The sequence below is a fragment of the Anomalospiza imberbis genome, chromosome 17 (assembly GCF_031753505.1).
Source record: "Anomalospiza imberbis isolate Cuckoo-Finch-1a 21T00152 chromosome 17, ASM3175350v1, whole genome shotgun sequence".
NCBI classification, from domain to species: domain Eukaryota; kingdom Metazoa; phylum Chordata; class Aves; order Passeriformes; family Viduidae; genus Anomalospiza; species Anomalospiza imberbis.
The window spans coordinates 8,548,488-8,690,405 of NC_089697.1; the positions used below are offsets into that span (position 1 = coordinate 8,548,488).

The 141,918-nt window shown below is 47.2% G+C and overlaps 3 protein-coding genes across 17 annotated transcripts in view; all 3 read left to right on the top strand.

The window, feature by feature from the left end:
- The first annotated feature begins 338 nt into the window (after positions 1-338).
- On the top strand, positions 339-13,344 carry EEF1A2 (eukaryotic translation elongation factor 1 alpha 2). Its single transcript, XM_068207885.1, has 7 exons — positions 339-562; positions 4,634-4,813; positions 5,812-6,108; positions 10,225-10,375; positions 11,767-12,023; positions 12,111-12,345; positions 13,042-13,344. Exons 1-7 carry the CDS (start codon positions 419-421, stop codon positions 13,167-13,169), a joined length of 1,392 nt encoding a protein of 463 aa, XP_068063986.1. The 5' UTR covers positions 339-418; the 3' UTR covers positions 13,170-13,344.
- Positions 13,345-25,757: 12,413 nt separating this feature from the next.
- Positions 25,758-89,623, top strand: KCNQ2 (potassium voltage-gated channel subfamily Q member 2). Of its 15 annotated transcripts, none has more exons than XM_068207887.1 (17): positions 25,760-26,192; positions 48,305-48,395; positions 49,269-49,395; positions 50,519-50,694; positions 51,573-51,698; positions 53,849-53,959; positions 54,841-54,936; positions 55,625-55,719; positions 59,056-59,085; positions 63,037-63,105; positions 64,939-64,968; positions 70,466-70,519; positions 77,580-77,803; positions 78,606-78,711; positions 79,248-79,379; positions 87,925-88,048; positions 88,763-89,623. In XM_068207887.1, the coding sequence occupies exons 1-17, from the start codon at positions 25,897-25,899 to the stop codon at positions 89,465-89,467; spliced, it is 2,592 nt and encodes an 863-aa protein (XP_068063988.1). In that variant the 5' UTR covers positions 25,760-25,896; the 3' UTR covers positions 89,468-89,623. The 15 variants fall into 15 exon arrangements, 14 of the variants coding, with proteins under 14 accessions (XP_068063999.1, XP_068063988.1, XP_068064000.1 ...); XM_068207899.1 differs by lacking the exon at positions 70,466-70,519 and adding an exon at positions 82,173-82,280 and having other exon boundaries at positions 78,603-78,711; XM_068207886.1 differs by having other exon boundaries at positions 25,761-26,192; positions 78,603-78,711.
- Positions 89,624-139,485: 49,862 nt separating this feature from the next.
- Positions 139,486-141,918, top strand: part of CHRNA4 (cholinergic receptor nicotinic alpha 4 subunit) — a 20,888-nt gene continuing 18,455 nt past the window's right edge. Inside the window, exons 1-2 of the mRNA XM_068207922.1 lie at positions 139,486-139,717; positions 140,895-141,046. Coding sequence (XP_068064023.1) covers positions 139,657-139,717; positions 140,895-141,046 — 213 coding nt within the window. The 5' untranslated portion in view covers positions 139,486-139,656. The remainder of the gene's footprint in view (positions 139,718-140,894; positions 141,047-141,918) is intronic.

The window sequence follows — 141,918 nt, forward strand, 5'->3', positions numbered from 1 at the left end:
GTTTTCCAGGGAGGAAGGGCACCTTCGAAGCATCGATGACGTAGCCCTGGGAACTGGGGGTCTCCGCGAGGGCGGTGGAGGGCAAGATGCCGAAAAACACACGGCGTCTTGCCGAGACTTGGAGGCTGGACGTGGCTGCCCGAAATAGCCCGGCTGGCCTGCTCCGGGGGCACGCTGGCTCTGACCCAGCGCGGGCAGAGCTGCCAGACGAGGCCGGGCACCCCCGGGCGAGTGGTCCAGCGGGAAGGTGGGGCGAGGGGAGGACAGCCTTTCCCGAAGGGCTGGGAGGGGGTTGGCACAAAGGGGGCTCTTTTGACGCGCCTGACTCTTCCTCTGCAGCCTCCCCCAAAAGGCAGCTGCGTTCCCACCGCCCTCCCCAGCGCCGCCCGCCCCGGCCAGCCCCGCGTAGCCCAGCAGCATGGGGAAGGAGAAGACGCACATCAACATCGTCGTCATCGGGCATGTGGACTCTGGGAAATCCACCACCACCGGGCACCTCATCTACAAATGCGGGGGCATCGACAAACGGACCATTGAGAAATTTGAGAAGGAGGCTGCCGAGGTGAGGAGCCCCTCTCAGCCTGCCCCCACCCCGCATTCCCACCCGCGGGGATGCTCCACGCTGATCCCCGCGAGTATCCCATAGGCAATATTCCCTTTTTGCTGGTGTTGCCCTTCTCTTACCTTCCATTTCTTCCCTTTGTTCCCATCTATTTTTCTCCCTCTGCACCCCTGGGTCTTCCCGACTTCTCTGGCCTTGGGAAAATAGGCCATTTGGGCACTTGTCACCCTCTGTTCCGGAGCTGGGGGACTCCCTGCTGCCGGCTGTTAATGAGGACAGGGGCACGGCGAGGTCTGCAAGATGGGTCAGGGAACCAGCAGTAATCACTAGAATTTTGGAAAAACCACAAACCATGGTGCTTCAAAGCATGAAATTCCTTCTAAATATGGTGCATGAGGGGGAAAACCTGATAATCCCTCACTGCATAGGTCAGGGCTGCCTGAATTTCACTCTGAAGCATCAGTTTCCAGTGCCTGCTGGGGACAAGGTGCAGCATCAGCTGGACCACTCATTTGATCCAGTTGAAAAACCTCATTCTTGTTTTCCTCAGGCAGGTGGTCTGGTGTGTAGTGTGATTGGCAGCCTATGACACAGAAAACTGGCTGGAAATCTGAGCATTTAAGTTAAATTCTTTTGTTTGACCCTTGCAATGGTGGCATTTATAACAATTTTATGGTGCATACATTTAGAAGCTGTCACACAGCAAAGCACTACCTGATACCTGTAACGTAGCAAACCCCAAGATTAATGAGGAAGAAACAGGCTTGGGAAGAAAAATGTCAATTGGGAATCCTGAGAAATTAATGATGGTAAATTCTAGAGAGGTGTGTGAGCTGGGAACAGCCCGGCTGTGTTATCCATAGAGCAGCTCCTGTCACTCAGAAGATGGTTTGTCGTCATCGCTCTGGTAATGCAGATATCCCTCTTTTTTTTTTTTCAATTTTTTTTTCTGGTCAAAATCTCACATTTCACTGACAAAAAAAAAAAAGAAAAACAAAAGAGATTTACAGAGCTGCCACTTATGATTTCACATTTTGCTGTCTTGACCTTTTTAACTTGCCGATAGCATCTGAGCTAAATCCCTTATTTTTCTGTCTCACTTTCAGCCTTTTTTTTGCACCCTTAAGCCAAGGAGCCTCTTCCTTCATATAAAATTATCCTTCTCCCCTGGTTTAAAATGATTGCTGATATATTTCCACAAATTCCCCCCCTTTACCTATAAGATCAGATAAGGCATGATAAGGTTATCGTCGATGTGATTGCAGTGATTTTAATTGAACAGGCACTTTCACTGACTTGCCAGGATCCGCGGGCACCGGAGGCTGCTATTAATAGCCTATTGACTGAGCGTACAGACTCCATTTTCTGATGCAGGGCTGGGGAAGGGTTTGCTTCCATTAGGTGGCATTCACAGGAAATGGAGGCCTGCGTGCACCCAAAAGGCCAACAAAAAAACTCCAGGGTCTCTTATTTTATTTAAGAGAAAAGAGCGAGGATTTCTCTCCTTTTTTTTCCCTTTTGATTCAAGGGCAGAGGTAACAGTATCTCTGAAAGAAGGGTTGTTCTGTTAAAAAAAAAAAAATAAATAATCAGTATTTGTGGCCTTCAAATAGAAAGATGTCCCTCCACTGGGGTTCGATCAGGGAAATTCAGGCTATTTCTGGCACTGAACAGGGAAGGTATTGTGCAGAGCTAGATAATTCCCTGGGTTTTTCAACACCAGCCCTGGGTAACTGAATACACCCCGTGAAAGGAGGGAAACTGTTGGCTAAATAAAGGACCTTATTTGTCTTCACGTTACGTGTGATGCTGAGCTCTGGGGGGGTCTCACATGTGATGAGCAGCTGGTTGTGTGTGTGGACATGGCTGATGGCAAGAAGGTGCTGATTCCCACTCAGCTGCCGTGGGAGAGCCAGGGGTCTGCTCTGTGCCTCAGTTTCCCCACCCAGAAGGGAGGCAGTAGGCTGCTGATGGGGGAGAGGCTGTGGGATGTGCTGATTGACCTCCTGCCCGAGAAGAGCCCCATTATTAATGCAATGCACAAATGCACCATTCCCTGCTGTGTCTCCATTTCCAGCAGTAAATGAGCACACCCTGATGACTCCTCCCTGTTCCCTGGTAAGGAGGAGTTTGATGTGCGTGCTGGAAAGGGTTAACCTGGCCCCATCCCTGGAAGTGTTCAAGGCCAAGTTGGATGGAATTTGGAGCAACCTGGCCTAGTAGAAGGTGTCCCTGTCCACGGCAGAGGGGTTGGAATTAGCCGATCTTTGAGGTTTTTTCCAACCCAAGCCATTTTGTGATTCTAAAAACCTCCAAGCTCCTCCTCTACCCCCTTGCTAAATCCAGTGTCAGGAAGATGCTCAGGAACAGAGACTTGATTCTGGATTTTTCCATGCCAGTGAGAGCTCACAGCTTCCCAGCAGAGATTGGGCATCACCTCCTTGACCTGGCGTCCCCTCTGAGGAGGGGAAATCTTACCCCTGGCTTTAGGATTTTGCCCTTAATCCTCCGGAGCAAGCTGCAAAGTCATCGCAGCACTCGGCCGTTATGAAACAGGCTGTCACCGTTAATTCCTTGTGTTGGCTGGGAACAGGGCTGGAGTGTGGGAGAGGGAGCAGAGCAGCAGACCAGCCCCCAGGCATGGTGTGGGCAGGGCAGGTTTGGATGTGATGCTGCGTTCTCTTTCCTGGGGGGGCTTATCACTGATGAGTACCTGCCAGCGGGAAGTGCTTTCCTCCGACCTGTGATTGATAATGGGCCAGAAGAAAATGTGATTGCAGGGAAAAGAGGGATATATGGATGGATGGATGGATGGATGGATGGATGGATGGATGCAGGGTATCACAGCTCTGACCTTGCATAACAATAGGAGACCATTAAATCATCTGCAAATGACCTAAATTCCTTTCTCTACCTTAAAACCTCCTTGTATCTGAGGCCAGGAGCTGATGGCTTCAGCCCATTTTAACCCCTTGCTTTGGCCAAGCTCCCCTGACTGTCCCAGCTCACAGTGTGGTCAGCAAGGGTGGGCTTGTCCTGCCCCATCTCCACCTTGGCAGGATCCCAGCTCTGACTGGGAGCATGACCTCCACGCTGGAGGGAAATCCAGCTCTCCCTGGTGTGGTGACGTCAAAGGGCTCCAACCCAAAGGAGAAGGCCTCCCAGAAGTGCCACCGTGTTTTACCAGGGCTTTATCACAGGGCAGAAAGATTTACTGGAGCTAATCTCCCCGAGCGTGATTTCCTGCATTACAGTGTTGGCTGAGATTTTGGCCATTTGGCAACGACAGTTGGTCTGGCTGCAGCTCACAGTAGCTTTTGCTGTGAATTTGCACACTCTGTGGCAAAAATCAATCCAATTTCTATTCTGCTCATTGCAACCATCTTTCATTTCATTTTCTTTTAACCCATTCCACCCCTGCCAGTTTTGGCTCACTCATGTAGCACTGCCCTTTCCCACTAACCAGCTGCCTCACAGGTCTGAGTCATGGATTAAAATCCCAGAATCAGAGAATCATTTAGGTTGGAAAAGCCCTCTGAGATCATCGAGTCCAACCAGCACTGGCAAACCCACCACTAGACCACATCCCTGTGTGTGCATCTCTGTGAAACCATGGGAAATAAATCTCATAAACAGATATTTTTCAATAACCCCATTAGCATTAGGAAATGGGATAAGTATATAAATATCCTCTCAGAGACATTTAGTGTGACAAGAAGCAGCTTTCCATATTTCTGTACAGGATTTCCCAGCAGCAGTGCAGAACCATGGTGTTTCATGGAGGAGACCTCATGGGCTGCTGCCTCCACCCAGCCCCACTCACCAATTCACTTCATGGCCCTTCTTCCAGCCTCTCCTGCATCCTGCTGAGGAGCATGTTGAGAACAATATCTCCTTTCACCTGTATTTTTTAGTATATAGACCACAGCTCTCACTGAATTTAGGGCATTTTACCTTTAAATGTTTGCAGTGTGACCCTGTGTGAGCTTGGGAAGTGCCCTGGAGGGTGGGAGGCCATCACCAGTGCTGTGGCTTGGGTTTCTCATTAGTTCTTGCCTTTGTGTCGGCCAGATGGGGAAGGGGTCCTTCAAATACGCCTGGGTGTTGGACAAGCTGAAGGCCGAGCGCGAGCGTGGCATCACCATTGACATCTCGCTGTGGAAGTTTGAGACCACCAAGTACTACATCACCATCATTGACGCCCCTGGCCACAGGGACTTCATCAAGAACATGATCACTGGGACCTCCCAGGTGAGAGATGGGGCCCAGGGGATGGGGGGGGGCTGCTGGAGGGGGGAGGCTGAGGCTGGTTCACAAGCTCAGGGTCATGCAGGTGCTGTTGGAGTCCTTTTGGAGGTGGGGAGTTGAGAGTGCAGACATTGAGGAGTGTTCAGCAGGGTCCACCCAAGAGACTGGGTGGCACCAGGGGACCCAGCACACCATGGTCCTGCACCTCCCTGGGTGTCTGGGAGAAAGGGTGTCTTTGGGCACAAAGAGGTGGTTTCTCCACCCCATTTCCACCCACATGAGAAGGCAGGATGAATGTGGCCTGCCTGGGAGTTGGGATGCTGCAAGCTACAGGCCTTTGAGTGAGGGCATCTCCACACTATTTTAGCCTCAGCCAAATGAGATATACAAGAAACTTCCAACAATACACTAGGTTTTATTGGATAAAGGAGGCTCCACAGATCTTTTCTCCTTCCTTTTCCTCAAACAGCTGTCTTTGTCCCACATTAAATTGCCAAACCCAATGGCCTACCCTTCCTGAGTAGGGTGGTTTCCCCTCATTGCATTGTGGGACATCCCTGTGACTGATGGGTGCTGAGTTAACCCCACTACATGCCCAGTGAGATTTCCATTGAGGCACCAGTTGAACTGGGCATGGCTTTCTGCCAAACCCAGACAGCTTCTGCTCTGTGTTTTGGTACAAAGCAATCTAGGTAACACTTTCCATTCCTGGAGTCACACCCATCACCCAGGGAGGTTTTTTGCAAGAGTTCAGTAGGGTTTTAAATAAAACCTTGTCTGTAGATGATCAAGATGAGGTCCTGGTCGGAGTCCGGTATCCAGGAGGGATCCCCACTGGTTTCCCACTCACCATGCAGAACCATGTGGGGTCGGCAAGTCTGAAATAGCACAGCTGGGTCAGTTTTAAGGCGGATCAGCAGCTGGCAGGGTGCTGTGAGTCCCTCAAAGCCCTTGGGGGGTCACCAGGGCTCTGCAGCTATTCACTTGCTCTCTCCCCCCAGGCTGACTGTGCTGTCCTGATCGTTGCTGCCGGTGTGGGTGAATTTGAAGCTGGCATTTCCAAGAATGGGCAGACCCGCGAGCATGCCCTCCTGGCTTACACCCTGGGGGTGAAGCAGCTCATCGTGGGCATCAACAAGATGGATTCCACAGAGCCCCCCTACAGCGAGAAACGCTACGACGAGATCGTCAAGGAGGTCAGCGCCTACATCAAGAAGATCGGCTACAACCCGGCCACAGTTCCCTTCGTGCCCATCTCGGGCTGGCATGGAGACAACATGCTGGAGCCCTCTCCCAATGTAAGTGTGCCTTGTGTTACGCTTCTCCCCCCACCCTGAGGATCCTGACCTGGGCTGAAGATGAACTCCATGCTCTGCAAGCATTTCATGCACCCTTTGTGCACAGAGGCCCGTGCTGGCAGCAGATGATGTGTCATGGAGCTCTGCTTGGCCCTGGGCAGGATGGATGGGCTCACTGTTCATGGGTGCTGTGCCCTGGCCAAGCACCCCAGCAGCTAAACATGAGCATCTTCGGGAGATGATCTGTCTGACTTTGCTTCTGGGCTGGGATTTGAAGTTTTCACCTTGTCAGAGCTCATGGTGACATTAGAGCAGCAATTGTCGCTCTCAGCAGGAGCAGCGGGTGTGGTTTTAGGGCATTGTTTCTGAGGAAATAACACAATCTGGGGTCAGGCTTGGAGCAGCTCCCACAGTGCAGCTGAGCTCCCTCGTGCTGGGTCTCAGGTGCCCTTTCCCATTGATGCTCTGTGTCACTGCGGTGGCCAAACCTCCACTTCCAGTGCTGGGATCTCACTCCTACAGGTGGTGTTTTCTTCAGGAAGTACCAGGTTTCCCTAGCCAAAACTACAGTTCCCTAGAGCATCCATTTGAGGCTGCTCCTTTTCCCGTTGGTTTTTACTTCCACTGTGATGGGGATGGTGGGGACAAAGGCAGGGTGGGCCTGTGCCATCATTTCATACATCAGAAAGAAGAACTTAAGAAGGATGGAGGTTTTTGGGAGACAAGCTGCCCATAACTATTCTGACACTGGTTTTGTTGGAGAAAAAGCTACCTCTGGGTTAGTATTTTAAAGAAATGATGGGCTGGAAAGTTCTGGCTGGAGGAAAGTCCCTGCTCTCCTGGTGACTTCTGTGTGACCTTGAGCAAGTTGCTAGATCAGGAATCGCTTGTGAAACCAATGGGAAATTTGATGCTTAGGGGGACGTCAGGACATCACCTGTGGGTTAGGGCAGGGCTCTGTGATGAGTGAGGCAATCCATGAGTCCAGCAGCAACTGAGGGAGGTCAGGGATCACAGGCCTGAGGAAGGGGAGTGCTGCAGTGCAAACTCACACAGTCATGAAACACAGCTCCTGCCCTGCACAGGAAAGGCATCTCCCTTGGGATGGCTTGGAAGGAAGGAATTATTTGGGTGCCTGGGAGATTCCTGTTCCCTGAGGAGCAGAGCTGGGATAAAGGTCAGCCACGGCCATGCCAAACCCAGCCCCGTGGTTCCTGAGTGCCTCAAATCAGGCAGGCTCCAAATGTCAGCAGCTGCTGGGCCGGGAAGATGATCCTGAACAATTCTCCTATAAATAGGCAGCAGAGGGGAGGCACAGAGCAGGAGGGGCTCTGTGACCCCCTTCCTCCAGAGGGGTCTCAGGTCAGGTTCCCAGTGTGATGTGCTGTCTGAGAGAAGGCAGGGGATGAAACAACTCTCTCCTTTGTCCTAAGGAGCTAGCTGGCTCCTGGGTTCTGCCTGATCTAGGGAATTGGGAAGAAAATCTGGCCTGGTCTGGAAGAGCATGAGCTCTTCTGGAGAGGGTTTTGGGACAGACTCCTCCTTCTCGTATTGCAGCACCTCTGGGAAAGCTTAACCAGGAACCTGGTGTAGATGTCTCTTCTCTCTTTCCTCGCCTGAAAAAGCTCTGATTATTTTCACTTGTAATTTCTGGACAGGTTTCACCAAAGCACAAGGCAGTCAAGTGACTTGTCTGTCTGTCAGGGGACTTATCAGAAAGTGGGGATTAGAGCCATGATGTCCCTGCAGCTCCTGTTGCCTCTGAGCAAGGGGGGTGTGGTGGTACGTCAGGCTGGAACTGGCTCTGTGTGGGAGACTCCAGCCCACATCCCTGTTGCACAGAATCCCAAGGCCAACTGAAAAAATGACAGCTGGGCTGTGCTTCCATCAAAGTTTGGCATTTGAGAGCTTTTTGGGAAGTGGGGTGTTCTGTGAAGCAGTTCTGTGATGCTCCAGCTGGCAGAACAGGGTCATTCCATGTGGCATGGGAGATTTTCACCCCATGGGAATCTGCAGCCCAAACAGCCACAGTCTCCTGTGTCAGGACATGTGGTTGCTTGGGGCTGCAGCCTCAACACTGGGGGGTGTGTGGGGGGGGATGTTGAGGTGCTCATGGGCTGGGCAAAATCAGGGAAAGGCGATTGCTCTGTAAAATAAACTTTGAGTGTTAAAGAGCTGGAGCTCAGCTGTTATTTTGGGGAGCTGGAGCAGGATTTGGTCAGATTCTGCTTTTGCCGTAGGAGTGGTGGAGTAGGAATTACTCTCTGGGGAGCAGATTTGGGGAATACATGACAGGTTTTATTTGGGTGGCCATAGGAGGCAGCACAAACCAGGTTTTGCAGATGCTTTTCACCCTGAGGCCACCCTGAGGTTTTGCAGAGATTTGTTCCCAGAAGGTGTCTAAGTTCATCTTTACCTGCTTCTTGGCATGTCAGAAGTCCCCTGGAGAGAGAGATGGCTCTGACAGCCAGGTGTCATGGGCAGAGGTTGTTATCTTCCTGTGTGCCAGAGCTGTGTGGGGCAGAGAGATGGGAGCTGTGGGCACTTGGTGGCCATCATCCTCGAGAGCAAAGCCTGTGGGCAGGTGGCCACCAGGCAGCTGCTGGCACAGGTCCCTGCCTGGCGTTTGGGCCATGCGACAGCAGGATGGGGGAAGGTCTGAGTCATCCTGCACACAACACAAGGCTTCCTCACTGCCTGGATGGAGTTTGCATTTTGCCAAGCTGTTCCCTGGCTCTGGGTCTGGCTGCATGGCGAGAGCTGCAGTGGCCTGGGAAGAACCCACTGCAAAAGTGTCCCCAGGCTCCTCCTGCCGCTGCCACCAAGAAAGGCAAGGGATGTCAGATGTGACCCTCTGAAGGGGCTGACCTGAATGCTTTGGATGCACGCTGGGCTCCCTGCCTGCATCCTGTCTTTCCCCCTCTCCTTCCCAAAGCTGGTGCAGATTGCAGGATTGGAAACCAACCCTGGCATAGCCACATCCTGCAGGGATGGCTGTGAAGCTGGGGGCACTTTGGGGGTCTTGCTTCACCCCAGCCCCCCATGCCCATTGCACTGTGCCACTGGTGCTGGTGCTAAGGGAAAAAAGCCACATCCACAAAACATGTGATGAATTTGGGACACACAGGAAGCATTTGACATTAGAATGGGAAAATACTGTCTAACCCTCTCTGTGCAGAGGCAGGGGAATGGCCTTGCAGACTCTGACCTCTGCTTGTTGTGTTAGGGTTGTCTCAGACCCAGGACTAAATTTTTCTTTCCAGCAAGCTCCAGGTGTTGCTACAGTTTCCAGATGTGCAGCATCACCCCAATAAAGCACTGCAGTTCCCTGCATTTAACCATGGTACCTGAGCACATTCCCACTCCTCTCTGCCTCTTTTCTGGGCAATTTTTAGTTTCAAAACCCACTTTAGAGCAGAAGAAGGGAACATCTGTGAAAAGCAATCCTGTCTCTTGGCAGCTGGGTTTGCAGCATCCTCCCAGGCCAGGGTTTAGAATCCAGACCCTGGAGGGGTGATAGCAGGAGTGAGGGGGGAGAAGCATCTCTCTGGGGCTCGCCTTGGAGAGCACCTTGGTTGAGCACTTTGTAGCTGGTACTTGGCTGCAGACCCTGCAGTCCCTGTGCTGGAGGCAGCATTCCTGGAGGGCAGGATCCAGGCAGCTGCTGCAGTGCCCAGGGTTTGGTGTTGGAAGTGGGGGCTGTGAGTTTGCTGGCTTTAACCATTTCCATCCTTTTTTTCCTGTTAATGAATGTCTTGCTTGTTTCTAGAAGAGACAGAGGGAGGTTGAGCAAAGGGGTGCAGATAAACCTGCAGGGACGGTGGAGTGGAAGGAGCTCCCCAGCATCCTGGTAAAACCAGGACATGGCAGGACTGACTTTATGGAGGTTGTCCTGGTGGGAAAACTCTCTGGGTTTACCTGTGTGTGCTGAGGACAGGCACACTCAGGGCATGTTGGAAGTGTTAAAGGCCAGATTAGATAGGCCTTGCAGCAATCTGGTCTCGTGGAAGGTGTTCCTGCCCATGGCAGAGGGGTGGAATAAGACGGTCTTTAAGGTCCCATCCAACTCAAACCATCCTGTGATTCTATGGTTCTCTGTTGCTGCTCTCTTCCCAGATGCCTTGGTTCAAAGGCTGGAAGGTGGAGCGCAAAGAAGGCAACGCCAGTGGGGTGTCCCTGTTGGAGGCCCTGGACACCATCCTGCCCCCGACCCGCCCCACAGACAAACCCCTGCGCCTGCCCCTCCAGGACGTCTACAAGATTGGAGGTGAGCCTTGCCACTCCTCTGCCTTAACTGGAGTCTTCATTCCATAGAAATTTGGGAATGACATTTCCAGGTGTTGGGAAACTGGAGGGATTTGACTCTTCAAACCAGAGATAATGTTGGAGAAAAGGGTGGTAGCTCCAGGGCAAAAACCCCATTTGAGCTTGGACTGTCTGGGGTGGAGGTGGACATGCTCAAAGGTGCCCAGGGACCAGAGAGGAGCAGCAGGTTTGTGAGCTCTCCCTAGGGAACACATGATGCCAAAATGGCTGCAAATTTGTGTGTCCCAGAGGTCATGGCTGGCCAGGCAAGCTGGAGGCAGCAAAAAACATTCTGTGACCCAGGTGAGAGACAAGACCAGCAGAAAGGGCCACTGAAGCTGGTGCATGGCAGCTTGGCTGGGACCTGCCCAAGCTTCCCAAATGCTGGTGTCCATCACTGGCACCTCCTTCTGCTGAGCTGTGCCAGCCATGTAGGGAGTACCGTGGCTGACATGTGTCCCCTTCCCTCTGGAGAGGTGATGGGGACACTTTGCTCAGCTATAAATACCCTGTGAGCTCTCTGACCTGCTGGCATAAGTGGACAGCACTGCTGACTCCCTGGCTGCTGGGTCAGGCAGGCACAGAGTTTTCCAGCTCTTTCCCACCCTTTTCCAAGGACACATGCACTACAGGGGTTGAACATAGTATTTTAGCTGGGTTTTTAATGGAGGTTGCTGCTGTTTGCAGCAGATATGAAAGATGGTGAGCAGTTTGTGTCCTCCCCTAGCTCAGCTGGGGCAAAGGGAACTGGTTTTACTGGGAGGCAAGTCCTTGGGGTGGAGAGATCTGTGGGAAGAGGGGAGGTGGAGGCAGCAGGGTGGATGTGGAGGAGCAGATGGGTCCAGCCAACCTCTTCAATCTCTTTTCAATGTTGTTTCTCTCTATCGTTCTTCACCTGCCTCCAAAGGGGAATTTTCCCAAAGTCTCCTGGTGACACAGGGTGTAAAAGATCCCAGTCATTTAATGAGCTACCCTCATTCTCTGTCACAGCTGGTGGTGTGGCCATCGGGGATGTGGGCAGTGTTGTTGCACACATCCTGGGATGTCCCAGTCCTCCATGCAGGAGATATCATAGCTGATCCAGGAGAAGAACTTTTGGGACATGCAGATTGCTCAGGACTTTCTGACTACGGATTACTTCTGTTTTACAAAACGTTGAGTAGGAAGGATGGACTCAGTGATTTTCAAGATCCTGGTGTTGATCTGCTGAAAACTTGGGGGTTTTGGGCAAGGAGCAAACACGTTCTTTGGTGACAACCAGTGTCAAAATCTGCTTTTGCTGAATCCAGGCTCTGGCCCAAGGATTGGCCCAAGCAGATTGAATTTTGCTGCGCTCTGTCCTTGTCTCTGCAGGGATTGGCACAGTTCCCGTGGGCCGAGTGGAGACCGGAATCCTGCGGCCTGGCATGGTGGTCACCTTTGCCCCTGTGAACATCACCACTGAGGTGAAATCCGTGGAGATGCACCACGAGGCCCTGAGCGAGGCTCTGCCTGGTGACAACGTTGGCTTCAACGTGAAGAACGTCTCGGTGAAGGACATTCGCCGCGGGAACGTCTGCGGGGACAGCAAGTCGGACCCGCCGCAGGAGGCAGCGCAGTTCACGTCTCAGGTGAGCGGGGCTTGTCGATGCCACCATGCCTGGTTTGCCACCATCCCCTAGCTCCCAGCCTTGCCATGACATTGCTCTGTCTCCCAGGTGATCATCCTGAACCACCCTGGCCAGATCAGTGCTGGCTACTCGCCCGTCATCGACTGCCACACCGCACATATCGCCTGCAAGTTCGCTGAGCTGAAGGAGAAGATTGACCGGCGCTCTGGCAAGAAGCTGGAGGACAACCCCAAGTCCCTGAAGTCGGGTGATGCAGCCATCGTGGAGATGATCCCTGGCAAGCCCATGTGTGTGGAGAGCTTCTCCCAGTACCCACCCCTTGGTAAGGGAATGGCTCTTTGGAAGTCTCCAGGGGAGGAGCATGAGGGCTCTGTGGGTGTAGAGCTCACACCAGACATGCTGAGCTTCTCCCAGCTAGATGGGCAGGGAGCTGAGGATGTTTTTTGCTCCCTCATGTGCTGCCAAGCTGGGTTTCCGGAGTCTGGGTTTTCCCTCTGGGAGCAACAAGACCGTTCCTTAATGGTTACTAAACTGTGATAGTTTCTGAACACAGAAATATTTCCTCCTCTCTGCCCTAAAACAACTGGTCAGGAGAAGAAAGAAGGAAGTTTGCTCAGTGGAGGCCACCTTTTAATGCAGGGAAGTGCCATGCTTGAGATCTAGGACAGTTTGGATTGGAAGTGACATTACAGGCCATCTTGTTCCACCCCGCTGCCATGGGCAGATACACCTTCCACTAGACCAGGCTGATGTTGCACATCTGGAAGCTTTAGCAGTGCTGGGAGCTTGCAGAGAAGAAATGGGGTTCAAGTTCAAAATATAGTAATTTAAATAGAGGGGAGCATCAGGACTAACAAGGGTTGATAGCTCAGGGCTTGTCCCTGCAGAAACCTGCTCCAAGGGCAGGGATAACACATGGCACCATGAGTAGGGGGGTGCAGATCCCACCACCACCCTCCCAGAAGAGCTCAGCCTCCGTGTCTCACTGGCAATCCTCCTCTGTCTGTCTGTCCCTCAGGCCGCTTTGCTGTCCGTGACATGCGGCAGACCGTGGCCGTGGGCGTCATCAAGAACGTGGAGAAGAAGAGTGGTGGGGCTGGAAAAGTCACCAAGTCTGCCCAGAAGGCCCAGAAGGCTGGCAAATGAATCGTGGGCTCCCAGTGCATCGCGCAGAAACCATCCCTGACACCAGGACGCTGCCACCGACTCCCCTGGGCGCACGTGTGCACATCAGCTTGTAAGAGTTTATATGTCAACGACTGGATGCTCACCATTAAGGTCCAGTGGAAATTCTTTAAAAGGAAAAGCATGTTCCAGCGTTTGTGAGGCTTCATGTTAATTTTACCAATAAAACTGGTACAACATCCACAGTGGAAAAAAAAAAACCCAAAAAACAACCAAAACCAGACAAATTCCCCCTCCCACCCAAGGAAAAAGAAAAAAAAAAAAACCAAACCAAACCAACCCAAAAGGTGTGGAGCTGTGTGTGTGTGTGTCTGTTACTGAGAGGGGCTGGGTTGACTGGGGGCTGTGTAGTCTCACTTAGAGAAGATGGTAGGATGGGCACAGGAGGGCCTGGGATAAGGAAATAAGGAGGAAGGAGAACAGTTGGGAGCTCATATTCAGGGTGTCAGCCAGCACTCAGCCCTTCCCCAGCTTGCACCCCTTGATCCGAGTGATTCCCCCAGCTTGAACCTGCAACAGTTCTCACAGCAGTTTTGAGGCTTTCCTTAACCAGCTCAAGCCTCTAAAATATTTTTCCAGGATCATTATTATATTTTTTAATACAAAACAGGCTCAAATTGAGCTCCTACAGTTATGTCACTGAAAGAAAGGAACACAGGGCTCCCCATGTCTCTGTAAGGGTGAGCAGCATCACTCTGGGTCTTTGCCATGCCCAATCATTTTGGGAGCAGTGAATGAGACTGCCTTCTCTCCCCACATGCTGCTCTGCCTCACACATGGTGGATCCCTGGGCCTTTCCAAACAACACAACAGGAACATTTTTTTCCTGACTGAAAGCCAGACATGAGTCAGGTCTCGCAAGAAGCCCCAAAACTCATGGTCTTCACCCAGGGCAGTGTCTTGACTCCCATCACAATCTTGCAGCTCCAGGCAAGGTGTGCAGCTCTCCCAACTCCACCCAGTGCAGCTGTCCCAGTCCAAAGGGTTGTGGTTGCTGAGTGGTTGGGATTGACCAAAAAGCCACAGCCAGGAGCTGTGAGGGGACTGAGTGGGAGCCCCGAGTGTGAGGAGGGGCTGTAGGTGGTACAATGGGGCAGGGAGAAGGAGGGAGGCGGTGTGAGAGTTGTGCTTCCACTACCTCATTCCTGGATGTTTCCAAGGGACATTTCCTCCCTGAAGGAGGCATTAGCACCGTGCTGGGGCATCCTGAGCTTGTCTGTGCCCATTACTCGGCTTTCAGGAGGAGACAGTGCTGGGAACAGATGGCCCTACACATCTCTGTGAAAGGCAACATCATGCAAGGCCCTTTCCAGGAGAGCTCCAGAGGCACCAGCATCATCATTACTGTTTGTGTCACAAAGCCCTTAATGATCCCAATTAACATCTGATGCTCTGCAGTGCTGAGTGTCCCCAGGCAGAGCCTCAAGGAGCTGACATGCAGCTGAATTACAGAGAGCTCTGCATAACCTCACCCTGCCTGCTCCCCCAAAACTCTCCCCATCCCACGTCTTCATCTGGCAGCCCATGGACACAAACTGGCTCCCTGGGCCACGATCCCCAAAACTGTGCACAGGCCACCAAGACTCCTCACCCCTCTCCATACACCCCACATCCACCAGCTGCATCCACAGAAATCAATTTGATTCCCAAGGTCTTTGCAGTATCTGGGCTCTCTGAAGTGCCATGTCCTTGGCATGCCACAAATTGGAAAGGGATCTGGGGATCCCTGCAGGCACAGCACAGCCACAGGAGAAGGCTGTTTTCCCACTGATAGTTTAATCTCATCTTCCAGCTCCTCCTGCATTTCCCATCTCCCAAGGCAAGTTTTCACTGAGCCAGCTTGTGCCTCTTCCTGGGTATTTCCAAACAGGAGAAAATCTTCATGTGCATGACCTTCCTGCATCTTTAGAAGCAGCAGCCACGGGAACTCCTGTGGGAATATCCCTCCCACGCTGTTCAGGAACCTCCAGCTCCCTGTGCCCCATGGAAGCCAGCCCCTGGCACAGCAGGAGTGGGGACAACCGTGGGGTCAGGTGGGGGACAGAGAAGAGCAGGCACAAAGTCTGCACCTCTCTCACTATTTTAAAAGCAAAAACAGGCCTGACAAAACCACGTCTTCGTTTCCATAGAAATATGCATGGGGAGCTGTGAAAGATACTCTGGTAGCACTGCACAAGTGGTGAGGTAATTAATGATGGAACTGCAGAACAAAAGCATAAACCCCAGAGGATTTAACTCAGACTTGCTCATGGCTCAGAGCAGGGCCAAGTTTTAACCTCATCTCAATGTGGGTTGGCACCCCAGGTGATCTGCAGGAACACAAAGAAGAGATGGTTCCTGAAGTGAGATCTCAGCAGCAGCAGCATCCCCCATTTTGGGAAGTTTGGGTCAGGATCTTTAGCGAGACAGAATTAAGAGAAATATTGTTATTTAAACCCACTTCAAAGCATAAGGTTCCCAAAAGAAAAATACACTGAATTTCTGGGCATCTCAACACAGTATCAATGAAGCCACAACCTGCCTCCAGCCAAACCTTGGGTTTGAATCCATTGTGGATCTGTGTTTTGGGATTGGATCAACAACCCAGCATGTGCAAATCACGGCCTGGCCCCACAGGGCTTGCAGGCACACAAGCAATGATGCCCTTCGTTTGACATGATCCACTTTGGGGTCCTACCAAAATGATAAACACACCAACAGCCCCCTGAATTGGACCACAAGTGGATTTTGGCAAACTTTGCAGTGAGCTCAAGCTAATTTTGGAACCATCAGCACCGTGATGGAGCTGGTGGGTGTGTGTGACCCATGGCAGGTGATAGAGCTGTAGTGGTGAGATGGATTTTAAAATACCAAATTCTCCTCCAGTTCCTCCCTGCTATGGCCAGGTGTGCTGGGACGCCACAAGTCAGAGGCATTTTTTTCATAGCAACTTTTATTGTTTTGGAGTTATTTTCCATCCCAGTCCTCCCTGAAGGCGTCGCGGTGGCTGCTTCCCGTAGCAGCCTCATCGGTGCCATCTCGTGGAAACAGGGACAAACTCCTCCTGGAACAGCTGCCAAGCCGAGGAAACCCAGACCCACGTCCCTGGTCCTGCCAAGCAGGCAGCACGTCCAAAGCAAAAGGAATAGACTCGGGAGATGCAAAGTGCTTACTGCCATTTCTTTGGGGACCAGAGTTTTCAAATGTGGTTTTATTTCCTGAAATTTGAAGTTTGTGGAGGGAAAATTACTTGAGGTTGTAGGAAAGTCAAGAAACATCAGGGCTGGCTCTGCTGTACAGTTGGGGATCAGCTCTTCAAAAAGAGAGAACCCAAAGGGCCTGGAAGAGGAGGCAAGGAGAGGGAGGTGTGTGGGGGCTGGATGTGACCAGCAGCCAGTTTCCAAAAGGGACATCATCTCCATGATGCAGCACACCCTGTGCACAGCATGGCACTGATGCCTTGGTGGGGGCTCCTGCTGGAGAAGGGAAGATCCCATGAATGGCACCATCCTTTAGGTGTGAATGGACACCTCTGGCTGCTCTTGTGGCATCCACTGGAAAGAGGAATGAGTACTTCTCCTTTCCCACCTCTACCCTCTTGTCTGGCTGTGTGCTGTTAATAATTTAAAGTTTTCTTAATCCACTGGAGCTGATTGGCCAACACAGCAGGCGTTTGGGGCTGCTCTAAAAAATTTATAAGGCTTTTTCAAGATTGCAAGTGGAATCCAGGCTGCAGATGCTGAGCTAGGGGAATTTGAACTGCCTGCTGCCCTTCTGCACTTGGAGGGGAGTTAAAGCATCGGCCACAGCCCCTTGTCAGCCTGGGCAGGTCCCTGCAGAGACCCAGCACAGGCCACACGTCACTGGCACGCAGAAAACCTCTCCAATCAGGGCAGCTCCTCTCCCATGGCTCCATCATCTGTCACCAGAATTTGCTGAACCTTAACCCCACACAGGCAGTGAGGTCCTGCCCGTGTCACACTGACTCAAAAGTCTTGGTGACATCTGAAGCATTTACACAGCATTTGAAAATACACCTCACTGGGGGAAGAAAGCAAACCAAGATCTCCTGACCTCCCGTTCTGATTTTGTTGCCTTGGAAGCCAATGTCACTGACTGCCGAGGAGGCCAAGGTGCCATTCAGCCCAGAATTCACAGAGGACATCACCCAAGGGAGTCCTGCCATCGCCTGCTGGCGATGGAGATGCTGAATCATCTGTGGTAGCAGTGGGAATGATGCACATGCATCACAAAGTGACTACACGACCTCAGAAAGTGACTTCATCCCTAAGCAATGTCTTCCTTTGTGTCCCAGCAGATGCTTCTCTTCTCCTTGGGCAGTTGCACAGCTCATTTCTCCTTGCAGAGCTGCACTGCCCGGGCAGCTCTCCATCCAGCATTGGTGTAAATCACCTCTGCTCTGCTCCCTAGCCCAAGTGTCTGGGCTTGGCCTCTTTCCTGAGCAGATCTGCACAATGTTGGGCACCCAGGTCAGAGCAGATGTGGGTTGAGGCCATCCCCTCAGCCTGGGCAGTGCCTGGCCCAGTGGGGATGAGGAGTTCTCCCTGGATTTTGTGTCCTTGGGGCTGGTCACACACCTCTCAGACTAAACCTCCTTGGGAAGCAGACCAAAAGCTGGGGGAAAAGGCTGATCAGGGCAGAGAACATCCCATGCCTGGGTGGGTCTCATCTCTCCGTCCTGCTTCCCTTGCACCCCCTTCACAAAGTCCACCCTTGGCCCCAGAGGTACAAATTCAGAGAGGAGAGTGGGAAGCCAGGCTCTCTCCCAACATTCTGTAACATGCCAAGGGCCAAATCTGGGAGGTTTTGTCTAATTTCCTTTAACCACCTCCCTCTGCATTTCCCCAGGTTGAGATCCACATTTTCAGGTGCATCTGCAGCCAGGGGAACACAAAGCAGCTGCTCTGGCCAGGACAATGCACCACAACCCATCCTCCTCTTGGCCTCTGCTTTACCCTGTGCAGAAATATTGCTGAGCTGAAGAGAAACCGGAGCTCTAGCACAGCCCAGGGTGCAGCTCTGGGCCAGACTCTCCCTTCTCCCTTGGGTAGCATTTAGCCACCACTCTGATGCTTTATGTAGAGGTACTGCAGCATCTTCAAATAACTCATTTCAGCTCTGCTTGCAAACACTCCTTTGCTGCCTACAAATTTAGGATGGCCTGGTTTTGCTTAGTCTAAATGGTTTGTAATCACCCCGAGTCTGGCACTCTTCTCATGCCTTATATCTGCTAGATGCTCTCTGCAGTCCCGGCCAGCCACAGCCGAGCACTCAGGGTAATGAGTCTGGCAGCAGCCGGGCTTTGGGATGGGGATACAAGCAGGGGAAAGAGAAGAGGACAATCCCCAAATATCAGCTTTGTGGGGATGTGACGGGCGTGACAGCAGTTACCTCGGACAGGCTGCGGGTTTCTGAGCTGGCTTTTGGTGAGGGGTGCAGGAGACACGGGAGTGTGTGTGCCAGCCCTGCCACCTCTCACACGTCAGTGCGGCGAGAGGATCCTCTCCAAGGACACGGCGTGGAATTCTCCCCCAGCACCGCCCAGAAGGACTGCGGTGACAAGCGAGGGCGGCCGTGGTCGATGGGTCCCTGGGGATGCTCCGGGCGGCTCCGTCAGAGCCACGGCCGGGAGGGAAGCGCTGCCGCAGGTCAAGAGCTTTGGTGTCCTCACACACCCGCGGGGAGCACGGGGAACGTGCCGGGAGTGGGGACAGGGCGGGGTGGCCGGGGCTGAGCACATCTCCAGGTGCAGCTGAAGTCCCTGTCGCGGGGTGGCCCGGGCAGCTGAACTGTGCCCAGCGGACAGCTCCTGTCAGGATACAGTCACAGCTCGGTTTTACAGCAGCCTCCCCTGCTCTGCCCGCACAGAGATGCTGATGGAGAGGTTTTGAGGGCACAGCCGGAGCGTCCGAATGCCCAGAGGACAGGAGCAGCGTGAGCGAAGTTGCGAGAACAAAGGAGGCATTGCATGAAAATCAGGCTGGAAGTGAGGAAATGCCACCCTACAGGCACAGCACCCGCATTTTCACCTGGGGAAAACGTGCCCCAAGTGCTTGATCTGCCCTGTCCGACACCAGAGATGTTTAGCAGGTGCTTCCCACACAGGATCCAAAGTGAGCCCACAAAGAGGGAATTTCATGATCTCTAGAGCCAGGGGTGCTCATTTTCCCATGGTTTTATGTTTCGAATAATGTCCTGTGGGTTTCTGATGTCCATTATTATCGTGTCCACACATCACCCGTTCCTGCAGCGAGGAGATTTCTGTCCTCTGTCTCATCACATATTCTCACTCAAAGCAATCTGAAATGTCCCCCCTATCTTTAATAAAGAAGATAAAAATTGCCCAAAAGCTCTGCAGTTATTACAGGAGGGAAGAGAGATGCAGATGCAGGTACACGAGCTTTCCTTAAAACCTCAGGTTAAAGATAAATAAATCATAAACCCTTGCCCTTTCACGTTCTTTTGATTTCCCAGGTGTCCAGGCTGAAAGGCTGAAGAAAGCCTGCAGCAAAAGCCCACGGTGCACAGAAACTATGAATTTAGTTATTTCAAGGGTTTTTCTTTGCAGATGACACATGGTATGCTGTGACAGAGGCAGGAGCATGGAGACAGCTACGTCTGCCTGGCAGCTTCCCAACAGAATACTTCCATTTCTTTTAAACCTGAAACATGGATCAAAAGCAGCCCTCCCAACTAAAATCAAAATCTAATATTCTTTCTTCAATATTTTTGAAATGGAAAAAAATTACATGGAAAAAATGTAAAGCAGATTTTTTTTTTAATTTGGAAGGGTTTTTTTTAAATCTCTCTCAATAATGAAGAGGTAAAGTAATTAGCCTTAAAGCTTTTCAGTATTTTAGTAATTGGGTTTGGTTTTCTTACTTGTCAAATCTGTAGATTTTGACATTTCAGAAAGAAAGAAAAAGAATTGAAAAGAAAGCTTTTGCATCAAAAAAAGAATTTTTTCCACAGCTTTAGAGCTTTTGCATCTCCTCATGCTTCTCCCCTCCTGCTGGCAGGGACCCTCCCTTGTACTCCCTTTCCCTGCTCTTCCCTAAGGAACACCCCATCCATGGGACAGGATCAGATGGGATTATTTCCTTCAGAGATGTCTGATCCAGCACAGCTCCCCACGTGCTGTAACCCCAACAGAGCTGGAATCCCCCTCTCATCCTGCCCCAGCATCTCCTGCCCTACGCACCAACACCCCCTTTATGCCCCCAGCACATACCAAGCTTGGGCTCTAGAAGGTCCCTCCCAACCCAGGACACCTGGACCACATCTGAAGCCTATTTATTTGAGCTGTTTTCCCTTCCATGTCAGGATAAAGCCCAGATCAATCTGACGTGCCCCTCCTTGCAGAGATGATGTGTCAGAATCAGCTATTTCAGTATGGGCTTGTTTTCTTCGGATGACAACCTCCAGTCCCTAAATATTCATGCAGGTTTTGATTCAGCTTTGAAGTCAGTGGGAGGCAGGTGCTTGAATGGGAACAAAGCACCTAATGGGTTTTGTGGGACTGGGTCGCAGCCAGGATGCAGTTATGGTTCTGGGAGGTGCTTTACTGGGACCAGAGCCAGTCCTGAGCTGGATTCCAAGCTCCTGAAACCAGGCGAGGCTGGAAGAGCTCCCAGGTGAGACCAAGTTTAGTTTTGTTGCTGTAAGTTGTGTATTGTGGAGAGCACAGCTCTGGTTTGGAGACACTGGCACGGGGCTCTTAGTGGGAAGGCTTCTCCATCTCTGAGTGGTCATGCCCAAGGAGCTTGTGGTGGTCATCAGGGTGTGAGAGGAGGTCCTGGAGCAGCCTTGTCCTGGGGGATGAAATCAAAGAGCCCTGAGGTGACAGCAATTTGATGGGGTGGCTTTGGTCCTTGTGGGTGCAGGTGGAAACCCAAGGAGGTCAGGAGGAACAATGTGAGCACTGGGAGATGTGAGGGATGACTAAGAGAGCTAAATTTACAGAGTCTGGGAAAAGGAAGGCTCAGGGGCAACTGTGGTCACGGGCTAAAAATACCTTCAAGGTAACAGTATAAATGAAGAAAATAAATTACACGTGGTCCCAAAGGAGGTGAGGGCAGGAGAAGGAGCTGGAGGGCAATGATGGAAGCGTGGAAAGTAGAGATGGGGAAGGAGACCTGGCCAGTGGGGAATTTGCCAGGAGAAGGCTCTGTGTGCACTGAGTGGGACGGAAGCAGAGCAGTCTAAAGGTGACAGGGAAATGGGCTGGGTGCTGGTCCCTCTGTGAATTACTTTCAGCTTTGTGGGTGCTCTGAGAGTAACGCAACTTAATTCAAAAGAATTCACCTTAATTTTGCTTTTTTTTCCCCATTTGTTTTTCCTCCCATGTGCCCAGTCAAGCAGCTGTTTTTTCCAGAAAACAGTTTACCTTAAAGTCAGGTCTTCACAGCACAAATTCATATTTAGACCTCAGCAATTTTAATCACCCTTAGAAAAGAGGAACAAAAATTTCTAGTTTAGAATGGAGCATGTGTGTCTCCCAAGTCAACTCAGTGTAACTTAGGGAGATTTCTGTTCATACAGTCAGACACTTCCAGCTGCAGCTCAAGCAGGATTTGTCCTGGGTTTTTCTGGAGCAACCTCCAATGAGGTCGGTGCTGTCTAAGAACAGGCCAGGAAGATGGATGGTGGCACAGAAATTTTGTATCCAATAAATATGTAATATAGAATAAGCAGCTCTGTCAGCAGCAGGATGAAGGGAGCCTAGCTTCTTCTTATCAGCATGTTGCTTGCAAATTCTGATTGAAGATTTTTAGTGGTTGAGAGGCGTGGCCTCCTCATGGGCACCTTTTCCTGTGCCTGGTAAAGAGGAGAATACACTTTAAAATCCTCTTTGAAGGGGGAAGAAGGAACCATTGGGGAGCCTCTGTCTATCAAGGCTTCTAGTTTTGATGAAAATGGATAGAAACTTAATTAGCATTGAAACAGATGACTGTCAGATTTGATTAGAACTGGAAAACCATCTGGCACACCTTCATTTCACGTGATTAAAAAAAAAAACTTTAAAAAAATCAGTGTTGATGCTGTGGTTGTGACTGATTGCCAAAAGCAGCCTTTGCTCTCTGGCTGGTTTGAACCCTCCTGCTCTCGAGGTGGTCCTTCTGCACCAGTGTCCTCACCACCCTACACATACTCTGCAGCTGTGCCACAGCTCTTCATCCCAAATGTGGAAGCTTTGGCTGAGCATTGCCTTCTATTCTAGCCAGAAATGTCACACTCACCTTTTTCCTTTGGAAATTTGTAGATTTCTCCATTTGTGCACATGAATTATCTTCCCTACAGCTTTTTTCCCCTGAAGGCTCCACCTTATGCTGGGGAAGCATCTCCTTCCAGGTCAAGTTCCTTGTATGAACCAACCTCTCTTGGGTCAGGGCCACTGGTTTCAAAGCCAAAACTGATTTGGTGTGTGTTGGGAAGAGTCATGCAGGGAAGAGACATGAATAATCAATAGACAGGGGCTCTTGAGGGCTGTTTTCTGCTCTGAGAAGAGGATGGGGGTGGCGGGAGGTGAGGGGGAGCTGAAGCGGAGTGAGATGGGTGGACACGGTGCAGAGAGACCGAGCTGTTAATGTCTTTTCCCTTGGCAGGTTAGTGTTGCTGGGATGTTGCAGCATCCTTTACAAGGGGAGGTAAAGCCATCTGCTTTCGGGTTTGAAAATAGCTCTGGGAGAGAGCTGTGAGTGACAAAACCCAGGCTATGGGTAGCACAGTTCACAGAAACCACCAGCTGGGTGGGGATGGAGAAAGGGCTCTCGTTCAGTGTTTCAAGCAGAAATTTACCCCTGGAGTCATTCTACATATTTCACACCAGTCATTTCTTACTACATCTCAAAAATCACCAGGGGATAGAGCATGGACTTTCTATATCTTAACATGGATTGATGGATTTCATCCTACCTTCAGGGTCTAAGCTATCTGCCATAGTGTTTGTGTTTTAAAGCCATCACCAGTGTTGAAAGCTAAGGACTGACTCAGTAATTCTGTTTGTTTGTGGAGACATAATGTCCTTGGATCAGATAAAAGCACCTTCCCACTGCTGCTTTTATATACCTCATTAATTCCCAGTGTTAATGGCTGTGTCTTGTCTTCTGCTACCCAGCAGAAGTGGCACACAAGTGACTCCCTCTCCAAAATTACCTGCTGCAGGCTCTGTGTAGGACATCACAGCTCAGGAAGTGTTTGTGTCCCAACAGTTCCCTGAGACTGCTGCTCCTCTCAGGGCTGCAACTGGCCAGGCACTGGAGATTGGATCAAGGGACAGCTCCTGTGAGTGGCACGTGGGGGTGGAAAGGGGAGAGCCATGTGCTTCTGAACACTCAACTGCAACTGGTGGTGCCAACCCATAACCCATGGAATATTATAAAAAAGGAGCTAGAGACGCCCTAAGAGTCCAAGGTAAAAAGAAGGGGTGATGCTACAACAGGCCTTTGTCCACAATCTCAGGCCTTTTCCACCTCCCAAAGACCACTCTGTTCACAGAAGGAGGCAATCCTTGATGTCAAGGCCTTGCTTGTCTTTGAGATTTTGCCTCTCTCCCGAGTGAAGCAACAATCCCTGACAGCCCCTACAACCACACCGTGCCTTTCCTCAGCCCAGCCATGACTTGGAAAGAGTGAGATCCCACCCCTTACCTTTCCCACCCCCCATTTCTGTTGGTCTCAGAAATGCAGGATACCCAAAGCTGTGCTGCAGCGTGACACTGCGAATGACCAACTAATTAGGCAAAGAGGAGTGTATTGAATTTAGATTCTTCTTTAGGGCTCACAGACTATTTGTAATCTTGAATTTGTTAATTGAAAATTGCTTCCTTTGTTTGTTGTTGGCCTTTTTGTGGAGGGGGATATTTCCTGCTTTGGGACTGCGTCACTGGATCTATAATAATGCACTTTGTACATTAGTGCCAGGCACATTTGTAATTGGCCACCCTATTAAAGAACACTAATGATCTTACAAGTGTTCACAAATAATGAATAGAATGGCCTCTCATTGAATTGAGCAATTTATTCACTGACATACTTGCAGATCTGTTTTTCCAGGATTTAACCCAGCTTTAGTTTTCTGCCTGTCTTGCAGGGATGGATTCTCTTTCAGCCATGTGTTGGAGAGAATATGGGTCACAGGAAAGGTCCTGTTCATAAAAAATGTAGGGCTGCTCCACGCTCACTCTTCTCTCAACGTGCATGACAGGGTTTGGGGAGTGAGAGGCAGCAGCTTTAATCTCAGTGCTCCTCTTATCCATTAGTTCTCACTGGGATCCTCCTGAGAAATTAGGAGAGGACCATAAAAACAAGACTTGAGACGTGCACTCTGAAAGGTTATGTTAATTTTCTCGTTTAAATATGAATTTCAGGAAAAGCTGGCAACAATACAGAGTGGTAAGACTGGTTTTCCATCGAAACCCTGGGTGGCTCCTGCAGCCATAAAACTAGGGGCCACCATTTTGCTGCTTCTCTACTAATATTGCATTGAGGTGTTTATGATGAAAGGAGCAGCTTACCTGAGCTTGCTATTTAATTTACATAAAAAAAGTTTTGCCCTAAAGCCTTGTTTTACTTACAAAGAACATGCACAGGTGTGCAGTTGACAGATCACCTGTGATTTTTTAGGTTGTAAGGGATAGAAATGTCGCTGGGAAGGAGATGATGATCTTGGGATTGATTTTATTTGATTGCAGGTCTTCCAACTGCACTGCAAAGAACCTTTGCCATGGAGCATAATTATGTGGGGCAGGCACCTCTGTCCTATGTTTTGCAGTCTGCCTGTCTTCTCCTGAGTCCAGTGAAGGTGTGTCAGCAGGAAATATTCCCTGGGGCAGGATCCAGCTATGGTGTAAGGGGGGAAATGCTGCTGCTGGACTATAAATAGTGGGGTATTAAAGAGCTGATTTGGGTCAGCACATCTGGAGATGGACTTTCGGTGCTGGGAGCTTGGCTTCTGAACAGCTTGGTGACCATGTCATGGGGCAGTTTTGGCATGAATGCTGAATTTGGGCTACCAAGGTGATAGGTTGGGCCTTTGGGAAGAGTGGAGAAAGGGAATGAGTTTGCACAGGGGGATTTGTGGAGAGGTTGAGCAGGTCTGCTGCTGAGTGGGCTCATGGAGATGGGGCATGGATTGGGTCCCTCTGTGACACTGGCAGTGTCTGCACGCGCTGCCAGTGGGAGCACGGGGATGGGCATCCCATTGCAGGGCGCTGCCCAGCCCTTCCCGGGGCGGCAGGAGGAGTCCCCTCCGTGGTGGTTTTGAGATGGGTGCCAGAGCCTGGTTTGGGGAGCAGACACCGGGCTGGGGACCGCAGGAAGATGCTGTATCTTGAACTGAGGGTGGGATGTCAGACCCTGCTTTAGGGAGGACCTACATTTAGGCAAACAATGCCAGACACAGCTTTTCTTGGGGGGCGCGGTCGGAGCCGCTTTTTTTTTTAAATTTTGAAGGGGTGAGGAATGGCAAGCCCGGATTTTTGGGAGCGGGGGGAGTGCGAGAGGCTGCTGCCGGCGGGGGATGCCAAGGGTTAAGGGGGCGGGCGGCGGCGGGGCGGCGCTGGCGGAGCCGATTGCAGCGGCTCCTGCGGCTTCGGCTGCGCCGGGCGCGGAGCAGCGGCGGGGAGCGCGGGCGGAGCCCCCGCCGGAGCCCCCCGCCGCCCCCGGCCCCGCCGCCCCCCGCCGCCACCATGGTGCAGAAATCCCGCAACGGAGGCGTCTACCCGGGGCCAGCCGCGGAGAAGAAGCTCAAGGTGGGCTTCGTGGGGCTGGACCCGGGCGCCCCGGACTCCAGCCGGGACGGAGCGCTCCTCATCGCCGGTTCCGAGAGCTCCAAGCGGGGCAGCATCCTCAGCAAGCCCCGCTCCGGGGTCTCGGGCAGCGGGAAGCCCCCCAAAAGGAATGCTTTTTACCGCAAACTGCAGAATTTCCTCTACAATGTGCTGGAGAGACCGCGAGGATGGGCTTTCATTTACCACGCATACGTGTGAGTAAAAGGGTGGGGGGCAAAGCTGATGGCAGAGACCCCCCCCCGGTTCGGGGTGCCCTCCTCCACCCCCTGAGCCCCCAAACGCGCCGGAGAGGAGGGATGCTCCAGCTGCAGAGCGGGTGCGGGGAAGGGATGCCGGGTGCCAGGGCTGGCTGGGGAGCCCCGGGGATGCTGCGGGGGGCGGAGGCTGAGCCGCTCCCCCCATCCTCCCCGAGATCAGTCGGGCCGCCCGGCCGGGCCGCCGCTGCATCCCGCATCCCGCATCCCTCGCCCCAGCCCAGGCGGTGCCCGGGGACGGGGCGGTGATGGCCATCCGGGGAAGGGGGCGGGGGGGAAGAAGCTGCCCCTGCAGAGCTGGGGGGTGGCTCCCAGGAGAGGTGCGCTGCGCCGAGCCCCTGTCTCCCCCTGCCCGCTCCTGCTTGCGGGGGAAGGGGCTGCTCATGCGGTCGGTGCGGGGGGCTGGAGCAGCGGGAGTGATGGGTAGCGACTGTTCCTCCGTATTGCTTGAAATCACCATAGCAATGCTGTGAGCAGAGGAACAAAAAGCTCTGCTCAGGCACCGTCTCTCCTCCCCCCCCCACCCCCCAGCATCCTTCCCTCCCCGGCCCCATCTTTGCCTGCTGGGTGGCTGCAGTCGGTTTGGGGCCGGGGTTGGTTCTGGGGCTCTGCTCAGGGTTCTGGAGGTATTTCTTGTCGCCGGTGGGAAGCGTCTGAATGGGAGATGTGTCTAGAAAGAAATGCTAATCAGTGTCTGGGGCTCCCTGCCTGTACAGCCGAGCGGTAAACAAAGGAGCATCCCTGGGTGCACATCTCCTCCTGGTACCCGGGTTTTGGGCAGAAATGGCCCAGCTGACCCGCGTTTGGCAGAAGGATCCCCTGAATCTCTGAAGCGTTGCTGCATAGGAGCGCAGATGACTTCCCGTTGTTCCCCAGGATTGCAAAGGGAGGGTCAAGATAAATCTCGGTGTTACTGCAACTCCCTTCCCTCTGGGACTTTCCACAGTCCCACTGGGCTCTTCCGCAGGCCTGGGCTCAGGCTGACATGCTCCTATCCTTGGTGCCAATGGTTTTTTTGTTTTGATTTTGTGCTTTTCCTCATGGCCAGGGCCTCTGTCAGCCACGGCAAAAGGATTTTTGGGGCCTTTTTTTCCTCCCTCCATCCTTTTGCTGTTATTCTGCTGTAAGATAAGGAGTTGGGATGTGCTTTCTGCTCCTCAGCCATTTTGTATATTGAGGCCTTCCTTGGAGGTGTTGGTGGGACCACTTGGAGAGGGGAGATCCTTGCTGGGTGGAAGGGGGAGGTTTGCCGAGCACTGCAGTGAGTTGGGGTCCTTGGGGAAGCTCATCTCCCCAGGGAAAGGGGAGAGGAGAAGAGAGAGCATCTGTGGAGCTCAGCTGCAGCTATGGGGAGGAGTGTGAAGTCCAGCACTGGGCATTCTGAGCACCTTTCGTGCTCCCATCCATCCTCTGGAGTTGTGGGTGGTTTGTGTTGCAAAATCTTCCAGAACGGTTTGGAGGGGCCAAGTGTTCGTGTTGGGAGCTGGGTTATTGCCTGTGTGTGCACTGGGGGTGGGGACGTTGTGTGCAGGACCCCAGCAGGGGGACACTGGGGTGACAGTGATGGAGATGGAAGGGGCTGAAAGCCAAATGACAAACAGCAGGGTTGATCTGACTGTGAGGGCTTTACAAACATCTTTGTCTTCTTCAGAAACTCTGTCTTAACTTCTGACCTGTTTGGCTCTCTGCGGTGGCATTCGCTCGGGCAGCCAGAAGTGCTCCCAGGGCAGGGTCACCCCAAACTGCCCTGTTCCCAGTGCCAGGCTGCTCCCAGTGCCCCTTGGCTCTCACCATGTAGCTGCATGCCCCCAGCCCAAGCAGCTGCGTTTGTTCTGGACTTGTGACTCCGCTTGTATCCGCTGTGGCACCACAGGGAGCCGTGCAAAACCAGCCTCTGCCCCCACCCCTCATGCTGGGAAATGGAGGCTGAATTCAGGGCTGAGGTGGTAATTGCACCAATGTCTGTGAAGAGTTGGTGATACCATAATTTTTTAACAGTCTATGGGGAAGTTCTATGGGCTCCAGTTTTCTGTACTATACCCATGATAGGTTCAGCCTTGGCAGTTTGCTGTTACAGCTTTTGAAGAGCTGAAGGATATGGGAACCTTCACACAAAGCTGCCAGGATAAGCTCATGCATCACTTATCCCCCTTTGCTGCCTGGGTGAGCCTGGTATGGCCTGTGCCAGGCCTGGAAGTGTTGGAGTGGGTTTCGGAACTGGGAGTCAGTAATGTAGACAGACAGGGCAGATAAAAAGCTTATTCAGAGGTGTGGGAGGATAACAAGCCTGCCTCAAGGTCACAAAGTTTGTATGGAAGAGCTGGAGCCATTCTAATGTCCCAAAGGCCAGTGCAGTGCCCTGCCTCTGCTATTGGGGTCCCTCCATCTCCTCGTGCCCCAAACCTCATTTTGTGCCAAAGCCTGGAGCACAAAAGTACCTTTAGCCCTCATCCTGCAGGAATGGGAGTCCTGAAGAAGACTGTGGATGAGGGTGCCCTGTCCTGCCACTGTCCTGGCTTCAGTCAGCCCTCTCTAGTGCCAGCACCCTTATTTCCCTGCTCCTGCTGCTCACAGGGACTTTCTTGCATGCAGATTTATTTCCAGCATGAGTGAGTTTGTGATGCTGCAAGGCTGGGCTTTATCTCACAGAGATGCTTGCAGACCCTGCTGCCTTTGCAGGGACGGAGCTGCTCCGGGGCTGCTCAGGCAGCTCCCTACACCCAAAGCCAAGACAAAAACTACTGGGACTCTGATGTTTTAATAAATATGAAAGGTGCCTCTGGGTAAATACCTCTGCTAAATCCCTGCCTGCAGAGGCCCAGGCTGGATCTGCATGGGGCCACTGATGCTCTGCCTTGAGCTGCCTGTGCAGGTTGCATTTATTTCCAGTGCTGCATCCTAGATCTAATCCTTCTGATTTCATTCCCCACCTCTTCCTGCTGTCGATCATTCCCTTTCGCACCATTTCATGCATAAGAAATCAGGGAAATTCAAACCAGGGAATCTCTCACTCCCCCAGCCCTGGTCTCATCTCAGATGTTGCCTCTCTAAAAGCGCTGTTACCTCTGTGAGCAAAAGCACGGTTTTATATTTCTGTGTTATGATTCATTTTTGTACTTAATAGCTCTTCCTACACTGACACAACTGGGTGACCTGCTCTTGGGAGCTGTGTGTATGATATATATGATATATAATATATATTTTGCATAACCCCATGGACAGCTAAGCCTGGTGGGTCCCATTTTTGAGTGTAGCTAGAAGTGCTTTCTTGCTCCCAGAAGTCTGATCCTCCTTTATTTCTCACCTTCTCCCAGTATTTCTTTCAATGTTTTTTTTTTTCTATTCCCCCTCACCTTATTTTTTTCTTTTTTTTCTTTTTTTTCTTTTTTTTTTTTGACAGCTCCTTAACATTGCAGCACATGGCTTCATTCTGTTCAAGGCTGAGCTGAAACTTGAAAAGTTGAACTGTGCCTAAATAGCAGGTCAGGTCTTTTGAGGGGTGCAGCAGCACTTAGATCTCAATTTAGTTCTCTGTGCAGGTGGGAATTTGGCTTCTAAAAGTTTCCATTTTATTGTTCTGAATGATTTTTTTTTCCTTCTAGTCCCTTTGGCTTGGTTTCTGTAACCTGTCCTGTGCACAGAAAGGGCTGTAATAACTGAAAGTGATTTTTTGTCCCTACCTGCCATCTTATTTCACGAGGGATCACTGTTCTGTGCCAGCCTAAGCAAGGTGCTCACACTGGGCACCCCCATGGTCTGAGGTGTCTGGAGACACATTTTAGATCCCTGGCTGAGCTGCTCAGGTTTGGTGGCTGCATTTGGAACAGTGGCAAGAAAACAACCTGGATTCAGGCACTTTTAAAACTGTGTGCTCAGGAACCAACATAATTCTTGCATTTCCTACTTAGAATTTACAACCCTAATGCATCTCTTTAACTGTGTTAAAAATAGTTTGGGTGCATTTTTCATCTGCATACTGTGCACCATACATTTAGTTAATTAAGCAAGTGCATGGACTTAAATTATAATAAGGAGGAACATTTCCTCCCTGTCTAATTCTATTCAAATTTCCTTGTGCCATCCCTATCCCATTTGCTCTTCCCTTTTCACCCAGGCAAGCCACCTCTCTCTCCAGTGTCCTGCCTGCACTGCCTGCATCCTGGCATGGCCATGGCTGGCACAGGGGGAGCACACAGACTGGATGAGGTGCTTCCCTGGAGTTCCAGGGTTTCTTTTTGCAGAATTGGCCTCTTTTGTGACTCCTTTCACTCCGCAGAACTGGTGGTTATTTCACATAAAACCATTCCCAGATAATCTCTTACACCAGAATTCGGGGTGAATGTGGTCTGACAGTCTCGACCGTCCATCCCCAAACCCCGAGGAGTTCATGGTAAGCGCTCACCCTCAGACAGGGTTGTTGTGGGCAGGTACAATGGCACCCACCTCTGCCCATCCACCAGTGGTGTACAGGAACCTCTCCTGGATTCTCCTGCCCACCTCCAGGCTGAGCGGGATGAAGGGGCCAGTACGGATCTCCCACAGGTGCTGAGCTCAGTGGCTGGGCTCTGACCTCCCGTGCTTCTGCCCTGAGCTGTGGGGCCATGTCCACCCCGGGGACCAGGGGACCTTCCTGGTGGGATGCCTCACGAGCTCCTCTCCAGCTGCTTAGTCAGAGCTTGGTGGGAGCAACCTGATTTCAGTCGCTTTAATGTGTCACGTTCCAGCCGTCATATTCACCCCACACTGACATTAAGGAAATGAAAAACAAGCTGATCCCCTGGGTGACCTCCTTTTTGTGCTGCTACACACCTCAACCAGATGAGTCTTGCAAAGGTTCGATTAAAGAATTAATAATTAATTATTATTATTATTAAAGAATAATTATTATTAAATTATTATTATTATAAAGAATTATTATTATTAATTTTTAGTATTAAAGAAGGAATAATCCAAAATGCAAGCCCCAAATAATGTACTCAAGGGAAGATGGGCACAGCTCAAAGAGATATAGTAACAAAAATCAGGTTTCTTCGTTTCTTTTTGAATTGCAGCAGAAGGAAGGGGCGACAGGGTGAGACAGGTGCCTTGCTCACTGTGTCCAGGGTGAGCAGGACACAGAGTTTGCCAGGCATCAGTTTTATCCTTCATCACAAGGATAAAAAACATGTAAATTTAGTGTTTGGCTTCTGGGAGTTAAGTGGCAAACACTTAGCCCTGCACAACCCTTTTTAAGGTAGCCCAAATGCTCACTGTTTTCTTAGTTCCTGGGGAACAGATTGTTCTTTAAATTGTGGTGGCAGGGAGATGTGCCAGCCCCTTTTCCTGCCGTGTAATCTCCTGTGGAACAGATATGGTAGAGCTGAGAAAGGTGGAGGGTGGTTCCTACAGAGGATTAATGGCCTGTCCCTGTTGGTGTGATGTCACTGCACATCAAAGAGAGGAGTCTCCAGCACTGAGACACACATTTCTTTAGAATAATGCAATGATTTTTCACCCCTGATGGTCCAAAAGGAACCACATTGCAAAACCAGATTGTTGTGGTGGTCTGGACGGTTTCATGAATGTATTTAGAATGCATTTAGAGTGTATTTAGATGTACTTGACTAGTGAACGCATGATGGCAAAACCAGGTAGCGCAGAAGGACGGTGGGTGCAGGGTCCTTCACCACCATACATTTAAATGGCTCCTAATCAGGTTGCAAGACAAAAGGATTTGGGCTATTCTGACAGCTACCTGTGACGAAAGATGATTCCACCAGGACTGCAAGAGTAGATATTTCAATGTAAAATTTGTTTTGCAGAAAGAGCAATCTGTGTGATGAGCAAGTTGTGCAAACTTGCTCAGCTCCCTGAAGCTGTGGTGACCTCGGCTCCCCACACGGCTCTCGTGGCCTTTTCCTGGGAAAGCTGCAAACACAGCCTCCTGTGACACTGACAGCAGAGGTGTCTTGGGGGCGTTGTGTGCATTTATTGTGAGGCACTGAAATAATTACTTGTGGTGCAGGATGAGGAGTAGCTCACACGAGGCACTGGCTGGGATGGCAAGAGCTGCTTCATTACAGCCTCGGGGCTTCTTGGCTGGACAACTGCCAATCAATGAGGGAAAGCAGAGAGTTCCTGCAGAACTCTCTGGTCTCTCTTTGGCATTACTCCAGCCTTTTAATGTGCTTTTTAGATGTGTGGAAAAGTTTTGGTGTTGGTAAGCATCCATAAGGTGATTTTTTTGAGTGGATTGGATGTCAAAGAGCTGCCTTTTCCAAGAGAGGAAGCAAGAATACCTCTGGAATCTTCTCACCTCTCACTCTTGCTGCTGTAGGGAGGTGATTTAAAGCTACATTGGAGTCACTGGGGTTGCTGGGTGCAAGCCCTTGTAACTGAGTAGTCACTTGATTTGTCTTGGGATCTATAATGTCCAGATGTTTAAGGTGCAGTGAGCTTTCACTGTGAACTTGGTGATGCTCAGATACGTGCTGAATTCCTCATGGAAATCCCACAGCAGCCTTGGTGCAGGGTTAGATGGGCAGGTTTGCCTCCTGGAGGTGCCCATTTCTCTCTGCTGATGGAAGAGGGAGCCTAATTTCCTTTGCAGACCTTAGTGAGAGCTGGGTGGGACCAGTGCAGGCAAGGAGGAAGAGAAGACAGAGCCTGGCATGATTTTAAACTGAAAAACAGGAGTGAGAGGAGGCATCTCCCACCTCCTGCCACAGCCTGCGGGAACTGGGGTGTTCAAAGGCAGAACTGCACTGTGGACACCCCAGCAGGTATCGTGAAGGGGAGAGAGGAGGCTGATCCACATTGAAATGGGATGACCTGGATCTGAGATCCACTTTGGAGAAGTGGTTTTGAGAAAGGAATCTTTGTGGCAAACCCTGATCAACTCTTGTGATCTGCAATGCAAGACTGGGAAAAATCAGAAGCCACCAAGCCTTGTTGATACCGGTTTGTAGCTCCTAAGCAGCTCCAGCTGTGTCTCAGAGTGAAATGCCCAGTTGCCATCTTCATTCAGAGTTCCTTCTTTTTTCACTGCCACCCCCAGGAGGGTGGGACAGGAAAAAGAAACAAGAGGACAGGCAAGGGCAGAGGGAATCACTGAATTAGGAGGCAACTGCTCTCCATCTGAGCTTCCTGGCAGTCCGTCGTGGCTGGTGCTTGGTCTCTTCAGGACAGATTTTGCCTTCCGGAGGGTCTTTCCCAAGCATTCACAAATTCCTCATTTGTAAACAAACCCTGATCTGCCTGGCAGTTCTGCTCTCTCGTTTAGAGCTCTGCCAGCCCTGGGGAGGTGACAGTGTGGGAGCAAATTAGGGCTGGGGTGGCAGCAGAGCTGCTGTCACGCACTGCAAGGGATGAGCACAGCAGGGCAGGCACTCCTAATGCAGCTTCCACAGCGAGCCTGTCACTCTCCATGAAGTTATCACGATGCCCAGGAAAAAAATAAGCTATCAGAAATCCTGGCTCAAGGGTGACTTGTGGACACCTTGTGTGTCTCCTGTGTGAGGGCAGTAGGTTGTGTCTGGGTAGCTGCTGTGTCTGTTTCTCGCAGATTTGGTGTGGTGGAAAAAACTAATATGGAGTGCAAAGGAAAAAGAAAAAAAAAAATCAGTCAAAGAATAGTTAAAGTGAATAGAAAGGAGAAAATATTATTCTGTTAATATTACAGCAGTTTGCAAGCACCCCTAAGGGGAATAGAAGTCTACGAGCTTCTGTTCTGCCCATCAAGTCAAAAAGAGCCAGTCCCTGCTGGAAGATTTGGTGTATTGAGCATCCAGGACACTGAAAAGGCATAAAACAATTGTTGGCGCACTGATGGTAAATGTTCTCTTTGCTCCACTTTTCTTTTTAACACCATTTCCTGTCACCTGATTTGCCTTTGGATTGGTGGTTTGGTTTCTGTCTGTGCTCCTTGGGCTTGCAAAGGAAGGTGGGGTTGGCTTTGGCCAGCCTGAGAACCTCAGCAGGGCTAACGCTGGGCTGGGAGGATGAAGGTGGCATCTTCCCAATGACATGGATCACCCACAGAGGGACAGTTTGCTGTGATCTCACTGCTCATTACAGATGCAGCACGTGGAGGGCTGTGAATGGGTCTTATTGACTTTCTCCTGTTGGGGTGTTATATGTGGCAGTGAAATGACAGCTCTGGGAGACGTTCTCCTGCATGTTTATGGGCTTGTGCTCAACTCAGAGTCTCAAGGTGGCCATTAATTGGGTTTATGCTTGCTGGGAGGTTCATTACCTGATCTGAAGAATGTAATAAGGGATGTAAGAGCACTCCATCTTTCACTCAAGAGGAGAGCAAAATAGGTAAATATAAATATCTGTATATTATAGCTGGACAAACAGGGAATGAGGCTCTGTTTCCTCCTGCCACTTCAAGCCATATGGTGGTAAAGCCTGAGTGCTTCCAGGAGAGGCAGTGAAAAACAAAACCTCTCCCCAGTAACAAGGACTACTCCTTGCTTTTGAGGCAGGTATACTGCAGGAAGGGCTTAGGCTGGTGCGACCATTGCCTCAATGTTGGACAATGTTATTTTTCAGTGGTTATTCATCCTTCCCCTTCCTTTATGCCTGGCAAGGATGGAAATGCCAAATCTTGCCCAGTTGACCTCTTGCTAGGCCTTCCTCCAAGCTTTCTGGGGTTTATTAGCAATGATTTGTGCTTTAAGGACTGGTGAGATTCCTGAGTCATCCCCTTAGGCAGGGAGCTATTTATTTCAGTGTGTGTGTTACACTCCCTGGGAGTGGGTGTCTCTCTTCCGCTTTTGGATCCTGCCCTGACACTATATAAAGACTCCAGGCTTGAATGAGCAACAAAACCAACCCTCAAACTGGCTCCATCCTTTGGAAGATCCGTGCTGCTGATCCCGTCTCTCCTGGCTGCAGGAGCATGGCTGTTTGGAGCATGGGTAGGAGCTTGCATGGGATGTTTGTCCACCTCGGGGTGTGCAGCTGCTGGGACAACTCGTGGGAACCTGAGCGCGTTGCATGTCCTTGTCCAGGAGCAGCTCTTGCTCTTCAGTGGCTCATGGCTGAGGGGGAGGTGGGATTTGTACCCTTTTTCCCCCTCCAGAGGTTTCTGTGTTGATCCTGCTGGGTTTTTGATTAGTGGGGTTTTCATTATTTAGAAGAGATGAGGTATTGAGTGGCTGTAAGTCTCCGTTGGTGTCAGAGCAGGGACTGGAGGTGCCATGGGCTAACATGGGTGGACTCCTCTGAGACACTGCCAGTGCAGGAATTTTGTTGTGTCCTTCTCCCCAGGAGGGGCCTTTCCAGACACACCCCATGCCTGCAGAAAGCTGTCCTGCAGTGAATTTGGGGGGAAGGAGTAGCACCTCCCTGGGACCTGCACAGAAGCCAGCGTCCTAATGGCAGTGCTTATCCAAAAGCTAACTTCGCACCCAATTAAGCATCACCCTGAGCCAGAGGGACAAGTCCTCATGTCATTATGTCTTGAACTCAATTGCTGGCACTTCATGAGGGCTGTGTCTCCACAGCCTGAGGGAACAGAGCATTTAATCCGTATCAGCACTAAAGAAACTCGGTTAATGTGATCTCTGGTTTGGTTCTTGTGGGTAAGGGATGCACACCTCTGTCATGGTCTTTTTCTTAGTTATGGCTATTCCTGTAAGGAAGGGAAAAGACTTAGAGCGAAGGAGAATTTCCTGAACTCTTTGTCCGTAATTTATCAGAATTTTGCATTGAATTTTTCTTCTCCAAGTTTTCTTCTTTTAATATCTTGATGTTTTTAATGCTATTCTTAATTAGCAGCTTCTTGCTTATCGTGCCAGCTAATGAGGGCTAGGAAGAATTTCTGCACTGACCTTTTGTAGCTGATGATGATTTTCTTTTCTGCAACAGAAAACAGATGTAATTTGAAACTTTCTCTGAGCTGCCCCTCCAGACCCAGAGGCTGCATCCTCCCCCTTCTGATGCAGTTGTGGGTGGTGGGAGCGCCTCAAGTCATATTAAATGACACAGAGAGAGCTGCTGAGGCTTGGTGTGAGGATGGGCAGATTAATGGGATAAACAGAATCATAGAATTGCATTAGAAGGGATTTTAAAGCTCATCTTTTTCCACCCCCCTATCATGGGCAGGGACACCTTCCACTATCCCAGGTTGCTCCAAGCCCCGTCCAACCTGGCATGGGACACTTCCAGGGTGGGGCAGCCACAGCTTCTCTGGACAACCTGTGCCAGAGCCTCAGCACCATCACAGGGTGGAATTTTTTCCTAATATCTAACCTAATCCTGTCCTCTGTCAGTTTAGATAACACCATGCAGGCATCAAACTTGGTTTTAAATTGGGGTTGTAAGTATAGGAAAATGTAATGGAAGTGTCTGAATAAAACAAATAAATAGGACTCTAAAGTTGTTTCTATCCTACTGTTTTTACCAGAATGTGGGGATGTAAACATCTACAAGCATATGGGGCATATCCCAGCCTCAAGTCTCCACCCACGATTTGGAATAGCCAAATTTAGGAGACCTACTAATAATTCAGGGCTTGATCTTGCTGGGACTTGGCCCAACCATATACAAGAACTTGGGCACCTGGGGAGCCCCTCCATCAAACCTGTCATTTTTGGTTCCCCTCTTTGCAGACAGCCTTTTGTGGGTGTGTGTTTGGCAGAGATCACCTGCCCAAACCCCAGCTTTCTGTAGGCAAACAGGCTGAACCTCCAAGAGGAGTTCAGTCCTCTCTGGCCTTGCTCTTCCCCCCTTGGGAGGTGATGGCCATTGAAAATCACAGAGAAATTCATTAAGGTAATGAATTGCCTCCCCATCTGTTTCTGGGGAAGCCCATCTACCCTGCAGCCACATCCCTGTGGGATGTGTTGGGAAGAGTGGCTGGAGACAAGCCTGAGCCTGTGATGGCATTCCCTGCTGGCTGCAGTGGCCTGGTGGGATGTCCATCCCATCTGGGAAACACCAGAGCTGGCAGAGCCTAGGGCAGCAGCACAGGCCTGACAGGCTTGCTCACTTATTTCCCATTTGCTAAAAGACAGCAGAAATTAAATGAAGATTAATTAAACTTTTTTTCCCCCTCCTTCCTGCTTCCTCTTGCTCTTTGCTGTTACTAGGGAAGACTGAAAATATGTGCTGGAGAGGAAGCTCAGCTCTGAGCATCCTTTCACGAGTGCAGCATATGGCCCCCATGGGACTGCAGGGAAAGGCCCTCTAATTATGGGGAAAGTCCTGCGAGGCCGGGTTACACAACCAGGATGGAGCTGCTCCTGCTTTGGTTTAGCAGCAGGCTGAGAATGCTGTGACTCCAAATACTGTGACTTCCACGGTGCCAGGTTATAAATTGTGCTCTGGAATTGCTGTTCCCACATCCCCATCACCTCCTCCTGCAGCTGAGAGTGGCCCTGGCAAAGCAGCCTGGCCGTGTTAGACCCAGGACTGCACCTCTGGTTTAGAGGGAGCAGGGAGAAGGTGCAGATGCAGAGCAGGAGACCCAGGGCCAGCTGCAGATCCAGCCAGCTGCTGAGTTCAGTGCTGGTTTCCTGTGGCTCCTGGAGCCTGCAGTCCTGGCTGCGGCTTGCCGTAATTCCCAAGGTCAGATCCATGCTCGCTGCCTGGAAGGAATGGGTGGTACCTGCAGCTCTGCAGGAGATGGTTTGAGCAGCACAAATCCAGCCGTGGTCCTGCTGTTGGTCATTCCCTTGCTGCAGCAGGGTCTTGCCCCACAGCTGGGCACATCTGTGTGTGCCTGTAGCAGGCACCTGCAGCATCCCCGAGTGGAGCTGCTGGATGTGACCCAGGCGGGTGATTCCCTGTTTTTCCAGAGAATGAGCTGTGGAAGCTGCCTTGGGAGTAAGCTGGGAATTTGATGTGGGATCTCACTGCCACCAGGCTGGCTCTGATTTCCTCTGGAGCCCAGGGGAGAAGCACCATCTCCTTCTCCTGTTCCCAGGCTAAGCTGCAGCAGCTCTCCCAGGCAGCAGTACAGCGATGCCGCAGGGCTGGGGGAATTGCTGGGGGACTTGGATCACGCCTGGGAAAAGGGGGTTAAAAGCGGGTTTTTGCAAGCCTTTGCCTGCCATTTTAAATGGGAAGGATGTTTCCCTGGCAACGAGATGGATGCTTCCCAGCAGAGCATATGGCTTCCATCGACTTTGATTTACCAGCGTGTTGAAATGGCAGCTAGATAATCTCTCTTCAGCTTTACTGTGTCCATGCCATGCATCCCTGTTCCTTAGGAGTTTTTAAAGGGTCCAGCCCCTGCAGTGCTGCCCCTGCTCCTGTTCCAGGGCTGGGGCTGCTGGGGTCCCGTGCCAGGGCTGAGTCTGGGGACCTTTGCAAAGAGGGACCTGCACAGAAGACCTGAGCATCACCCAGAGCAAGGAGCTGGCGGGTGGGAAGGAAAAACCTTCCTTGCCTCTGCTGCTTTTCCCCAGCCAAGCAGCTCCTCCTCCTCCTCAGAGATTATAATCCACAGACCTCTCTTCCTATTCTCCTCTTTGCTTTAAATCATTTTTAGATGTTTTCCACCTTTCACCACACAATCATCTGCCTCCTGCAGCTTGCTATTTATTGTTGTGTTTACTGGCACAGGGAAACAAGGAGAGGGAACAAACCTGTCATTTACTGTGTGGGGGAACATGGGGGAGCTGCTTTCTGTGAGCTCGTGGCTTTCCCAGGCTGGCTGGTGTGTGCCAGCCCCATGGAGCGCATGTGGCAGCCTCCTTTGAGGGGCAAAAATGGGGAAAGAGGTTCTTGTCCTCACTGCTGCCCATCACTGAGGCAAACTTGATGAAAATCAGCCAACAGGTGCAAATTTTAGGTAGAGAAAGGGAGGCAGCCAGAGAGGGCAATCGTGTGAGGCTCATCCATTGTCAGGAGATCACAGAGGTTTGGTCACCACCTGCTTGGTGCTGTCTGAGCCTGATTCCCATCTGCCCATGTCTGGGTGGTTCATAGCAATGAGCAGCAGTGAGGAACAGGCGTGGGGTTTGGGAACTGGCTGGGTAATGTAGCCTGAACTGAAGTGAAGAATTTGTGCTGGCCTGTGAACTGCTGCATTGCGGGGACAGCTGGGGGGGACATGCATCATTCCTCCCTTCTTCCACTGATGGAGGTTTTGGGGGTGTTTTGGGTGAGGTAATGTCACCTTTTTTGCAGTATCCAGGTGAGCACAAAAGCCCTGACCTGAACGTGCTGGCTCTCAACCCCAGCCCTGCTTGCAGCTGCCCAGTTCAAACAAGGCTCCCTCATTAACTGAGGTTGCCTTGATTTCCTGTGGCAGGGCCATGGCTTCCCTCCACTTTCTGCAGGGTTCAGCTCTCTGGGCAGCCTCTCCCTCTGCAAAAGGCTCTCGATGTGTGAGCTGTGCTCTCCTGCTCCCATCCACACCTGGCTATCCACCTGCAGAATCTGGGTTATGCCAGGGAAGAAGTGAGAGGTGACAGAAGTGATTAATTGTCCTTTAGTGCTGGGTTTGATGTATCTGGTGCAAAGAGAGGCTGTGCCCTGGCAGACCTGGCACTGTCTGTGCCGGTGTCATGAGCTGCTCTGAGCCAAGGAGGTGCCCATGTGGGTGGTGGCAGGATGATGTCCCCAACGCTCCTGGGGAGCACAAATCTGCCTACTGCTGAGGGAAACTTTGCTGATGGAGAGGAAAAGGTGGAAAAGGACTTTTGAATTCAGAGTTGCAGTTTCGGGAGACTCAAAATAGTTCTGTTAGTGGTGAAGTTAAGCAGGGATTGACTGGCAGCTGGTGTGATGTTCTCCTCTCCCTGCGGCGTAACTGGGCTGGTTCAGCAATTTCTTAGGGCTAAAGAGCCCTGTCTTCTAAATGCTGAGCTCTCCAAAGATCCAAGTCTGTTTTGTGTCCCTTCACCCTGGGCAGCTCTTCTGGGCTGCCTGTCTGCATGGCCCAGATGCTGCTCCTGGAAAAAATGTTCCCATGCTGACAGGAGCAGCTTCACAGGCATGGAAACATCAGGGCCGTGTTCTGCCACCTCCGCTGTGGAGGGCCATGATATCCTACCAACGTGGAGAAGGGATGCAGAGCTCCAAAACTACCACAGGCCCTTTATTTCTGTTTGTTGGACCTAGTCCTGCATTCTCTTTGCCAAATTCAGGTGTGTCTCAGGCATCGCAGGGTTTGGACTCAGCTGAGCTGGAGCCTCTCCTGTGGCAGTGCAGCCCCCTTGGCTTTCAGGGGATTATTCCTGATTTGTGCTGGAGTGGGTGAGAGGGAACATCAATCCCAATTATTGGGGCATTCCTGTTATTCCTCAGGTTACATTTTTTTTTTTTTACCCAGTTTGGGGGTCATGGTCTTTTGTGGACTGAAATCAAAAGGCTGTAAACCAATTATTTTGCACATTGGCTGTGAGCTCCTGCTCACCTGGAACAGGAGAGGTAAAATTAAACAGATATTGAAATTACCAGCTCTTAGATTTTATATGGGCAGTTTGCAAATATTTCCTTATTTTCCCCAAGACTCTCTTAATTAAACAAACAAATGAACAAACAAAATTAGCAAGGCTTTGGTAATCCTTGCATTTTACACTTTGGTGTTATCCATTAGCCTCTGGTTCTCAGAAACCACATCCTTGTCTTCTAATTTTCAAGGAATGAAGCTGGGGATGGGCCTTGGGAAGTGGCTGGGCCATCTGAATGTCTTCAAAATTGCCAGTTCTCCTTCACTCTTAGCTGGGAGGGAGCCCAAGAGCAACAGTTCTGGGGTCCTGCTTTTACAGCAGCACAAGCCAAGGGCCTCACCCATGGGGAAACGGAGGTTTTTAAAGGCAGCACAAAGATTTTGAGCTATTTAGTTGCCTTCTCCGGGTCTGGACAGTTCAGGTGGCTCCCTAAGGATGCTGAAGCAAGGATTTTTGGTTTTGAGGTGCTGAAATTCGTGGTGCTGTAGAACTAGTGCAAAGTCAGAGATGGGGAAGGGAACCTGCAGGATCTCAGGGGGATGGAGCTCGTCCTTTGTGGGCAGGAAAACCTCGGTGTCCAGCTGAATCGCTGCTTCTGGGACAGACCTTTGAAAAACTGGCTACTATTCCTGTCTGCTGCAGGAACCAGCTCGATTGGAGACAGTCTTCATATCTGCAATTAGACCAGAGCCTATTTTTGTATATCACATTCCCTGGAGGAATGTTTAGATGAGATGCAGCATTCCATTTTATAGGGACAGCTTTCTTTTAACCCAGTTCTAGAGCTCACCTCAGATCGAGTGACTTGCCCAGGTCAATCAGAGGAGTTTGACCTCAGCAAGAGGAATTTTAATTCCTGCATGCTCCAACCATGCAGCATTTCCTTGGCTTCTGAAATTTATTTTTCTTGAGGTGTTGCAGAAAAGCAAGGCTTAAGAAACAGAAATAACTTGATCTTCAAATAGGGATAAAGGCTGGATCAGGAAGGGTTGTATTCCTGTGCTCACTAGCAATGATTTCTCCAGGGTGGGGAGGAAGCAGAGGCTCTTTTGGGGGAATACCCTGTGGGATGAAAGAGAGACAGTGCTCAGATTTCAATCTGAATAATGTGGGTATTGCATGAGACAGCAACTTTCCCTCACATTAAATCAATGAACATGATCTGAATAAATGCCTGCACAGACATTTTAAGAATTACTTAAATGTCCAATATTTTATACTCTTAATTTACCTCCCAATGTACTGTAATTGCACCGTGGGCTTTAGGATTCTCTCCCGTGAACCATTTTTGCAGCTGCATGAATATATTTCTCCCCACCAAATTTTTTGAAAGAAAGCCTCAGCCCAGCAGAGCTGGATCCCAGCAGGAACAGACTCTTCTGGCAGGTGCACAGGCTTGATTAATACTTTGGGTTTTCCTCCAGACATCTGGCTCCTCTGAGGCTGCGTGTGCAGGGTGAGGAGAATACGCAGACAAGCATTTCCAAGTGATTCATTCTGGGTGAGGACAAAGCAGAACATTGGAGCTAGAACTTTGCATGCAGTCATTATTATTAATAAGGCTTTTATTCAGCCTGAGTTAAATGATTAGAGCCAGCCTGTAAAAAACCCAAGCAATTCCTTACATTTAACTCCTTTTCCCACTGTAATTCAGATCTTTATCTCCATTCTCTGGCATTTCCAGACAGCTTTTGTTCTTTGAGGCTTCAATCCAGAAAAGCTCTTAAGCTCACTCTTGCTCCTAAGTGTGAGGATACACAATCCTTTGCTGGACTAGGGACAAATTATTTCATGGAAACCCAATTTCAGCTCAAATTCCTGCAGTCCATGGGTTTGGATCAGGACTCTGGCACTCCTGTTACAAGCAAGGGCAAAGGGCTGGAGGAGCTTTTGGAGTGGCAACTGATTTCAGAAGTGGTGGATGTTGAAGGAAAAATTTCCTAAATCCTGCTTTTATTTCTGAGAAACGTGCTTCCTAAATAGAAGGGAGGCAGGGCAAAAGGTTTTCTTCTGACTTGGTTGTGCCACTTTGCCATGCTCTTACAGGGGGATTCCACAGATGTGTAGATGTGGCACTTGCGGACATGGCTTAGTGGTGGCCTTGGCAGTGCTAGGGAAGGGTTTGACTCAAAGATCCTGGAGGGTTTTTTCAACCTGATTCATTCTATGATTTTCCTTCCCATCCCAGGGCCAGCCCTTTAACATGGATCTCTGGGAGCTGTTTCTCTGTAGCCTGGTGAAGTCTCACATCCCAGCAAACCATCTAAAGCCTCACTGTGCACACCACAGCCTTCCCTGAACGCTGCTTTGGTCCTCTGGAGATGCTCCAGTGCTCCTTTTAGACCACCTGCTCCAGTGGAAGGTGTCAGCCCCAAGGCAGAGGCTTGGAATTAGGTGATCTTTAAGGTCCTGTTCAACCCAAACCATTCCACAGTTCACGCCACAGTCCTCAGTGCTCTTTATGGCTTTGTACAAGCAAGGGTGCTCTTACCAAGGCTGCTCAGGCATCACCTGAGTGCACTGAGAATGCACAGGAGGTGTAAATGTGGTCCCAGACAGGCCTTGGATAATGATTTATTGAAAAGTTTATAAACCATGACAATCCCTGCTTTGGGGCCAGCCACTGTGTTCATCACAAACAACATTTCCTACCCACATGGATGCTTAAGGATCCTCCAGGCTCATCCAAGGAGCAAAATCTCAGGAGAGAGGATGGGGGTGGGCATGGCCAAACCTGAGGGGATTTTGAGAGGCCATCAGGAGTTATTTTTGGGAAGGAGATCATTTATTAAGGCACGGCACCAACAGGCAGGAGTCTCCACCTCTATTTCCAGCTCTTCTAGTGACAGAATTTGCCTTGGGAGATGATTTTGGCTGAGACCAAGTGATGTGGGAACCCGGAGTGAGGTATTTAGGCTTCTATTCAGCCTTGGAAGTGAGCAGCCAGGTTGCAAGTCACAGTAGGATTGCTTACATGAATAAAGATGATGGATGCTCCTGGCTAAGGGTAGGTGCCGTACGACAAAGTTTTTATCCCTGGAAAAGTCATGGCTTTCTCAGCATTTTGCTTCTGACTCAATGGAGGTTTAAATTGAGCTGCAAATACTCCCATTCTGATTTTGAGGCTCTCTGAGCACTAAAAGGCATTTGCCAATCTCTGTTCCTCTTTGCTGTGGATGCTCTTTCACCTTCACTTATTGTCATTTCTGTATTTTCCTGGCCTTTGATTTACATCAAAGTTTTAGGTACTTGAACTGCAGGGTTTTACAGAGCCCACAGCAAATGGATTTACTGGGATTGCAGCTGGATTGCACATAAGCACGTCAGTTTTATTTTAGCACAATTATCAATGCCTTGTTAACATCCCCAAAGTAATTTTCAAGTGTTTTAAATGTTTTAAGTTGCTTTTCATTGTGCAGCTCGTGAACGCCTGTTGTGAAATACTCCTTCCTTCCCAGCTTTGCCCCTTCTAATTAAACAAATCATTAACGGCCTTTCCCAATTCCAGGGAAAGCCATCAAAGTGGCCAACAAGCACAGTGGCTTATTACAAGCTTCTGTCACCTCCCTGTGTTGTATCCATCCAGTTGCTAATTAGTCGTGCTCCATCAGAGGAACCCCAACATTTCTGAGTGTCAGTGAATACTCATATTTGACTATGAGTATTTCAGGAATAAATTCAGAGGCCTTTTAAAATTCTTATGTAAATGGGCATGTAGATTCCAAGGGGGTTTCTTTTGGAAGGCAAATCAGATGATTAACCTGAGAAGCTTTATGATGATTCCATCATGTGCTTTCACTGAGGAAGGAAAAAAAAAGAAAAGAGAAGTACAATTTTTCGTGTTTCATGCATTTTAAATATTTTTATTTCCAACGGGGAGTTCAGTCATTCCTTTTTCTGTTGCTAACCTGAAGCACAGTGGATATGAAATCTGGATATGCAGATTTTGTGCTGGGATTTAAAAATTGTAATAAGAAGCTTGCATGGGTGTTTTAAGTCAACATAACCTTTGGATGTAAAGTCAGACTTTGGAGGTCTTTGGATTTACTGGTATTAGCAGCAGTCAGATTTGCACAGCTGAGTCTTGGCTGAGCTTAAAGATCTCAGCAACATGTGTGAGGGATGTCAGAGCAGCAGAAGGTGCTGGGGGCCTGCAGGAATGAGAGGTGAGTGAGAAAATGCAATGGGGTGTCCTTCTCCAACAGGCTGGAGACAGATTTCTTCTTCCTGTCACTCTGGAGAGGAGACAGTGGTCGCAAACCACCCAGAATCCTGCCTGGAGTTTTGGGGATGCTGGGTGCTGACTCCAGACATGCATCGGGCAGGACCTGTCTGCTCAGGAGGAGGATATTGTCTTCTCCAATGTTCCAAGCAGAATTGGCATCTTTAATGTAAAAATCATTAGATGGGACCTAATTAATGTTCCTTATTGCAAACTAACATTTCCCAGAGTCAGGCTGCAGACGTAATTTACTTTCATTAGATATGTAACTTTAAAAATTAGATTAATCCCAACTGCTACACTATTTATTGGCTTGTTTCCCTTTCCTTAGCTATCCATTATGGTCTGAAGCCCTTTCCTGATCTGTCTGGGTAGATTAGGTGGAATTAAAGCAGAGTCCAGCTTTCTGTTCCCCACTGCCCTCCCTCTGTGACAGCTCAGAGGATACATGCCCTGATGTGCACATACCTCTCAGCTTCCCTCTTCCACTCCTCTGTCCAAAGGGCATCTGCAGATCCCTCAAAGCCTCCCAGGAGCCAGACAGACCTGAACCCCCTAAATGCAGTTTCCTTGCAGAAAGGTGCCATTCTCCGAGTCTCCTTTTCCAACCCCGCAGAGGTTGGTGGGCCACACGGTCAGGCAGAGGAGCTGCATCACCGTGGAGCTATTTTGGGATGTGTGTGCAGCTCATCCTGTGCTGATCCAGAGCCTGCATCCCTTGCTGGCAGGACTGCTCCTTACTTGCAGGCTGGGACAGGGAGATCCCTTACCTGCTGGGACTGAGCCAGGGCAGGTTTTTGTCCCTGTGGGGTTTGGCCATGGATCTCCCATGCTCTGCTGGAGAAGCTGGTGCATTCCCTGCTGCCTCCTGTGCTCAGCAGAGCTGTAATTAATGCTGGCCCTGCCAGCCTGATCTGCATCAGGTCTCCCTGGCAATGGAAGCCCTGGGGAGCCCAGAGTGGAAATTGCAGCAGCTCTGAGCTGGCCCTGGGGAGCTGAGGAGCACGGGGAGGCTGGGGATGAGGCTGCAGGGATGGGCTGGAAGGGGGAGAAGCAGCACCCAGGTGTCCAACTGCTCCAGTAGCACCTGGAGCTGCCCCAGCTTTCTCCATAACCACGGCGTGCACAATCCATCCTCGGGATTGGAAGTGATAAAGCAATTTCTATTCCTTTTTTCCCCCCCTGTTCCATCAGTATTTACCTAGTGACAACTTAACATACAGGAATCCTCTCCTTTTTGTGGTGTGTGTCCCTGCCAGGACTCATGAATTGATACTGGCTTGATTCTGGATCCATCCAAGGCAAGAAAACACAGTGTGCAAGCCTGCCCTGATATTGGCATTTTGCTTTCAGCCCTTCCCCAGGCACTTTACAGTGATGTTTGATCACAAAAATAAATACAGCTCACATTCTACTTCTTTAATCAGAAAATGTAGAATTCTCTTTTCCCTTGATCCCTTTCCATTATAGTTTTTTTGTTTGGTTGGTTGGTTTTTTTCCTCTTTTTTCTCTCATTGATTATTCATTTGTTTCTCACTTCAGCATAGAAATTTGCAGCAAAATCTGGGCCATTCCAGGAGTGCAGCAACCTAGTTGCAGCTCCTTCCCTCCTGGAGTGTGGGATTCTGCTCTCCCTGTCACGGTGTGGGCAGCAGTGGGGCCCTTCTCCAGCTCCCAGGACATGGCCCCAGCAGTCTGGAGGATGTTGGGATGGATGGATGGAGCCCATCTGACTGCAGGGCAGGTTGTGGTGGGATTGTTTACGACAAGGGTTTTAAAAGACCAGCTTGGGGAGAAAAGATATTGAAGTGGGACCTAGACAAGACGTTGAGTGACATCGTGAGTGGGATTGCAAGTGAGGTTTTCTTACTCTCCTGAGGCTGTTTCAAGTGTCTGCATACCAAATCTGGTGTGAGAAGGAGAAATTTGCAGTGAGAAATCAGACAATTATCTGCTTGATGCTGGATTCATCTTGTGGCTGATAAAGCTCAGCCTTGGCTGAGATGGCTCTGAAGGTCCCTTACTTCCAGCAGTCCCTACCTCACCACCACGTTTCAGCCTGTGGTTTGAATAAATACTGCAAATCTCGCTATTTTTACTCATTACTGTGACATAAATGGTCACTGCAAAGCCACAAGCATGACCTGGTGGTGTGAAACTCCTTTTCTTTATTCACCAAAAAGCAACAGCCCCCACCAGCAGAACCAAACCTTATAAATATTCACAATGCAGGTTGTAGGAATGTGAGACAAAGTCAGACAGATGAATTATTTAATGCTCTTAAAGAATGCAGCTTTTAGTTTCTCCTTGCACTGGCCTACTTTATTGTATTAGTAAATCGATCCTGAGTAAATTAATTTCCCTGCTTTTGTTGGAGCAAGCAGCGGGCAGGGGTGGCAGTCTCCATCCTTGAGCAGATGCCAGGACACCTCAGCAGCTGCAGATTCAGGCACTGAGTGTCAGAAGGGAGCCGAGCTCCTGTCACTCATTGTGTGCCCTTTGATTTGCAGCAGAACATCCAGCACTGGGCAGCCTTGATGGGGGCAGGCAGTGAGTGACAGGCTGGGGTGGCACTGCCCAGGCTGCTCTTGGGAGGCTGCCCGTGGATGGAGATGTCAGTGCTGGGGTTTGAGCATCTCCCTGATTTTGTGGTAAATTAGACACTGAGAGGGCTGATATCAGGGTTGTATCCCCACAGCTTATGGCAGGATGAGGCTTCTTTTGTCCTGAAGAGCTGGGACAGAGACCAGCCCAGCTCCCTCCCCAGTGCCAACAGCACCAAAATCATATTCCCTTGGGCTGGATCAAACCCCTCTTCTGTCCCATGTCTGGCCACAGAAGAGCAGACTAACAGCCACCCACCTTCCAGTGATGCTCCAGCAAACCCGAAAAATCTCCAGTCTTTCCAGGCAGTGGGGAATTAATGTGGAGTACCTGCCTTAGAAAGCAACATTAAATCCACCCAAAAATGTCCTACTCTGGCAAGAACTGCAGCACCACTTGTGTGTGAGTTTTTGTGGATGTAAATGCATAAGTAGAGCCCATGCTCTCAGGCCATGCTCCTGCTCCTCAGCCAGTCTGCTCCCCTCTTATTCCAGTTAAAAATGTCCCTGCTCATTTGGGTGCTTTTGGATGCTGAAAGAGCTGACACTTCCTTGGAGAAAAAAATGTCAGAAGTGATCAGAGCAGCCAACTGGAAGGGGAACTGGATTGGCACTGGCCAAACTGGGAATAGTCCAGTGGGTCCATCCACACATAACTCTTCCAGTCAGCAAAACTGGGCACTTCTTACCCTTTTCACATGGTGGTGTAGCAGCTGTGCAGTAAATACTCAGAGAGAAATATATCCAAAATTGCTCTCTTGAGTTCGTTGGATGAGTATGAAAATTTTGTGCCATTAAGACTGACCTTTTCTCTCTCTCCCTTTTTGTGTTCCTTAGTTTTCTACTAGTGTTCTCCTGCCTGGTGCTGTCTGTCTTTTCCACCATTGATGAGTACCAGAACAGCTCAGAAGGGGCCCTTTACATCCTGGTAAGTGGGGCCTGACAGTGAGGTATTAAAACAAGGTCAAAACCACAAAAAACCCTGAGACAAGGGGTGTTTGAGGCAAGAATTTAAACTGTCCTTTGTGAGAAGAGGACCACTCGGGCCTGTGGGTCAGAAATGGTAAAAAAATTTTTAAAAATCCGGGGTTGCTGGATTCACCTGTCTCTTCTCCTTTTGTTTGTTTTATTCTTCCCCATTCCTGCCCTACATCAAATCAAAAGGTGCTTCAGACTAATTAGGGCTTCACTGGGTTTGACACATGAGAAAGGTGAGACAAGATCTCAGAGGGGAGGGAGCATGCACAGGATATTCAGGTGGAGATGGAAAGAGATGGAAAGAGATGGAAAGAGATGGAAAGAGATGGAAAGATGCCTCACGTGGCATCAAGGGATGGAGGATCTACACCATGCTTGCACCAGATCTCTGAGCACATACAGGCAACCAGCCAGTTGTCTAAGGAAAAAGCTGGCATCCTCTACGATTATTCCTGTTCAGTGATTCCCATCTCTGCTCTTCCCTCTGCATTAACTGAGTTGAGTCCTGGAGACTGGTGGTAGGGAGACAACGAGGTGTTCATCAGTCCTGTGATGGGGGAACAAGCACAATATGAGGAGGTGTAAAACTCCAGTCCATGACTACAACGTGCCGCACCTCTCACCACGCTGGGGAGGAGGAGGGAAGACACAGAAGCAGAGATCTGATGATCTCTCAAGCCTGGGCTCTCTGTCGAGTGCTGCAGACTGCTCAGTGATGTATTTTCTGAGGTGCATTTTTCTGATGTCATGGGTTTGTCCTGGATTCCAGAGCATGCTTTCCACCATCCTTTTTTCCTCACTAATGGCACTGTCCTCCTCGCAGGAAATCGTCACCATCGTGGTGTTTGGGGTGGAATACTTTGTGCGGATCTGGGCCGCCGGCTGCTGCTGCCGATACCGGGGCTGGAGGGGACGGTTGAAATTTGCCCGCAAGCCTTTCTGTGTCATTGGTAAGAGCTGAGTCCCTGCATGAGACCTCCCAATCCAGGATGGCCATTCCGAGCACTGGCTTGCATGGTGCTACAGTGTCTTGCATGTGTTTTGGGGGTTAAACTTCAGCTGCTTCATGGTCACCTTGAGAAAGGGAGAAAACCCCAAAGGCAGAAGTCCTAAACCATGGCCATGCTTTGTTATTCATCACAGGGCTCTCCCTATTTTCTGCTGACCTGAGAGCCATCCCAGTGCCCTGCATACCTCAAGCGTTACTGACAGATGTCCACAGTCATAGAAACAGGGTTTAGCCAGGGGAAGCTGAGCACTGGAACTGGAATCCTGTAATCCTGCGTCCAACCTCCACACCAAATTGTTCCCAAGTCTTTGAGACTCCATGTCTCACTTTGCCTTCCCTGGTGCTGATGAGCTGCCTCACAAGGGAGTTGTGAGACTTAATTAATTATTGTTTGTAAAGCACTCAGCAAGTCTCCTGTGAGAGGGGCCATCTGGGCACAGCAGTGATATTTTCTGGGATTAGAAATGGACAGAGTGGCCGTGCCCTTCGCTAGGGAGCTTTGGGAGCTGGCAATGGTCATATGCAGGATTTTAGTTTATTCCACAGAAAAACACTCCTATAAAATTTGTGTAGCAAATCAGAGAAGAGGGAAGTTTATGGGATCTTTGATATGTATTGAGCAAGACTTTTTTTCTTGGCCAATTTCTTGGACTTTCTTTGTCCTTAAGCACTTTAGGATTACTATGGAGGATGTATGGATTTTCATTCCCAGTGTAGATGGGGGAATTCCCTGCTCTGTGTAACGAGCAGCTATGGCTGATAAAAGAAAGGGCCTTTGGCAAGGATTTTATCCAATGTTAACACTGAATCAGATCAAAATCCATTTGCAGCATTTGACCCATTTTCTATGGGAATGATGGCCATGGAGAAGGAAACCAGGATGTTCCCACAAGGTGTGCAGTATCTGCTTTCCACCAGTTTCAGATTAGTGCTATGTCCTTCCAGCAGGGGATACAAGTGTAAGGGACCCCCATCACACACAGCCCAAGGCAGTGGCAACACCATTCCCTTTGGTGGTGATCTGGCAGTGCTTCCTCACCCTTCCCTGCCCTGTGTTCCCTCAGACATCATGGTGCTGATCGCATCCATCGCCGTGCTGGCGGCAGGGTCCCAAGGGAACGTCTTTGCCACCTCGGCACTCAGGAGTTTGAGGTTCCTGCAGATCCTGCGCATGATCCGCATGGACCGGCGCGGCGGCACCTGGAAGCTTCTGGGCTCTGTGGTCTACGCACACAGCAAGGTGAGCAAGGCCCAGGCAAGGGCGTGGAGCTGCTCTTTGTGTTCTCCCCACCACAGACACTGCTTTGGTTCAGCTCTCCATCCCAAAGTTCTTCCAGGCCTGGGGAGATAGGAAGGACACCATAGGTAATACAGGAAAGCAACACAGTCAGAGACACAAGGTCTGATGGAGTGCTCTACCAGTCAAGAAGGGAAGGGAGAGAGAAATTCCAGTCATGGAACCAATCCCTGGTGTAAAGGGATCAGTTTGGGAAGAGGTCGCTGTTAATTTTTTGCTTCCTGATGCTGTATTTATGATTTTAACATTTCTTTTTCACTTACTTCCTTCACTTTCTTTTCCCCAGAGAAGCTTAGCCAGCTTCTCCAGCACTGCATAAAAATCACAGGAAATTTGTGTGTCTCCTTTGTCCACCCTTGCACTAACCTAATCCAAAAATAATCACTCCTCTGAATTCCGAATTAAAACTTCCCTGCGACTGGGAGATAGTCCATCGAGACCCCAACTTCACAGCTCCTCCTTTAGTGGATTGGACTGAAGAATCTCCAGAGATCTGGGGGTTCCTACTTCAGTTTCAACTCCATTTCACTGTGTGAATTGAGGATTTATCAGAGTTTTTAAAGTCTTAGTTCCAGTTCGTGAAATAATTGAGCTCTTAACACTCTTCTCCATTTGCTGTGTGTGTTTGGATGATTTGGTCTTCAGGCCTGCCAGAGCCACGGTCCCATCACAGAAAGTGCCATCACTGATCTCCTGCCAAAGCCCCAAAACCCAAACAAGTGCAGGGAAAGTTCAGATCCAGCAGCAAGCAAGAAACTCAGCATTTGGAGATGAGCACCAGGACTGCAATTATTCTCTTCTTTCTTTTAATGATCTCACAGGAGCTGATTACTGCCTGGTATATTGGCTTCCTGTGCCTCATCCTGGCCTCTTTCCTGGTGTACTTGGCCGAGAAGGGAGAAAATGAGCACTTTGATACATACGCAGATGCACTCTGGTGGGGTCTGGTAAGTAATTTCCATAGAGCAGCTGCTGGTTATTAAAATAAAATGTCCATTAACCCTCCATCTTCTATCACTTACGTGAGGTATCGACTTAGAGAGTGCTTAGTTAACATTTTTATTAAATGGCCTCAGGCTGTTCCATTTAGCTCTTTTCCTTACATAAACCTCATAGAAATTGTTAGGGGATCATATTTCCGAATTGGCTGGAGCTGCAGGGAACCAAGAACTAGTGTGCTCCCAGTTGTGGGATTGACAGAGTCATGACAGAGGCAGGTCACAGAGAGATCCTGCACCACTGGGTGCTTTGATCATTGTTTTGACAAGTATTGCTGCCCTTTAATTATTTAAATTGCACTTGGGGAAGGCGCTGTCGAATACGCTGGAATAAATTTCTTAGAATTAATAGGGCCTAAGTAGCAGGAAGGGTCCGGTGGGATGAGCACTCCCCGTCACATTTCTGCTGAAAGGGCAGTACTTGTGGTTTGCTGTGCGTGTGTGTGTGCATGTGAGTTATTGGATTACCCCATTAACAAAGAGAGAATTAATGACATTTTAATCTTCTTGCGTTGTTGTTCTTCTGCTCCATCACTAGTTTGGCCTTGATTACAAAGCATGTAAAGAAAATCCCTGATCTGATCAAATCCCAATAACAGGCTTGAGGAGGAACCAGCTGATCAAGCAGCTCCTCCATTCCAACAAAGGGAAAGAGGCAGTAAATTGCTTTTCAAGCCCCTTAGTTAGGACAGAAAAATAAAAACAAAGCAAAATTTGACGTAACAAGAAAATAAACAATGAGAGGAAAGTGACAGCCCAGATTAGAGCTCAGTCTGGGGAGAACCATGGGCAGATTTATCCCTTCTGCTTCTGAGACTGTTCTGCTGCTGAGGAGTTCAGAAAAAAAATTGAGCTTCTTTAAAATAAACAGCTTTTGTCAGAGTCCAGCTCATGGATCCAATATGGGAAGATGTTGAGAGATGGGACAAACCAAATTTCAGGTTCAGAAGCTCATCCCTTGGTTGATCTTAGTGTATCCAACACTTGTTGTTGTCTATAGAAATTACAAAAATATTGTAAACCAGCTTTGCAGTGATTATGGAGAGAGCCTTGCTCCAACTCTGCGTTTCAGTAAGGATTAGCCACATTGATGCATTTTTTAACCACTTGGTCAAAATAGCATCTAATTGATAAGGCTTTAATGGGCCCAATTAAAAGGCGCTTTGGGATCCTACTTCCATTTGTGTAAAAGTGATTTTTTATCCTAAATGGAATGCATGTTTCTAATGCCACATCAGCATGGTGTCAGCTCCCATCCCTGGGGCCAGCGCTGTCCATGGAGGCTGTGTGACCGGGACAGCCTTTGGGATCAGAAGTCTCAAAGATGTTTCTAATCAGACCATCCCTCTCTGCCTTGTCCTACTAGTCCCAGGCTTTCCAAATCCTCTTGGAAGCCTTGGGGGAATAGCCAGCATTTCCCACTAGTGATGTCTATGGACTGAAGTGGGAAAAAGTGTCTTCTCCTACAGTTTGGAATTCAGGGGACTCTGTCTCCAACAAATTTCTCAAAATGCAGACAGCAGCTTGCCAGCTCTCTCCTGGTGCATTGCAATAACACAAAACCCATCCCTAAATGAGGCGGTGTGCAGGAGCCGTAATTCATCCTCTCAGCCTAACAGGCTGCTGTTAAATAGGGGAGTGGAGAGCAGCTGATGGGCACTGCTGGGAAGGTTGGCAATAAACAGCAGCAGATCTTTGTGCATGCAAAGAGCTTTCCTGAGCTGCCGAGAGGGAGTTTGGGGGAGAGGAGCCGGTTCGCTTCCCCTGCTGAAGGCACAACCCCTCCTGGGGGAGGTTCCGAGCTGCCGCCAGCCTCTGCACCAGATGGCAGCTCTCTCTGTGACAGCAAAAGGCACCAAAACGCTCCAAATTGGTGTGAAGCAGAGCGTGAGCAGGGCGGGTGTCAGGGTGTCTCGGCATCCCATGGAGCTGCCCATCCCTGCCCCAGGTCTCTGAGCTGCACTGTGCCTCCCACAGCTCGGAGCACGCGGTGACCTGGCTCCTCCGTGTGCCACTCAGCTGTTGTGGGAGTTTTGGCTGTGTTGTTTCAGTTTTAAGGCTGTCTGACCAAGGGCTGGGCACTGATCTCCTCCCTGCAGATCACTCTCACCACCATTGGCTACGGGGACAAGTATCCACAGACCTGGAATGGGCGGCTGCTGGCGGCAACCTTCACACTCATCGGCGTCTCCTTCTTCGCCCTTCCTGCTGTAAGTGGGTGCTGAGCTCACCTGAGCCTTGTCCCCAGCCCCTGGAGCTGGTGGCACTCTAACAGCTACAATGTGACGCACTCAGAGACCTCCTGACTGTAATGCTCTGTGGCTTTTGAGTCAGAAAATGAGAGAGAAAAATGGAAAGCCTGTTTGAATATCCACAACTTGGGAATTGTGTGCATGAGCAAATGGGATGTGAACTCTAGATTTGGCTCTGCACAAATATTTATGGAAGCAATAAAAAACATTTTTTTTCCCCAGAAGACTGTTCCTTGGGGTAATTAATGGCTTTAAGATGAAAAAGGGTAGATTTAGATTGGCTATTAGGAAGAAATACTTTCCTGTGAGAGTGGTGAGACACTGGCACAGGTTGCCCAGAGAGGCTGTGGCTGCCCCATCGAGGCCAGGCTGCATGGGGCTTGGAGCAGCCTAATCTAGTGGAAGGTGTCCTGTCCATGCAGAGGGTTGGAATGAGGTGAGCTTTAAGGTCCCTTCCAACCCAAACCAGTCTGTTATTCTGTGATTACACATTTCAGCAAATTCCCCCTGCCCCTTTGGCACTGCATTTCAAGGTAGTGCAGGATCAGGATTCCTATGGGGGTAATCTGCTGAATGCCAGCACGCTGGGGTTCTTTTGTATTTTCTCAGTTGGCTGGAGGTAGTTTGGGAAAATTTGCAATTCCAGTGAGTGCCAGCAAAGTCTGCTGCCCCTTGGAGAGTGTACGCCATGGCTACCAGGAGGGACGCTCTTTCCTTCCTCTATGTTTGAATCAAAAAATGAGCCAGGAAAAGACCTTTGGAGGGAAAGCTAGCCACAACTTTTAAGTGGAAGCTTAACTAAACCCCCGCTAGTGGCAAATTGTTGTTCTCTTCCCCAGGGCATCTTGGGTTCTGGATTTGCTCTGAAGGTCCAAGAGCAGCATCGACAAAAACACTTTGAGAAGAGGCGAAACCCAGCAGCGGGCCTGATCCAGGTGAGGGTCACATCCAAGGAGCCTTGTGGTGACATCATCCTGGTTTTAGGGGGCTTCATAGACTTTTAGAAGTTGGGGAGGAGACAAATGGGGCAGTGTGTGTAAGGTGTGAGACAGCAGCTGGTGATTGGTTTTCTCTGGGAATAAATGCCAGGAAATCAGCTATGGGAAAACAGCATATGTAGTAGGGAATCTAGAGAGAGAAGGGATGGAATTCAGCAAGCAGCCAGCTCAGCAAGACAAATGCATTAGGACAGTCTGTTTTCACCCTTTTTTCTCCCCAAAGAGAATATTTATCCTGATATAAAGGTACAGTTGGGAGCATTTTCTTCACAAGAACAGATGTCTGTGCATAAGGCTTGCCTTGTTGTATGTCTTGGAAAATTGAAATTAGTCATTTTACATTCCCTTGCTCCTCTCTCTCCACATTTTTCACTTCTTAAAGGGAAACAACACCCATCCTGACCTCAGCCTGGCAGTGAATGCCTGGGACCTGCAGCATTTTTAACTGGGCTCACATGGCCAGGAGTATCATGGCACCACCCCAAGTTTGTCACTTACCAAATCAAGGTGAAGGCAGAATGCTGGATCTATCCCATAGGAATTGGTGTTGGTTGAGGTTTATAAACCCAGGGGTGGTTCTGGCCATGCCTGGGTGCACAGTCCCACTGGGTTTTCTCCTGCACAGGCGGCTTGGAGATTTTATGCCACCAACCTGTCCCGGACAGACCTGCACTCCACCTGGCAGTACTACGAACGCACCGTCACCGTCCCCATGTACAGGTACCTCCTCCTCCAGCTTCCTCCTCCACTGCTTTCCTCGTGATGCCACTGTCTCCATAGTTATTTTTGTTATCTGAATATATAATTTTGCTTTTTTTTTTTTTTTTTTTTTTTGTTGAAAAGTTGATTTTGAGCTCCTAAGGTATGGTATATGCTTTTGCTTTTGGAGTTTTAATTTTTAATTTGTATTTTTTCATTGTTTTTCTTTTTGACTTAATTTTAATTTCCCTGTTGCTTTGTGTTTTTTTTTTTTTTTTTTTTCTTCCCATGTCTTTGTGTGTGTACATGCTCTTCTTTTCACCTTTATTTCTCCACGCCTGCTGGTAGTTGCATTGTGTTGTGACAGTTGCCGTGCCCAGGTGTGAAGACCTCCCTCCAAGCTGCCCTGGATCATAGGTAAACACCACCCTCTCCCTACCTGCAGCTCCTTGTGCCCTTTCAGGCTCTCCTTGCTGGTCCAACTGGTCTCTAATGGTCCTTCTGCCTTTCAGCATACTTCTCTCCCACCCTTGACCAGCCTGGCCCTCTCCCAGGTGCATTTTCCCTGGGTCCTCCTTTCCTTTCTTTTCCTTTTTTTTTATCTCTAAGAGGAGGAAAACTAACTCAGGATTCAGGGAGCGTTTTCCCATTTCTTGTATCTCATTTACCCATCCCACGGTGTTGACACAAGCAGGGAATGATGTTGGAACCATGATGGATGAGGCTGCTGAGCACCCGAGTGTTTTAGCAGTACCCACCTGCCTTGCTCTACCTGCAGTAAAACCAGGCAGGTTTTAAAGGTGAAACTACACAGGTTAGAGCAGTGCTGTGGAAATTCACAGCCTCCTGGGATTTGGAGCTTCATGGAGCTGGGGACAGAGTCCCCCGGCCATGCCTCCCAGCCCTCCAGGACATGGGGAAGCACCGTGTCCTTCATGTCCCCTTTGGGCCTGGTGGCTTCCTCAGAAGCTAAAATGCACAATGTTCTCTTCATTTTCACCCCACACCTCCCCGTATCCTGGGCAGGGCCATGTGCCCCTTCCTGGTGTATTTTTAGAGGGTATCCATGACTCTCTGGGTCTACAGAATGGTTGGACATGTTTGTTAGATGTTCCTGTAGCTCTGTGGGGTTTTGTTGGGTGTGATGGGGCTCCCTGTGCCCCATCTCCCCTCTCCCATGCAGGGATGTGGCCCAGCACTGGGCAGTGCCACTGGAGTAATAATCCCTTCCTGATTTCCCATATTACTGGTGCCTTCTAGCCCTCAGGCAGACAGCCTGGATGTATTTCCTGGGGTAAGCTTTAGCCTGTATTTCAAATACACCAGCCAGCCTCTTAACCCATCATAAAAACCTGTTGGAAGTCCCATTGTTGTGGTCAGTAGGTTCTCACTGGATTCATTTCCAGTGTGTGTCTGATTGGTTGCTTTTTCCCTAGAAATTTATGAACCAATTTGAAGATTTTGTCTAAAAAACCCAAAACAACAACAACAACCACCCAACAGAACAGAACAAAGCTGTTTTCCAATAGCATTAAACCCACCCATTGAAACTCTCCCTCCCAGTACCTGACCTTCTGGCTGTACCTTTGCAGCACTGCCTGGGATCAGCTACTGGAGAGGATGAGGACAGAGCTTGGCTCAAAATCCACTGCAAAATGCAGGCACTCAGGGCTTGTTTTCAGTGGACTTTGCCAGATTTTACTGCTCTTTAAATACTGAACTTACCATGCAGCCAGACATGCAGTGACACCCTTTTGATTACCTGTTACACAACCCCCTTGTTAAAACCTGTATTTCCACGGAGCTAATATGCAGGAAGAAATCTGAGATAAAGATCTCCAGAAAAGGCTAAATAGAAACTCTGGGGAGGAGAAAGAGGAAAAAAAATGTAGTTTGGAGAGCCTGCTTATCTTGAGTAAAAAGCCAGGACAGATTTGTAGCAGGGTTGTAGCAGTTTTGCTGGCTGCTGCTGTGAGTGCTGCTCAGCCCCACACAGCCGTGTCACCCTGGGCTTCCTTAGAAATGGAATTCTCTGGACTCTCAGCCTCTCCCTTAAATCCCAGCTCAGATCAAGTGAACATCACCTGGGCGAGTGAGCCGTGGGTGCACCAATGGATTCAGCCCTCAATGAAATTAATTTTTTTACCAAAAAACAGTGAACCCCTTCTGACTATATTTTGAATACTGTCAAATAAATTAAATGGATTTTTTTTTTTTAAGGGTGTAACTGTACGTTCTGGCTGCAGCTTGCATCACTCACACTGACCATCTCTCCTTGCCTCCCCACTTCTCCAAGCCAGCTGGCAGGCACTGGCAGCCCTGTGCTGCTGCTGCCATAGCAGCACATCAAGCCCAGCAGCCCCTTAAGGCTGTGGCTGCTGACATGTGGCTGCAATGCACAGTGTGGTTTGGAAGTGGGCTAGAGGAGCACAAAATCCCCTCTCTGGTGCCTGGGGATGATCTGCAGTCACCACTACCTTGGCATCCCTTCTGCTCAACACTGAGCTGCTCATTCCTCATAGCAGGAGCCTGTGCCTTCAGCTCATCTCTCTTCCCAAGGCATCTCTGGAAAGGCTTGGCTGCTTGATATGAGAAAATAGTTACAAGTGCTTTGGAGGAGCTCACATGGCTCCAGAGCATCACTCCAATCACTGCAGTAGAGCTACTCTGATTTATTTGAGGGAAAATATGGTGGCCTCTGAGAGAATCCCAGATTTCATCTTTAAATCCAAAATGTGGCAGGACCAAATTCTGAAATATGCACAAGGCTTCTGTGTGTGCAGGTGTGGTTTGGGTTGTGATGCACGAGTTGGCTTGGTGCACCCAGACATCATAAATAACCTGTTCTGCATCAGCCACTGGATTTATTGGGAAAAATCTGCTCTTATTGTCACTCATGAGAGCAGGGCCTTGATCTGAACTGCTATCATATATTGGCCTTCACTCAAAAAAGCAAACCCATGGGCACATCCTGCCCATTCAGCAGCCCAGCCCAGGGTGTCCCTGGCTGGTGGGGTCAGGGGCTGTGGATGTCCCATGGAAGGTCTCTGGGAGGCCCCCACACTTTCCCTGCTCCGTGGTGCCCATTTGCTCTCGGAGCAAGGTGCCAGCTGCCTGTCCCCAAGGGTGACACGGGCATGCCATGGCTCCTGAGCCAGCCACAGCAGGAGCCAGCTCAGTCCATGCTCCTATGCTCACCTGTGAGCCTAGTCACAGCATCTGCTCCTGGGGACACACTTCGTTCATATGCTAATTTTCTTTATTCTGTTTCTTTCCCCCTCTCCTCCACCCCAACTTCCCCCCCTGTTTTTCTTTCTCTTACCCCTTTGGTTTTCTTTGGTGAAAACACTTGAAAAGCACGCAAACGCAAACGTATGGTGCCTCCAGGTATGAAGTGCATGTGACTCTGAAAGTGTGTGTCATGTCACTCCTTGTTCTTCATTTGGGACTGTAACATGCAAAGCCTTGAATTAAAAAAAAAAAAAACAAAACAACAAAACAAACAAACAAATAAAAGACAGAAACCTTTGATGATGAGTTTTTTCCAAGGAATGAGTGAAAGCCCAAAGCAGACGCGCTCTCCTGCTGCTACAGACTTACCCCCTGCACTTCCATGTACATTTTAGCTATTGGTACACACAAATGTTGGGAAACTGCCAAAATGATGTTGTCAGGAAAGAGAATGGGAGCGTGCTTGATAAGCTTGCTTTGTTAAGGATGATTTCTTGATGGTCTTTCCAACCTTCCCTGATCCATGCAACGCTTAACAAGAAAACATCCCCATTCATCTTCCATCTTCCTCTGCCCTCACTCCTGTGTGTTCTCTCTCTCCAGCCCTCTTCTCCCATCCTTCATTCTGTCCTTTATCTGGCTCTGAGCTGCAGGAGTTGTGCCCACCTGGCATTGAGTTTGCTGGTGAGGTGGCACCACAGGGCACATCAGTGGTAGCACAGAATAAAACCTCCAGAGCTTCTGTGCCTGCTTTTGGGGGTAAAACCTGGAGAAGAGAAAGATCTGGGATGCTAAACTGATATGATCATTCATTTCATTGAGCAATCCAATCTGATTTTATGGTGAAAGAAGGTGTCATCTCAGCAGGACTTTTCCATTTCAGTTTCTAGTTCCAAGACCCACCTAGAGCTTAAGCAGTTATTAGCCACAGTTATTCAATCTGGGACTTAACCTTTTGGGATCAATCCAAATGCAAAGTCCTGGATATGGCTGTGTAAGATTAATGATAAATAATATTATCTCAGGTTCTGCAGAATGGAGTAGATTTGCAAATCACATGCGTATTTTATATGAGATGGGTATCTGAAGGTGTAGTCAAGTTAATATTTTAAGATGGGGAATAAATGACTTCCATTTCAAGACTGCAGGCCAAGCTCTGTTCTTAGAGCAGTTTAAATCCTCACTAGATGCAGTAATGCCACTAGAGCTGATGTGATTTAGTGTCTGATTTTGAAACCCGGTTCCAGTTTTCACAGATGCAAGTTTTACAGCCTTAGTAAATCACACTTACTGCTCTGTGTGCTTAATTTATAGCAAATTGCATCAATGAACTGCAAGTATAATATTAAGAATATATTTTCCTGTTGTGCTGAGCAACAGCCTGTTTTGGGAATCAGACATTTTTCTACTACTGGGAGAGGAATAAGAATGTGCCACTTCTGTTCCATTTGTTGTAATGAAGTATTTTATAAGCTTCACAAATGTTCTCAGTCATGAAAAATAGCTTCAGTTGGAGACATAAAGTCATAGTTAGGGAAAAAATTGGCTGCTTATAGAAACTCCAGCACTGTATGGAGGCTCATTTAGGTTCCCATCCCATTCCAGCATCCATCTCCTTGTCACCGTTTCCTTCACTGTTCATCCTGGGACTGTTCCAAAAAATCATCGTGGCGTCCGCGAGCGTGTCGTGGTGTGTCCGTGTAGCTCCCACCATGTCGTGTGCTGCTGCCCTCCTCGTGTTGTGGGGTTCTGGTGATGTCCTGGCCCGAGGCATGACCTCCCTCCTGTCCCCTAATGCTTGAAAAGTTCTTTGTGCTCCCAGGAACAGCGGGTCCTCCTTTCCCTGCGGATATGGGAGCCGGTGCCTGGAGTTAGCGTGGCCTTTCTCTGTGCTGTACTGGGAGGGGTGGTGGAGGCAGCTGGGGGGACCTGCAGCAGCTCAGAAGTGTTGCTGCAGTGGATGGCATGAGCTGTGTGTGTCCCGTGGTGCGCAGATCCCTCAGCCAGCTCCCCCTTAACCGGAACGCGCTTCCCTTGCTAACCAGTGACACGGACCAGGAGGAGAGAGAGAAAACATGAGGAACCCCAGACAGAGGTTCCTTCTGCACCTGGCATGGTGGCACCTGTGTCCCCTGTGCCCAGGGCACTCACCAGGGCAGGGTGCCGCGCACCCAGCGTTCCGCAGCAAAGCTCAGTTCAAGAGCTGTGCAGAGTTTTGCCTTTTTTGTTTTTTAAGGTTCTGGAGAAATGGTGTGGTGGAGTAGCTGTTCCTCAAGCTGCTCTTGCAGTGACAGGTTAGGTTGAGCACTTAGTTGAGATTAAATTTCAGGTCAAGTATGTGTTTTCACTCATTTTTAATAACAATTATTTCATTAAAATACTGGTTTCATTAAAATACTGTATTTTATTTCATTAAAACACATGGGCCACCTAATGTGTACCAGGACCATGAACCACCCACAGAAATGGTGAATTTCTGTGTTTGTTGTGTGTCTGTACTTCCTCATGGAAGCATCTGTGGTGGCCCAAGAGGTGGCCACCTTCAGCACACTGCAGACCATGGGCTGATGCAAAAAGGATCATTCCTTTTGGAATCCTGAATCTTCCAGTCCTTTGAGCTAATGAGCTCTTCAGCTGAGACTTCCACCAGTAAGAGCCCAGGATTTGCAATCCCAGCTGGAGAAAATGGGGCACTTTTCCTGTGTTCTGCTGGGTAAGGAGCTCCCTGAGGAATTAATGCACCAAAGAAGAGCTGTGCACCCTTCATTCGCTGCTGAGTACAACCTGTGCTGGATTTATGCACCACCTCTGCCAACCTGGAATGCATCTCCAAACCCAGCTGAAGGGAGGTGACAGCCCAGCACTCTTGCATGCTCCACTGCATCAAGGTCAGCTTCTTCCTGATGTCTGGAATGAAGAGGATCATTAATTCAGCAGATCAGGATGTGCTTTTCTCTGGATGGAAGCGAATGGGGAGCTGAGCCAAAATTTTTCAGGCCTATTTTTATTCTTTTCTCCATACTTTGAATTGGAAAATTTTCTGATTGCCTCAATCTTGTGAGCACAAAATCTCTGCTGAACCAATGTGGTTTTGAGGATAAGTTTTGTGCCTGTAGAGAAGAGGCTTTTCCAGTTGAGTTGGATTTTTTTTTTTAGTTAAAGTGTGAAAATATTGGTCTCATCATGACTGAAAAAATGCGGGCATGAATATCTCTCCCTTTATTTTAATAGAAGCCTCATTACTTACAGTCTCCCCCTGACACCTCCATCCTATGTTTTTCTTGGTTGAAAACCTGGCTGGGAATATCGACATTAAATATTTATGGAGTAAGCCCTGGTCTCCCAGGGTCTCAGGGAAGAACCCAAAAATGGATGTGGAGCTAATTCCGTGGCTTTTAAGCACAAAAGCATGATCGGTCACAGGACATTTGTTCACTGGATTTTTAATTCTTACCAGGATTCCCATAGTCAGATTTTTTTTTTTTTCTTTTAACTAAGAAGGGAAGGAAGCCCTATGGCTTCTGGAAGGCAGAGACACAAGGTTTTTTGTCTCATTTTAGGGCAAAACCTGACATGGAGTGTAGGGAATTAGTTAAACTTGACCCTGGAGCACACTGCTCTTTCTCCTGGGATGCTCCCAACACCAGGTCCTTGTTTTCTCTGCTCTACAAGCTACTCCTTCCCATGCCTTCCCACATTCCCAAGAGCAGCAGAGTTGAGTTTTCCTATTTTTCCCCAAAGCTGGAGTTTCTCTCCATTTAGCAGTGCCAACCTGCCAGAACTACAGCTCTGCCAAAACACCACCGGGCTGCCCAGGAACCCTGGCAGCTGCTTGGTTTTGGGGAGGTTCAAAATCCAGTGGTGCAGACAAGTTTCTCTCTCTCTTGCTGTCACTTTCTCTCTCTTACCCCACTGCTCTGCCTTAGGACACTGTTGGAAGTAGCAGCCAAACCCCTCTCCATCCTTCCCAAGCTGTCCCCCAGCTGCAGTTGGTGGCACAAAGCCGGTTCTGGTTGAAAGGATGGGGCAGCAGGGCAAGTTGCCGAGACAGGAGGCTCTGGAATCAGCTCTGTCTGGACATTAATGCCTGTTGTTTTCTCCCTCTAGACTCATCCCTCCTCTGAACCAGCTGGAGCTCCTAAGGAACCTGAAGAGCAAGTCGGGACTGACATTCAGGTTAGCAGCAGAGTTAAGAGAGTTTGGAACGCACACACTTTGCAATATTTTTCTTTTTCCCCTTTTTTCTTTTTTCCTTCCTGCCTTTTGCATATGGACATCCTTGAAGATGAAAGAGGTTTGACAGCTGGTCCCACATGGGTCACTCAGTGACCTCCTCCCTGCCCCTCTCCCGTGCTCCACATGAATTCCTTCAGCCTGACATGGCTCTGGAGCAATGTCACGGTGCTTGACTGACAACTCAAAGCCATCTCAAAGGGGCTGATGGAGGTAGTGATCCCAGTTTTCCTCTGACCTTTCTGCTCCTCACCACACTCAGAGGACACTCAGGCCCATGATGTGTTAATTCATTCTCTGTTCCCTCCAGTGACAGCAGACAAGGTTGCAGCAGTGAGACATTTTTGCTAAATTGGCTGTGGAAGGCTTTACATGAATCCCCCAGAAGGGCAGGAGTCCTGCACCTTCACCCTCTGCTTGGGAGGGGTAATTCTTGGGGTTTTTGAGCAATCAAGGCTGCCCTGTTGATGAATGGGGAGTGTGCAGACCCTGGGAGGGATGGAGAGGTGCTAGTGGGCATTGGGGCCAGCTGGGAGGTGTGGGATGGAGCCTGCCCTGGGCTGTGTGCCTCCACAAAGAATACACCTCTGGGTCAGCCTGAAAATTTTAAAATGTGAGTATTTGAGCTAGTGACTGAAGCTGGGCTTCCAAGCTTTTCTGAGCAAGAAGCAGGGAGGGGAAAGAGATTTTTCTCAGTCTCTCCAGGCTGCTGCCTTTGGCTGAGGAAGAGAGGTCAGGCTCTGTGCAGGTCTCAGTGGTCACTGCTGAGCAGCAGCAGGGCCAGGGCTGGTGCAGCATCACACTCAGAGGGCACCTGTGTTAGGGGAGGCAGAGCTGTATCTGCTGAGAAAACACGGTCTGCTCCCTCTCTGGGGGGCTGCAGGGGCAGAGCTGGTCGAGGCCCCCAGCAAACACCATTCCCCAGTGTAGGAGTTGTGAATCAGAGCAGCTTTTCCTCTTTGCTGGAGGGAAATACCACCACAATGCCTGGTCAGTGAAGGTGAGGAGTGCTTTTCTGTGTGGCCTTAGCATGGCTTACAGTGTCCTGGCTGCCCTTTTGTAGGCATTCAGCTCACTTTGTCCTCAGTGATTTTTCAGGGCAATCCAGTTTTGGATCTCAATACAAAACTGCAAACACAGATTGTGGTATCCCACTCCCTCCATGTCATCTTTGCCACCTACTTTGGTAAAGTAGCTGCCAAAGACTCTGGAGGCACAAATCCCACCTGAGGTGTCAGGATGCCAGGGAAGGGGTCCATGCTCCTTCCCACCCATGTCCAATCCCAGCACCCAGCGTGAATCCGTGCATTCTGACATGAGGAGATCTGACATGAGCTCTGTCCCAATGGCTGGGGAGGAAAAGTGAATGCACCAAGGTCATGGGAGCCATTCAAACCCTTCCTCGTGTGCCAAACATGAGGGCAGTGCATTTCCAAAGGAAGGGGGCCACTCTCTGAGCCCACAGAAGTCCTCCTGTGCTCACACAAATCACACGACCCTCAGGTGTCTCAGTGGTGCGTAGGCACAAGGACGGGTTGGGATGAAATCTTCAGCCCTGTGCGTTGTATGTGTCTTCTCTGAGGTTGTGTGAGTCTCCAGTGATCTTCTGTCCAGGCCAGAAACTCCAGGAATTAAGTGCTCCTTTCCCTTTCTTCTGTCCACAACTTCCACTTAGTTGTATTGTTGGTATTGTCGTTTCGTTCTGTTTTAACAGTGAAGCAGCAACATCTTTTGCCACCTGACACCATGCTAATGTACTATTGCTTCTGTTTAAAGGAAAGAGCAGCAGCCAGAACCATCGCCAAGGTCTGTATCACTGCCAACACACCATCCCCATGCATTCCCTGTAGATTTCTGTGTGTGTGCGTGTGTGTACCATGTCGTGGCACCATCGAGGGAAGCATTCCTAGGTATTACCGTGCTTTTCCTGTGCTGTGCAGTCCGATGTATCTACGTGTATGCTGGACCTTAAATCATATCTTCCCTCCAGTCTGCCTCGGGCTGGAGCAAGATAGCAAGGCTGGGGGGGTGTGGAGAGTGGTGGCAGCACAGGCAGAGCTGGCAGACACTCACGGGGGTGACAGCAGGGCTTTGGTTTATGCTTCTTTGTTTTATTTTGGTGCTGGGGTTATAGCTGAGTAACTCAGTATAACGCAGGCTCAACGTGTGCCCAGGGGCAGGTAATGCTTTGCCTGTGTCTCTGTCACCCGTGCTGGGCAGAGGTGACGTGGGGAGCACGAAGCCATCGCCACGTCACCATGTTGGCAACTTCTCCTGAGCTCCTCTTGCTGCAGGGCACGGCGTGGACCTGCTGCTCCGTGGGACACAGGAGGGCTCTCTGGCACGGCACGAGGTGGCATGGCAGAGACACCCTTTGTCCACCCCATTCCCTGGGGAGGAGGCACATTCCCTGCTCCATCTTCCCTCCAAGCCTCGAGCCCACGGTGCAGAGCGTGCTCTGGATCGTGGCGAGCACCTTCCAAGGGCAGCCGTAAATCTCACTTGTGGTAGAGCTTTTCTCCGTTCACAACTTCCAGGGAAAGCAACAGGGCTGGTGTTTGGGATACTTTTAGGACAATCTTCATCCACTTAGAATTATTTAGTTCTGGGATTTTTTTCGTCCTGGTTTTTCTAGTTCTTTTAAAAAATAGTTCTGGAACTGAATCTCTTTTTTTCCTTGGCTGATGAGACACAAACTGATGATCAGTGGAGATCATCTGCTTAGCTTTCCAATCTTCCATCTCATTCCTCAAAAGACAGCTTACAGCCTCAATTTTGTAAACAGTGAATGCATTTTTCAGAAGTACAGCCAGAGCCTGGCATTCTGCAGATGTACCTCTCTGCCATGCCTCTTAGCTTATAAGAGGCCAGAAGCTAACTTTTCCTTGGCATAAAAGCCAACCAAAGATATCTGGGTAGATATACTGCTGACTAAAGGGTGGAAAATTTCATCTTTCCTTCCTTCCTTCCTTCCTTCTCCCTCTCCTCATCCCCCTTTTTTTCCTGTCACTCATTTGAGCTTTTCTTTGCAAGCAGAACATTTGTAGCACTCCATCTACTTTCCTGCCAAATAACCCAAATCTCCAAGATCATGTTTAAACTATCCAGATTTTGGTTGGTGTGTGGGGTTTTTGTTTTTTTTTTTTTTTTTTTTTTTTTTGGTTGGTTTTTTTTTTGCTTAAGCATAGCTCGAGTGAAGGCAGCCTTCATCTAGTTTTATTAAAGCAAGGAGCATTACTCAGGAATAGCTGTCTGGGAGCAGACCAAGGCTGAACTCTTGGCCACCTGCCTGTGGCATCAGAAGGGTCAGAATTTAATGCCAGGTTCTGGCTGCTCCACTGCCCTGCCTCAGCCAGTCATAAACTTTGGATGCATCAAAGGGTAAATCCACATTTCTTATAGTGCAATGAGACAAAATCCCTGTTCAGCCCCATCCACTCCATAGCCAAGGAAATCTGAGGTCTGACAGTCCCTTACAGGGTTATCCCAGCCAGCATCCCTGCAATCAAATCAGACTAAATAGTCTTATTTCTGAGTCACTAGCCTTATTTCTACTTTTTGAATCTCGGTCCTGTCTTGCAGGGTTCATATTTATTTACTTGATACCTTAAGTTGAGTACAATATTTCTTCATAGAGGTTGCAGGTTTTTCCTTGATCATTTTCTACTTTCTCAACCTTATGTCACAGAAAGAAGTAAAAATAGTCCTTCCCTGTCCTTTTTCAGAGTATTTTTTACTATTTATAGATCCTTCATCAGAGTCATTTCCAAGTGCTGTTTCCTGCTCCTGTGGTGCATCTGTCTCTTGTGACACCAATGGGTTTTCTTGCTAAACCCCGGCCCAAGGAGGGCTTAAGCTGAGGGTCTGCAGCTGCTGTGCAGAGCTTTAGAGTTTATTCCATCTCGTTCAATTCTGCTGCCATGGCAGCACCAAAGCTCTTTCCTTCTCTTCTATTAGGGCTATACCAATTCTACCTGTTCTCACCGTCCTTTTCCTTCCATCTGATAATGCCTCAGACCTCAGGAAGTAATTTTGCATTTGGAGGGCCCAACTTGCCTATTTTCCCCAATAAAATTTTCTGGGTCTTTTGCATTCACATCCCAAATCTTCCACCCACTCGAATTTCCAGCAGCCTCTCGGTGATGCTCAGTGTGTCATCCTGCCCTCAGAAAAGAGAACTCATCCTGTTTCTCTGCCCACCTGCCAGTTAATCACCCACTTGCTGGTGATGCTTCACTCAGGAAGCTCCTGGGGATGAATTGTCTCTCTTAGCAGACCCCAGCTCTACACCTTTACTGCTTCAGCTGGGAAAGGATTTTCCACTTTGCATTTCCATTGCTGTAAGGAAATAGTCTTACACCTGGAGGTAGCTGGATCTTCCTCCTCTTTTAGTGATTTGTAGGGAGTGGCTGATTTCCCGTATTCTTCTTTCCATAACCAATACATCACAACCCCCCTGCAGCAAACGGAACAGAAAGAGCTTTTTCACTATTTTTCACCTTTTTATATTTCAATTTCGAGAAGGGTTGCTGGCATGGCACATGGGATTATGCTGTGCAGGTAAACATTGTCTTGTGAGGTCAGGGAGCATCCCAAGCATTCTGCCAGAGCACGGGGTGGCTGTTGGGGCCCTGCCCTCTGACCCCAGTGCTGCTGTAGCTGTGCTGATTTCTGCCCACACAGCAGTGGGAGAGCTGCTGCCCAGGCTGGGAGGACATGAGGAGGTGATGGGGTCAGTGTGGCAGAGGCTCAGGGTCACCTGGAATTTCTCTTGGGTGGCTTTTGATTTAGTCTTGGCATAAAATGGGACAGCTGATCTGAGAGACAGGTTACGTCCTTTCTCTATGGTTTCTGCTTTGTATTTCCACCATGAGCTTGTCTGCATCCACATCTAAGTGCTGGGAATGCTCTATGCTGACTCGCTTGGGGGCCAGGAGCTCACCTCCCCCAGAGGTGGAGCCTAGGCTGTGATGAGCAGAAGAGATGTTGGCCTTTTTCTACATGCCATGTACCCCTTCTTCCCTTTTTGTTTTCCTCCCTTAAAAAAAAAAAAAAAAAGCTTTCAGAGCCTCCTGTTGCCCATCACTTTGGGTGTTGTGTCCACCCTGCCCCTGCCCCAGCCAAGCACTGCCCCGTGCCCCTCCCCAGGCTGGCTGTGCTGCCGGGGCACCGGTACCCTTCCCACCCCGGAGACCACACCGCTGCCAAGCAGGGTCCAAATGGAAGTCCCCTCTCCCTCATATCCCCAGGGAAAGAGGCCTGCTCTGTACTAGGGCTTTTCTCACCCCTCCTGCTGAAGAAAGCCAGCAGATCAGAGTGGTAATGGGGGGTGATTACTCTTCTGTTAATCAGGCTGAAAATTAGCTGTGGCATCTCGTTTCTGTTTGTTTTGCTTTGATTGTAACGTCAAAAGGACAGACACATGGTTCACCAGGGCTATGGAGGCTCCTGTATGAAATGTGGGCTTCAGATGCTGTTTAACAGATGGTCTGAGTAACATCTGAAGGCATCCACAACCACATTTCTTCCTCTTGCATTTCCAAAATACAACTGGGTGAGAAGCTAAAAATTAATGAACCAAATGACCATAATAACATATTAATATCAGAGGAAAAGAAACAGAAGGATTCTAGGGAAGTGGGAAGCTAAAACTCAGATTACTTTGTCCAGCATGAGTTCAGTGCTGTAGGTGGTGAGAAGAACCTCTTTGGAAGGTTGTTCTCAGCTGTGGTTTGTGCTTGACCCCAGTGAGCTCAGCAGGACCTTGCCTGTGTTCTGGGTGAATGCTGGGCTGGGTCCTTGTACCGTGTGTGTTTATCTGTGTGTATATCTCTCTCTCAGTGTGTGTATATGTCTGTCTGAGATACACACAACCCCAAGATCTCTCTTCAGGGGTGTGATTAAGGCTTCTGTACGCACTGGAGGATGCCTTTGTTTGACTCAGTGGGCCCCTGCTCATCCCGCCAAGGATGTCCAAGGTGTCTCAAACCTCTACTGCCCGTGGAAACCAGGGTCAATCATGGGAACCCCATGGGCCACATGAGCCTGGGCTGGTGTTTGGCCTTCTAACCAATTTAACTGGTGTCAGAGACTCATGCTGGGACTGACAGTAATCTGGAAATAATCAGTTGCCTTTAGGGGAGCGGATTATTTGCACTGAAGGAGCTGCATCTTTCTGGAGGGACTGCAGAGGAGACTGAGAGGAGAGAAACCCATGTGTCTCCCTGAGGCTCTGCATGCTCAATATCCCACTCCCATGCCAGCTCCAGGACAGCCCTGGTAGCACCACCAGCCCCTGGGGCTACCTGGGGATGCAGGGTCCCACTGTGGACACCTGAGGAGTCCCCAGGATGCCGAGGGTGGTGTCAGCTGAGCTTGTATGGGATGCTGTGCCTGTGAGCTCCTCTGATTACCCAACTCAAGTGTAAAATAAGACTGGGATTTGATGCCCTTCAGCCTTTCAGTCTGCCCGTGAATTCAGCAAGAGCTGCCTGCCGGTGGTTGGAGGCCTGGTGGGGTGATGGGGCCACGTCATTCCCCTTCCACAGGTAGAGGGCTGCTCCATGGCGTGGAGAACCCTGGTCCTGGTGGGGATCTCCTGGCAGGGCAGTGTCTGAGCAGCCATTTGGGATGGAGCTGTGGTGGTGCCTCCTCAAAGTCAGCAACTCCCCAGAAGTGGTAGGGCCTGTCTGAAAATCATTATGAAAACCAGATGTGTGAACACAGATGTTTAACTCCCTTCCCATAAGGTACTGCACCACACCCTGTTTTGATCTATTTTTGTTTTTTTTCGATGCCAGGCTTAATATAATGTTATTTTCCATATCAAATAATGCACAGATTAACTAGCTCTTTTTTTGAGTGGAGTTTTTTTTTGTAAAAAAAAAAAAAATTGAGCTTTTTGGATATTATTTGACAAAACAAGTTAAAGTTTTGGCTTTCCATGGTTTACACAATTTGAACAAACTTACTTTAATAATATATTTAGAGGAAGAACAGAGTATTTTTTGTTTCCAATACAGACGAAAGATCTTCCTGCAGTTAATTGTAGATAAACTGACACCACCAACTCAGTGAGCAGAATGCTCATGTCTAATAATTAAATTTACTGACCATAGTGAAACAAATTTCAGAAACCCTTTTGATTTACTTTTTTTTTTCCTCACTGAACACTCAAACAGAACAATCCTGTCATGAACCCGGCCCTCAAAACACCTGTCTTTTAAACCCAGAGTCCATAATCAAAAGTTTCCTGTCTGGCATTTGCTTCCAGGTCTAATTTTTACTCTCCCCTCATTTCCAGTAAAAGCAAACCGTGCAGAGAGTCACTATGCGGATGCTGCTCAGGAAACTCTAGGTACCACGGGAAATGCGTCGCACGAAACTAATCAAAAGCTGCACGGCTCATTCTCCCTCTACCCTGCTACCACCTGTTCTGATCACTTCTCTGCTTAATAGAGGTACTAGATGAGTAAAAAAAAGGTGGAAGAGCCTCCCCGCTGCCCGCCCCAAAATTAGAGCCTTCCCTGGCTGCCAGTTGTGCAGAGCACACGAAGCGAAGGGATGAGGATGGGGAATTTGGGCTGGGCTAGCCAAGCCAGTGTCTGCTCAGCAAGGGAGGAGGCCAGGAAATGAAGTTAAACAAATAATGGAACATTAAAAAAAAAAAAAAGAAAGAAAAAAAAAGGCAAAATGAAAAATTTTAATTTTTTTTTTAAAGATCCCTTCCTCCCTATCGCTCCATCCCTCCTCAAGGTCCAGGGAATCCTTGCAAATTGACTTGCACTGTACAGCAATGTCCAGTTAGTAGCATGAGAAATACCAGCTTCCTGCCTCTGCTCAGTCACCATTCCTTTGGCTCTCTGACCGTGACAAATTGACCTTTCCTAGCCTGGTGGCCTTTGGAAGCCACAGCTTGCCTATCTAGCACCTCTACTACGCAGCTAGAGAAGGACTAATCTCAGCCTGTCCCACCAGACGTAGGGGACATGGGCTCCCCTGAGCGTTGACATTGGCCTTGTGAATGGTTCTGTTTCTAGACCCCGAGGGGGACAGACAGCTTTAGCTCAGGGCTTTGTACGAGCAGGGTTTGCATCTTTTTCATCCAGCTGACAACTGCTAGGTGTTTTCAGGGACTCCCCAACCAGCATCCCTTAGTGCACCCATGGCCAAATACACAGACACATAGATCTTGTCTTACTTGTGCATAAATTCTTCCACACCTGCACTAGAAGAGTCTCTGCCCCCACCCCTGCTCCTCAGCAGCAAACATGCACCTTCTTGATCTCCCACTGCCCAGAGTTTGCATGCTGTGAATGCTGGCAGGGGTCCCCCCCAGCTCCTCGCCCCACAGCCAGGCAGGTGGACAGCCCAGGAGTGGCAGGGCACTGAGTGATGCCGCATGTTTGTGAACTCGGATTTTTGCATGCTCTTTTTTGGAGTCCGTTTTAATTCTCAAAATCACCAGTCTCTGTATCCCTCAGAAAGCCAACAAACTACAACTTTGAAAGTATAAAACTGCAGCTCTAACAGTATATGTATCTCTGATTTTCTTCATTAATTGTTTCAACCTGTATCTTTTCTTTTCTTGCTATTTTTTGACCTGCTGGCTCTTTTTATTCTCTGTCAGTCTAGAGGGTAGGACTCATGGCTGAGGTTTGCATGTACCAGGTGCTCAGAAGTAGAGTGGTAAATCCCATCTCTGAATGGGTAACAAAGAGGAATGGGGCATGATCTAGGATTCATAAAAAGCAGTTTCTCCATGGCAGGAAATCCTTTACATCTGGATAAAAAGCCTGAACCTCTGAGTCAGCCTCCTGCTGCATACTTGGTGGTGCTGTGGCCTTCCTTGCAGGTTAGCCTTGAAAAGTGTGGGTAAATATTGGGTGATCATCAGTTGCACAGGCAGCATTTCAAGACAAATGGCAAAGATTTGCTCAATAGTCTAGCTGGAAAAAATCATCCTGACTTCTGTGGTGTTTCCATTTGCCAGGTGAGGTTGTTTTATGTGTGGAGGTGTAGTGTGAGCAGGGACTCCTCCCCAGAGAAAGCCTCCTCTCAGTTGCTTAACACTGAGGTTGTTTTTGGCAGAGATGAAAATGAGCAGTGCTATTCATAATCTGTCCTCTCATCTGTTCGTGTCTAGTTCTGTTTTCTGGAAAATCAGCCACTCTGATCTCAATGTCTTCCTTGCATGTCTTCCTAGGCATGGATTTTTAATTGCGTAAGCCAGTGTAATTTTTTTCTGTTTTCTACTGAATTCCTTCCCACTGTGGTCCTCATTTCATCTCCCCCATCTTGAGTTCTGCAAGGGAAAGGGAGGATGAAACAAAGTGTTACCTAAATACCTTCTTAATCTGTTGAAGAGTCTGAAAAGGAAGATGACAGACTGTGGTTCTTCCAGTCAAAAAGGAGTCTTGAACTTTGGAGTAGCTACAAGACCATCTTTGTTGCCTGCATCCTTCCTGAATGTAGTGTTGTACACCCTGTGCTTTAGTTGAACTGTGGGTTAACTGTGAAGGGATGTAAAAATAATTCAGATGTCTTGTTTCTCTGGACCCTTGGGTGTCTGCCACCAATCCCCACTGCACAAACTCTTGGGGCAGATGCCAGCACTTTGATGCAGCTCAGGCTGAGTGCTAAAAGCCTTCATCTAGGATGCACATAACAAAATAACAGCACACGATGAGGCAATCATGGAAAATTCAATGTAGGTAAATTAATAGGAAACTCCTTAGAAGCTGTGGTTTCTTAATGTACTAAACCAATGATCCTTAGTCAATAAATGCAATAACATATTCATTTTTAGACAGTAATGTAACTACACCAAGCCAGATTATCAGCTCTATCATATTCTGCTTCATAAGAGACTTTCCCAGCACACTCAGAGATGAGGGCACCTCACAGTGGGAAGAGCACCCAGAGCAGTGAAGGAAAGGTGTTTGCAGTGCCCTTTACTGGCCTGTGGCTCTGGGTGGAGCAGGTTCCTTAAAGGCTGGTTTGGGAATGATCAGCCAGCTCGGAGGTGCAGCCTGGCTGCTTTGCTTTGCTCCTGAAATGCAGAACAGCCGAGCTGGCAAGCAGCAAACGGCTGGGAGAAGATGCAGGATGTGGCTGACGTGCTGTCTGACAACACTCAACATCAGTCTGGGAGAAGAGGGCTGGGAATTAGGAAGAGATGGGTGATTATAGCAGGATGCTGCAGGACAGCAAAGGTTACAGACGTGAGTCTGGCTCCACTGTCCCTTCACTCATCCGAGGCCCTCTGCTTTTCTGTGCTTGTGTGGTGGCTGCAGGGATGGTGCAATTCCAGTCTTTGCCATCACAGCATCAGTGGCTTCCATCCAAGTCTAGCACCATGGCTGTGGATGAGGAAAAGGAGAGGGATTACTCATCATGACAGGATCACTGGCTGATGTTTTGTTTCCCTTACACCCAGGTTTCTCTGCTTCTAGAAACTGCGTTCTCTAGGCTGAATTCACCTTTTAGCAATGTTTTTTCTGGAATCACTGGAGGCAGACCAGGCTTGAGCCAGGCCCTCTCTTGGTTTTTGTTTTAGTCACGGCAACTTTTGCATACACAGTCTTATTTTCCTTTCCTTCATGTCACCAGTAATTGTTTTTTGCCTCTTACTCACAGCAGCAAGCAGACTGGAGCCCAGTGATAGTCACAAAGACCATCATTCACTCCTGGAACTCCTGCCTGGTTTTAATGAGTTGTTCTCATATGCCACAAGCTCAGCACAAACTCTTGATTTAAAAAAAGCCCCTCATTTACCAACAGGAGACAGCCTTTTTCTCCTGGCCACAGCTTCTCAGAAGAATGAGCACTGATAGTGGTTGAGTTTGGATGCACAGATGGATCTGAGTCTGTGCTAGTCTGGCTCATTCTGGCTAGCTGAGAAGAAAATGAAGTAATGGCTCAAGCACAGTTTAAAATCAATGACAAGACCTTACAACTGATACTTTTTATTGATCTGAAATTACTGCTAATGTAATGAGTCCACATTTTTTTTTAAAGTGCTGATTTGATACTATAGAGAACTGGAATAAACCCCAAACCAGAGCATTTCAAACAGGAGCTTAAACCCCTGGCATCCTAAGAAGGCTGATGGCAGCTCATTTTGAAGGTCAGTACTTGCCCATTTCTCTGCTGAGTGCTGGGCAGTTGGACTTAACCAAAATGCAAAGTCCACTGAAGCAGTGAACATCATCCAGTTTCTGCAGCATGGACTCAGTTTTTGACTGGCAACAGAAATCAGCTCAGTTTCTATCTTTTGTTAAATTCAAGTCAAACCTGAATATTTATAAACTTTCCCCACAGTCAGCCTGGAAAGGTAATTTTTTGCTATCAAATCTGTTTTCATAGATGCCACTTGGAGTGGACCTAGAATTAAATCACAACCTATCAGGCTGTTGTAACTTCCCCTAAGCTGTGCCTCTGGTTGCAAAGCCACAGTTCCCTTTCCCTTCCTTCCCCTGGCACGAGCAGAGCTCCTGCCCCGTGCTTGCGCCGCTGTCACGACTGTGAGTGTCCATCTGTCCCTGCTGTCCTCACCTACGTGTCACCAACACCTCCCACTCAGCTGAGGCTCATTTACCATCCTGGAGTGACATCCCTCTGAGGCACTCTACGTCTCTCTGCATGACTTTCTGGTTGAGTGAGAACATGATCTTGGATTAGCTGACAGCATATATCCCTGTGTATGTCCGTATTTCTTTGGGATTTTTTTTCCTACCAGCTCCTGCAGACCCCAACAGCACCCTCCTCTGCAGGGATTGTACTTGCATGTGATTCCAGGTGTCGTTTCCAATGAGGGAATTGCATGGCAGAAGGAAAGATTCTATCAGTTGTTCATGGTGGCTCGTGTTGTCTATGTTAAAACAAAGAAGTTGCATCAAGAGTTGGGTTTTTTTCCTTAGTGAGTACTTGGGAACAAAACCCACCCAGATCTTAATTGTTCATCAGATTTCTATGAGACTTTTTGATGTGTTGCTCCTCATGCTCTCAGGATTTAAACTCTTTGCTCGTATCCCTCACCAAGTTCAACCCTTTCTTTTTTGCTTTTTGTGATTCCTGCAAACATTTGTAGCACATTTGTTGTGGGAATGGAAAAGAGGCTCCAAGGAAAAGGCCCTGCCATACTCAGTGAAAGGCAGCTGGTTTTATGCTAGGATTGGTGATGGGAGAAACTCAGCAGAGGATAGGGCACAAAATGATCACTTTGAATCCTGAATATGGCTGTGCTGCTAAAGCATTTTTATAAAACTTACTTTTTAAAAAGGTAATTCAAAGTAATAGTACTACTGAAACACAGTGGATTCAAAAATATTATTTTTAAAATCAACAAAAATAAAGAAAGAAGTTCCAGTTGGCCTATTTAGAATCAAATTATGAAATTTCAATCTGGTTTCTAATCCAAGAAACTCAGAGTGATAATTTCCTTTAATCCTTTGGCGCATTATGTATGATGGTTTTGGTGGCAGTAGTAATGAAGGCTTACATCCAGAAAGGTGTTTAGGCATGTGCTTGTTCCCAGATTCCTGTGTGGATTTGTACCTTTGACCTGGATGTCAGCTCTGATGATCTCATGGCCTTCAGACACACCCTGCAGATGGACACCACAGTGGAAATTCAATCCCCAGCACTTACCCAAATTAACATTCATCTTTAATTGGAATAATTCTGTCTTTTTAATTTGGTCATAAGCAAATTTTATTTTCTCTCCAATCCATCTTTCAATGTGAAATTGCTGCTGAGCTTATGGCTGCAGCCAACCCTTCCCTGCAGCCCAGCAGATGCCCTCCCTACAAAACTCTGCAAAATGCTGCCTAAGCACCTTTCTCTCCCTGTAAATGTTTGTTGTCTCGCAATGTAAAGTGACTTTGTAAAAATAGCACCTTCTTAGTCAACAAATCTGCTCCCTGAGTGTCCTCGAGTCACATCTTCTTCCTTGGCTGGCCGGAGCTGGTGTCTGCTCCTGTCAGCAGGGAACAGCCGGCGGCTGGGAAAAGGGAGCAGTGTTTTGCTTTGCTTCAAAACCAGCAGCCAAGTTCTGATTGAAGAACCTCATGCCAGTTTTGAAGGCAAAGAAGGGCCGTGGGGCTCTGACTTTTACGTCGGTGCTGCTGAAAGACACACCAAAAAAAAAGCAGGTCTTTGGTTGGTGATGTGGAAGTTAAAATTTCTGAAATGTTCTTCCCGCAAATTGCGGCAGAGAGCTGGCAGCAGAATGATAAGTGGCTGCTGCAATGGTACAGAATGCTGGGAATTCAATCCCTGTCTTCACTCAGTTTTGATATACCTATATATACAATATTGGCTATTTGTGCAAGTATCTTGCACTAGTTGTTCAGCCTCTAATCAGTGGAGTTTAATCATCGATTGCTATTAAGAAAATATGAAATGATCCAAAAGTATTTGCAGTCTGCTTTCCTCAGTGCTGTCTCTATAAAGTTTGTGGTTTCATAAAGATTCACAAAATCTCTTTGTTCTAAAATTTTCACATGAAAATTCAACATCTTCATTTGGGTGAAAGGCTTTAAATGCAAATTTCAGAATTTGGAAACTAATTAGAGCTGGGTGGTCACTATTTCCCAGTGAGATTATCTCTGTTTCTGGAGAGACCTTTTCCAACCATAATTGCAAGGATTCTCATAGGAAAAAAGGCATGAAAGTGCCATATTCTGGAGTTTTAAAATTTTGCTTTCCATGTTTATGACAGCCGTAGCAGACCTCGAGGGAGATGGCAGATAGCTTTTAAATGGGATTTTTATAGGATACAAAGGAGTTGCACAGTGTTTGTATGTATGTGTTTCAATATGTAACTGGATAAAGAGGAACTCTTTGGAATATATAAAAGGGGCAGATCATGTTTTAAGAGGGAGGAAATACAGGAGCTGAAGAAAGGGAAAGGACAGATCTGAGCACCAGAAGTGAAGGGTTTGCACAAAAGTTTTAAGATGATGGTTTGGGGTTTTTTTAATTGGTATTTTCTTATTAGCCATAGTGTTTTGGAAGGCAGTTGTGAAAGAAAAGCTTCCTAACTCGTGATCGGAGCCGATCAGTGATTTAAGGAATCATAACCTCATTGTTAATGTCATTCTGTCCCGCCAGCCCTGGCATCCCATGAGGGGCTTCTGTTTAAGTCCTCATTATTTTCTCTCTCTTACGAACCATTCCCATTTCACTCATGATGACAGAAACATTTCTATAATGCTTTCTTTAAAACAAAAATAAAAATACATAATAAAAAAAAAAAAAAAAAAAAAGAAAAGCCAACAGCAAAACTACATGTCACTGCTGCTTGGAAGTGCTCTTGGTTTCTAATGGCTGGTGGGGAAGGACTGCGTGGTTTCCAGAATGACTCCTCCTGCTGTCTCCTTTTTGTCTTTGTTTCAACGTGTTTCTCTGAACAGTCAGAAGGTCAGTTTGAAAGATCGTGTCTTCTCCAGTCCCCGCGGTGCTGGCACCAAAGGGAAAGGCTCTCCACAGGCTCAGGGCATCAGGAGGTCCCCCAGTGCTGACCAGAGTATCGAGGACAGCCCGAGCAAAGTGCCCAAGAGCTGGAGCTTCGGAGACCGCAGCCGAGCCCGGCAAGCGTTCCGCATCAAGGGAGCGGCGTCGCGGCAGAACTCGGAAGGTGAGGGCTTGGGCAGCCCTGCTGGACCCTAAATTCCCAGCTGGCCCCAACATCCTCTCCCTTCCCACCTAAGAAGGCCAGAGCTGCCAGCCAAGGTGTTGGGACTCTTTCCCTTCCCAGTCTTTTAGCTTGGAATAGCCTGAGCAACCTGATTAAGTTGATGTCCCTGCCCATTGCAGGGGGTTGGGCTAGAGGGCCTTTACAAGATCTCTTCCAACCCAGACTTGTCAATAATGATTAGAAGAGGCAAGAAAACCCCTTCTGATACCCATGATAATGTTTGTATTTCTGTATATAAGGATGGGAAAAGGAGGAAGGGTCAAGCATTGGGACAAGAGGAAATGACCTCAAGGTGTGCTAGGGAGGGTTAGGTTGGATATTAGGAAAAATTTCTTCACTAAAAGGGTGGTCAAGCTCTGGAACAGGCTGCACAGGGCAGTGGTGGATTCACCTTCTTGGAGGGATTTAAAACACATCCAGATGTGGCACCTAGGGACATGGTTTTGTGGCTGGGCTTGGCCATGCTGGGGGAATGGCTGGACTTGATGATCTTAGAGGGATTTTCCAACTCAAATGATGCTGGGATTCACTGATACAGGTATGGGTGAGAGCTGCAGCTGGCACTGCTGAATGTCACCTAAGCACATCCTGAGAAATGCTCTTGTCTGGATGCTCAGCAAAGGCTTCTCTGCTGCTTCCCCCGGGGTTGCTGTTTGTGATCTGCCTCATCTTTCCTTGTGCAGCTCTGGCACAGGAGATAGTAACGTGTTGTGTTTCTCCTTCCCTGTCCCAAACCCAGAAGCAAGCCTCCCTGGAGAAGACATTCCTGATGAGAACAAGAGCTGCAACTGCGAGTTTGTGACAGAAGATTTGACACCAGGGCTGAAAGTCAGCATCAGGGCAGTGTGGTAAGAGAGGGAGAGGGGGGGAAGCGATCCAGAAAAATAAATTATAGAGAAAAATGAGAAATGTAAAGCCTGGGAAGTGCTGGCAAATGCTGACATGTGTGTGCTGCAGGCTGCTTTTCCCCTGGGTGGCCTGCCCTGTTTAACAGACAATTTTGCCAGGAAGGGCAATTTTTGCTTAGGAAAGGAATAAACGGAGAAACAGGAAAATCCCCCACAGGGATGCATCCAAATGACAGTTCTCACCAGCTCTGAATGTAATGCTGACATTTCTAAAAGTGGTGCAGAGAGCACATGCACAGATGACAGTGACAGTCCAAGGGGCATCAGGGACCCCCTGGCGCAGACAGGGCTTCAGCCACCAGCCCCCGCAATCCCCTTCCTCTCTCCTCTTGCTGCATCCTCTCCCAAACCCACAGGGTTGGGATTTATTCCATTTTCCTTCCAAAGCAGCTCCCTGCAGTGTTTTTTATCCACCATTAAGCAGGTCAGGCTGCACCCAGGGATTGAGTTAGAATTTTGCTCTCTGTCTCCTGCAGCATTATGAGGTTTCTGGTCTCCAAGCGCAAGTTTAAGGAGAGCCTTCGGCCCTACGACGTGATGGACGTCATCGAGCAGTACTCAGCTGGGCACCTGGACATGCTCTCCCGGATCAAAAACCTTCAGGCCAGGCAAGAAACCCCTCTCTTTGCTTCATTTTCCACTACTTTTTGTTCACTGTGGAGGTATTCCCAGGAGAGACACTTCCCTTTGCAGCTACAGCTTATTCTTTTACTTTTTAAGACAAACCCCCATGGAAGACATCAGTGCTTATGGCTGGAACCCAGAGGGATAAGCAGGACAGGGACTGCCCTAAAACTCCCTTACTGCCCATGTTAGGACATAAAAAAATCATGGCTCATCCTCCTGCTTTATTTTGGGCGTTTTGGCAATATGGTATATCCCATAGGAAAGGCGGGTTGGTGTCTCCATGGTCCTCCTGGCAGGGTGCAAAGGTTTGGTGCCCCAGGGTTAAGGCTCGTGGGTAATTTGGTACCTTTCTGGGAGTGAAATAAGACAAAATTTGATGTCCTGGCTGTGTCCCTGCTGCCACAGACACAGAGAGCAGTCAGGAGGCAGCAGCTCCCTCCCACCCTTGGGATGCTAAGCCACTTCAGGAGGAATCCCTCCTTGGATGGCACAGTGTGCTCAAAGTCCATGCTGATGGGAGTTTCTTATCCAAGCCCACCGATAGAGGTGGGGTTTAGCTGAGCTGCATTTCAGCTTCTGTGCTTAGATTTTAGGGCAAGATGTGTTCATTTTAACAGGGGAAGGAATGTGGAAAAGGGACACATGGAACCAAGAAGGTTCCATCCTGTAAGGAAAAAACCCTCAAACACAGAAGTTTAATTCTTTGAACAGAGGAAGTTTAATTCTTTGAACAGACTAAAAGTTTAATCTTTTAGTCTGACCACTCTTCCCTCAGTCCTGATGGGAAAAGTAGACCCCAAGCCTCCAATACCCCCGGTTGTGTTGGCTCAGCAGAAGTAGCTCCAGTTCTGCAGAGCTTGAAGGACACCCACAACTGTGGCAGGGCTTGGCCATGGGCAATCTCCAGTCAAAAAAATACACCATTTGCTTTTACACTTGCAGAATGAAATTACTTCCCTTGATGGCTGTGAAAGCCTAGCTTCCACTAGAAGCCATTGAGGAAGTTTTCCTTTAATTTCAGACCCATTTATGTCCCTGGTAGAGTCAGCAAATGTGAAGAAAAAAGAAGTGTTTGTGTATCAAACGGCTGACATGAACCTTGGGAATGAAGTAGGAAAATTGTCTTGGGAAAAAGACAAATCTCTGTTCTGCCATGAATCTCTCCAAGATCATTTTAACTCTGCTATTTTTGATGTTCAAGACGCAGAGGTAACTTTCTCAGCCCTGCTGCACACTGTGCTTTTCCCAGAAGGAACATTCTCCCTTGCAATGGAGACCAAAATATCCTGGAGAATTTCCTCTGTGTGAGCTTCTCCCTCCTGTTCTGTACGAATTCAGTGATCACAGATCCAAGATGTGTAGCTGAATATAGAGGGGGAGGAGGAGGGGAAGGGGATTGAGATTTCCTAACTTTAGTAACCCGAAAAAAGAGGCCTCGAGGCCGCCTCCGCAGTGAGTCCTGGGCGTTGGGGTTGTCATCTCTGTTGGCTCCAGGTGGGATGCCTGAGTCTCCAGCACCCTGAGGGCTGTGGCAGATTGCCTCACCACCCATCCAGGTCTCCCAGTCCTTCAGGGGCATGTGCTGCAAAGACAAAGCAGTTTTGGTTGTCTGCTTTTTTTGGCAGGTTGGGGTAAGGAATTGCAGCTTTCAAGGACCAAACTGGATTCTCCTCGTAGCTGTAGGTCTGGGACTGTGAGAATGAGGTTCTGGGGCTGGACAAGCCACCACCCATCCTCTCACAGGGAAGCCAGGAGGACCAGGAGCTGCTTCAAAAGCATGAAGCACCTGGATTTGGGATCCAAGACTACCAGGCAGCTTCACTGGTTTGACTGTCTCCATTGAGCAGGAGATCAGGGATGGTGATGGGAGCAGACCCCTTTGGGGCCACCCTTTTGGCACCAACAGGTCCCATGGCTGGGCACCTGCCCAGTACAACTAGGAGGGCCCCTGTAGACAAGGCCATGGCCAGTGCTGGACCCTGCACCCATATGGTGGATTGCGGGGAGGAAGTCACGGGGCACTTTGAGAACAGATATTTTAATGTCCCTTTCCTTCATCAGTCAGAGCCCTGTGTTCTTCCTGCCAGCCCAGCTCGGCAGGGCTGGCTCTGACCTCCCCTAGCCAGGGCTTTGGTGGATTAAAGCTGCATCCAAGCACATTTCTGGGGTGTTTACATGTACTTTCCTCTTTAATCAGTAAAGCCTCTGTCACTGTGTCTGCAATGTGCTCTTTTCAGTGTTGTGTTCACATTGTCTCGTGTTCCATCCTGACACCTTGCCAACCATGGATGTCTCCCATTCATTGAGTTATCCAGTCCTGCAGCGTTCCTCGCCGACTCCCAGCAGCTCATGATTCCCTGAACTAGCTGAGGATGTGTTCTCTAGCACTGGAACTGAAAGGAGGATGAATATATGTTGTTTCATATCCAGCCACCTCAATGGGATATTGCCACACATATGCAAATATATTCCAGAGGGTAAAGCACGGTGCCTGTAATATCTGGGGTGGGGGGAACTCCTAATGATGATGCAGCGGTGCCTAAATCTCCAAATCTTACCCTGAGATGGGTAAGACTGGTTTTTCACCAACAACCAGGTGGTAGGCGAGAGCCTTCTGTTTCCAGCGGAATATATTTTCAATTTCTCTCTCTTTCTCTCCCTGTTGTTCTGTTTGTCAGTTGTTTCTTTCTGCGACTTTTCTCTGACCAACTTTTCTCTACGTGTTGCTTCATTATGCATTTTGCTGGTGTCTTTTTTCTTATTTACTTTGCCAGGATAGATATGATTGTGGGTCCCCCACCCCCTTCAACTCCCCGGCATAAGAAGTATCCAACCAAAGGACCCATGTATTCTTCCAAAGAGTCTCCCCAATACTCGCCTAGGTTAGGATTCACCAGAATGCCGCTTTCTCTGGAATTTTTTTCATTTGCTTAATGTCAAACCCCTTTCATGCCAGTTATATGACGGCATTTCTCACTTAGCAGTGCAGCCTGCTAAATCATGATTCACAAGGGTTTGCTGCTCTGGGCGTGCTCTGATTTACCTTCAAGCCAGAGGGGAACAAAAAAGGGGACGTTCATTCAGTCATCAATAACCATCAGTTCCTTCAGCGAGCCTATTTTCTATTTTCAGTCTTCTTCGAGGTGTTAGAAAGCTAAATTGTATCTTTTTAAAAGATCTCATATTTTATCAGGCTGTCTTCAAACGTAAAAGGTGGAATATTTACCCACAAAGCCAATATAAAATGAACAATCCACGTCTTAAAGGATAACACCATCCACACACAAGCAAAGGAGCCTCTGCAGCTCTTTGGACAATGAAATAAGTTTATTTCAGTGGGCAAAGTAAGAATGAAGTGTTTTGTAGCTGGTGAGCACAGTGATTTCTATTTCCTCCTGGTGCCACTCTACTGACCATGGAGGAAAATATTGTGTTCAAATACTACATCCATGGGACTCATACTCCGAAAAATAAGAAATCAATCCTGATTTTCCAAGCAAAAGGAGCAGGAGTCAAACCCAGCTCTCGGTCACACAGCGAGATAGTTCTCATCAAGTTCTCTCCCTAAGTAAAACCATATCTGAAGCTCATGCACTGAGGAATATATTCTAACAAAAATTCCCAATTTAGGGCATTCTGAGGCCTGGGCAGCAAGGCCATGAGCTAGGCTGTATTTTCTCCTTGCACTGAGACCACTAGAGCCCAAGGCAGGTATAAATATTTGCCAGAAAGTAAATTTCCATGCAGAAATAGTAGGTGATTTTTAAATGCAGTAAGCTTACCTCAAATATTTTTTTCCTAAATATATTTGCCTCCGTAAGAGCTAAAATGTGACAAATCTCCTGATTTTTTTAAGCTGCTCTGAGTAATCTTCACTAGAAAAATGTAAGTAAAAGGAATATTGAAAGCTTACCTTTTCCCACTCAGCTAGTTCAAACATTAAAAAAATAGAATTTTCTAGAAGCCCGGAGCTTTATGCTTGAAAAAAATGCTTTCAGAAAGTAATTTTGCCCATTCCTCTTCTCTGCCAAAATAAGTCTTTGAAAACAAAATAACCTTGCTGTCTGCAGAAACATTTATATTTAAATTTAAAAATACATATTCACATGAATTTTGTTGTATTTAACCTTTAAGATGATATGTCCAACAATCCTTCACTAAAAGCAAGATTTTCATGTGAAAACTTGTGCCTCACACACAGCAAAGGTGATTGATGGATCTGAAGGGAAGAGGTCTCAAACTGGAATATTTGTTTTATTCAGTCCAAGACTGTTGCTCTATCAGCTTCATGCTAATGACTTTCTCCCCACCATTTATACAGTTTCTAATACTGATTAAAAAGTCTTTGCACATGCCCACGAGGCTCCTGGGATGTTTAGACTTTTTTTCATAATTTCTCCTTTTTCCAATGACTTTTTTTCTTTTCCCCCTTATCAAGCTGTGGTTGCAGAAAGCAGCAGGGTACAGAAGGCTGCTGAAATCTCTGTTCCCACCCATGAAAAGGCTTATGCTACACTTAATTTTTGGCAGTTTCATCCTCCCACAGACACCAGCAGCACTTGTGAGGTGCTCAAGGGACTGATGGATGGGAACCAGAGCTCTGAGCAGCCCCAAGCCCAGATCCAAAAACCCTGGGTCAGGCTCTGCTGCTGCCATGTCTTTGTCTCCCCAACACCATGTGGGTCTGTGTCCTGTGAGGAGGTCTGAAGCTGTGTCCATCTTCTCCTTTTCAGCCTGCACCCACTGTTTTAGCCAAATTCTGCTAAGAGAAACATCATGGGAGGGATGTCCCATGAGCTGTCTTTACTCTATGGATTGCCCAGTTCAGCCAAAATCTTTCTGCAAGCAGCTCCCAGCAAAGTCAGGGGGATCCTGGTAGATGCCCACAGCTGTGGTTTGGCTGATGGTGTTTGCTCCATGCTCTACACACAGACACTTTGGATAAAATTCCCTTGATCAGCTGATTTAATTTATCCTAGAATAGGTACAATCTCAGCTGTAATTTTTGGAAAACAGTTGTTGATCTAAATTTGTTAAGAGCAAGTTTTATTGCCAAATCAAGGGGTAAGTGGCCAGTCCTGTGACATGGATGAAGGGGGTTTGGCTTCAATGCCTGGATTGTTTACAAAAATTTATAAGAGATAAAGAAAAAAAAAAAAAAAGAAAATACTTGACTATCTATTCCCAAACACTTCATTTTTATCTCATTTGAGCCGTTTGACCTTTTGATGTCTGCTTCTGGCCCGAGGGTGACATATTACACCTCTTTGCATGCACTGTTAGCATGAAGCATAATGAAGCATGAGAAAACCTGCACTGTGGCTGATGCAAGAATTTACATTTTTTTTGTATCATTAGAAAGAAGGAAAGACAGTAAAGTGCACTTTAAAGAGCAATCCCCTCTTCTCTCTCCCTCCCAAAACTGAGGCCCAGCAGAGCCAACCAAGGACAGCAGATGGCACAGTTGGTTGTGCATCCTTAGAAATCTCTGAATCCTCTTCTGCCAGGAAAGGAAGAACATGGGACCGGCTCTTCCAAAGCTTCAGCTGAATTCTTCCCTCTGCACATGTGTATTTGGCGCAGCAAAAATAAGTATTGAGAAGACACAAATCTCCCCATGGCCTGTAGTATAGAAGTGGGATGGGCACCTCAGAAGATTCTTGGTCCTTTGTCATGCAGTAAGAACATAAATTATCCCCTTCTGCTTGCTAAAGTGGAATATATTCTTTCTTCTTCATCTTTTGAGCTTTGTTGCACAGTTTAGACAAAACTCAAAATCTTGTAATGACTCAAAGGACCCCCTGCTCTTGGTGGTCCTCAGCTAGGTGCAGGTGGGTTGGGAGCTCACCAGGCATTTCCTCTTTTCTCTTGTATCGGATGAGGTACAAATGAAATCTGCACTTTGCCGAGGGTAGGAGCACTCTCCTGTGGTCCAGCTTGTGCCATGGGAAGCAAAGGGGTGGGAGACCTTGACACTGGTTTCTCCCATAAAGAGAGAAGGACTTGGTTCACCTTCTCCCCTCTCTGCACTGAAGCCAGAGGCCCAGAGCTGCCCTCCTGCACCATCCTTGGTGCTGCTCTGCCTCCAAGGAGAGATCTGGCTCTGCTTCTTCAGAGCTGTGGAAGACAACCACCCCAGGAGTCAAAGGACTATGTTCAGGTGTAGACACACAGGGAATGAATCAAGCAGGAATTCTGGGCTCTGGTGTCAATGGGAAAGGGCTTCTGAATGCTTTATGGGTGAGCTCTGTGAAGGGCTTCAGCCCTGCTCCTAAATCCCAGCAGGTCTAAAGGCAAGTTGTGTCCTTGAAGGTGAGCAACAACTTAGTGCTCTTCTTAGTGATCACTCCAGCTGTGAAGTTCTAGCTGGCCCCTGAAATGGGCCATTTGAGGTTCACTCACTGGACAGCTCTTCTCTTCAGATATGAAAGACAGCAGAAGTCCTGCCTTGATTTCTGCAAGGTTAGAATTAGGGTTACGATGCAATATTGGGTTCTCCTCTCTGTGTCACAGTCTGTCCTGCCTCCCTGCTCTACTCCACAGCTCCTGAGGGACATCTCATTTCCATTAGTGGACATATTTCAGTGTCAGTGTGGTGCTGGATGGGACAGGAGGACGGAGCACCCTGATTGTTCTTGGCCTTCTGCAATACTCAATAACATTTAGACTTTGGGCCTCTTTAAACTCGTGTTCATTCTTTTACCAGTCTACTTGCTTGTGCATACAGGAGAGGAGTTCATACAGTGGCTGTACCACGCCTTGGCTTGTGATTCCCCACCAAGGTAGCCCGAGGTATCCAATTTAACAGCTCTTTGCTTACATGGTAACAACATTGTCCTAGGATTTCTTGTGCTGTATGTCCTGTCAGTAATTGCATCCCTCGTGAAGAGTTCCTGTAAATGTCAGTGACTTCCTTCTCCCATTACAAGAGAGAAATAAGGCATGCATATTCCTCACACTTGTAATTCCAGCACTTGGTGCTCCTTGTACTCCTGTGCTTATATTGCTAAGCAAAGGATCAAACATGGCTTGTTAAGCAGAACAGAATTCTGTTATACCCCTGCCCAAATCAAGCAGCTTCTGGGATCAAAGCTAAACTCTGAAACGTTTGTTGGCTTATATTTTCTGTCTTTGGTATGATGTGCTCATCCACTTCATCTCTTTGAGCCAGATCTGGTGCTGTAAAGTGCTGTTGCTCTAATATAAGCTAAGGGAGCCACTCTGGTCCATTCCCACTGGTACCTGTCCCTCAGTGTCAACAGCCAACATCAGTATGAAGTCCCTGTCCAATGTGAAGCAAACAGATGGCTCTTGTGTTGGAAATAGCCTCACGTCTCATTCCTTTCCTTGTTTTTTGTTTGTTCATTTTCCCCTGTCTGTCTGTGTTCAGTTCTTTCCTTTTCCTCCTCCTGGTGCATGGACCCATGGCCCACACGGCAGAACTGTGTAAGAAGCATTTTGAGTTTTCGCTCAAGATTCCTCAACTTGGTTTCAGTCAGATTAATTAACCCTTCTTTCCCCCTGCCACCCTTACGTTTGGTACATTATGCAAGAGTAAAGTTTGCCCAGCACAGAATTAGTCTATAAATCTGGCTGCCATTAAGAAATTATTCCAAAAATGAGTTGCCCCTTGGACTTTGGAGAGATCAAGGAGCTCCAGTGTTTACTCTCCAGAAATTTATATTTGATGCCTCTAATAAAATTGAATTCCAGCTTCCAAACTGGTTCTGCTCTCCCCCTTTCTTTTCATATGGAGCTGTTAATCAACCCAGGTGTTTCCATACTGGGAATAAGGAAGTGCAAATGTGATGTGTGTAAAGAAGTCAGTACCAAATTATGTGCCTGGTAACCTTTCCCAGCTGATTTGGCAGGAGCCCCGTCTGCTGCTCCCAGCTGGGAGCCCTGCTAATAAAAAACAGTAAATCTAGCAGTACAAGTGTGAACCGCATTGAGATGAAAACAGTTTGGTAATGTTTGGTGAGTTCTGGCCAAATTCAGCCTTGATGTAATTCCACTAAAACAGTTATCCCTGCACCGGTATGTCCAGATCTTAAGACAAGCAGCTTATTTTCATGGACATGAGAATTACACATGGACATTTGCATGGAGGAGAGGAAACTGCTGCAAAGATTGAAAAAGATCCCATTGATATTTGATAGACAGAAAACTTGCTCTTCCCCCAAAATAATAATTTCTCAGTGCAAATAAAAAGTTAATCGATTTGGAAAAAAGCCAGTTAAAGAAATTCTTTGCAATGGGTAAATTTACTGTGCATAATGTGCCAGGTTTTATCTGTATAAACAGAAAAATGGATAATTTCAAACTCTGCTAATACTGCTCAGAATTTTGCATCTGAATTAACACTTCAGTGCCACTGCGTGTCTGTGAGTAATTTGGAGTGTTAGCTGGGAGAGAGGCTGTTGCTTTGTCCCGTGGAGGCACAGCAAGCAGTGCCCTCCTCACCTGCTGCCTCCAACTGACTCCAGGTCCTTTTCCGGGGGTGGGGGGATTTTCTGATCCCGGTAGAGTTGACCAGATTGTTGGGAGAGGATCTTCCATGACCGACAAGGATCGGACCAAAGGGCCAGCAGAAGGGGAGCTGCCTGAAGACCCCAGCATGATGGGCAGGCTTGGAAAAGTTGAAAAACAGGTATCTTGGGTCAGGAAGGGGTTCTTGTCAGAGGGTGTTGCATGCATTATGTTGGTTTTTCCTTGGCTTTTTTCCTCAGTGGGATGTTACCTTTCAGTTAAAAAAAAGTGAGAGCCCAGAATACTTTGAAAAACAAGCAAGGTGGATGTTATGAAAAGACACTAAATGCCTTGGAAGCCTAAGTGCTACTTTCAAACCAGGCACTTTGAGTCTACTTTAGTGAGTTTGTCAAAAGCCTGCATTATTTTTGAAAACAGCACCCTGGTTTCTTTGCCACCACACTGGACACATTACAAATGAGTCCCTGAGCCTGGCTGCTGGAGCTGCTGGCCTTGCTGAAGATTTAAAATCTTTCTAGAGCATAAGGCTCAGAAATCCCGGTGGCCTTCTGAGCTCAGACAAGTGCAAAGTGCAAGGAGCTGGAAGAAGCAACTGTGTTCCAGCTTTTCTAGAACTTGGTGCCTGTCACAAAGATTAGAGGAGCATAAGCAAAATCCTGTAACAAGGGAAACCCTGTAAAAAGGTGGAGAATGAAACCCTTCAGAACAGGACAATTAAATATTCACTAAAAGTTTGAGATTCTGTGGGTCAGTGCAGTCAGAAGTGATTTATGAAGCCCAGCCCCACACTTGTGCCTCGACGGAAGTTGCTCATACTCAGGATGTTAATGTGCCTCAGCCTGCACATAGTGCTGGAACTGTGGTGTTTTTGCAGGTTCAGTCCATGGAAAAGAAGCTGGACTTCCTGGTGAACATTTACATGCAGCGGATGGGCATCCCACCAACGGAGACAGAGGCTTACTTTGGGTCCAAAGAACCAGACCCAGCCCCTCCCTACCACAGCCCTGAAGACAGCAGGGAGCACATCGACAAGAACGGCTGCATCATCAAGATCATCAGGTCCACCAGCTCCATGGGTCAGAAGAACTTCTCCGCCCCACCAGCCCCAAGCAACGCCTGCCCGCCCTCCACGTCGTGCCAGCGGCAGAGCCACGGCTCCTCTCCCATTGGAGACCCTGGCTCGCTGGTCCGGATCCCACCTCCGCCCTCCCACGAGCGCTCTTTGTCCGCCTACAGCGGCGGGCACCGGGCGAGCGCGGAGTACCTGAGGAACGAAGACATTACAACCAAACACCATGAGAGTGCCATGAGAGACAGCGACACGTCCATCTCCATCCCCTCGGTGGACCACGAGGAACTGGAGCGCTCTTTCAGCGGCTTTAGCATCTCCCAGTCCAAAGAGAACTTGGACATCCTTAACAACGGTTGCTATGCAGCCGTGGCCAAAATCAGACCCTACATTGCAGAAGGGGAGTCAGACACCGACTCTGACCTCTGCACACCCTGTGGTCCCCCACCGAGGTCGGCCACGGGCGAGGGACCCTTCAGTGACATGGGCTGGTCAACCCCCCGGCAGTGAAGCCTCCCTGCAGCCGCCGAGCCACGTCCAAGCGCTGGCAGCTGCCCGCTCCAGCTGTCCACGTGTCGAACTTCTCAAGGAGATTGACAGCTAAGGTTTTCCTCTTTCTAGGACACCCTTAGCTGGCAGATACTTTCTTGCAGCTTACTCTGGGGGGGGAACAAGCAGGTCAGAGCCTGCATTTGTGGAAGAGGTCACGGTGATGAGCGAACTGGAGCCGTGAAGTCCAGATTTCTTTCATACTCTCTTTCTAAGATCATTAGGTGAACCTTCCATGGCGCAGAGTAGGCAATTTGCATTTCTTGGGAATCTTCAGAAGCGCAGGGCAGGAATAAATCACCCAGCCAGGGCTTTTTTAGATCACATTAACTGGTGGCTGACAAGTGTTAGGTGGGAATTGCTATGTCATGGCAGGAGCTGATCACACCTTTAGGTGTTTTGGAGTCACAGACAGAATACATGTCTGTTTCTGGCTTAGGTTTCAGGGCATGTGTAATAATGAGGGGTTGTTACTCCTTGGTTTCTCATTAGCTGTCAAGAAGGTGACATAATTCCAATATAATGCATGGAAAATCCCTGGCAGAGAGGGATGGTGGCTGGGGTATTTCCATGAGCAGCAGACGTGGCCTTAAGTGGGACTTGCTGGGGTACTGCTCTGAACCAGAGCAGTTTGGAAATGATCCCATCTTGGGAAAAACTCAGAAATATGAGCTTGAGTGCAAGAAGAGGGGCAATCCAGAGGGCACTATGGGGATGGAGTTTTATATTTTAAACCATGTATTATATTTAATTATCTCTCCTTCTGCTTACAAGGGACTTGGGGGTGCTTTGAAAGCAAAGACAAACCGAGCCCTCTGCAGGGCTGCCATGATCCCAAGCCATTCTTGTGGCCAGTAGTGCTGTTGGGGAGGCACAGCCACAAGGCAAAGGGTGGACGTGCAGGATGCTGTGGTCCCTGCCTTGCTGTGAGTTAAGTGCTGAGCTCCATCCTCTGGAAGCCCTGTTGGTCAGAGTGGGCACTTTTCTTACAGTTTGCATCGTGCCTGAACACTTTATTGCACACACTATGCCCGTGAAAATATTTCTTTTCTTCTTCTGCCCTGCCAAGAATCTCACCCCCACATTCTTGGGACATCCTTTGGTTTGTTTGGATCCCTCAAGATGAGTTGAGAGGCGCTGCTTTGTTTCTTCATGGTCTTTCAGAAGCCTCTTGCCCGTGCTTGCCTGCCAGTTGTGCCAATCCCAGTCTGCTCCGTTTCGTTATTGTGGAAGCACTTCCTCTTGGAAAGGTCATTGTGCCATCACCAGGAACCTCAGCAGCTCCTTCAGCTGGGGGAAGGCGAGGGGAAAACTGATGTTTCAAGTTTCTTTTGGGACCAAAACAAAGCCACAAAGTGATCCTTTACATGGATAAGTTGGTAGGGGGTTTTATTTGCAAGGGTTTGGATCAGGAGAAGTTTGGTTTGGGATCTGTTTCCAGGGCTGGGACACCATGGCTGGCATTGTGCCTCTGAACCTTGCTGTGCATCCACAGCCCAAATCCCACGTGTGTTTTCTGCTGTGATTTCAAACCCTGTCTTTCCACGTTTTCCCTGTGTCATATCAAGAGCCTGTTATGGCTCCTTAGGTGACAAGTTCATTTCTGTGTGGCCTTTGAGAGGTTGGACATTGATTTGCTTGTGTTGAAGGGAGACTCACAGCCTTTTCTCTCCTCCTGTTTGCTTGACCACACACAGCAACCAGGGGAGACCCGGGATAATTTTGGCCTTAGGGAAGATGTGGGTGCAGTTTAACAATTTGCAGACAGGAAATAAAACCATTCTTTCACGAGTGCCCAGGGCCAGCACACAGGTCTTACCATGGAATGAGGAAGGGGGAAGTATCTTCACAACTTTTCCTGCCATTTTTCACCATTCAGGAGGGGAAAACCTTGTTCTTGGGGAGAAACTGGGCTTCCAGCCATGCTAGTTCCTTTCCTTCCCCTCTTGAACCATGTTTTTGTTAACTTCTGCAGTTTTCCCCTCTCTGTTTATGCTCCAAAACTCCTTCTAGCTCCAGATTCCTTTGTGCAGAGTTAACGCAGCGATGCCCATGACTTCCACACAGAGGCAACTTTAAATGCCAAATGGCTGTAAATTGTGCAGATTTGCCTCTAGTATGTTCCAAAATAAGATCCTTTCTGCTAGAACAAGAAGTGTCAGCAGGTCCTAAATCAAATGTGTGGCCTGGGCTTTCTACCGACCACAAGAATGGAAATTGCATTCGGTGAGGCAAAAATCAACATTTCTCCAGCCAGCTGCTCAGTGCAAATTTTGTCCAAGTCAGAGATAACAAAGATTTATTCTCTTATTTGTTTGCAATTACTTTGCAAGGCCTGCTAGAAATTTGGCACAGAGGCTATGATATAGAGGCAGGAATGCCCGATGAGGATGAGGATAAGGATGATGCCATGCAGTCCTATTGCAGCACAGGTACATGACTGGTCTTCAGTAAGAGAATCACAGAATCATCCATTCACAGAACCACAGAATGGTTTGGGTAGAAAGGAACCTTAAAGCTCATTTTCAGGGGTTGCATAGGAAAAATTGAGTTTTTCCTCTTCAACTTCCTGCACTGGAATCTAGAAAGATCTTTTGACTTGCATCTTGAAAAGTTGTTGGATTTGTCCCATAATCAGTGATTGCAAAAATCTGGTTTTATACACATTTCAGTTAGAATTCACATAGAGCTTTTCTTTGAAGGTATGAGATACATTTTTCTGTGACGTCCTATCAAAGAAATGCTGACACATTTCCATGCAGAACCATGCCATAAATCATCATTTCTCATTCATCCAGGCAAAACCCCTTGGATTTTGGGGTTAACTTACACTAGAATTAGCTACAAATAATGTTCATTATTTCCATGAAATTTTTTAAGCCTGCATAAACAATGACATGTTCTGCTTGTTGCTTATTGACATAAATAATTTCATTCTTCTCCTAAATCATAGTCCAATACTCTGTGAAAAGTCCTCCCTTCTAACCACTCAGCTTCCCCATGTCTGTACCACACAATCCTGGCGGCAATCTCCCACAAGAAGTCTTAACCACCAGACTACAAGAAAATAAATCAGTTTTGGGTTGCTAAGGCAGTCCTGATGACAAAGACCTTTAAAAGTGGGGGCAGGCAAACTTTGTCCCTCTGCTGAGCCTCTCTTGGGCTACTCTTTGCTTCCCTCTTCCTCCCAAATCTTACTCCATATTTTTTTGGAGGACAGAAGCAAGTTCTAGGCAATGGCAGTATGGAAGGAGGAGTCCAAAGAGAGCTGAAGATGTGAAAGCCAAATTTCCAGCAGACCATTTTGAACTGCTCCATGGCTGCCCATGCTCACACTGGGTTCTGTGCCCAGAGCCTGGTTCCCGGTGTGTCTGTGCTGAATGTGGAGCCATGACCTTGGACCAGAGCCTGAGCTCTGGTCTCCAAGAAACTTCTGGGCTTTTTTTTTTTTTTTTTTTTTCCGTAATCTGGGTCTAGGTCTGGAAAGAAATCCTGCAATTGGCCCACCCATGGGATAGAGAAATGCTTGGGGCCAGGACATGAAGCCACAGTAAGATTTTTGGTCCTTCCGGTCCAAGTGTGAGTTCAGGTGGTCTGAGGAGTTCTCTGAACAGGAGATGTAGCTGGAGATGTTGCAAGGTGGCCTTTCATAATGTGACCCCGAGACAGAGGAACAGCCATAAGTCAAATTTCCCAATATTTGGGAAGGGACTTTAATGTTACTCAAGTGCAGATTTTGTATGTGAATTTCCTTGTTGACCCATTTTCTTAACAACAATTTTTAAAGCAAAAAATGTCAAGGAGCTTACCAAAACCAAACCACTCATCCAGCTCAGAAAGCCATTCTATTTCTTTAGACAGACTACATGATAGAGCAGATTTTCTAAAAATGCATTTTGTTTCAAATGCTGCTTAATAGGTCCAAATAAATTTTGCACGGTCATTGCTATTTATGGATAAATAGGTATATTTTTACATTTTTAATTGATTTTTAAAATTTTAAATTACGTGAATTTTTAGAAAAAATTTGTATAATCTACCTGAGAAGCCAGAGCATCACCTCGGATACAAATGCTCCCCTTCCAGATAATTGCCCAAGAGAAAAGATAAACACCTTCACTCATACTTTTCCCAAGAGGGAGCTACTGGAAACCTCATTTTCCCAAAATCCTCAGACCACCGTGGTCACAGCAACATTATTGCTAAGACAAAAATGTAAGTATTAAAAGAGAAACTGAAATTCCTAAGGAATTTACCCAAAGTTGTCCCATACAAAGACCCTTAGCACTGAGTATTTTATTGGGAATGTTAAAAAGCCCAGGAGCAGGATAAGGATTTCTGTTTCCCCATCATGTGAATGCTCAGGCTGAGTGAGCCCTGAGCCTCCAACCCCGTCTTACCAACCCACATCCGCATGACCACATCCTCTCCATCACAGGTCAGCCTCTTCTGTTCTCATCAGCTTCCTTTTCCCGAGCCACAAACAAGGAAATCAGATACAAAAGCTCCTTCAGCTGCAGGTAGCATTGAGGAGAAGGCTGTGGGGAGGGCTGAGGGCAGCAGCCCCTCCGAGCCCTGCAGGGTCACTGCTGCTCAGAGGTGTAAAAGCAAACCCTTGCTTTTAGCACACAAACACCCCGACTTTTCTGCCTCACGGAGCAAAACCTGCTCTGTGAAGGGGTGTGGATTCACTGTTTTTTTTAACAATAACAATAGGGTGGGTTTTTAATAATAAGGATAATACTACTGCATAGGAATCTTCTTTAGTATACCTTAGTGTTTGATGCCCCAGTGACACAATACTGCTTGCCTTACCTTAGTGTCTAGAGGGAGAGGGATCACACACCTTTTGATACACTATTAATCACGCTTTGAATTTAGGTAGCAGCAGGAACCTTTTTAACTTATGAATGTGCTTTCTGGACTATCTCACTGACTGTACTCTCAATTTTGCCTGCTACTGCATGCAGCCTGAGATGAGTAGACAGCAATATGCTCCAGCTGTATCTGCACTCCCAGATTGCTGTAGTACCTGACAAGGTAACGTTGCCAAAAGCATCACTCTGGGGAGAGGCTGTGCTCCCAGGGAGCCACCTCGCAGGGTGCTGCGGTGCTTCTGTAGGTAACACTGATATACCAAGTGTCTTTCATGCTGCAACTGGTCACCACCCCATCCCTCTGACACAGCATGCACAGACTCCATTTCTACTGCTTGTGACTATGGGGTAGAAAACCCCATGTTTGTACCTCTGGGTCCTTCAAATGTGTAAATGGGGAGGAAAAAAATACTAATTGTGTTGGCTGCGTGTCACAACCTCCTTTCCATCTGGATGCCTCTGAAAAAGAGCATCCCAGACAGCCCTTGCTGCGGGTTTGGAGGAGCAGGCAGTGCCAAGGATGGAGGCCTGGTCTTCATTTCAAAGATGCCATTTGAACCCACATATGTGGGACCTGCCATATGTCTGGTTTAATCCCCATAGGATTCTCTCACCTGCATCCAGCCCTGGAGTGCCATGTGCTTTTGTGCCTGCAGCACAGCCCGAGGTGCAGGGGAGAAGGTGACTTCCAAACCTTGGAAACCACTCTTTGGAATTTCCATCCACCCTTCCCTACAGCCTCAGTGGTCTCGGGCACCCTGCAACTGTGCCATAACCATTCCTCATGGAAGCATCTTTCACTCTCCTTACAGAGTGGCACTGAGCTACATTTTCATCTCCATAAATATTTTGCCGGTGTTCTCCCCACGGCAATACCAGCCTGTCATGAGGCCTGCAGGGTTTGCCCATCTTGCTGGTGTTTGCAGTCTCTCATATCTCTTGGCACTGCTGCCTTGACTGAGTTTGACCCTGGCCCCATATCCTCCCCTTCCTTGCCCAGATTGTTTACCAGGGAAGCTGTAATGCCAGAACTCTGCTCTGAGACTTGGCCTGGCATCACCAGATGCACCAGAGAGCCTTTGTGTTTTATTAGCATGACAGTTTTGCTTTTTATTGGCCATTTATTTACTTCCTCATTGAGCCACGGTGGCCTCAACACATCGCTGGTTTGTTATGCTGGAGCTTTCCCATATGAGGATGGGGTCTGTGCTGTCTCTCTGAGCCCTGTGAGGGTTTGTCCCTGTGGCTTTAGCTGATTAAAGTGAAACAGGGGTGAGGTCTGGCTCAGGTTTTCTTGTCCAGGTGAACATCTCTGAGGAGAGCTCACAGGCTCTACCAGTGTAGAAGTTTTTGCTCCCTGAAGTAAGAGCTGTTTTCAAGGCTCTTGTTCCCTTTGGCAACCCACAGATGTGGCTGTGCATGCCAGGCTCAGTAATGGGGAGAACTGGAAAGCAGCTAGTCCAAGCTGTGCTGTTTCCAAAGCTGCCAATGAACCTGGAAGCATTTTGCCCTCTCCTAATTCCTGTAAATACAGCTGCAGGTGGATTGTTCAAGCAGCATCTGTTTGCCTGGTTCTGAGAAACCACAAGGCTTTCCAAAGCTCAGTGCCAAGCCCAGGCTAGATTTCACCTGCTGCTATGCCTATAATTTTAGGGCGGGGTTAATGATTTCAGGTAGAAGCCATGCCAGAACCTCCAGTTTGGATGGTTCTGACCCCAAAACAAGGCTGAATGTCATGCTGCCAACAAAGCCTCTGCTGGAATTTCAGCTCCGTTTGACACTGGCAACTGTGGATGTGGAGAGATGCCCTCTCCTTCCTATTCCACACAAGAAAAGCTCAGCACAAGCCTTGCAAGCCACAATGGGAAAATACCTCCTTATTTAACATGCCATGGGCACATCCTTTAAAGCAGAAGCAGCATTTCACAGTAATTGCTTAAACTTGACCAACACAGTGGCCATGACCCAGTGTTTTCCATATGCAGTGATGCTCATGAAAAGAACTGGTCACAGATTTGGATGTGGAGGTCTTGGTTCTTTAGCCTCTCCACAGACACCATGATCAGCCTTGCTGAGAACCTGAGGACAAGTCATCAAGGCTGGTGACAGGTCTCTTCTGTCCTGCCTGCTTATTCACACTGGTCCAGCATCTTCCCTGGAGCTGGAGTTACCCCATGCTCCTGTCAGCAGACAGGATGGAGACCTTTCTTTGTTGGTTATTCTTCCCTCTCCCAGAAAGTCCTAAAATTTGAAGTTTCTTCATTTTTTCTCAAAAAATTCACGCACAGTGTAGAGTACCTGAAACTTTCAGGAACACCAAGGCAAAACAAGATATAGCTGATAAATGACAGAGATTTTGTTATTTTAAATCAAGAGCAGATTTTAAACATAGCTGCAGTTGCTGTGTGGTGTATCAAACGCTTTAGGAGATTCAATAAATTATCCTTATAAATGTTTTATTCTTTTATCAGTAATTCATATAGGTGGGTGCCACTGTTCTTATACAGCAACAATGCTCCACACTAAAACTATATTCCTGTTTCTCCAATATAGACACTGTATTTATGAAATTCATCTCGCTTGGTGTCACTTTGGCACATTATCCACATGTACTGCACACAGATTGCACATTACATGCCACGTGCTGATAGGTATCTCTACATGTAATCAACCTATGTGCGTTGAACAGACACCAAAGTGTCACCTGCCTGGTTTGTGATGTGACTCAACATAACTGGGAAAAGGGAAAAAATGAACATCCTGTTTTGTTAAGAAATTCACTGCATTTGAATGCTTCTTTAAAAAGATTTTATCAGGAAGCTAAAATACGAGATTGCCTCTGTGATGTTAACTAAAAAATACCTGAACAAAACGAACACACACAGCCCATGAATACTTAACAGCTACTGTATTCCTATATATTCTTCATTGCTATTCATCTGAACTGTAAATTCTGTACAGATTGAATGAAGCTCACAGTTTATCTTTGTCATAACCTGTCAGATAAAAGGACAACACAACTTTGGCTGCAGAAGCGTGTGCCTGTGGTTCGAGTACATGCACCACGTGTGGCTGTATGTGCATGTGGGTATGAACACGTGTGCACACGTGTTCTTTATCAAAACAGATAAAGCTGCATCTGAGATGCACAGAGGGAAGAAAAGTTCTGTTTTGGAGGTGAGACAGCGGGTAAAATAAAACCAAATTACTTTTTCAATAATTTGTCTCGGTCAAAAAGGAAGATTTGTAGAGGGGATTGGTGTGTGACTGCCATCCCAAGGAGAAATCCCACTTCTGAAGGCAGCACAGGCCATGCAGCAGAGCGATGCAGTTCTTTGAGTGATAATTTATTTGGCTTCCTTTCAAACAAACAAATATAAGAGTGGCCAGTGCCAACTTCAAGTCCAAAAAGCCCATTCCTAAGATGTGTGGCCAAGCAGTTGTCCTGTGCCTTTGGAGATCCAAGGGCAAAGTCTTTACGTGCTGTGCCAGGGTGTCCCACGGCAGCGGAGCTGACTGAGGGCAGTGCCAGGGTCTCCCACAAACCTACTGCCCAAGCAGAGGATCCCAGTGCCCCATGGGTCTTACCTTTGCCTATATTTAAAAAGCCCATAGGTAAGAGATGTTTAAGAAAAACATTAAAAGCCCATCTTTGATCTTAGAGTTATGGAAGAAAGGAACATGTTATGACCAATAAATCTGATTTTCCAAGCAGGTCAGCCCATAGACTCCAATAGTCCCTATTCAGAGATTTCCCCAGCCTCACCAAAGGAATCATCCTCTAGGACTGAATTTTGCCAATATTTTCACAGATACAAGACTTATATTGTGTAGAGCTTACCCTTCAGTGTTTAATCTAAGTAAACAAAGGCATGAAGAGGTAACTTTTCTGGTTTAATACTTCTGGATGCCTTGAATAAATAGTAAAGAAATTTTTGCATTGCCCTGAAACTCATCTTTGGGTCCAAAGTTCTCAGCTGTAAGAGCTGCTTCAGCCCAAAATAGGTTACTGAGCAAAGGGTACACCCATTGCTGGAATGTGTTGCTGCTTCCCTGAGATACCTTGACACTACCATAGTTTATAACAGCACCTGGCTCATTTGACCTTACCTGGGCTAAAAATGGTTCATGTTTTTGTCCTGACAGTGAGAGCTGAGAGGTGAATTTCCCACCGGGACGAGCGCGTGTCCCGGGCAGGAAGCTCTGGGGCTCGGCTGAGCCGGGAAGTTTGGTTGTCCTTTAGAAAGCAAAGACAGCTGCTGCTTTGCTTCCTTTCATTTGCTCTGTTGCCTTGGCTTTCTTGCACTTTCGTTTCATCTCCAAAGAATCTCTCATAATGCCTTTGGTACTTATGTACAATTTGAAAACATTTTATATGTATGGAATGAGACACACTTTTCTCTTGTAAAATAGCAATCGGATTTTCTTTTCTCTCTTCTTTATTTTTTTTTCTTTTTTCTGTTGGTGAATGTGTAATTTCCTCTGTACATTTCAATCATGACTTTGTGCAATGTACATTTTATAGGGAGAGGTGCCAAGGGAATGACCTGTAGTTTTCCTAAGAGACTTGCTAGAAGCTGACAGTCATACATGGTTTTACATGAGCACCTTGGAAAAGCAACATAGCCCAGACTTTTACACTGAAGCATTGAGCGTGGGTCAGCTTGTACCTTCACAGGAATGACTGTGGCAGCTGCAAAACTCTTTATGTGTGGTGTGAAAACCAACAGCGAAGGTTGCAACCAGAAGGGAAATGGAGGAAAATTAAATAATCACAATCATTAACTTAAGCCTCGAAGCATCAGAATGGAAAATTTGCATTCAGTAAAAATACCAGAGATTTAACCTTCATGAGATGAAATACACATTTATTTTTCTTTGCACTTCTTCTGTTCTCTTTGTTTCTTTATTTACGGGGATTTCTTGATACTTTGGGGGTGCATTTAATGAAGAGAAATGGGGATCTGAGTTCCTGACATTAAACCTCCACACATTTCCAAGTGAGAATATATTTTTCTTTCTGATGCACAAAATCAAGCTCAAAAATCTCAAATGCCCTTAGTTACAAGGACACTGCCCTTCAGAGTCCTTTAACAATATTGACTCTCTTAAGGTTCAACATCAACCACATCCTGACAGATAAAAGATGGTTACTGAAGCCTTTCACCCCCCTGCCAGCTCCTTATCACCCTGCTAAAAATGGATGCTGGTGTCATCGGGGTGGGTTCAGAGCCAAGAAATGGCACTGGCAAGGGAGTTACCCATGAGTTACTTTGCTTACCAGGCATCAGCCCTAAGTCAAAAAAGCTGGGTTTTGGAGCACTGTCTAGGAGTGAAGTGGATTGACTGACAGTATTTCCTGTAGTGATCTTGGCTGAAGAAACAGGAGTTCCATTTTGTAAGTGAAAAGGAAAAAGTAGAATCCCTTCCTCCATGCTGATTATTTTTTTTTTCCAGAATGATGTAGCATGAGAATCTGGCTGATCCAGGGCCTGGGTTTTAGAAAGCCTGCCAGTCATTTGTGCAAGGCAGTGACAGAGGCTTGGCAGAATGAACAGCGTGCCCAGGCACAGCAGCCCCTGCTTGTGCCAGAGGCCTTGGCTCGAAGCCTTCAGCAGCTCCACCCTCCCAGAGCTATTAGACAAGTCCAGGTGTGAGCATTTCCCAATGGATACAGCACACTGAGTGGGCCTCAACAGCATCATTATATTTTATCTTATTAGGTTTCACACCAGTGAGATAAACAGGAAAATTCTCAGCTTGCTGAGGCACATTCCCCAGTTGTCTGCACAGGATTATGAGCTGCATCCAAACACTGTCCTGCTGCATCCCACAGGGATTCTGGTGGAGCCAGACGTGGCACCTGCTGTGCCAGAGCAGAGCTGCCAAGCAGACCTGCAGCCTTTTCTCACATTTGCCAAGCCAAGAGAAGAGACCAGCAGGAGGAGGCATTGCTTTTCCTTGGGTACTGACCTCCTGGTAGTCTGGAAAAATCAGGAAGGCCCTTTCCATGCAGCAGAAATAAATATTGGAGTCTTAGAACAAAATTATATGAATACTATTTATATTATATATATTATACTATTTATATATTTAAACTATTTATATTCCTTAGGAGAGCAGTTGCTATCATAGGAACACATCTACCCGTCTCCTCACAGATAAAGCTCCTCAAGGGAAACTGATTTTTATTCAAACTGTTTGCCCTCAGTGTTGTTCAGCTCTTGGCCCATCAGGATGCTGGGAGCTGGGTCCCAGGGAGCTGTGACAACAACCTTCAGTAACTCAGAGATGATCCCATGCAACTTCACAGTCCCCTGGCTGTAACTAAATTTCAGAATTTAAGTAAAAATGGTTTTTCCAAATTAGCCCAGTTATTTGGAATTGTATATGCAGTGAGAGAGTCTGAAGTTCTGCAGGATGAACTCATTGCCAAAATCTCTGCTGTGCTCTGCTCCTAAGCAGAATCCTAGTCTGGGTATTTTTTTTTTCCCGTGTTTGCTGATTAATTAAACCATTTACTCTCCTTGAAAATTAAAGGAACATTTCTTCTTTATTCACTGGAGGGGTAAGCAGGTGTTGCAAGATTAAGAAACAGTTTGTAAAACCTCAGTTCTACTTTTGGGCACTGAGTTTAAGATACCCAAAGCTGACATTTTTCAGTCCAAGATGAAAAAAAAAAGCCAACCCCAGCTTTTGATCCTGATAACAGCTGATTCCAGCATTTTGTTTTCGAGCTCAAGGTGGGCAGAAACCTTTTTCCTTTAAGAAGCTGTGCAATAACTCAGTGGCAGAACAGTGAATGAAATCTCTCTGATCCATTAAATGCTACTCCAGCTCTGCTCTGGGGTATAATTTACCCTTATTACTTTCTTGGCAGCTGTTTCCTGTTTCCTGATGAAATCCTGTTTCCATCAATAGTAACTTAATGGTGGTTTTGGGCATAAAGTGTCTTTCTGGAAAGAGAAACCATTTTCAGCAAGGTGGTCACTCTCTTTATATAAGGAAGTTAATAATATATAGTTAAAGAGAAAGGCAGAAGAAATTGAAGTGGAAGGAAAAGTGCACGGGACACACTTGAAAGGATTATGTAATTTGGCATGAATAAGGGATTTGTTGAATAACAGAACATGAAACTTTTCATACAAAACTCATGAACATTTTTTTTTTTTTTGTATCCTTGCCCTTGAAGGACTGTTAGCAAGAGGCAAGTCAGATATGGAAGGAGGAGGTTTTGGACACACCTAAAAAGCTGGTAAGATTACTCTTCACACCATGTTTGTTAAATAAAAGAAAAAAATGTCCCTGAGCTCCTCTTCCCACTTTAGATATCAGAGATTTCTTAGCTTCAGCTGAGCCAGTCCCAAACATTCCCCCATCACCAGATCTATAAATTACACATTTCCCAATGATTTATTGAACAAATGTTCTAAGAGGCACTGACACACTTTATCTCTCCAACTTTCTAACATCAAAAATGAGTGGAAATCCTTGCTGTTTCTTTTTCTCTCTGTGTCATTGGTCTGCACTGGTGTGAGGGTTTTGTCATACTGGCACATCTTTAATTTTTGTAGCTTTCTGCTCAATTCCTTTTTAAGCACAAAAGCAGTGCAAGATTTTGGGACTAGTTCTCCAAACTAAATAAAAATCATAGTTTCTGTGCCTTTTCAGGTCCTGATTTCATCTTAAAGGGTAAATGCTAAAATATTATTTAACAGTTGACCTTTTCCTGACTCAGCTAAAGTTTTTACTGAAATCAGAGTATGAAGAAGCCAGTGGATATAAACCAATGAGTGCACTTTTAATTGAGTGGTTAAACCGAACAGCAGCACGGCACAACAGATGAACTGGGAGAACTGGTGCAATCCCATCTGCTCTTCATCAGTGAAGCATCATTAGGGCAGGTACTGGAGTGGCTCAAAGCTGAAATTTCCTCTCCAGCCTATCCTGCAGAAAAGCTGGAGCTGCTCTCCGTGGGGAGGGGGGTGAGCAGCCCTCCACGGAGCTGGACCCTAGAGGGCAGAAGGAGCTTGCTGCTGAGCTGGAAACCTGCCTGCGGCTGCTCAGCATCCCCTCGGAGGAGCACCCTCAATCCCTCCCTGCTCCAGCCGAGCTCCTGGTCCTGCAGAGCCCAGATTCCTGCTGCTGAATACAGCTAAGCACCAACTCGACAAACACCCTGAGGACTTCCAGGGAAGCATCACAACCTTGGAGCTGCTTTTCTGGGGAGAAGCAGGAGATTGCTCCCAGAATTGAGCATACATACACACTGTGCCCCAAACCACCTCGGTAGCTCAAAGCATCAGGATTTCATTTCTCCTAAATAAGGGAAGAAAGCAGACATATTTGGGGACTTCCCTGATTTAACAACTCTCCCTTAGGATATCTCACTCTTGTTTTTTCCAGAGTGGAAACAGCATCGTTGGCAAAAATAAAGGCACTCCGTGAAACTGGGTTCCTAAATGGGGCAAAACATGTTTGCTTGTAAGGAATGGGGTGCTCTGTGAAGTGGGAAAAGCTACTGTGTGGGAAGAACCAGAGACAGGAATATTAATGTTTCCTGGCCTCCTGCCCTTTAAGCTGAGGATGGGAGGAGAAGAAACATTATTTAGGTTTTATTACATGATTTATTGATAGCACAGAATATATTATTCAAAGCTTCCTTCTCATCTGAGGTCTGCAGGCTTTTTGTTCAGCATGGCAGGAAGGGTTGGGGTGGGCGGAGATCCTGTCTTGTTTTCCCCATCTCAGCCACATCCTTGCGAGTATTTCCATGGTAAAAGAAGGAATTTTAGATTAAAGTCCTGTGAAAAAGCAGCAGCGTTGGTGTGCCAGGCTGTGCAGCCACGGGCCTCTCCCCAGCAGAGGGTGCAGGAGCTTTATTTCCAGAGTCGACGGCTCCTCGCATGTTTAATTTGAGATATTTGTTAATGCAGCGTTGGTAAGCTGACCCTGAGCTCTCTCACCTGCATCGTGTCCTGCAGGTTACAGAGACTGTGCTCACCTCATCCATGTCCACAGGTTTGTCCCGTGAGAAGGGAAGGAGCTCGCACACGGGTTCGGGGGATTTCAGCTGCAGGGATAACTGCACTTTCTCCCCATCCTGCACAATTGCAGGCTGTCCTGTGTGGAGCAGAGCTATTTAGCTAATGGACACGCGGTTCTTGCAAGATGTATGGCCCTTTGTAAAGCCCTGCTATGGTTACTCTGCATTACTCATAAAAGGCAGAGGTGCCATTCATCTTCCACCACAGCCTGGAAGCCTTTGGGACCAGCTGAAGAGCTGATTTACTTCATCCTTTCCTAATGAAGAGAGGGCTGGGAGGCTGAAGCTGGCCTTTGAAGGAGATGCTCTGTGATGGATATTGATAGGGAGGGTGTTCGATAGAGAAATGGGGTGGCTGAGGGAGGAATAAAGGCAGATTGTCTGCAAATCAAATTTCTGCAGCTACAAAGTGGGTGAGGTGGTGTTACACAAAATGCAAAAAAGCTGCTTTCATGGGCTGCAGTTCAGCAAAAGTGGGATAAACACCACTGGTTCTGCAGAAATACGAGCTCTTCAGGAATTCCATTTCCCCACAGCATCCCAAACTGTTTGACAGAGCAACCTCTGCACTCACACGGAGGCTTTGGGACACACAGGGACAGGGGGAAGGCTCCTGCTGCTGTCCAGTGGCTGAGGATTAGCTCAGAGGAGGCATGAAAAAAACCAATATCACCAACACAAAGTTCAGCAGCATTTGAGACTATAATCTGCCACATTATGGGGTTGTGTAGGAGTAAATCTTAAATAGGCTTTTCACCACATTGCCTGCAAAATGGGAATTTTGATCAAAGTGATTGAATCTCAAAGATGCACCTCAATCATCCTGGGTGAATGAGGACCTGGGAAAACAAAAAAAGCAAGCAAGGAACTTTTCAATTCCTTTAATTTACAAGATTTCCAGTTCCCAGGAACCATCAGTACCAATGGATGGGATGAAAGCTCGGTCCTGTGCTGTGCAAAGAGACAATTAATTTAAAGTGTCAGTGGATGGATGTGCCAGGTGCTGATCTTTATTCAGCATTCACTCTCTTGCTGTACAAGGAAGAAATGAGAGTCATTGAAAGGAAGGATCCAGCTGAAGAATGAAAGAGAAGCCAACCTTGTCTTGCAATGATAAATCCTGCTCCTTAATGCAGCAGTGCTGCAGAGCCTCTTGTTCTTGCCCTGCTTCCAAGCAGAAAAGGTTTGATTCCCAAAGCCTGTTTTCTCCTTCAGTCTTCACAGATATTGATCTGTATGAAAATGGATTTTAGAAGAAGGAGGGAGAAAACAGCCCCATGACCTCCACATTTTTTCAGCAGTCAGAGTCACTTGAAAAATATCTTGATTATAGCTTGGCAATTTTCTTGGGCTGGCCAGCTAATGTAGGCAGGAGAGTGACAGAGGCAGCAGAATTTGCCTCTGTACTCTGAATAAAGATTTATTCCAGTGGGGATTTTGTCCATTTCAGCCCTTTTGAAGCAGAGTCCAGGTAAGTGGTTTTGCGAACCCTGTTCTCTTTGGCTGCTGCTCCACCAGAGCTGTTTGCATTTATGAGAGAGCTGGTGAGGGCCTCATCACCCCCACCCAGATGTGCTCCCTCTCATCCACACCCTGTGGGATTCCCAGCATCCCTCCCAGGAGCCACACATCTGGGCTCCAGCGTCACATGTGACTTGTGGACGTTCCCAAGCACTGCTCACATCCCACTAATAAACAGATACATCCCTCTTAGGCAGTGGGGCATGCAGGGCATCACAGGACAAGGGCAGGGACTGGAACTTTAGAGCCCGTGACTGAGCATAAACAGAGTTTTGGATTCCTACAGTGAAGGCATCTGATAAAGCCAGACCCTACTGAAGGCAGCACACAGAGCTTTGCTCATGTGGTTTTGGAAAAAGTCTTGAAGCTTTTTCTGGTTTTGGATGTTGTATTAGCATGAGGTCAGAGAAATTTCCAGGCATCTCATAGATGGGATTGGTGCCTGATTTCTGGAAATCCTAGCTCTTGTGGGTCCTTGCACCACAGTTTTCATTTTTGTGCAAGGTATGATTTTTGCTAATTAAAAGAAGAATAAAAAAGAGCAGTTTCTACAGAGGAAAAGAGAGGTTCTGTTCTCTTGCCTTTGGCTAAAGTATCTGCAGCAATGTTAGCCAAATAAAAGGAAAAAACAAGTTTTGTTTTTCATGGACACATGGACAGAGAGCCAGAGGGCTTACGAAGAAAGCTCCAAACTGACCCTGACCTCTCCCTCCTGGGCAGGGATTTCCCCTTGCCTGGGGGTTGTTATGAGGATCTGCTCTCTTCTCAAGGATTTTTAAAAGCATTCTAAAACATCATGAGTTTCCTGTTTGGAGATCAAAAGCCAATATAAAAGTACCATAATCTGCTTTTCAACATCTCCAGTGTTCTCTCCCTCTCTGAAGCAGTAAAGGCAGGCATGGAAAATAAATAAATATCTCAAATATTTGCTAGTCCTAAAACCTCCAGCCACCATCTCTATGCACACTCAAGGCAGCTTTCCATGGGGTCTGCACAGGGCCAACCACTGCAAGAATTGCTCTGCTGGAGACATTCATTAATCCCCCATGGAGAGAAGACACAGAGAAGCTTTGAAAGCTTCTTGAGATGTTGAGAGCCCCTGGTTTTTGCCTTCTGTAGAGCTGCAGATGCAGAGTCCTGGCCAATTCCTGTCATGCTATTATTTGCTGAGTGAATTAAAAGTCTGTGCTTATCATGGGCACACAAAACAAGTGTTATCTCTATAATTAGACTGTTAAAACCACAGCACAAGCTACAATTTCTCAAGATAATAAAATAGTTCATTAGCATAAGTCCATCAAGAGCAGATTTTAAAAATAATTGGTTTAGATTTTGAGCTAACATCTGCTTTGATTATTAGCTCTTGGACACTTTGGTTTTAATTGGACAATTTAAAGAAAATGTTATCCAGTGCCTCTGGTCTCCCTTCAACAAAAAATTTCTTTTTAAAGAAGAGTTCAGTGAAAGTTTGCCTCTCTGTAAAGAAATGTGTGTGGGTAAAACAGTCTGTAATAACAGCAGTTATTGCTATTCTTAACTGTAATGGTGGCCAGGCCACAAAATTAACAGAAAGTTAAACTGGGTAGTATTTTTAAAAGGATTAATTCCCTTCCTCTAGATCTGAGCACAATGCCCTGGAGGAACCAAGCATCTTGCAAATCACAGTTTCTTCAGGTGCTGGAGGTGCTGTTCCACCTGAGGCTGTATATTTTAAAGTGACTCAGAGACATTTTTGGGGGGTCTCAGCCCAGGAGTTGTACAGCTGCCTGCCCCAGTGGGCTGTGCTGGCAGAAAACCCATTGCAGTCTGCAGAGCCAGGGGCAGAGAGACAGAGTGAGCTGCTAGAAATGGCCCATGAAGTTTTCTGTTACAGAGAATGGATCACATGCACAGAACACCAATTTAGAGAGACAGAAATACACAGCAGATGGAAGAGACCTGTTTGTGCCAGAGCAGAACTTGGCAAGGGGTGGCTGAAGCTGTTGAGGTAACATCAGCTTCTGTTTCCTTGGAAAGCTCTGTGAAATTTTCTTTTTAACCTGAAATCCTGTTAAAAAAAAAAAAAAAAAAAAAAAAAAAAAAAAAAAAAAGAAAAGTGAGCAAAACAGATTTTACAGCACATGGGGGAGAAGTATCAGGTCACAGGCTGAGACAAGACCCTTGAATCTTCCTCTTCCAGAACAATGTCAATCCTGGCCCATCCCTGCTGCTTCTCCTCCTGTTTTTCAAACTCCAGCCTTTGGCATTGACAGACATCTCCTGTTCTGCTACTGCTGTTCAGCAAGTTTGTATCATGTTCTCAAATCATCCTCCCACTAACTCCAGAAGCTTGGACCATCTTCTCCCCAGTTCTGCTGTTGCAATCCCACTGTGGGACCCCCCACCCTCCCAGGCTTCCCACAAAGGTCTCTCACAGGAGTTCAGAGCTTTCCCAGGTCCCTGCTCCCATGGAAATGATTAGAGAACCTGTCCAGACAAATTTTTCCTTTCCAGCCCAGATTTCTGGAAATTTCAGCCTGCCCACACTTGGACAACTTGCCTGATATGAGGCAGACGAAGCCTCTAGAACTCCTTCCCTGACATTCAGAGCTGCTATTTTTTATGCAAACTGTTGCTTTGGTATTTGCATTTGAAATGGGTTTGCATTTCCTTAACTCTGGTGCCACCCCCTCGGCAGCAGGAGAGACTCCGTGGTTTTACAGGAGCAATTGAGGCACCAGCTTGTCCCTGAGACCTTTGCTCGTGTCCCCAAGATATGCAGTCCTTGAAACACCTCACTAACAGGATGCTGCTGCCCTTGGCACTGCCAAGAGTCATCCCAACAGGCAAATCCCAGTCCTCCTAAACCAGTGGGAAAAGGATCAATTCTGGCACATTGTGTATTCCAATCTCTCTTTTTTTCTTCATGTTTTCATGACTTAGAAGCTGTAATCAAACCATTTTGTTTTCTCAAAGACATTTTAGATCAGCTAGTCATTCAGCATGGATCAGCTTCTATGGAGCACTATACCCTACAGGAAGAATAAGACGTAGTGTGGATGATAAAACAGTTAAAATCTCCTTTGCCTGGAAGCAGCACACCCTGAATATAAAGCAGAAACGAAAGATGATGCATTGGGTCTTCTTCATATCAAGTGTTCCCTGAATTCTTTAAAATTTGAAATTCTAATCAAGTTATTGACAGGTAAGGGAGGGTGGGTGCTAATGCCAGGTAAAAATGTATTTTTGCTGAAAACTCTCATAGCTTTTGGCAGTTGAGGTTAAGATTGGTTAAAGTCTACTTAGAAAAATATGGAGTCACACAGACTTCCGTGTGGGAATATCCTGGGCTGTGAAATTTTCAAAAGGAACAGCGTATCTCTGGAATTTTGTATACCAAGTGCTTGAAAGCAGAATTTTGCTTAAATGTGGAATGATTTGATTGCACAAAGCCTACCATGCTTGCTCTAATATGAGGACAGATTAGAAAGACTGAAAGCTAAAGGGGTATTTCATCACTCTCTTTTAAAGGGGTGCTCAGTGCAATCACTCATTCCAGCCATCGGATCTACAAAGCTGCACAGAACCTCACATAAAAAATGCTGGGATCAACACCAAGTTTTCAGTGTGGGTGTTCAGTGCAGATTGAAAGAGAAGTGAACTGATTGAGTGCCAAGTGTGAGCACATTTCTCAGGAGAATGAATCAATTCCAATACACTCAGGGGGGAGGAATTTCATGCTTTGGTAACTTTTCCTGACAGTGTAATTCATATGGGCCCTGCCTGTGTAAGTGCTGATCTGAGTGTTTTTCCTGAGGAAATCTCAGCTCATTTTCCCCCTGTGACACCATGAAGGGCTGTAAACTGGAGGAACCCCTGGGTGCCTCCTGCTCCATTCCCCTCCCCAAGCATGGAGGACATGGGTGTTAGACCCAGCTTTGAAGTCAGACCCAGCTTTGAAGTCAGAGTATTCTGCTCAGGCCATTTTACAGTCCATTTTTGAATGTTTCCAGGGATGGACACTTCACAGGCTCCATAGGAAACCTGCAGGGGAAGCCTGAAGCTGAACAGCAGGAGGGCTGACACAATTTTGACTCTGCTGACGACCCAGTGGTGGGCTGCTCTTACCAAAAGAGAGTCCTTATCAAAATAGAGACAGAACTCAGTTATCTCTAAGTTTAGATAGCCAACCCAAAGACAAGTGCTACACTTGTGCAGTTTCTCTGCCAAATCATGTAAGCACATAATCAAATGAAATCAAATCATGACATGACAAGTTTCAGCGCAGCAGAAGAGAGAAGAAAATCTTATCCATGCTTTCATCCCTTTGGATGGTGAAGTGTATTTGCTTAAGATTCCTCATTAAATCAGTCTAACTTGGCCAAATGACCTGGTACCCTGGGCCAGTCCATGCTGATGTGGATTATGGAAACAAGCTGGGGAGCTCCCCTCTGTCCTTCCCTTTTCCTCACCACACAACTGAGTTGCCTTACAGGAGATTAAACATCAAGGACATTTCTTCCAATGCAATTCAGACATGAATCTCAGGGGACATAAGTTTATTCACTCAACTTCCCTGCTTTAAAACTGGTGAAATTCATCATGTGCTGACGTGCTGACTTCATGAGTAATCTCCACATCATAGCAGTGTTGGCTGGAGAGTGCTCCTGGAAGCCTCTAACCCAACCTCCAGCTTGAAGCAGGGCTAATGTCAGCACTTGATCAGGCCAGACATTCCTGACCTTGTGAATTTTATCCCTGCCCTTCACACTGTCCTATTTTTCCCTATTTTTCCTCACTGTTAGTATTTCTATTACTCTATCTCCAAGAACACCCAAGTGCCATCATGCACCACTGTGCACAAAGAGGCACAGATACAAAATGGATGTGATTTGTCTGAAAACTGTCGAACTAAGCAAGAAACAGCAGTGTCTTTATTTTGCAGTTGGAGACACAGGGACGTGCAGATCTGCCTTAGGGCACGTGAAGGGCAGAAGGGACACAGGAAGAAGGAATACTGTGGCAAGGGAGGCCTGAGTTTGTGTCTCAGGGTGCAGACACAGACAGGCTGGTGGGTTTGATGGATGGGGAGTGAGAGCAGCAGTGTCAACAACTCAGTAACCTGATGCCTGGAACAAACTGGCTTTTCAGAGTTCAAAATCACAGAATCACAGAATGGCTTGGGTTTGAAGGGATCTTAAAGCTCATGTCATTCCACTCCCTTGCCATGAGCAGGGACAACTTCCACTATCTCAAACTGCTCCAAGCCCCATCCAACCTGGACTTAAACACTTCCAGAGATGGGGCATTCCAAGACTCATTTCTTGCTGTTTTTTATTTTCTAGACCCCAGCCCAAGATTTATCCAGTGTATGAAAATCCCATTTGCCTCCTAGTCACTTCCCACACAAGAGCATCCTCAGGAAGAGCACCTCTTGATGATCTTCAGAGCTCTGTCATCTTGCGGCAGCTCATGATTTACTCCCCAAGAGCACCTCACAATCAGAGGTTGCAGGACCTGGGCCTGTAATCTATTCTGGGAAAGGAATCCATCTTCATTAACGCTGGAAGCAGTCATGTGCATCCAAAGTCCTACGTTAATAATAACCGGTCCCACACTTGATTAAAATGGGGGCACGAGTCCAACTCTCATTAAAAGCAAGGGTCCAAATCCCATAAACATTCCTGGCGCCTCAATTACAATAGAACAGAGAAAAGACAGCAGTTAGTCATGTACTTTCTGACAGGCAGTTGCAGTTGCTCTGTATTACAAGGGCATAGGGAATAGAGATCTTATTGGAATGCATCGAGAAACAGCAGCCCTCAAAAGAGCCTGAAAAAAATGTCTACCATATTTTAATGATTTTTTGCCATCTAATTTTCCACTTAAACAAGGCAGCAGTATCAGTTTGCAATCAGCTGAGACTCTGGCACTAGCTCCCAGTGCTTCCTTATCACATTTACAACAGCTCTCCCATACAACGTGGCTGGAATTAGCATTCAGGACCAGCAGCAGGGCAGGCTCTCGAGCCAAGCACCTGTAGACGATAGAAATTAAAATCAGGAGCCTGAGCTGAAAGCCAGATCTCACATACAAGCAACCCAAGTCTCCAGAGATGTAGTAAAGACTGGAGGATTTCACGCTGCATTGAGCATGAATGGAGCCTGATTTCTAGGACCAAATCTGTTCTTATTAAAGGCATAGAGAGCAAGGATAACACACGTGGTAGGATTTGGGATGGGGGAGCTCGGCTTTACCACAGATTAATCTTGATCAATCACTTTGCTTCTCCATCTCTGAGTTTCCTGTAAAATGAAAATGGCACTTTCCTCCATCCACCCTTCAGGCTGTGAGATGCTGAGACCTGGGCAGGAGGGGGTGGAGGAAACAGGCAGTAGAGTTGCTTGAATAAACTATCCAAATACCAAATGTTTACTTGAGTGGGGAAAAAAGATCCCACCAAGAAAAAATTAAGAAGTGCAGACACCCTCTTTCACCCATTAAAATATACACTTATGGAAGAGAAATCCTGCCTGCACTGAGGGCTTGGGGCCAGTCCCTGGCTGAGGTGACCCTGCTCTGTTCCTGACTGTGCACTGAGTTACCTGAACACAAAGCCTCTGTGCTGTGAGCTCTGTGTCTGCTCACACAGCCCAGCCCAGCAGAACACTTATCTGGTGCAGGCAGGCAGCTCTGCACGGCCCCAGGTCTTTGTGCCTTCCCTCTTTGGAGGAGTGATGCTGATCTTCCTCATCAAGGCTCTGGTCACTGACAGCTCCCATCAACAGCAGCTCCCAAGTGGGGCTCCACTATTACTGCCTCCAGCTGGAGCTGCTGCCTCTCCAGCCTACAGTGCCCCACCTGGGTGCTGACAGCGCCCCGAACGTTTTCTTTAAACACACACTGAAAAAAACCCGAACTAAGTAAGATTTTCTTTAATTCACAGCCATTTTCACAGTGCCACAGACCATGAAAAGGTAATGCTCACCATCACCTTGTGAACAAGTCCAAGGGCAAGGTGAAAGCCAGGCTGCACTCTGGCCTGACCCAGAGCAGCTCCCTTCCTCTTGGAGGCAGGAGCTGCCCACTGCCAGTGTTTTAGCTGGGCACAGCTGGGGGTGGTGGAGGGCACAGCTTTTCCCCGGATAACTGAGCTGTGATTTGGTCTGTGCCCTCGCAAAGGAGCTCACAGGACTCTGTCCAGACAATGCCTTTTGTTTTCTTTGCCTGCTCTCTTTCCAACTGAGGTTACACACCAGAACAGAGGTTTCCTGTTGACCCCCAGGTTCTGGGCAGCAGAGCCTGCCCGTGCAGATGTTCCTTTGTGGATTTGGGCTGTACATCCCAGATGCCTGTTACCATCTCAGGCACAGGGAGGGAAGATGGGGCATGCTCCTTGCATTCAAGACATGGCACTCAGGTCCTGACCACTCAAGCTGACCCAAAGGAAGCCTCTGCTGAGATGGTGGAGTCAGACTTTCAAATATTCACAGGTTACAGGCACTCACTGAGGTGAGAAGTGTTTTGTAGCACAAAGACCCAGACCCTGTCTGGGAAAAGTGAGGCAGAGCCCATCTTTGGGGTGAAGGACAGACATATTAATGTTCTTCTCACACCTTCCCAAACAGGACTAAAGTGTATATCAGCCCTTAGTTTATATGAGGTAGGTGAGAGTCTGGAGCAACAAGATTATATTCCCTGAGCACTTCAAAGAGAAGTGGCAACAGCTCCATGCAGCAAACCCAGCTCTGCCATTCCTGTGCATCCAGCCAGGGGAGGGGACAGGAGATTTGCCCCTACCAAAAGCAGCAAAGGGACTGTCCCCATCCCTGTCCCCGGGACAGCCCTGCCTGCCATTTCTCCCTTGGCCACTCCACAGGCACATTAAGCAGTTCTCTCCTTCAGAAATACTAAATCTGTGTTCTGCTTCTCCCTGGAGTCGTCTTTTCATTCCAGAGGGCACGTGATTAGAGTCCTAATCATCTATTAGCTTATCAGCAGCATCCCTAAGCACTGACCAACCCATAATAACAGAAAGCAGAAGGGAATTAAAGAACAGTGGATTGGCTTGTTTAGCTTATAAGGGTTTGCGGGAAGCAATTAACTTGAATCCTCTTGATTGGTATTTTGTAGAGAAGGATGCTCCTATTGACACCTTGGAGGAAAAGCTATTATGGGAAGGAGAGTTAGAATGTGAAGGGAAAATATGCTGAAAATTAACTGAGCTCATTCTTTTACCTTAAGCAGAGAAAACAACAACAAAAAAAAAAAAAACCCAACAAAAAAGCAGAATGTTATTTGTGCCCAGGCACTATTCCCACCTCCACAGGCCCTGAGTCACTCTGACATGCACAATCCAGGGTGTACCAAAACCTCATTTGGCTCCTGCAAGATCTGTCAGTCACATCCAGAGGTTGCACAAAAGCAGCTGAATTCCATGATTTTCAGTGGAATTATGCAGATTTGTATCCCCTCTGGTGATCTGGCCCTACCTATGCCAGGCATGACACAGAAAGGGGCTGGAAGAGTTCAGGTGATCAAAATAATACCTTAAGAAATTTGGAAACCAGGTGAGACACGAAAATAAAATGAGAAGCTAATGACACATTTAGGGAGGCAGAGAAGAGGGAGAGCATTCCATCCTGAAAGGCCATGAAGGAAGGAGCTGAATTACAGAGCCAGATATAAACCTGGTTTGGATGTGATCACTCCAACAGGGGAAAACCCATTGCATTAAAATGAAATAGAGAAACTTGGTCAATGCTTGGACTACCACTGGACACATGGTTCTGACACCTTTGTGATGAGCAGGAGTTCTCCAAATGTGCCATCAAAATTAAATTCAGAGTGAGCTCTAAAGTAATGGCTTTGTGCTGTATTCATCTTGGGAAGGGAAATGGAAAAAATATTCCTGTTTTTTTTCCTCACTGATTTGTCTTTTCTTCTCCACCCCACTGTTATTTTGGATTAGTTCATGTTCCAGAGGTCACCAAATGTGTGCTCAGGTCCTGTGGACTTATCCCCATCTCTACTACTCCACTGATTACCCCAGCATGAGAGTGCTGAGTGAGGGAACAGGCAAGTTCTTTCTGGGGCTACACTGCAAGGGTAAACATTTCCCCTAACCAATTACTTCCTCCTCATTACAACTTGGAAATCTATTTATTGCCCAACTGTCCATCTTCAGCCAGGCTGCATTTGGAATCACTCCTTGCTGCCTTTTTCTAAATACAAAATCACTCCTGCTCTAGCTTGAGATACATTAGATTCTCCCATATTACAGGAACTAATCTAAAATTTGACACCATCTGAGGATTCTCCCTATCTGCCCCCTTGTTGGGTCTTGTTCAAATAAATAAATAATAATTTTAAAAAATAAGTCCGATTTAAGCTGCTTTTGAAAGATGCAATTGATTGGTGTAACCAGGTCCTTTGAAGCACCAAAGGAAGCTCTTTATTAATCAGAGCTGGCTGGTTTCTCAGTGTGTCAGACAAGCTCTCCAGGTGGGATGAATGTATTCATGTGATATTTTATTCATGCCTGGCTGTGCTGAGGCAGAACTGAAAACACAGCACTGCTCAGAGGGTGGGGGGTGCCACAGCTCAGTTTGGGTCTCTCTGACTTTTGCTCAGCCCCTCCTGGGCAGGCTCTGCCCTCAGCCCTGGCCAGGCAGGTTCACGTTTCAGTTGTCACCAGAACACTCTATAAATAGGATTCTTGGCTAACCCTTAGATGGCAGATCCTGGACTCTTTCCCAGCCTCTGTCTCTGACAGAACATCTCTAGATCAGGAATTGGTAATGCCCTGTCCCTAAAGGACGTTGTTGGGTCAGTTTTGCCAGGATAGAAAATTTAAGGTTGAAATTATAAGATCTTCTGTCACCCTGATTTTTTAAGATTTTCTAAAGCCTTCTGAGTTTACATTCTTGTAGCAAACTTTCTCACACACTTTCTGTAAATAACTTATTGTTTTTGCAGTCCTTCATAGAGGCGGAGAAATTTGATGGACTGGTAGTTTGTCCAGTGTCATTGGACAGGTGGCACTTTCACCCTCCAATCCACTGCCACCTTTGGAAAACTATAAATGCTGGAGTCAGAAAACAAACTTGCCTTTTTCACCTTTACAATAGCAGTGGCATGTGTCGTGTTTTCTCGTGTCCTGTAGTGACAGTCTTCCACATTTCAGACAGCCTGGAAAGCAAGTCTCCTCACTCTAATCTATTTTTCAGATGTGATTATATTTGTAATGCTCTATTATTTGTATTTTAAATAGGGCATCAAGGTTGCAAAGTGACTTCCATTCCACTGCCCAGTTTCCCACGGTCCTTTCAAAGAACAATCTGACAAATCTTGCCACTATGGCATGGGTTATCTACCCCAAAAACAGACTTTTGGCATTTGAAAGGAGGAGAAGTCTGTGTCCTATGAAAAGTGGAAGGCAGCTGAGAGACTGAGAAATTTGTCTCACTGTTTTTCCTTGCTGCAGACAGTGTTAAGGCTTGCACAGAGGTTTAGAGTCACCCTGGGTCTTCCTCTGTTGAAATCAAGAGGAATTGTTAGCACTGAATGAGTGAAAAGATTGCTTGATTTTGAAAATCACATACACTTTAAAAAAATTATTTATTATTATTATTTTAAATAAAGGTAGTGGGAGATCCCTGTGAGAAACTGTCTGGTCTGCTGAACAAAAAGGACACAAGAAGGGTGGATGTGTTCTGCAGGGAGTGGTAGCTTGTTTGCTTTAATTATTAAACCTCAGTGAAGCTCCATGTTTGCCACATTAGCAAAAGCTGGATTTTCCATTTTGCAGCAGGTATTTAGTTGTGACTAAGTGAACCAAAATTCACCAAACCTCCCCTTTTTCCAACAGTAACTTTGTGGTGAAATTCCACCCTGAGCCAGCCCCCAGCTCAGAATGTGTTTTGCATTGACATCTCCAGTTAGCAAAAGAAAAGAGGAAGAAAGGAGTAATCTGAACTGGAGCACTTTGTATGGGTCTATTAATGTTTGATTTGTGATGCCCAGAAAGAGGATCTAAATAATGCATTATTGCTGAAGGCTCTGCACAGCCTGGGGAGGAGGACAACAGGGTGACAACTAAAGCACTGAGGCACAAGTTTGAGCTCCTGAACCAGAGACATCTCCCAGGACATTTCCATCGTGCCATTTGCTTTTCAAACCACAATAATGACAGAGGCTGTGAAGATCTGTGCTACAATTTAGTGGAGGTGCCATTATCTCTCGTGTTATGTGCATTTCCCTTACAGAATGTGACATCTCTGGGGGTACCTAGCAATACATCGCCAACCCCATGACTACATTTGAATGTTTAAAGCAAACATCACCTGAAAAGATGGCAAAATGATGGCAAAACCCCCCAACCCTCTCCAAAAAACCCTCAGAAGCTGTTTGTGTTTGTGATGTTTGTTAAACGAATATTTGTGAGCAGGATGTCACAATTTAGCTCAGCCCAGTCTGTAAATAATTTGTCTCAATGTCTCAATTCTAAACCAGGAGGGAGGAACGTTGAATTTAGAGTCCCTACTCCTTTTTGAGGGTAAAGCCCGTGAAGTTTCTTTAAAATATTCAGTTTATTTAAGTGTGCTTAATAACTGCCTGTGAAACCTGAAGGAAGAGACAAAGAATCATTTTGTCTTCTTGGGTAAAGCTAACCAAGATATAAGATGTATCTGCATTATAGACTCTTAAATGAGAATTACCCAAGGAAAAGAATATGACCTTAAATTTAGAAATTTGTCTAATGAAAGCTGGTTTCTAAGGAGGGCTTTATTACACTCTGTGAGAAACTGCGATATCAGTGCATTCTTCTCTTCTCCAGCAAGACTGACAGTGCCTCTGGTCAATGCCATTAGACTGAGGCTCCTGGAAGTCTTTGAAATGTTTTTCTTCCACAATGAAAGGGAATAAGTCAGATCAAAGTTGAATAATGCAGGCTAAAAAGCTTCTCTTTTCCTCTTCCACTTCCTAATTAAGATGAGTGTGTAATCTCCATGAAGACAGAGGTTCAGCAAAACCAGGGAATGGAAATACTGCCAATACACAGACAGAACCTTTCTTCACTAATTGAACCTTTTCAAGTAGGCTCCACAAGCCATGAAGAGACAAATTACCCTCCAGGACTGGGTGAGTAGGAAGAGGGATTTGCTAAAGACAAAAGCAGGAGGAAGAGAAAGGGGAAAATATGCATTCTAAATCATATTTTTGAGTGAATTTCCAATTCCCTTTATCAGCCTGTACGTGCTGTCCAGCCCTATGCAGCCTGAGATTGGTGACATTCTCCCTAACTATCATCCTGAAGACCAAACCCAGCCATTCCCAGAGCGTGGCTTTAGAGCGGCCTTTCTAAGGAAATAACTGACTCATTTTGGGAGAGTTTAGGGGTTCTGAACATTAATATGATCATTTCTTCCAGAGTAAACTCAGTGCTGTCAACACTGAGCAGCTGAACAGGCAGAAAGTCTTAGCTGCTGCTTTCTTTTGCTGGCAAAATAGAGACAGTGTTGGGTGCTGGGGACCTTCCTGGCTGTGCCTGAAGCGTTTTTGTGTTTGCTGTCTTCTTGCTTAGCAGATCAACTTGCCCCAGCAAAGCAGAGCATCCCAGGGACTGCTCAAACCAGGGTCAGCCTGGCCTCTGCCTGGCTCAGGGCACAGACGAGCAACAAAACTATTGTTTGTGAGAGTTTACTTAAGTATGGATTTAGTCCTTTAGTGCTGCTGTCTCGAATCACTGACACCGTGTCACATCACATCCCCTGCACAAAACCTCACCCTGTCTCCTCTGCTCCAGGCATCTGGCCAGCATCAAACAGTGGCCAGTGGGAGTGAGGTGAGCCAAGAGGATAAATAATTATCCCTTGGTGCAGCGAGATGCACTGGGGGAAGGGAGGAAGAGATTAAAATAATCTTTTTGGAAAATGGATCAAAAAGCTCTAAGCAGAGATTATCCACAACCCAAGCCAGGCCCAACGCCATACCTTCCATAAATAAAAATACCATCCCAGTAAAATGAAAAGTCAGAAGATTGACATAAACCCCATGGAAATGTGTGGCTTTCACCCTGCCTGGCTGTTTGGACCTAACAGCAGCAGCAGAATGACAACACACAGATTAGAGCCAGCAGGGCGCCTGTGGAATCTGTTCCACTAATCACCTCCTCCCACGGGCTTCTTATTATCTCGTGGGGGTAAAGTCAGCTTGGTCCCCTATATCCCTCTAGAGGCAACCAGGAAGCTCTAGTAGGGCCTTTCTCCTTTTCCCACCAGTGACAGATGAGGGCAAGCCATCTCTAAAGGATGCCAAGAGCACAGAAAATACACAAAGATAATCAGTAGATTGTTTTGTGGCTTTCAAGTAGGGTTCTGCTACTTCCTTTAGGATAAAATAAGAAACCCATGGAGAAAGTGTGCGATTACCTGTCCCCAGAAGTGGTGCTGGAAACCCCCAGCAGAACCAGGAAGGAAGGTCTGGACACAGAGCTGTGCAGGGTGAATTTGTGGGGACAGGCAGAAGGTGAAAGGGGTTTTGTGTTACTGAGACTCTGACACCCTTGTCCCACAGAGAAATCCCAACATCTGTGCAATGAGGCTGGTGGTCACTCCTGAGCTCTCTCACCCCAGAGAGAGTGAATGGAGCAGTTCAGAGACATGGAGGTGGAAGAGAAAAAAACACAAATGTTACATTTTGCCTCCAGTTTCAAGTTTCCCAAGAAAAGGAATAAATATTTCATTACTCCTTTTGCTTAAAATAAAATGCTGTGAGTCAGAGAGAAACTGGCAGCCAGATCAAGTGGGCAATGTTGAAAGATGCAGCTGGTTGTCTTCAAGCTGAAATGCCATGGCATAAAGTGACTGATAAAGGATGCTGGAGTTGAACTGACAAGTGACCATTCAAGAACACTTAGCTGAAAGCACAAAGCGCTGCAATTTCTGTTTATAATATGATTATGTTTCAAGTTACACAAAGGGAACGGGTAAACCCTTGGGAAATCTTTGCATGCACGTGCTGGGCAAGAGCAAGAGAGGAGCTGCTTTTTGTCTGGCCTCTGATCCATCCAGAGAGAAACAAAGCTAAAAGTTAATTTTGTGTTGTTGGATAATTTCTCCTCCTTCTCATCTCGCTGCTTCACTGCTGTTTTCACTTGGAGGCATCACCTTCGAGGCAGAGATTCAGCCCAAAGCCTGGGCAGCTCATCTCCATCCTTCTTTCTCGAGGCGCTTCTCCCGCGGCGGTGCCGAGTCATTATTTTGGCACAAAGGACGGTCTGCTCTGCAAAAGGAAAACGGCTCTGAGGGGCTCTTTTCCATGCTTTATCACACACAGGATTCGTACAGACATGCGTGTAAACAGAAAGGCAGCGCAGGTCCCAGCAGGGGCGAAGAGGGAGCAGAACAAAAGAGCAGACGCCAGAAAGGATTTGGAGCGCTCGGGAATGAAAGGAAGGACAATGTGAGGTGGGGAGAGGGAAGAGGAGGCGGACGGAGGAGGGCAAATGTCGGGAAAGGTGGAAATAAAAGAAAGGGGAGGGAAGGGGGAGGGCAGCCAGGCGAGAGAAAAAGAGATTGCAGAGTGGTTAAGAGAAGCAGGCAAGGGAGGCAGCAGCAGGAGCCCAACGAGCCCAGCTGGACAGGTCCGAGCTCCCTGGAGGCTCAGCCCAGCTGGTCCGCAGGTAAAACCAGGGTTTAGTGATGTGCTGGGCTTACTGAGGTGCAGGGACAGAGCAGGACACCCTCCCTCCCTAGGCACACAGGGGGATGGAAGGAAACCCTTGGCACGGTTGAGCCTCCTCTGCCCCAGCAGTGTCAAGAGGCTCATTTTACAGAGGACACCTTTCCCCACCAAGTTTCCACATTCCCAAGGACAGCAGAGCCCTGTCTTTCAGCTTCTGAGGCATGGCTAAATAACAGAGGTGTTTCTCCCCCATCTGCATGTTCTCAAGTCCCTGCAATAGGCTCAGCCCATGTTACATTATGCAGTAGCACAAAACTGTTATTTTGTACTGAATTCAAATGAGATTCCTGGATTATGCGTGGAGAGATAACTTAAAGGTAAGAGCCTGGACGAAGAGCAGGGACAGGCTGTGAGCTGCTCTCAGGGCGAGGTGTTGGACCTAAGGTCAGTAAATCAATCACCGTCCAGGAGACAGAAAAGAAATTGGACAATGCAGAATCTCTCTGAAATGCAGATCCTAAGCACAGCCTTCTGGCGTGGCTCCAGTGACAGAAATAAAGGGCTTCCTTCCCTGTGGCACCATTGCTGCTGCTGCTTTCAGCACCTGGGCAATTCTTCTTCACAGAGTGAGGACAGCTTTCATAATCCATTATAGCACTTGCTTGAACTTCTTGCCCATCCATCACACATGCCAGCACTCACGGCAATGTGGACCTCACACTTCACATCCCTCAGATGTGTCCTTCCCCTCACAGGGCTGACTTGCCCTCAGGTCTCTGTCCACAGAATGTCAGCTCCATAAATTATTATTTCCAAGTGAGAGCTTGGGGCTGCTGAGAGAGCCCAGCAGCTCTCTCTTCCACCCATTTCATTCAGCACCGTGTAAATCTAACTTTCACCTGACAACTGGAAAAATAATAACCCACCACTGCCTTTTGGTTTATACCAAGATTAGAGTGGAAATATTTTATCAACATGAATTCTGTCTAACATCTGTATTTATTTTAAATCCCAGCCTGCTTGCCCTCTCCTAAGAATAGCTTCTGTCAACCCTGCTACTTGTATGTGCAAATGGATCCAAAAATCCCCCCCAGATATATAAAAATCAGCAGGTATGGTGTTTGTGGGGATCTGTGTTTGTGGGATCTGTGGAGCCATCCAGGTAAAGAACACAGGGAATTTATCACCCAAATGCATGTTGTTACAGAAAACTGTGCAACTCCTTCGTGCCCCGTGGGAACAATTCATAAAACCGTATCACTGCCGTGAGGCTCCAAGGTGTCACACAGCTAAATGTGATTAACCATCTTCCCCGAGTCAATCCAATCATTTTAACGCATCTCCGCTGCTGCTCAGTGTGAGCGTTGGTGAAAAACAAGTTGTTGTAAGGAATGGCTATCCAGGAGGAAGAGGGGAAAATATCTTCATTGCTGTCAGAACAGATTTGCTGCCCAACACACGGCCAAGGCTCAGCTGGGCACTGCTGTTGTCTGACACCTGCAGAGGGACACAGCCATCTCTCCAGCTGCTGGGACCAAGGGGGTTCTTCTGGGCATGGAGAGTTAGAGAAGGCAATGCCAGCCTGTGCTGAGCAGCTGGAGCAATGCCAAGGGGGTCCTGTTCGGGCTCTGTCAGGTTTTGGTTGAGTTTTGCCCTCTCCACATCTCTCATTATATTGGTTTTTTTCTGTCCAAAGGAAAAGTGAAATTTGTTTTCCAGGTGCTGTGGGAAGAGTGTTGTTCGTGCAAAGCCCATGCTGGTTTGTGGCTTCAGGGTGAGATCCCAAAAAATGGAAACCTCAACTGCATTTCCAGCTTAAACAGCACCTTGCTCTCCTTCCCTATTTTGTTTGCCCTTGATCAAAGTCAGGCATTTGTTAAGAGCTGATATGAGTGTCTAAGAGCTACGGCAACTTTTATTTTCCACAGTGAATAATGGTAAGTAATTAATATTTGACCAGGGGACAACTTGCTTCGCAATCTGAAGGTTTTTTAAGCTGTCAGTCAAAAAGCGTATTTGTAATGGGCTTAACACTTCCTTCCTCTGCAATTCCAGGAGGGAAACCATGATTCAATGTGCACTGTTACCTCTAAAAAAGTGACACAAGAGTGGATAGGAAAATAAGGATCCAGCAGTCCTCTGGGTGTGTGAGGAATCCTAAGTTACTGCACAGGGAAAGGGTTCCCCTTCCACTGGGAGCTGGTGCCTCTTCACTGACACCTGCAAATGCTCCAGGGAACATGGGGGAACTTCAGGGATCCACACATTGTGATGAAGAGCAGATTTGGGGTGACTTCCTCACTCCCTATACAATCCCTCCTCTTCTCCGTGCCTCACCCAAGTGACCCCTTCAGCCTGCAGGATCTTGCTGTTTCCTGTTAGAAAGATTTGGAAATAGATAACCCTTTGCACTCCCTCCTCCCTTCCTCCCCTCCTGCACATCTTGAAAGACAACACGGCACAAATTGCCAGCAAAAGTAGCTGCAGAGCAGGCGAGCCACATCTAATGACACCACTCAGCCCCTAAATGGTTGTCACTCCCATTATGGAATTAGTCCTGACAAGGAGTCATTCTCCCTGCAGTAAACACTCCCAGGGAGTGCAGCAGCCTGCTCCCTACCTTATTCCTTTGCTGGTGCTGCTGAAGCTGATGTTTGGCACCTCCATGAAATTTTCCATACGTGTTAACAACCCCCAGTACTCACCTCCTGCTGAGCCACAAGAACAGGGGTCCAGACTGCTCTTTGCTGCCACAGAAGGGATGGCATTCACCCATTTCTTTGAAGTCCACACCAAAAGATAATAATTTATTATATTGGTTCACCTATCTTTTTTTTTTTTTTTTTTTTCATGCATTCCTGGAAACCTCAGTGCTTTCTTCTGCCTCACCTCTGAGGATTCGGGTTGTACTGACCCACCAGAACAAAGGCACCTGCATCTCTGTGAATCAGCTTCCTCTAGTTTCACTTGTAGCAAACAACAAACACTGGAAAAGACAAGTTTTAGGGGGGGAAAAAAGCTTGCAGAAAAGAAAAGTGAGAAGCCTCTGAGTAGGTACTATCAATGAGAAACTTGGAATATGGAAGATCCACAGGGTTAGGCTTTGTCTTTGTAGTTTCTTCCTGTCTTTGCTTCATGACCTTAAAGCTGTTGTTCCCCATTAAATTTCCATTTTCCAGTCTTTTCCTTTCTTGCTCTCTTTTTTTTTTTTTTTTGTTTTTGTTTTGTCTTTCAACTGAGAAGTGAAGAGAAAGAGAATAGAGCTAGGTTTATCAGGAAGCTTAGCTCAATCTTCTGCCTGACTCCTAACATGTTGAGAGGCAAGGAAAGGGTGGGAGCAGCTCATTGCTATGCTGTTGTTGCATGCCAAGGAATGGCTGATGAATACATAAAATGGCCCAACCCTGCAGGGCAAGGTTATCTCCCTGCTGCTCGACCCTCAGCGAATTCCTCTGCTGAAGACAACCAACTGCTCCACTGAGCAGGAGGAGGAATTAGGAATCCTCTTCTGCTCAGCCTGAGCAAACAGCTCAAATCCGAGGGTGGTCCTCTCTCTGAAACGCCCCAGGCTTTGCAAACAAATGCAGCGTACAGAAATCACAATTCTCTGCTGTATGGCAATCCCAACCAACAAGGTATGAGGGTTAATAACCCTAAAAAACCCTCTCCATGCCCATCTCTCTATGCTAACAAAGCTTTGTTAACCCTATTAATCGCAATTTGCATAGACTCGGTGAATTCCTTCTTGTTAAAGCCTTTCAGCCTTTCTTGTCTCCTACTTCCTCTTTTTTGAGGTGGAGTGTTGCCCTCAGACTGCTCTGCAGCAGATCCTGTGCAGAGGTGATCCTCTTGTGAGGAAGGTCCCACATTTCTCAAGACTTTAAATCCCCTCCAGACTAAGTGTGGATGTGGGTTTATCCAGGCAGAGGCTGTCAAGTAGCTCTGCTGATTGTTTCCACTATTTTTTAAGTGTTAGGTTTTGTGTTTGTATCATGCTGCAAAATTCAGGTGGGTTGGTCACAGGGCTGTGAAGTGAGACCCCACCCATGGCTGGGTCCTTGTGCACATCCCACCGTCCCTGTCCTGTCTTAACACTTCTGGCTCCCAGCACATTGTATTTAAAAGTACCAAGATAAACGATTTTTTTCCTCTACTATGTGGAGAGAGCTGATGGTCTCTGTTGAAAGCTAGAAAATGCTCTTTTTGGAGTCTTTTCCTGGTCATTTGCAGCTGTAAATGTCATGAGGAAGCAAGCAGATGAACCAGTTTCCATCCATCAATTGCCAGGAAGGTGTAACCAGCATCAAATAGGAATCATTCATCTGATGTACAAGAGCCAAATTTAACAGAGCTCTGGAAGACCTCATGGCATTGATTTCTTCTGGTCTGGGATGGTCCAAATCTGTTATTGACAGACTGGGCTTTGCAAAGCTGATCCACACAAACAAAACAAGGGATTGTATTGGCTTCTTGAGCTCCTCTGGAAGAATCAGACATGGCTTTGAAGTTTGGTTCCACTTTGTTTGTCGCCGATCCCATTTGGTACCTTTTGAAGTTTCCTCTCATTGTTCCTCATTGATCAGCAACTGACTATAAAAAACCAACATGTAAAAATATAAAATTATACATGAGGGGTTTATATTAACTTATCTATGTATTTATCTATATATTTGTACATAAAATGTATTTTGTATATAAATATATGGGTATTTTAAGTGAGGCTTTAAAGAGTTCCTACTTCCTGCCTAAAAATCAAAAGATGTTTAGGGAAAATGCAAAATTATAATTTCTTGTGACAGTAAAGTTATGTTTCTTTAACCTATTTCCTGTGCTGGCTTTCAAGTCTTATCCTGCAGAAAATGTTTTGCCAATGCTTTATCATATTTTCACAACTTGGACTTTAAAGAAAATGATCATCCCTGAGCTATTTTTTTTCCAGACCTTCAGAAACTTTAAATAGCATTTTCTGCCTTCATCACAAAACCAGTTAAGCACTATCTGACTAAATGTGTGAGCAGAAATATAATTTTGTTCAAGCTTTTAAACTCTCCTTGTCAACAAATGATTTGAGCATCTCTGCAGAGTGTACTGTCACTTCTCTGCCATCTGTCATCCGTCACTTTTTCTCTCTTTTTCCTCAAGGAGAAACGTCAATCGCTGATTTATATTTCATGTTTTCCTTTACAAAAGAAAATCCTGTTAGGATACAAATAAATTTTGTAGCTCTTACTCAACTTCTCAGAGGCTATTAATTGTTCTCTTCCAGGCACTATATTCCTTCCTACTGACATATTCTGGTTTTCTCCCTTATTTATAATTTTATTTTAGGAAGCCATACCTTCTGTTCACTTGAAAGTAAGGAAAGCATAAACAAGTTTCAGCAAAAGTACTAATTGTTTGTTGGTACTGCTGGGAAGATGTGGAATCAAAGGTCTGTGGATTATTCTAAATTAGAGGAGACAAATATTATTATAATTTCTCATGTCTAGGACAGCCTCAGACTCACACGATTTGTTTTTGGAAAAAATATTTTAAATCACCCGTGGCAAACCATTTCCAATCAGCTCTCACACACTCTGGGATAAGGGATGGCACATGGGCAGACCAGAACAGCTGATGTGTTCAGACAGAGACACATTAAGATTCCCTTTTGATTTTAAATCTAAGAAAGAAGGGAGGGAAGATGGTTTTACTGCTGTATATTTAAATTGATCCATTTACATCCATTTAAACCCACTGTCTGTCCAGTCTCTTCGTATAAGAGTAGGTAGGAAAATGCTAATTTTCTACACATTAAAAACCATTGTTAATTTTGAACCAGAGGACCTGTTAATCAGTTTTTGGCTCAGAAAGTGTGGTGATGGTGTTTGACCTTCCCTTCTCCTTGGATGCTCCTGATGAGCTTCCCATTATCTGGCTCAGAGCCTTGTGGGACAAGTAGTGACAAAGGAAAAGGCACCGCGGTGCCAGAGGGAAGCACCTCAGGGGGTTGTTCTGGAGAGGAAGAGAGAGGCCAGATTCAGAGGAAGAGCTGGAACCTCTCTGAACTCTCCATGCTTTTACTGCCCTGGAATTGTGTGGGAGCTGGAGGAATCTCAGATGCAGGCAATGCTTTTCCAGCAAGGGCACCCCACTGCAGTGACCATGGAGAAGGAAAGCCAGGCTGGTGGTGGCCTGTGGTGGACTTTTCCCTTTCAGGGGTGTAGGGCAGAGTTTGGAAGCTGCCAGAAATTTTGGTCCCAGTTTATACTACACTCAGAGGAAGATTTACGCTTCTCAGAGAAGAAAGTTTTGGACACAGATGGTAAAGAACCCAATTTGAAAATTGTAATAGTTGCTATGTGTTTATTTCTTCTCCATCTGCTTTTGATCACTTCTCTCTGGCTCTGGAGAGTTTTCAGCTAATGGGTAGGATTTTCACTTTAGCTTAGAAAAGCTAATGGTTTCAAGATTTAATTAAAAGTAGCACTTGTAATGATTTAAGAAGTGCTCCCCATTGCACAGGGAAGTACCCACACCAAACCACTGCTGCAGGGGAAATGGTGCTGCTCCAGCTTTGGGAAGAGCCCTGGCTTGGATCAGCAGCTCTGGTAGTGGCTAGAGGGTGAAATGGACACTCAGGAGTGATTATTTACAGCCCCTCTCCCCTACCTCACATTTCTACCTTTCTTGAAAAACACTGGTTTATCTTCTTCTTGAACGCCATGAAGACAAACTCAGTGCCTGGGAAGCTCTGGGAAGCTCCAGTAGGATCCCCATGGTGGCATTCACCAGGAGAGGGTCACCCAAGGCCCCGTGGCCCTCTCAGCCCTTCCATGAGCATTTTCCCATTAAACCAGGATTACTGTGGTGAATTGTGCAATTGGATTTTTGAGCCGAGCGTCTTCAGTAGAAACAGGCGCAGTGCGAAGCTAAATAACAGATGAATAATTTCAACAGAAAAATGTAACACATTGCCCAGGGGAGCCTGGTGATGTCATTTACCTCATTTCCCCTGTGCCTGAGATGATGTGCTGCTTCCAGCAAAAGGTGAAAGTCTGCTCACCCCTCCGCATCCCTGTGCACTACAAATTAGATCCAGATGAAGCTGACTTTGATTTAAACACCCTTGCAGGAGGAACATCAGCAAGCTAATTAAACTTGCAGCAGTTCACCTTTGTGAGAGCTTAATTAGCTGAGATACTGCCTTCTCTATATTTATCTTGTGTGTCTTGCAGAGATGTGTGTTGAGAGGGGGGTTGATTTGTGGGTTGTGTAACCATGAGGGTGCATAAGCTCTTCAGTTCATCCCCCCGGAATGCTGGCTGTGGGGTGGTATTGGATCAATGGTTAATTCTTTTTTTTTTTTTTTTTTTTTTTTTTTTTTACATGGAGCCTGAATATTCAAGGTCCCTGAGTGTTTTCAGAGACACAAGTGCCATCATTTTAAGCTGAGTTGCACCATGAGGTGTGTCAATCACTCCCAGTGCTTCAATTTCTGGTGTGTGTCCAGAGCCTTGTGTATGACCCCTGCTGGTGTTTGGATCAGGAGCACAAATTTCCACTTTGATAAATGGTCTTTGCTTCCAAAGCACGTCCACTGTACATAAAAAAAAGTACAAAAGCCACTGAAATCCCACCTCAGCCCTCTGCACAGCGGATGCCTTGCAGCAACTTTCCTTCTTGGATTTCTCAGGTTGTTAAACTTCTCCTTCTCTCCTCTCTATCTCTCCTCTGTTCTTTCTCACATGGGGATGTGGCTGCTGGTTTTCAGTACAGATGGGGTAGGTGCTGCCTTTACTGGGGGTAACATGTGATGCTGTGTGGGAGAGGCACAAATTGCTTGTGCATAGCACCTTTTCTCCAAACCAATGCATCAGTTCAATGAAAATCTCAAGAAAAAAGCTTAAAATCATGAGGTTTTAAAGACTGTTTGTTTTAATGTTTGATTTTTTGTGAATTACTGATTTCCTTTTTTAATTCAGCTACAAATATAGGTTTTACAAATCCACATATAAAATAATATAAAATATAGGATGTTTCATGGCTCCACAATTTGTAGTTTCAAAGGAAAGGCATTTCACAAGCCAGCTTTGTGACGGTTCTGTTTAGTGGCTTTTATTAATGTGTAAAATTGTTTCAGGCCTCCAAAATCCCGCCGTGGTAGCCCATGCTAAGCCCAGCAACTCAGCCTTACCTTCTCTCTTTGAATGGTTTGAGGGCTCACATCCCAAACACCTGAACATCACTAAATCTGCAGCTGCTGTGACTGTGTCACTGTTGGACTTTTACTCTCTGGACCCAGAAACTTTCCCCTCCTCCTGAGAGCCTGGTGTGACCAGTGGCTCCATTGACAATGGCTTACACAGCCCAGGGTGCAAATATAATAATTCATCAGTGGAACTCCAAATAGTGCAGAAATAATAGATTTCTATTAAGGTCAGGTCACCTTTCATACATATCCTGAGAAAAGTCATTGTGCTCCCCTGTAATATTTTAAAAAGTATATAATAGTCATGTAAGTTGCACAGACCACAGCAATTCTGGAAAAGAATTGCTTTAAAAGTACTTATAAAAATTACTTATATCACTGCCTTCCCCGAAAAATTCCAATGCTCTTGGAGAATACCTGGGAGCAGTCCATAATAGTACAATAAATATTCATCAGGGCTTTGGTGGATGGCTTTGGAGGACTTCTAATTACCTCTAATTAGGCTTACAAAGCCTCCCTTGTGCACACTTAACGAGTTCAGACTTTTCTGGTTGTCAGTTCTTTCCTCCCCTGAAGGGCAGCTCTGGGCTCTGCTCACACCTGGCATTGTCACACACAGCCAGGAGGAGGGATCCAGGGAAAGGAGATGGGAAATTAAAACGGGAGACTGCGAGAAAGGGACTGTCCTGCTGGAGGTGTGGGGCCACTGCCAGACCTGGGAAATGCAGGGAAATCCAGCTTCTTCCAAATCAGTCAAAATTGGGAAATGCAGGGAATCCAGCTTCTTCCAAATCTGCCAAAGCTGGGAAATGCAGGGAAATCCAGCTTCTTCCAAATCTGCCAAACCTGGGAAATGCAGGGAAATCCAGCTTCTTCCAAATCTGCCAAATATTGGAAATGCAGGGAAATCCAGCTTCTTCCAAATCTGCCAAATATTGGAAACGCAGGGAAATCCAGCTTCTTCCCAGCAGTGGGGAGAGCGTGGCTGGCACCTTCTGGGTGCAGAGTGCAGCCTGAAAACATGGATCCTTGTGGAAATCATTGCCCTGCTTGGGACAACATCCAATTTTTCCAGGAATTAAATGTCCCAGGATGGTGGTGGCCACTATTTGTTTTATTGGTGATTTGGTGGCAGCAGCAGCCCAGCTCCCCAGGAGGAGCTGCTAGCCCAACTTTCCCAAGGGTCCTGCCCTCATCCACCCTGCAAGGGGTGCCCGTGGCCAGTCAAGGGCCAATTCTAGTCTTGGCTGCCTTAAACACTCTGCATATTCATGGGAGATGGGGGTATAAATTTAAATTTAATTTTTTGGTGCTGTGTTTTCCTAAATGTGGCACATGAGGGGCAAGGTGAGCCTTGGCAGGGCTGGACAAAGTGATGTGGATAAAGGAAAAGGATGTGCATGGCTCTGAGCTCCCACTTTGGAACCAGCACTGCTGACCCCCTTAAATTCCACCTACACAGAAATCCTTGCAGGGACCATTTTGCAGACATCCACTTTCCCATTTAATCGATTTTCATGGCTGACAGCTGGATTATTTGGGTAAAGATGTTTACATCTTGGATAATCACCAAGAAATTGAACTGCTGACTAGAGTGAACCATCTCCTCAAACGTTTGGGGAATTGCTTGTAATCAGCTGTTGCTATGACTCTGGACACATTTCCCTGCATCCTAGCAATGATTGTCTCTGACTGAAGCTTTGGGATCCTGATGGAAATGTTCTGACTCTCAGCTCCCTGCCTTCACTTGTGCCATCTCTTTCATGTCTGACCTCCTGCCCTGCTCCACAAAGCTGTAACTTGCCTCAGGACACATCATTCCTTGCAACACAGCAATTTACACCTTGCTGAAACGATTGGGGTATTGGAATAGCATCACTTCTGTGTGGGACCTGACTGGATTTTTAATAAACTGTGTTGTAATCAGAGCTTACCGGCCCACAACTCGCTGCCTTCTAAACCACGGTCAGTGATTTCTGCCTGCATAATTTATACATTGAGGCAATGTATTCATTGAGGCAAATATCCCTCAATGAAACATTTTCATGACTTCCAAAGCATGAAAGGAGGAAAAAAAAAAAACTTTACTTGCAGGAGGAAAAAAAAAACCAAACAAACCCCAGCAATAAAAAGATTTGTGGGTTGTGTGGGTTGTGAAATCTAGAAAGTTTTCCACACTTCCAAAAAACCAGCATATTCCAGAGCACAACAGGCCATGATGAGATGGGGGCAGAGGTTTGGCTTTCTCAGCTTGTTTCCCCCCTGGAATTCTGCAGCAGAGTCACTGGCAGAGGCTGAACGCTGATGCTGGGGGAAGGGCTGAGGTTCAGGGCTGCCAGGTCTTGGGGTTACACCACAGGGCTTGTGATGTCTCAGCAACACCCTCAGACATTGAAGGGAAATAAGTATCTAACAACCTCTGTTTTTTTCCCTTCTTATAGCCATAAAGAAATCTCAGTCAGGAAATGAAGTGTATGGTCTCTGTAGTATTGGGGTAGTAAGGATTGCAAAGAACCTCATGCACACGTTTAATCCTATGATTTTAAAGAAAAACTCCTTCTCTTTGGACTATGACTCATGTTTGTGGGTGCTTTTTTATGTTAAGTGGTCAGCACTTTCTTCCTTGGACAAAGCAAGGCTCAGCTCAATGATTTGAGTGTTCATTAAGGACTGAGATGAGAAATCTCTCTCCATCAGAAAAGAGATGCCTCACAGGAGCCTCTTCTGCTGCAGGTGTTTGAATACATGGAGCAAAATGGCTCTTCAGCCCTGCAGCACAGCCTTTTTATTTGCTGTTATAGTTGATTGATTTTTCACTCTGTGCTGTGTGGAGCTGTCTGCCTGATTTCCATTTACAATCTCCATTGCTCAGGGAATTTATGGCTTACAGGACATATGCTGTATGTTATATGATATATAGCCTAAGCCATAGGATCAAACTCAACTGCTGCCACATAGGAACAGCTCTTTATCCACCAAAATTTTCATCCCACAAAATGGAAATAATCAATGATTTTAGTGTTGTCCTGTTCCAAGAACCTGGATTGATTCCCCTGCCAGGCACAGGATCATGACTAAGAATATTTGAGGATTGCAAATATTCTATTATAAGCACTTTCTGGATAGGCAGAGGGAATAATTTTACCATGCCCATCCTTTCTTTCTTTACACAAATTTAACTTCTTGCTGCAACCCACAAATTAGTCAGCTCCTCTCTGACTGCAGTAAAATGTTTTCATTTGGTTTGCTAGAAAATAATGCTACCATCAGCCTTGCTACTAACAGGGGGTTTTGTTATTTCCTGCTCATTTATCCACACCTGTTTTTGTGTAAAATAGTGTGGAGAGTCCAGACTATTTCAAAATTAAAATTAAATTTAAAATTTTAATTAATTACCAAAATTAATTAAAAACTATTAAGTTTTTTATTTCTCTCCCATTCCATAATGGCAAAATTTGAAAGAACTAATAACTTTTATTCCTGATGGTGTGGATAGTCTAGAGGACTTCAAGGAAAGTAAGTCAAAACACATTGTGGTTTGGGAGATGGGTTACGAAACGAAATATCCCAGTGTCCATGTCTCCAAACTTCCATCCCCAAGTCATTCTCTACAGTTTGGTTGCATTTCCTTCCTCCCAGATGAAAGGAGGTGGTTGATCTTGTTCTTTGGGTGTACCTTGGGTGTGGGTAATCCCATGTGAGAGTTTCAAACCTGTGGAGCAGGAGATTGCTCAGGCCGAGAGTTGTGTTCCCCAAGGGAAGGAGTCATTTGATTTCTAAACCCAGAGGCCAGAGCTGGGAATGGATTTTTATTCCTCCAAGTTCCATTCAGAGCTGAATGTGTGATCTGAAACTCATTTCCAGTTGGAAACATGCTACAGGAGATCAAAAGAAGAATATTTCATCCCCTCAGAGAATAAATTTTTATGTGTATTGCTCAGTGTATAAAATGTCTTCTTCCTGTTGAACAGTGAAATAAAAATTACATGACTGTTTCCATTTGCCAAAAGCATTTCCAGTCTGAGCCAGCCCAAAGGCACAACTTGGTATTTTCAAGTGTCAATCAAAGATGCTTTTCCTTCAGCTGGTGCAGGGTCCAACAATGGGCCATATGGGACACCAGTCTGTGCCAAAAGAAGAAGAATAGAATCAGGAATAAAATATGTCAAAGTATCTTCATGCTAATTCCAAGCTCTACAGTCATCATGATGGGAGTTGCTGTAGCCATGCCAGCCCAATCATCTTGCTTGGCAAAATTAGAAGCAGTCCAGGTATAAATATCCCTGAACTTTTGGATGTTTGGAGAGGCAGGATGAGGCCTAAAGACATCATGATAAATTGTTTCTGTAGAAAAGTGCAAAAAATAACCGAGTTCCTGAATAGCATGAGACTGCTGTGGTTTTCTGACAATACTTTGGTGGGTACGGTCCAGATTCCAAAGATATCCAGGCACTTGAAATCAAGTGTTTGTGCTCCTCTACCCTGACTGAGCAGTGAGTAGTGCTGTGAATAACTGCTGTGCAAAAACAAGCATTGTACATAGATCTGAAGGAAAGGCCAGTGTGTTGTTAGCCTGCAGGACAAGAAGATGTAATTTTAGATTAAGACATTATATTTTTGGGGAAATCAGTGGGAAATGGGTGCCTTTCGGAAAAACTTCCTCCTTAATCAGCAACACTCTTGTGATCCAGAAAACTGTGGGAGTAACAGATGGCTGGTGTTTCTTTTTGTGTGGGCCAGTCAGCAGGAAAATAATAGAAGCCCATGTCTTAATGAGCAGAGAGAAGATGGAGCCTGAAGGTATGAGAAATGTGGGAGGAGGATGCAGACAAATCAGGCTCAGCTTTCTCATCTGTTGCACAAAAAGAGATGTGAAGGGGGAAAGGATCTTTGGCCCTAATCCAGACCAAGGACACCTTTTTCTGGAGCTCTTGGGTCGTCCCCTCTCCACCTTCCCAGGTGCACACTAGGGAGAGGCAGCACTCCCAGCATGTACCAGTATGGTGAGTGTGGCCACAGCTTGTCTGCAGCCATAAAAAAAATGATGCTCTGAATCCTCTTTATTATTTTTTTTACGTTTTTAATTTGAACGTAGACTTTATAGTAGGTATGAAAGGTAGCTTGATCACAGCTAAACTGCCAGACAGGATGGTAGCATCTCATCAACTTCCAATTCCAAAAAATCTCTAAGAAACACCTCCTTTCCTTTCCTGTTTGTGCAGCACTTCAGAAGATTCACATCCTAAGACCATCTGTGAGCTATATATGAATGAATCCAGTAAATAAAGAAATTGGTGGAAAAATAAAAAAGCTGGAAAAGAGCTGCCACTACAACATCTACTGCAGGAAGCTTTTGGATAGTGCTTAAGGAAGTCTAAACATGAGGGTTTTTTCATCCCAGCTCTTTCTAAATTAAGAAAACAAATGCTGTTGAACTCTGGAAATCAGAAATCAGAGTTTCAGGGTTGCTTCCAAAGCTGTGGGAAAGCTGCCCTTATTTGCCACACAAGCAAGGCAGGACCCTGGTGCCAATGAGTGTGAGCCAGTTACTACTCAACTGTAATTGAGATTTAAGAGCTATCATTTCCTATTGGTTAACCAAGGAAATATTTATGGCCAAAGCTTTGTGCCAAGCACAATATTTATGACCAAGTTTTTACCACTGGCTGCATTTTTTTAATGCTGATTTCTGCACAGAGGACACAGATCACATTCACACTGATGTGGGCATGAAAATGAAGGCTGAAGTCATCAAGACAGAGCCTGAAGTAGGATCAACCTCTAGCAAAGCTCCTCTCTGTCTTCACAGCATCCTTGGTGAGGGCACCTGAGGTATTTTAGGCTCAGATCACTCTCCTCTCCATGCCTGACTAAAATATCCTCTGTTCAGGGAGCTGAGGCCTGGCATGGGAGCTGTTCTAGGTCATGTCTGTGCAGTGGCATCAAGAGCTTCAAATCAGAGACCTCCTGAGCTCCCCTGATGCAAACAGGAGTGGCTGGAGAAGCTCCAGCTCCTGCTCTCCAGATGAATGGGCAGGTCCTGCACCTGACCTTCACAGCCTGGGCTGTTCAGCAGGTTTATGATGCTTCCCATCATCAGGCCAGGAGCTCAGGGGAGGGTGTAACTTGCTCAGTCCCCTCATCTAGCTAATTACAGCCTGTTCTCATGAGCCCTGGCTTTGTCTGTAGCCTGCAGCACCCTCAGACAGGTTTGCACTGGCTGGGAAGTTGTGATCTGTTGCTGGAGCTGACTGGGGAGAGGAAAGGATTTGTCAGTCACTCAGCTCCAGATTTCTACAGTGAGTAAATTGGGCATTGTTTGCCCTCTGGTGAGGAAGGACAAGAGCCTAATTTAGATCCACAAAGCTGAGCAGTGAAACCAAAGCTATCCTTGGAGAACAAACTGGAGAAACATGCTTCAGTTCTCTAATTTAAAAATCCATCTCTGTGGATCTTAAGAGAAGTGAAAGCTGCCTCCTTGCTCTTTATGGGCTCTTTACAATGGAGTCTGGCATTTACAAATAAAATATAGAGGTTCATCTGATCTGTAACACGAGCCCTTTAATAGTTGTAGAGCTGAAAGTCTTAATGAGGCCATGACTTTCTGCTTTGCTTCATTTCCTCTTTCAATGCTTGGTTCACTTTGTTTGTTGCTTTGTTTAAGCACAGCCAGAACCACAAATTCTCCTGTTGCTTCATTAATAAAGAGCCTTATTCAGAAATTCCCAGGATATGCCTGAGTGAGCAACAGGAAGAAGAGAAATCCAGAGAGGAAGAAATGTGTAGATTATTGTGTTTTGTTGCCATGATGAGTCATTGGTCAGACAAAAAGAGAAACAATGTGCTGCTGTGGAGGACAGAGGTGGGAACAAGTCTGGAGGCAGAAGGATTGAGAGAATTCCCCCTGCTCTCCATCAGCACAGACTGTTTAAAGGCAAATACAACTGGATTCTCCCCAGAGCTTCGTTATGGAGTTAATCCTGCAAAGTTCTGAGCTCCCTTCGCTCCCAGCCTGGCAAAGTGTGAGAATTCCAAGGCACCACAAAAAGTTAATGCATGAGGACTCTTGTGCTGGGATTCAAATCCTAAGGAGCACACAGAGAGGAGGGGGAGATGCTGCATTAGCCCCCCTGCCCTGCTGTGGAGTGTGCATGTCTGTGCTCCAGCCCCACTGAGCATCTCCTCGTGGATGGGCTGCCCTGGCTCAGCACTGGAGGGGCCTGGATGCCTTGGAGTGGCTACCTAGAACGGGCTGGACAATATAAGAGAGTAAAAGCAGGTATTTATTGAAGGCCTTCAACACATACTCCTTGGGCAGTCAAAAGCCTCCGAGAGGGGCTACACCCAAGATGGACAATGGTCACGAGTTTTTTACACAATTATAAGTTTGAGTCATTTACATATCAGGGGTTGATCCTCCAATTACAGGTTCAGGTCATGAAGTCATATATGCCCAGTTTCCTCCTCTCCCAACTTACTTTTTGTTAATATTTTTCAGAGCCTGAAACAGTAGGGTGTCCTTGAGTTTCAGGCCCAGAGAGGAATTGTTTCACCTGAATAAAATGGGAAGGCAGTAACTAACAAGCTGTGGAGCTTTAGAGTTATACACTAAAGAAGCACAGGATCTGAAAAATATAAAAGCTAAAATCCTAAGGCATCACCCTGACTGGACAATGTGTGCCTGTGGTGTCCCAAGTACCCAGGGCTGGCTGCCAGGTGTGTGCTCACTGTGTGCACCCAGGGAGGGACGCTGCTCTGGAGGGGAATCTCGTGGGAGGTGCAGCATGGAGCATCTCAGATATGTTGGTGCACCTGGGTTCTCACTGGGGGTGAGGTTTAGCAAAGGCATGGCACTGCCCTTTTCTGCAGGGCCTGGTCACTGCCACATGGGTGCTTCACGTAATAATAAGAGGACATGGTAGAATTCAGTGGCTGAAACAAATCCACTCCATAGCCAACTTCCAAGAAGATGAGAAGCCTTGGAAAATCCTGGGCTCCATAATTATATCTACTGCTTTGGAAATAACCATTCCTACATTTACAGGCAGCATCTCTCCCTCCTCTCTGTGTGCTCATTAAGATTGAATCCTTTTACATTCCTACAGTGTTGTTTTACTGTTGCTCTCGCTCCCATGCAGGTGTCTCAGCTCCCCTGCATGGCCAGAAGTCTTTTACACAGTAAAAAAAAACCTTTGATTTAGTTAAAAATGTCTTTCAAAGCAGTCTTTCACTTCAGAAACAAACTGAAATGAATATGAATAAATCAGAGTCACTCTTGAGAGGCCAGCAGTACCTCGCAGGTTTCCCCAGAGGCAGATGGAGCCTGCTCTGCTCAGAACCAGCCCTGCACGTCCCTCTGCTCTGCTCTGCTCATTTCAGTGCACATTCCACTGAAAGCACATCTCTCCCCTTTCACTGTTGGTTTTCTTACTTCTGCTTTTGCTCCACCTGAAGCCTCTGTTGATGACAAAGCAGTAAGGAACAGGAAAGGGAAACCTTTTTCACAGGAATGAAGATACAAGGAAAAAAATCCGCTTTGAATGCAAAGCTGGTGTTTCTCAAGCATTCCATTAACCTGCGCTGTCCCTCGTGCCAAGCCCAAATGGGCAACGGGTAAGGAGATATTATCATTATAATGTCTCACTCTGGTAGATTTAAACATCCCAGTGACATTTTACAAAATAAACAGAGGTCAGGGGTTGCCCTGGAGAGCTGGCTGTGACATCCAAGACAAGATCCTGGAGAGAGAGCAAATTCAAAGGAAATGTGCAGTCCTGGATTCCCTGGCAGTGCAGCAGCTTCTGCCTCCTTGAGCAGCTGAGATTTTCAGTATTGAATGAGGCAGGGGAGGGGGCTTAGGCACAGTTTATGTGCAGGCACCCACCTCTCAGGGACCTTCAATCCGCTTCTGCCAGTGTCTTTTATAGAATAAAAAATAGTTGAGAAAGGTTTAAAGTAGACAAGAGATTTACAGGTGTGCAGAATGCAAGAAGGCACAGTCAAGACTTACAGATCCTTGCAAAATCATGGAATTCCTCTAAATGGCTTAAAACTGTGCTTGTTACTGGATTGCCCTTTTTCCAAGGACAAGTCTGAGATTTCACAGGAAATCTTGGGGAAGCACTACCTTGTTTCTGTTTTGTTCAGTCTAGAATCTTCAATTGCTGGGATGTTTGAATCAGCTTTTGTGAACATCTGGATCACCCAAATTATCCACGTCCTTTTTGAACAAAGGAAAATAATAATAATGAGGAGACTCAGAGCTGGGTCCCTGGAAATGAGGCTGGAGTTGCAGCTTTCTGCCACAGTAAAAAAAAATAATTAAAACCTTTAAATGGCATCTTTTGTTCCAGAGTCCCTTGCACATGTACCAGTGGAAGTCATAGCCTTCCAAATTCACACAGGACCTGATGGAAATTTTGTTATGGCCCAATGATGCAGAAAGAAACTGGCAGTGAGATTTAACAAGGTCACTTCAAGGCACAGAAACCACTGTAAAATATGCTCATTCCACACATGGCCAGCGAGGTGAGGGATAAACGTTTCACTAATAGGAAATAGTGATTTATGATTAATTTCCAAAAGAAGGAAATCCTTTTTTAATCAAAATAATTTATAGGGTCAATCTAAAGGCAGTGTTCGCTCGCCAGCATGGAAAGCCAGGCAAGGTGAAGATGGATGGGGTTTGTCCATGGGATTTGAATCAGCTCGGCACAGGAGGGCCTGTAGTCAAGGATACCTGTATTATTTATGGCCAAGGTTTTCAGAAGGGAATAGTTGATCTTGCATCCCTTGGGTTTGGCTGCTCGGGGTGTGACCTGTGCAGAGCACCAGCCTCACTGAAAAAAGGCCTTTAGAAATCTATTCCCCATTATTTGTTGTGTTTGGTGCTCATGGCTGGGTGTAGGTGGACAGAAACCCAGGATTCCCTCATTTAATGCTGCTGGGTCAGAGCTGAGCAAGGCTGAACATAACAAGGGGTACAAGAACCTGCAGACTTCAGATTCCACAGAGAAAAGGTGTTTAAAGAAATGCTAGGAGATTTTTTAGTTGTTGTTTTTGGGAACGTGTGGCTGCAGTAGGAGACAGAGTGATGCTGTTTTAACCCTGGTGAGGAGTGATTGCCCCTCTGCTCCCCTCTTGCTGGAGGTGCTCAGAGCTGCACAGGACCTGGCTCTCAGGATGCATCCCACGCTTCAGCTCCGAGTTAATTTGATCTCACATCTGCTGCTCATTAAATTAATGCTGCATGGTTCCCTGGAATGAGCACTATAGATTTTTATAGCGTATCACAGGTGCTCAGGTGCTGCAGTGAGGGTCAGGACTCCGAAAGCAAAGCAGGAAATTGTTCAGGAATCCATAAAGTGAGAAAATAGGGTGTGATTTGTCACTGGAAAGGCTGATAATTGTTGAGGAAGACATGAGATAAGAAGAACAAGACAAGTCGAGTTTGGTACTACAGTGATGTTATTTATAATCTCACTACAGACCTATTTTCTCTTGTGACTTTAATCCTTCCCATTTGCAGTGAGCAATCTATTATATTGGGAGATATTTGAGATGCTTTGGGAGTAGGGAAAGTATTATACATGAAATATGTGGCTAATATTATTAGAACAGACTCTGATTAATTTTGCAGCTGACAACATTACCCCTGCCTGAAAATTAAATCCATTTGCTATCCGTGTGGAAGTAATTGTGTTAATATCAAAGCTAGTTTTGAAATGAAATGGGGAGAGTTCCACTCCATGTCTCCCATGCAAGGAATCAAGGATATGAGATGAAGGGCTGGAGTAATAATTCCTTGCTCACACAAGGAGTTATCCTTTCCTCCACCAAATTTGCAAGACTCCGGTAGAGTTTTTTGTGATGTATTTAAGGTACATTCAAACATATAGATAAATCCAAGTGACCTTGTCTCAGTCCCACCCCTGGTTTGCAATATTGCCCGTGGGCAGACACTAATATTTGTATTTGTACTACATGTCTGTACAGCACCAAGCACAGCAGAGCCCTGTCCTCCTGGGCAGGTTCATCACCCCAGTAATTATTGACAGCAAAGATACGTGCCCACGCCAGAAATATCTCAGTCTAATTACACTGGAGTGATTTTGAAAAGCAGTTGGACGAGATTAAAGAGACAGCTTTCGTTAATTAAGAACTGTTTGGGCTTCCGGTGCTATAAAGATCCCAGCTGGCCCCATATGCACCTCTGGCTGCAGCTGGGCTCTGATCTCCCCCTTTATTTCTCTTGCAAAAGTTTTCCTCCCTGCAGCCTGTTTGCTGGAGCACAGGGATTCTCTCCTCCTCCTCCTCCTCCTCCTCCTAGGCAGGAGGTGGGCAGGTCTGACTACATTAAATATACAAACACGCTCTGCTCGCTCTCTGCTCCAGAGGCATCATCGGTGGCCCATGAGCAGCAAAACCCGAGCAAAGGCTGCCCCAAGGGCTGGGGGAAGGCTGAAAGCAGCAGCAGCAAACAAACCAGCAGCCAAGAGCCCCGCAGGGAAGGGGAGAGGAGCAGCAGGAGAGCCCAGGAGGACTGGGCACCCCGGGCTCTCACAGGAGCTCTCGGCAGCCCTGGCACATCGCTTGTGAGTAAACGAGCAGCAGCGTCCCAGCAAAGAGCATCCTTCGAGGAGGAAGAGCTGGAGATCACTCGGAAGAGAGAAGAAAAAAAAAAACAAACAACAAAACAACAAAACAAAACCAAAACACCAGCTGCTATCCCTTCCCAGAGGGAGAGAGAGCGAAAGGAGTTTAGGGGAATGAACCTGGAGGATCCAGAGACTCAGAGCGGAAAAGTTGCCCTGACGGGAGACTCTGCACACTGAAGCTCTGCTCCACGATGGGATTTCTCGTGCCTAAGGGAAACCTCCTCCTCCTGCTGTGTGCCAGCATTTTCCCCGGTAAGTTTGAGAAAGCTCTTCTCCCCTTGCTCTGCTCTTTAGCTCTTTCCTCCCTTCTCCCTCTCAAAGACACGCTGCGGAGACCATCCCCTGTCACCAGGGAATTTCCCTGACTCCTCCACCCTTCTGCCCCAGCATTTCTGGTCCCCTGAGCACCAGCCTCTGCTGAGCAGCGCTTTGCCTTTATTTTCTGCTCCTTGTCTGATTTGATGGAGAAAGGGTTAAAGCCGCTGTGGGAAGGGGACAGGAGGGAGAATCCAGACGGGGGCTCAGCATCCTGCTTCTAGCCTGGGCTTTTCTTCCCTGGGTAAAGTGTGTTAATGTGTCTCGGGGCTACAGCTCCGGCTGGGGAGAGCACAGCCAGCGCTCAGCTAATGCTTCCCTTTGTATAATCCAGGGCAGCTAAAGACTAAGTAGAAGCCATATTCCACGAGGGACGTGGGGACAGCCCCCGGCTCCCTCTCCCCTCTGTCTGGTACCGCCGGCACAGGAGCGCAGCTCCTCCGACAGCCTCTGGATGAAACGTGGCTTTAATTTTTAACAACAGCCAGGCACTTCTGACAGCTCCTGGAGCCTACGTGCGGGGTCAGGGCTGCTCCTTGCAGCCTCCAACTTTTAAAGTTATGCCTGAGCAAAACTGGGATCTCGTTATCCAACTTGTGCTCTCCACCATCCTCTTCCTTGTCCCATTGTTTTTGTGAAATATCCACTAAGCAAGTTAAAGAACTGAATTTCAGTCTGCCTTTTTTTTTTTCTGATAGATGTAATGCCAGTTTTTATGTGTAAATCTGATCCAAAATCCCTATCTCTCAGCTGGAGGTTGTTTTTCCTTTTCAGCTTGCCCCTCTAGCATCCCTCTTCCCTGCTTGCAGACTCCAGTGTTAGAAACTTGCCACCACAAAGTGGCCATAAAAATTAGACTAGATTCAGGGAAGAATGGCTCATGAAGTGTTTTCTATACTATATTATTGGTGCCCCCACTTTGTTCAGACCAATCCTGCTCTGTAATAGTGAGAGAGGAATACTGGCAGTGCTGGGGGTAGAGGGGAGACAAATCACCTGAGTAGCATCACCCTCCTGTGTGTCCCCAAGCTGTGGTTTGCTGGAGTTTCCCTCTGGAGAAGGCTCCAGCTGTGCCAGCCCATGGACCTGCAGGTGTTTCATTCCTTCCCCACAGCCTTTGGCCACGTGGAGACCCGAGCCCACGCAGAGGAGAGGCTCCTGAAGAAACTCTTCTCTGGTTATAACAAGTGGTCCCGTCCCGTAGCCAACATCTCGGACGTGGTCCTCGTCCGCTTCGGCCTGTCCATCGCCCAGCTCATCGATGTCGTAAGTGCAGCCTCTTTGTGCAACAAAGGCCAAAATTAACCAGGCTGGGCCAAGGGAGAGGCTCCTGGTGCGTGTGGGCTTTACTGGCTGATCCAGGGTTGGGTTGGGAAGGCTCTGCCCTCAGCAGAGAACAGCAATCATGCAGATGCACCTGGTGGAACACGGTGGCCATCAAAGTAGATCCTTTACTCTTCATTTACTACAGGCAAAATCCCAAATTCCCTATCAAAACCCATGGGAGTGATCACAGCAGGGCAGTGGCGCCGCTGGCATAAATGCCAGAGAATTCTGGCAAAACAATAAATCAAATTCCTAATTTGGAATTTGAGCCATGATCATTAACACTCATTTACACAAGCTAATAAGGACAGTGCTTTGCACACCCTGGGAAGAGAGATTGCCTGAAGAGGTTTCTGCAAATGAAAGTTTTCATGGTTTTTAGCTAATCTGGCAGATATTAACAAGGAAATTCTGAGTGTTTGCTCAGACAGAAGTCACACATGCAAACTGCACATGCCCTGTACAAAACAGAGTGGTCTGCACATAGATTGATGTGCATTGAAACAGTATTTATGGGATTATTCTGGCACAGTGTGTTGGGGTCAAGTGTTGGACAAAGGAGGTCCCTGCAGGGCTGCAGATGCCAGGCACACTCACAGGCTTTAGAGCTTGTGCAGATGTTGCTCCTGCGTTTTTCTCCTTCGTGTCCCTAATTTGCATGTGGCATTTCCTAGGGCAGTGTCCCTGCAGCTGCACATTCTTTGAGCAGGTATTGGGCTGGCTTTCATAAAATCGTTGGGGTTGGAAGGGGCCTTTAAAGGCCATCTTGTCAAAACTCCTTATTTTTCAGAAGATGGGACTCCCTGTTATTT

Bases quoted from the DNA above. Each gene is read 5' to 3' on its own strand.
- KCNQ2 (XM_068207899.1), top strand. From the start codon at position 25,897: ATGGTGCAGAAATCCCGCAACGGAGGCGTCTACCCGGGGCCAGCCGCG. The intron at 77,804-78,602 runs GTGAGGGCTTGG...TCCCAAACCCAG, and splicing joins GTCGCGGCAGAACTCGGAAG to AAGCAAGCCTCCCTGGAGAA. The intron at 78,712-79,247 runs GTAAGAGAGGGA...TGTCTCCTGCAG, and splicing joins GTCAGCATCAGGGCAGTGTG to CATTATGAGGTTTCTGGTCT.
- EEF1A2 (XM_068207885.1), top strand. From the start codon at position 419: ATGGGGAAGGAGAAGACGCACATCAACATCGTCGTCATCGGGCATGTG. The intron at 10,376-11,766 runs GTGAGCCTTGCC...TTGTCTCTGCAG, and splicing joins GGACGTCTACAAGATTGGAG to GGATTGGCACAGTTCCCGTG. The intron at 12,024-12,110 runs GTGAGCGGGGCT...TCTGTCTCCCAG, and splicing joins CAGCGCAGTTCACGTCTCAG to GTGATCATCCTGAACCACCC.